This window comes from Camelina sativa, chromosome 4 (genome assembly GCF_030686135.1).
Source record: "Camelina sativa cultivar CO46 ecotype springtype chromosome 4, ASM3068613v1".
Classification (NCBI taxonomy): domain Eukaryota; kingdom Viridiplantae; phylum Streptophyta; class Magnoliopsida; order Brassicales; family Brassicaceae; genus Camelina; species Camelina sativa.
The window spans coordinates 15,189,347-15,302,909 of record NC_141883.1 but is presented as its reverse complement, the minus strand read 5'-3'; the positions used below and the strand labels follow the sequence as shown (position 1 = coordinate 15,302,909).

Here is a 113,563-nt window from a genome sequence, read left to right as displayed (position 1 = left end):
TAGTAATTTTGTGAACAATCTAAACCTGTTTTCAAAGCTGATTTTTAACCTAGAATTTTACAAAGAGATTTGGATTTTCTGGTTTTAAATTTAGATAATATTTGCAGTGAGAACTGAATTATTTTACAAAAGAGTTTAGAGTTCTAGTTCTGATTTTTAATTGCTTGAATCCTAATTTATTGATTGATTTAATATTTCATAATTTCTCGAGAAATTCCCTAGACCTACCTTTTTAATCCCTTCAATTTACAACAGTTTTATTTTAATATTTTGCATTTTTTTTCTTATTTAAATAAATTTGTTTAGCGTAATCATAAAACTCTATAATTTATTGTGTAGTCTTGAGTCCTTGTGGAATTCGACCCCTAAGTACCGCAGTGATCTCTTAATTTGAGAGAGTAGCTCTAGGGTTTTATGCAATGCTTAAACTCATTTGGCTTGGTAATAAGGTTTAGAGACAATGGTGGTCTCTCTTTAGAGTGGGACTTATCAAACACAAAGGTTCTCTCAAAAAAATGGATTGAGCTTTAGAAGAAGGCTAAAGGTAAGGTCACTTTGACACATACAAGAACAGAACCTTGTCTACCCAAAGGTATCCAAAGTGTTTGTTCCTAATCATTCTAATCCCATAATGTCCTAGTCCTACCCTTTAACTTCATCTTTTCTCTTTTGCCCTTTTTCTCTTTTGTTTTTCAGTCCTAGGAAGGGTTTCTTACTTGATTTTTCTAGTGGAATGGGGGTTTCTTTCTTAAATGCTAAGGTTCTCTTTCTTACTTGTTTCCCAAGTCATAAAGCTTTTTACTAGACTCTTCTTTTCTTTCTTTCTTTTCTTTGACCAGAACCTTATTTGAAACTTTTACTACTCCCATCCTTTCTCTTAGAGTTTAAATTTACTTTAAAACATTTCCCTCCTAAGGACTTTACCCTTTTCTTTTCTTTTTGAACACACCAAGTCCCAAACCCAGAATTTAAACTACCTAGTCCTATCTAGTTTGAAAAATGCAAACTAGAACTACACAAGGTTTTATTCTTGTCAGTTCAAACCTAACACTTTCTACCAAGCTCAATCCCAAAATAGGCCTCCCACACACAAGATATAACATTGCTTGAAAGAATGGTTGGTTATGGGTAGGGGAAACTGATTTTTTAATGAAATCAGCTACTTGGATCAACAAGAGTGGTAAAAATGGGAAAGATGATCCAAATATGTATAAAGTATCCATGAGTTTAAAGCAATGCACAAACTGATAATTAAAAAATCAATATTAGGTTCTTATAAATAGGAAATGGCATCAAATCACAATATGCTTCAGTTTAGGCAGAATACAATATAGGAATTCTGGACTTGGTTCAATATATGTTTCTAACCACTCAACTAGCATCAAAGTACTATTAACTTGGGCATTGATCCTAGATTAGTGAATTTAAACAAGTTAACAAGGTTGAACTCATCATTAATCCCTAACTTATCATTAATCCCTAATGCAACATGAAAAATTCCTACATGAAGCATTCTAACAAGATCCTAATATGCAATGCAAACTACATGAACATTCTGTTTTTTAAAGATTTTTGAGAAAAATTTTCAAAATTTTTTTGGTTTTTCTATGTCTTAGATGCAGTGCAAACATAAACATGATTATGCTAAAATTTTTGAAATAAGAAAACAAAACACAGCATCAAATACTATCTCAAACTTTCCCCCAAACTTAAATTACACAGTCCTCTGTGTAAGAGAAATTTGAAAGAAGATTCAAGACATAAAATAAAACAAAACAAGAAATGCAATGGTATTTACAATGAAATGGTGATTGTGGTACCTTATGGGTTGTGGAAGAAGTTATCTACAGCATCACTCATGTTGTCATATGTGTAGCTGGCGTCTTGATTCTGACTTGGAGGTGGAGAAGCAGAGTACTCGACTATGGCCATCGATTGTGACTCGATCGAGTGCTCGGTCGAGTGTGCAGTCGAGCTGGTTGGTCGAGTTGGTGGCTTTGGGTAGAATGTTTGACCTTGCTGTCCATAGTATTGTTACAGGAGGGTTGGGTCCATGAAGAACTGAGGTGGAAAGGGTGGGTAAGCTTGACCATAGGGATAGGGTGGATAACCTGTAGGAGCTGGAAAGCCATAAGGAGGTCTGGGAAAGTACTCGGCCGAGTGCATTGGAGGTGCCCGGTCGAGTGGGTGCTCGAGTGAACCGGTCGAGTGCCTCGGAAAATGCTGTTCTGTGCGAACTGGACCTCTCTCCCTCTGAATTGGCTCATGCAGTGAGGCTCTTGCTGGTATCATCGGGTTTTCAGCTCTAGACAATGCTCTAGTTGAGCTACTCCTCTTTAATGGTCTAGATGGTGTTGGTGATGAGTTTCCACTCTTCAACTCAGCAATTTCCTTCTTTAAACCCTTTATGGACTTGGTCATCTTCCCCATCTTTTTCTTCAATTTGGCAAAGTTCTTCCCATGCCACTTGTTCCATTTTTACAGAAGTGTCAACCTCTTGCTAGTCTCTCTCACTCCTCTACTATCTCTTGGACTTGGCTCATAATCTTCAAAATAAAACTGCTCTTCCCCATCAGCCATCTCCACATCTCCAGCTTGGTCTTCTCTTACTTGGGCTGTACCATCAAACAAGAATTCAGCAGCTGGCCAAAAGTTAAAGTTCAGCCCTTCTCTTATGGTGGTGAGTGCTTGATTAGGTAGAACAAGTTGAGTCTTCTCCACTGTTGGATGCTCAAAGATAAAGAGGTGCTTCCCATAGTGCATCTCCTTTTCTAGAATGAGGGTGGAAGTGAGATATTCGGTGTCTATCCATCTTGGTTTGGCCTTCTTTCCTTGAAGTGGTATATTGGCAGCTACTAGGATTGGAGTGATGATGCCTCCAATGGTTAGAACTCCAGTTGAGTTCCTCTTGTATAGCTTGCTCACCCAGATTCTGTAATAGATGAATTGGTCAATGAGGACCATAGCCAAATCTGTTGCAACACTACTCCCAAGGATAATGGTCCCATCTCTTGCTTGTGTGATGACCCCATAGAGTGCTACATAAATCATCTTAAGCTCTCCCTCATTCAAGTTTCCAGTTTCCTTCCTAGCAAAGAATGTGTTTGCTAAGGCCTTATGGAAGTACCTTAGGACTGGACTCCTTATCTTTGAACTCTTGGTCTTGGAGGAAGAATAGAGCTTGTTATCTCCAATTGTTTCCCAAACAGCATAAAGTTCTTCCTTTGGTATGACTGTGTCTCCTTCACTTCCAACTTGAAACCCATAGAGTGTGGCTAGCTGCTTGAGTGACAGCTCATACTTCCTGCCCTTGATGGTGAAGTCAATGTAACCAGCTCCCATGTCTTGGTCCATACTTGTGAAGAGATGCAACTGGATGGTGGCTAGAAATTCACAGCTCTTCCCTATACCCTTCCAAGCACAAACCCATGAATTTGCTTAGATTGATTTTTTCAAAGAGAAACTCAACATCTTCATCAATATCCAGCTTCTCCATGGTTTCCCTATGTGGGTATCTTGTTCCTTGGAAGCTCGTCTTCATGAAGGCTTCATAGAGTTGACTAAGATTTAAACAATCAATCTTGATCAGCCTAAACAACTATAACCCTTATCCAGCCTTATCCATCCCTAAGATATAAACACACTACTCAGAATCACTAAACATGATGAACAAAATCATAAACCCAGAAATTAATGAAATTTGTATGATTAGAAAGATAAGACAAAGATCTACAATATTGAACAAAGAAGTAAACTCAGATTCTCAATACCCAGAAAGTTACAGAACCAACAAAGTATGAAAATCTTAGAGAAAAAGCTTAAAAGTGGCTAATGATGCAAAAACAAAAAGCTAATATTCCCAAAAGGGTAAAAACTAGGTTTATAAGATTTTTCTCTCTTAAGTGCTCTCTTTTGCGGCCATAGGGTACAAGGGACTTATATAGGAGAGAGGGAAAGTCCTAAAACGGCTAAAAGACAAAATAGGAAGGCGGCTCGGTCAGCTCGACCAGGTGCTCGGTCGAGTGCATGGTCGAGTGGCCTCTTCTTTTGGTTCCTCCAAACGGTCGAGCCTCTCTCTGCACACGGTCGAGTGTCTGGTCGAGTGTGGTGGTCGAGTGGACTTCCGGACCTTGATTCTTCTGCTCTAGCTCCTTTGTCTTCCTCATTTGATAGCTCAAATCCTCCTCAGCATCCTTCCATGCTCCTTAGGATCCAGAATCACCTGCTTATGCTGAAAACTATGCAAATGCAATGCAATTCTACTCTAATGCATAAACAGTCCTAAAGCTACTCAATAATGGCCAAACATGCTAGAAAATCATGCAAAATGTGTAGATAAACTAAGGTAAAACAAGGTGAAATATATGAACATCATGAATCTAACTTTTTCTTTCACTTGCCAGAGATGTATCATACACAACTCAACCGCTGGAGCTGTTGAATGCTTTGAGTTTTGACAATCCGAAAAAGAACTTAGTTCTGACAGGAGAAAAAGAGGTTGATGCCTCTGAGTCTCCAAGAGGTGATCCTAATCCGGATGATATTAAAGATAATGGGAAAGTTTCTGCTCAGGCATCTTCAAGGATTGGTACTCATGGTGCTTCCCTAGAATCTGGGATACAGTCTAAGTCTGATGGTCCTGAAGGTTGCCTCTTAACTCTGTAGAACTTTGGATTCCGTTATGGTGTTGGAAAATCATCTCTAGTTACGTAGGACATGTCTGGCCTGATAAACTATCTATAAGAAAATTGAATTTATACAATGCCATGTTTTTTTAACCTTTATGTTTCCCATTAAAGGTCGACCATCCTCATCTGGAAGGGCTCAAAAGGATGGGGATGATGTGAATCTGCAGCGGAGTCAGACTTTTGGTCAAAGATTCATGGACAATCTCTTTCTTAGGAATCTCACATCCCAACCAAAAAGCTCTACTGCAGAAGTGTCTGCTGTACCCTCTTCTCCATACAAGGTATTTTGCATATGCCCACTCCCTGGCTTTTTATCCATTTGATATATCTTTGCTAATTTACACTCTTCACTGGTCATTCCTTTTTTTTGTCACAGTTCTTTTGTTTCTCCAAGTAAATATGATAGACATTGAAATTTCTTTACTAATTACTTTCTTCTGTAGCATGAGGATCCTATAGAGCCTGACAGCAGAGAAGAAGAGAGCCCAGCTCTGGGAACTATTAGAGGCAAATGCATCACACAAATACTATTACTCGGAGCGATCAACAGTATCCAGGTATTTTGATGTCTTCTCTGCTTTGCTACGATGTATGATCTTAAGCAGACACTCTTATTCCTCAACCCCTGATCCCCAATAAGCTTAAGAGGAAATGTGCCGGGTGTTGTGAACTGACAGTTGCATCTTTCCTGTTTGATGTTAAATCTGCAGCAAAAATACTGGAGTAATTTGAAAACACCACAGAAGATTGCGATTATGGACATCTTATTCTCTTTCATAGATTTTGCTGCTTCCTACAATTCATATTCTAATCTTAGAACACGTATGAATCACATTCCCGCGGAGAGGTTGGTGACTGAGCCTTTGGACTGAGTAATAGATATTTTTCCTCCTTACATAGAATTTGAACTATTCATTATTTACAGGCCACCTTTAAACCTTCTCCGGCAAGAGCTGGAAGGAACCACCATATATTTGGACGTCTTGCAAAAGACAACTTCTGGGCTTGCAGATGATGCATCTAACACGGAAGATAGACTAGAAGGTGCAGCGGAAGAAAAATTGGTATCGTTTTGTGAACAGGTGCTGAAAGAAACATCTGAGCTGCAGTCCACTTTGGGGGAGACTACAAACATGGATGTTCATCGGGTACTGGAGCTGCGTTCTCCCGTCATTGTGAAGGTAATACATCTTAATTGCTTACACATTTGTCACTGAGACTACAAATTTTTTGATAGGAAGGATAATTTTCTTATGTCATCTTGTTTCAGGTTTTGGAAGGCATGTGCTTTATGAACAACACGATATTCAGGAAGCACATGAGAGAGTTCTACCCTCTGCTGACGAGACTTGTCTGCTGCGAACAGGCAAGTTACTGAATTCCTTTACTTAGTATACCCCAGCTTTGGCTTCGCTTTCTTGTATAATTTTTACACACACCTGAACTTGGTTTTTGAGTACGTTTCGAGCTTTTGAGCCATACATAATATTCTTTTGTCTATAATGATAATCGGTGGATCTAACCCCATGAGTTTTCTCTTGCAGATGGACATACGAGGTGCACTAGCCAACCTTTTCAAAGCACAATTGAAGCCACTTTTGCAACAGTAAAGGATATATACCCCAGGATATTGTGGCAAGCTTAAACACTCTCAATGTCATTTACTGCCCACAGTTTGGGTTGTTTTTTTTCCTACATTGGAATGATTTTTCTCCTGATTAGAGAGCACATCCCAATTAAATTGCCAGTGGTACTCATACCATATCAGTTGCTTTTTCTTGCTCGTATCTTATATTCGCGTCAAACTGAAAACCTCAAATTTTAAGGCATTTTTGGTTGATTCTATAAGATGTTGTTCGTACCGCCTTTAGTTTTAAGTATCCTAAAAAAGTATCCTTTGGTCACAGTACTGGTTGTTTCATTGACATTGTAGACTTGAATCGTGTAATTTAGTTTATTAGTTTCGATCAAACACTGCTTTCCCTTGTCGATTTCGAATTTGCATTTTTTAGCAGTTTATGTGAGTGAGTACACGATAACTAAAATCATGTGTAAGAGTGTAACGATTTACTAAGATGATCTGAACCAGCTCGTACGCATCACAGCGTTTGCATTTGGTTGTTCATATGCGATCCCCAGTTTAGGCGTCTACAAATGAGTGGCAAAGTTGTCTTTCATTTGTTGTTGTATTTTCTAAACTTTGAAAATGTTTTTATGAATATAATTTTTTCTTAGAACTCATCACTCGTTTTTATTTGGTTAGTTGTTGTATTGTCTGAACTTTGGTAACAGTGTTTTTATAAAATATAAATTTTTCTTAGAACTCATCACTAATTTTTGTTATATCACAAATAGTCATATTGTATTTTCAAAAATAACATAATATAGTTCTATAACTATAAATATTTGCTAAACTGTGATGTAAATTTTTAATTTTTGAATATTATCGTTTGTACAAGTGAATTCATCTATAATTTGTTTGTTAGTTATTGTTATACAAGGTCCAAAACTACAAAGTTTGTAACACCCACAACATTAATTTTATTTAGATCAAAATCTCTTAGCTCACAATCTTCTAGTACTTTAACAATTAAAAAAAATCTCTGTAACTTAATAAATATTAGTTTGTAGATAAATATATACCGTTAGAAATTAATTAAATATTATGGTCGACTTTATTAATTTAGAGAAGTTTTATTTATTTAGCATGCTTAATACATATATTTATAGAGAAAAATGTCATTAAAATCACGAACTTTCAAATTGCGGCCATTTTAATCACTAACTTTGTGGGAGGCCATTTTAAACATGAACTTATGTTGACTTACTGTTTAAATCATCATATCTTTGTTGACGGAAAAGAACATGTCATTAAATCTCTAAATAGAGCAATTAGCCAATGTTAAGAGGTCGTTAATACTTTCCCGTTAGTGTCAAAACGACATTGTTTGAACCTGAGCAAAAACAACAAAAATCCCCAAATCGAAAACAAAATCCCTAATTCCCCAATTCGAAATCCCCAATTCTCAATTTCCTCAAACCCTAATTCTCGATTTTCCCCAATCGATTTCTTAGTCCCAAATGCCAAAAGTGAGAAATATAGGTGTGATATCGTTTGTTGCAACGCCACCAGAAGATGAATCAATGAGTTTAATTGTGTTTGATCGAAATCCATTAGATGAAGGTCCTCAAGTTGAAGATGGAGTTCGAGCTCAACCGCAAGACGTAGCAGTTTCTAATGTCGGAGATGGAGGTGGTGAACCGGTTGCTGAATCTGTTGTTGGAGATAAAGGAAAGAGAGGTAGAGGTGGAGCTTCTCGTCGGTGTCAAAAACGTAAAAAAAGAAGTGATGAAGATGACGAAGTGGAGCCTGCAGTGGTCCTTGACAGTGAAGATGACTGTGTGGTGTATGGAGATGAGGATTGCAATGATGTTGATGATGCACTAGGTGGTGGAAATGAAGAAGCTAATGTCGAAGAAGCGGCTCTTGAAGAAGATGCTAACTTAAACATTGAAGATGATTTCCCGGAGATGGTTAGAACAGAGGAAGCTGGTTCCGATTCTGACAGTGGTGATGATATATGGGATGATGACAAGCTACCAAATCCTTTGTCGTCGGACGATGAAGATGAGATCAAAGAAGAAGACAAAGACGAGGCAGCTCCTAAAGATTGGTCTGATCCAGAGTCTTTGCTAGCGGTGGAGAAAACATACAACTCTCCCGAAAACTTCAAGCTTGCCGTGTTGATGTACTCTTTGAAGACAAGGTACAATATTAAACTCTATTGGTCTAATGCTTTCTTGGTTGGTGCAAAGTGTTGCTATGTTGATGAGGATGGTGTTAAGTGTCCTTGGAGAGTGTATTGCTCATATGAGAAGAGGAAGCATAAGATGCAAATTAGAGTTTATGTGAATGAGCATATATGTGTTAGGTCAGGGTATTCAAAAATGTTGAAGAGGTCTTCTATAGCATTTTTGTTTGAGGAAAGGCTAAGGATAAAGCTAAAGCTTACAAAATACGAGATGGCTGCTGAGATTAAGAGGGAGTATAACTTAGAAGTAACTCCAGATCAGTATGCAAAGGCGAAGACCAAAGTGATGAGTGCAAGAAAGGCTAGTCATGAATCACATTTTGCAAGAATATGGGATTATCAAGCAGAGGTATTGAATCAGAACAAAGTCTCAGAATTTGAGATTGAGACAGTTTCAGGGCCAATAATCAGAAGCAAATAGAGGTTTTATCGGTTGTATATATGTTTTAAAGCTCAAAAGGATACATGGAAAAAAACTTGTAAACCTATCGTAGGAATAAATGGAGATTTTTTAAAATGGGATATAAAAGGGCATGTTCTAGCTGCAGTTGGAAGGGATGGGGACAATAGGATTGTACCTCTTGATTGGGCAGTTTTAGAAATAGAAAATGATGATAATTGGGACTGGTTTTTGAGACATCTCTCAGCAAGTTTGGGTCTGGTTACAATGACACCTCTAGCTCTCATTTTGGATAAAAAATCGGTAAGTATGAGACTTTCATTTCTTTTTTTTTGTTGTTGTCTCGGGTTTCATTTTGAAACTTGATTGACTAATATGAGACTTTGAAACTGACTTTCTTTGTGGTGTGGTGAATGAATGATGTATGGAATGAATAGAAGTCAGGGTGTTTCAATTCCCCTTATGCAGTTGCAGTATAAGAGGTGTCAATCCTATCTGAGTGATTGTGAACAATTAAGATGTGCATATGAGTCTAAGTCAAGCCAATTGTAAAGATTGTTTGTCACTAACAATGCTAAAATGAGATATGAAATGCAGAAAGTAAAAACAACTAGAACAAGATACTAAATGCAAACAGAACAGACAAATTAAAGCTATAATGAAACTGGAACAGAGATAGACACTATGCTAATGAACTAATGCAAGACAAGTAATGAACAGAAAACTAAGTGAATGCAATGGAAATGAAACAGGAATGAAACAAGACAACCACAAATCATAAACACAAATTCTGGGGATGAACTCGAGCAGCACTCGACCGAGTGTAGGTCGAGTACGTGGTCGAGCTAGACTAAACGAGAAAACAGAGCAACACAAGAAAAACAGAGCAATACAAAAACTAATCAAACAACAAGCAAGCAATGATATTTAGACTAAGATATTAATAAACAAAGAATGCCTTGAGGAGGGATTCATGGGCTGAGCTAATCATTGTGGTTATCTAACTTGGTCAACAAATCTCAAGCAAACTTTGAGCTGATCTCTAGACATACTATTCTAAGACATGTTTAATCCACTCTCATGGCAAGAAACAATCAAACCTATGCATTTCTAGACTTGTTCTCACAAAGTAAAGAATCTACACAAGCAGGCATTAAGCAATACATCTCAAACCAAACAAGACTTCTAATCTCTTAGCAAGCCTAATGGTAAGCTCTAGATCTAGCCTTATCTATGCTCCTTAAACATTGGTGTGATGCTAAGATGCTTGAAATCAAACCCTACCTTCTCAGATATAGGATCAGCATTAAGATTATCTAGCCTAGAAGAGATCTACAACAATCAAGCTTGACCAAATCAAATAAACCACAAGATCAACCCAGCCTAACCCATCCTCAAGGTCCTAAGCAAACTACTCACAAGAACACATGGTGAAATAAGTCAAAAACCCAGAAAATATTGAAACTTGCATAATTAGAAAGATGAAACAGAGATCTACAATGTTGATGAAGAAATAAAACTCGAAATCTTAATATTTTGAAAGTTATGAAACAAACAAAATACAAGAATCTAGTCTTTCTTTCTTAAACAAGTACAAAATCTAAAATAAAAAAAAGTGCAAAAGGAATAAAATCTAAAAAAGGTAAAAACTAGGTTTTAGACTCTCTAAAAAGCTGGACTCTTTGGTGGCTGCAGGTACAAAGGCCTTATATAGGAGGTGAGGTGGAAGCCCTAAAAATACAAAAAGTCAAAGCAGTCAACGGCTCGGGCAACTCGACCAGTGCTCGGTCGAGTGGCTGGTCGAGCTGGCTTCTCTCGTGCATTCTCCACTCGGTCGAGTCCTTCTCAGCACACGGTCGAGTGGTGGTCGAGTGGGACTCCGGACCTTGATTCTACAGCCTTAACTCTCTTGTTTTCTTCTCAGGATTGCTTCACTTCTCCTCAGCATTGCTTCCATGCTCCTTAAGCTCCAAAATCACCTGTTTATGCATGAAAAGATGCAAATGCAATGCAACTATACTCTAATGCATGATTAGTCCTAAAGCTACACAATAATGGCCTAAATGGATAGCAAAAGATGTAAAAGTTGTGAATAAACTAAGGGAAAACAAGGTAAAATATATGAACATCAGACTTACACTTTCATTACTTTTTTTTTTGCAGGGTTTAGTTAAAGCAATCAGTAACATCCTTCCACAGGCTGAGCATCCACAATGTGCAAAACACATAATGGATAATTGGAAGCGAGACAACCACGACCAAGAACTACAACACATTTTTTGGAGGATAGCACGCAGCTACACCACAGGGCAGTTCAATGAAAATATTGCAAAACTCAAGCAGTACAACCCTCAAGCATACACCACTCTGCAACTTACAAATCCAATAACCTGGTCAAGAGCTTTTTTTAAGATTGGTACTTGCTGCAATGACAATCTTAACAATCTTAGTGAGTCATTCAATAGGACTATTAGACAAGCTAGGAGAAAGCCTTTGCTGGATTTGCTTGAGGACATAAGAAGACAGTGCATGGTCAAAAATGCAAAGAGGTTTATCATAGTTGATAGGTTGAAAACACGGTTCACAAAAAGAGCTCATGCTGAGATTGAAAAAGCAAATGCTGGAGCCCAATATTGCGAGAGATATATGGCCAGAAATAACACACATGAGGTATGGCAGAATGGTGTAGGTTATAGTGGCATATGGTTGGAATCCCATGTTCTCATGCGGCAAGTGTGATAAGAGGGAAAAAAGAGAAGGTTGAGGATTATGTTAACGACTACTACACAAAGAAAAGGTGGCAAGAGACATAACTTGATGGTATTAGGCCTGTGTAAGGGATGTCATTGTGGCCTAGATTGAATAGGTTGCCTGTATTGCCACCACCATGGAGAAGAGGAAATCCTGGAAGACCTTCTAACTATGATCGGAAGAAAAGAAGAAATAAATCTTCGTCTTCTTCAAATACTAAGAAGATGTCAAGGGAAAAAAGGATTTATATATATTTTTTTTGCTAAATCAAAAAAAAAAAAGAAGGATTTATATACGAAAATACCAAATAAGTATAATTGAAGGGTACAATCAATCATATGCTAAATTTCTTCCAAATTTTGCTTATTGATATTTTTCTAATAAGCATTTTTCTGAGAGAAGAAAAATAATATGGTATTTTTGATGTCATAATTTTTTTGTTAAAATTTTGATGTCATAGTTCTTTTGTTTCTCCAATAAACTGAGGAAGTAACATATTTTAGAAAATACAAGCTACGTCTATTTTCTTATTCAGAAAGCTCCAAATAGAGATGCAACACCTGTTTGCTACAGAGTGGGTTAAGCTCAAGAGACAAAGGAGATAAGATGATCGTGCATGCCAAAGCAAAAGCACCGAGTAATTACAACTTTGCATTTGCATGGAAAATTGGAAAGTGATTGCGCACATGATGGCAAAAAAAAAGATTTCAAAGTTATGGAACGCGTTTTTGCTGTATTTGAATTTTTATTATTATTATTATTTTTGCTCAAAACTAAAGACAATTTAGCATCATTTTCACTCAACTTGAAGTCGGTTCGGACGTAACCATCACCGGTATTTTACGAATCTGGAGTAAAGTGGAACCGAGGTTAATCCAAAATTTGTTTAAATTCTGTTCAGTTTTTGTTTCATTGTAAAATTTGAAGAACAGACTTAATTTGTTAATTACTTAGACGTTGAAAATACAAGCAAATTAATATTAAAAGTTCTCTTATCATATTACGTAATTTGCATGAAAGTGATTGCGCACATGATGGCGAAAAAAGATTCAAAGTTATTAAACGCGTTTTGCATCTTTTTTTCTTTTTTTCTTTTCTTTTTATGTTTACTTCAAAATATAATTAATCGTATTCACTCATCGAGTTAAATAGTGATTGCCGATTGGTTCCAAACTTGAAGCTTTTGGACATAATAACAAGAATGCATCTCAGTTTTATTTCTCAAAGCGGGAATTAAGAAAAACAAAATTGAGGTTAAATCCAAAGGACGGTCTTTATTGAATATGGGTTTTTGAAAACGCTACGTATACTAGATGTGGTATAGAATTTGACAACAGAAATGCATTCAGTAGCCAGTATAGGCTCCGATAAATTGACCAAAAGATTAGATTTAAGACCCACCAATGAGACTTATAACAGTGTAACACAAAAACAAGTGCGATATGAAATGTGAGGCACCGACACATGACTCCACACCACTCTTAATTTTTTTCAATTTAAAAACCGACATGTTATGCTTTCTCATATTTTTATCTGTGCTTTTTAAATGAATTATCATATATTAAATTATGGAGGTGGAAAGAAAACTATAATGTAGACTTCAACCTACCAGAAAGATAATTAGGTTCCATACAGTTTAGGCTTCCAAAAAAATAATATATATATATATATACATATGAGGAAAAATAAACAAAGTAATATTAACTAGAGAATCAAGCTATACAATGTTATAAATATTGCGGATTAGTTAAAAAAATGTACATACATGTACGATAATATTCTATATACTCAAGCGGATTTGTAGCCAATTGTGACAGAAAAATGCACAAACAACATTTAACAGCACAAAATGCACCATTTTATACAAAATCCAGAGTATAATGCTAGTCTACTGCCATATGTTTTATTCGCATGTAGACTAGTAATAGAGAACATCCACAGCTAAAAAAAATACAGCGGTATTGTTAATATGTTATCACAATAAGTCGTCCGTGTAGTATTAAGCTAAGTTCTGTCAATATATAGTGATTGCAACCATGAAATTATAGGTATTATGTCAGCTATGAACTTGTGCCCTGTCTAGACGGAAGAGTACACACTGCAGTAAATTTGTTCCAAAAATATTTTTAGTTCCAAATTTCCAACATCACAAGAAGCTACAATTTTCTTTGACGTAACCGAATATTAGTGGTTTAAAATGTATATTTTCTTTAAAAAAGTATTCTTATAGAGAAAAAAAAATGAATTTAATATTTTTTTTAGTTTTTGTGTATTGCATGGTATGCCAAGAAAAAATATACCGTCATCAATGCGAGTACCGACGAGGATAATTGTTTGAAAGGACACGTGTAGATGAAGATTGTCCCAGATCACATCTCGCATCGTTGTTGAATTCATTTTGATAACAATTGTTTCATTCAATTCATCGCCTTTGGGTTAAGGGGTGGTCCCAGTTGTCCACACTTTTTTTATGCATGCCACCCCATTTGATGCATGTGTTTAGCTCTTGAGTAATAAAGTAAGAATTAGAATCTATATCTCCGTAGTTCTAGCTTCATTTCGTGTTCAGTCAGAGCCAAAAACTAGATTCGTTGTTTAGATGGGTATGAGTTTGGAATACGTATCATCCGTGGACAGTTGGACTACCCATTTTTGTTGTAAGATGAACTAACCAAGAACTACATATATTTCTGGTAAAACAAAAATAAAAACATATGTTACGCGCGTTTGAATTGGGATGATTACATAATGATAATGATAACACAAATCATTAGGTTATATGTTTTAGTCAGACTTTAAATCCAAATGATAACACAATAACAATATATCACTAGGTTTTATTTCATTGTAAGACTTTGTTCTACTTACGAGAAATATCTGCGTAGTAAAAATAATTGCATCCACAAGTCTAATCAGAAACCTTTATCAAACCATGTAGATTTGTGGTCCGACAAATTTTCAACGAATATCAAAAGTCTATTTAACATTTTGTTGCTGTCCAAATCGATTAATTGTAGTATAAAAAGCGAGGCTATGTCGTCTTTTTTATTGCCTAGCTAGCCATTACCCTCTCTCTCTCTCTGACCCGTTCTCACAAATAAATAATATCACACATCACTCACCTCAACTCGTCAATTAAATCTCTTCATAGCGTGTGAGAGAGACACTCTTTAACTTCCTCTGTGTTTTCCGATAGATGACTACGTTCCGCCAAGTCGGTTCGCCGATCTTTTTCCTCTTTCTTACCATCTCTTTATGTTCCGCTCATAAAGAGGCGGTTTCTTCTAATGGGTTGGTTCAAATGGAGTGTTTGAGAGTCCCGTCGTCAGAGTTCGCCGAAGCGGCCAAAACTGTCATTGACGCTATACAAAAAGCGGGAGCTATAGTGTCCAAGTTCGACAAGAAAGTGGGGAAGTCACGAGTGTCCAATGCGATTCTTGATTGCGTTGATCTTCTAGATTCCGCCGCCGTAGAGCTTTCTTGGATCATCTCTGCTTCTCAAAACCCCAACGGTAACTTTTTTACACTTACTAGTCTTTTTTTTTTTTTTTTGCATGCAAAATCGTGTTACAAAGATGTGATCACTCGAAAAGATGCTATGTATATTACAAACTTAAATACAAAGTTACAAATATCAATTATCCAAAAATAAATTAAAAAATTAACAAAGTTAATTAATAAAAATCACGATAACGTAACTCGCATTTATTATGTTTACTAGCTTTACAATTATAAGTCCATTTTTTATGTTATTTGTTTTGTTTGAGTCAGTAGTAGTAGTACTGTGCAACTAGGAGCCGACGGAAAAGAACATTACACAAGTCCATTTATTAAGCATCAATTGACATGAACCGACCTATTTTTTGTTTGTTTTTACTTTTCCATATCTTTTAAATAAATATTTGATAACTTTCAAGACTTTCTTCTGCTGAATCGGATTCACAGAACTTTTTTTGCTTTAAAGAAGAAAGTGATTTGGTATCTTATCGTCGGTGATTAATCTTCGACGTGGCCCGTGGGTATAGAATATTTTGCTCCAAAGTTAACCTTGAAATCTTGCCCTTTTATAGGAAGAAAGAAAGATGAATGTAAGCAAACGTACTAATAAGTTTTGCATAAAAAAAAGAAAAAGAAAAAAAGAAACCTTGCATTTATGTGGATCTTGATATTATAATATGAAAATAAAAACTACGTCCATAGTTAATTGCATTGTCGATCTTTAAATATACTTTATGTGGCCAATTCACATGATGTGTTTCGAATTAATTAGAATTTGGAAAGAAATAAAAGAATTTCCGTTACAAGAAATCAAAAATAAATTAAAAGGAGTACACAATATATATTAGGAATCTATCGAAACACATTTCAACATTAACTTAAGTAACCAAAAAACATACAAAAAAAATAAACTCTACAATAATATGCTCAGATTAAATGCTACTAATACATTATCAGACATTTGTACGATTGGGTAACAAGATGTAAAATGTAAATGAATGAAGTACATAATACTGTCACTGTCAGGTAAAGATAACAGTACAGGGGACGTGGGTTCGGATCTAAGGACATGGATAAGCGCCGCACTTTCTAACCAAGACACGTGTCTCGACGGCTTCGAAGGCACTAATGGAATTATCAGAAAAGTCATGGCCGGTGGTCTTAGCCGGGTCAGTTCTACCGTCCGAAATTTACTAACGATGGTTCACCCTCCTCCCTCTAAGCCCAAATCCAAGCCCATGAAAGCCCACACGACGGCCACCGCTCATAGTGGCTTCAGTAAGTTTCCCTCATGGGTTAAACCCGGTGATCGGAAGTTGCTGCAAACTGATAGCTCACAAACGGCTGCTGACGCGGTTGTAGCCGCAGATGGGACTGGGAATTTCAAGACGATAAGTGACGCGGTGTTGGCCGCACCGGACTATAGCACGAAAAGATATGTGATACATGTGAAAAGAGGTGTATATGTGGAGAATGTGGAGATTAAAAAGAAGAAGTGGAACATTATGATGGTTGGTGATGGCATTGATGCCACCGTGATCACCGGTAACCGGAGTTTTATCGATGGCTGGACTACTTTCCGGTCTGCTACTTTTGGTTAGTGAAATAAATTAAGCGTTTTTCACCTAGTTTATCTAGAAATTAATTTTATCAGATATACTAATATATTAATCATATCAAAAATTTAATTAAAAAAATTACGAATTTTCAAGGTTTATATTTTTCTAAAAGTATATTGCAATAATTACTTAGAATAATAATTTTATTATTACTTTAAAATTGTTAATTTTTTATATTAAAATGAGTTTTTAACTGAGATGTATAATATGGTTGAATCAAAAAAAATAGTATTTTATCTTTGTAAGTTTTCTTTTACAATTGAAGGAGATTTTTGAACTGGTTATAAAATATTTTGCAGCTGTGAGCGGTAGAGGATACATTGCACGCGATATCACGTTCCAAAACACAGCAGGACCTGAAAAACACCAAGCAGTCGCACTACGGTCGGATACGGATCTCGGGGTCTTTTATCGGTGCGCGATGAGAGGTTACCAAGACACTCTCTATGCCCACTCAATGCGTCAATTCTTTAGAGAGTGCATTATAACAGGCACCGTAGACTTTATATTCGGAGATGCCACTGCCATATTCCAAAACTGCCAAATAAAAGTCAAACAAGGCCTACCAAACCAGAAGAACAGCATCACGGCTCAAGGACGTAAAGATCCAAACGAACCAACTGGATTCACAATCCAGTTTAGCAACATAACGGCTGATACCGACCTACTTCCAAACTTAAATACAACCGCTACTTACTTGGGTCGACCGTGGAAGTTGTATTCTAGAACAGTGTTCATGCAAAACTACATGAGTGATGCTCTCAAGCCCGAAGGATGGCTCGAATGGAACGGAAATTTTGCATTGGATACATTATATTATGGTGAGTATATGAACAGCGGACCGGGGGCTAGTCTTGACCGTCGTGTTAAGTGGCCAGGATACCATTTGTTGAATACTTCGGCCGAGGCTAATAACTTTACGGTAGCTCAATTCATACAAGGGAACCTGTGGTTACCATCAACCGGTATCACTTACATTGCTGGTTTAGGTTCGTAAACTAATCATTTTTGATTGTATGCTTTATATAGTATCTCTTCATATATCCTTTCTAGTATTCTATACATTTATTATTTGTCTGGATGTTATATATTTTGTTCTATACAGTTATTATTTGTCTGGATGTTATATACTTTGTATATGGTCTTGGTGATAATTAATCTACAAGTTTGATATTGTATGGAATGAGGAATCCCCTTTATAATAAAACGGAAATACAAAACATTGTTTTGTAGACTATATAATATTAATAAGTTGGTTACAAATAGGTTATAGATTAATTGGTTACAAGTTAAATAGTGGTTGTAACTTTAATTTATTTCGGAAAATCTTAAAGAGAATATTCTAAAGAATCATTCGATATCATCTAACATACCATATTTATTTCCTTTATTAAATTATTCATCCATATTTGATATCTAACTTAACATATTAATTTGTTATTTATCATTATACTTCACCTCTTATTTTTATATATGAGTATATTTTGTTAAACAAATAAATTATCATATTATTTATTATAATTAAAAATAGTTTTATTTCTGGATATACCATAAGTTGAATTTTTAAAACAGCTCAATCTATAAAATATTGAAGGTTTAGTAATATTATTCTTTAAAAATAATATCTATTGAATTAAAAAAAATTACTGAGTAAGAGTCAAAATTTGAATATTTAAATTCAGTTTCATATTTTTTTGTTGAATTTTATAATTTTATGTAAAATAATAAACTTTAAATAATTTATTTTGAAATATTTTTAAAATATTGAAACTTGATATAAAAGTTAGAAACTATAAACACTCTAAATTGATTTGTTATAGCAATGTCAATAATATGTCACTATAATATGAAAGAATTTCAAGAAACCAAGTATATTAAAACAAAAATTATAACAATATATTAAAGAGATAATAGGAAAAAACATACATTTTTAAAACTTAATTTGAAAACTAATACGTTTACTATTCATAATTGGCAAAGTAGTACATTGACCACTATTTGCAACTGTTGGATTCTCTTTTTTGCCATCCCCTAACATACATAATTACCTTCATGCCATTATTCCTATTTTTTCCCATTTTCTTGATTTTTCAAATAATTGTTAATATACATTTTTTTAAAACTTCTTAGCAACAGAAAAAAACTATATTTTTTTTTTACAATTTGATATAAATTTTATATTATTCATACACTATTTTTAAGTGTACAGATATTTGTACACCTTATTAAATGTACAGATGTTTGTATACTTAAAATAGTGTACGAATTAAATATATTATATATGTACACTTGATAATGTGTACGGACATCTGTACTCTTTAATAATGTGTACGGATAATATAATATATAAAATATATACCTCTGTACACTTGATAATGTGTACAGATATTTGTACTCTTAATAATGTGTACGGATAATATAATATATGAAATTATATTTAAAATTCATCAAACAAAATGCATATCAATTAATAGAGAAAAAAACATAGCTTTTTTTTATATCTCGAATTTGGTTTAAAAAAAAATTCATTGACTAATATTTTAGTTTTTAGATAGAAGGAGAATACAAAAAAAAAAAAAAAAATCTGAGCGTAAAAAAATAAAATAAAAAATAATCTCCTTTTCTCTCTTCTTCCTTCCCTCTCTCTTCTTTCTTGTTCAAAAAAATCGACAAGGATGTTTAAGTAATATTCACCATTACCCTATGTCCCACATTAATTTCTATCTCTTACACCCTCTCTCTCACACATCTCTTATTTCCAATTATGAATAGTGTATGTACTAAAAATCTAACAAACCCTATATTAAATTACTCATAATATAATAACTCGTTTTTTAAAAACCAAATTTACAAAATTATGTCTTATAATGACATTCAAGTCATGATGTAGAATATACATTGCTGAAATAACTTCACATACATAAACTAATACAACATATTAAAATTAAAATATAAAATATACAAAATTTTGTATAAAATAAAATTTAATCAGTGTTATAGCACGGGTTCTGATGTAGAATGATTAACAATATAAAACTTACAAAATATATGTCTTTTTTCAAGCCATCATATTTAGCATATGATTTTATTGCATAATATTTTATGTAAAAAAACTTTTAAATACAATCACATAAATTATATTTTATATAAAAATTACAATATAAAGAAAATAAATTTCAACTTGTGCTCTAGCACAGGTCTTAATCTAGTTATTTACTAATAGGTCAACCACATTTGTTTAGCATATCGTCGATGTTCAAACTCTGGATTTTATAAATCATGTATATCATTTTCTGAAATAGTATGCGAGACATGTATAAGATTTTTTTTTTCAATGACATATATAAGATTTATAATTACAAAAATTGTATTCTTTTTTAAAAATGTATACAAAAAAATTATTTCATTCCAAATTATGCACTATGTATTAACAACATAATTAAGAATCAAAAATCATATGATTAACAATAGAAGAAATATCGAATCAAGAAAATTTCAAGAGATCTCGCCCAGGGTGAGAGACAGAGCTAGGAGGAGAGTCCTCATTTGTGTTTACTATATGTAAATTCAAAGGAGATAAATGGAGACATATGTAAATCAGAGATACAAAGGCAAGATAATGGAATCAGAGGACATGTTATAAAGCAAATTTCAGCTTGTTGTGTCCATCTTTTCTTGATTTATTGGTATCTACACAAAAAATCCTCCAGATGGATAATAAACAGTCCAATGATCTTAAGAAAAAAGGAGGAGAAGAACCTTGGAAAGAAAGACCTTGTGATGAATTTGTACCAGGGAGAAACAAATTATTGATTGGAAGTTGTTTTCTCATGCAAAAGTAAAAGACAGTCTTAGAAAACAGTTCAAAGAGCGGTTAGCGCATGGTCAAGGTCCTATTTCAGAGTCTGATATAGACCACTTTCGTCGACTAGCTGCTGAAAAATGTGTTGTTGTACGAGTTTGGTTATTTGACAATCAATCTTATAATGGGAAGAAACCAGAGACACGGGGCGAGAAAATCCACAAATCTCATGATGTTGTTGCTTTTGTAGAAAATTTAGTTGGTTTGTTCTCCCAACAGATCTAGTGGAGAACATTCTCAGTCAGCTTCCAGTGAAACCACTTGTGAGGTTTCAAGTCACTTGTAAAGATTGGAGAACTCTCTTAAGTCAAAACAGATTCGCCCATCTGAAAAACAGCCACAAGTACTTGTCTTCCCTTCACTCAAAAGACTCTTCTCAGATATGGATATCAGAGAACTTTGATCAATCTCCTTTATACTTCAAACTGTGTGATTTTGGTGAACATATCTGAGGTATGTCAGCCTGTGATGGATTAATTTTGTTCTACACCGATTCTCGCAAAATTGCAATCTGGAAATTGCAACTTACAAGTATGTGGATGGATAGACAGTAGAGAGCATATGTCCATCTATGAATACTACTGCCTTGGACGCACAAGAGACATGATATACAAGGTTTTAAGATTCAATCTCTTTGGTCGCTATTATGATGATGATTGTGTGAGTTATACACTTGAAGCAGCAATATGTAATGTCCATGGCTGAAACTTGGACTATGTATAGGGATAGGTTTGTTGTGCTATCACTGCGAGAAAATTCTTTTTGGTTGGCTTGCTGGTCTGAAAGCAATGAAGTCTTTGTGCAGTCGTTTAACTTTTCAACGTACGGAATCGTTTATATTAGTTAGACTTCCTTTTGTAGTCAGGCCATTGGATGCGACTACAACAGTTTTATCGTGTTTCTAGGGAGATAGAATCTCTCTCCTTTATCAAAGACACAGAGAACTTACTGAGCTGTGGGTTACTGAGTTCCAGTTTCAGCTTGGAAGAAACTTTTTATCATCACAAGTGATCATCCTTTCATTCATCATGCTCCAAACTATTTCGTCAACCTGTTATGAGCCAAAGCCTTAGCCATAGTAGTCACCCCCGTAGTTTATGCTTAGAATAAAGAGAACAAAAGAGATTTCAAAAGCTTAACTTCCTTTCACCCAAGTCTTTTGTTTAGAGAATTAGGTTAATTGTTTGGAAGATGAATATTATTGATGTTTTAGGGACCTATTTATAGATCCCTTTACAACCTTAACACCTTAACTAAAAGTAAAAATTCAAAAACCAAGTTCTAAATAGAAAAGGAAACATGATACTTAAAAGAACTAGAAACTTCTCAATTCTTCCTCTTTCTCCTATGATACGTAATGCCAAAGCGTGTATCACAACCTAAACAATATCACAATCTTTTGTGAAGAGGTAACATCAGGTGATGTTTCTTAGATCAAATTGATGAAACTTTCGCAAACTGCGGTGGAGCAAACATATGTTCAGAGGTATAACCATTCAAAGATTTGTGCCCCTTCAAACAGTTGTGTTTACTTTCACAGTTTGATTCTTGTACCAGGTGAGTTAGATAGATTTCAACAAAAAGATCCAAGTTATTGATTGATTGTGATGTTCCATTCTCATGCTAATGTTGTGTTATTTCAGGATTCTAAAAGATGGGAAAGACAACCTGAAGAATGACACCATGAGATGTGCAAGACAAAGGTAGAGAAACACCAAACTTAGTACGTTTAGAAATTAGAAGTTTTAAAGGACACACACCAAACTTAGTACGTTTACAAGTTTTAAAGGACACTAATGCCTTGATGTTATAATATGTCTAGAGGAATGAAAGGTCTGATAGAAAGCATCATATAAAAAGCTCTCCATAATTAGATCTTAAAGCTCAAAACTGAATCCGCTCAAGGATTTAGAAGTGTATGTAATTTCAGTGTCAAACAAAAAAAAATTCGAAACAAAGATTCCTACATTGATCTTCAGTGAATGATAATATGATCAAAATCTAATTAACATAACCGATTCCAACTAATAAAAAAAATTATAATATAGGATTTACTTCTCCTAATCGCTGTCGGTGCCATAGGTGTGACACAGAGATTCGAGTCCCTCCTTTACAGTCTTCTTCGACATGTCATTATGCAAACAGAAGAGATTTGACTGGGATAATTACCGCAATCACGTCTCTTATTATAAGCCTTCTTCTTCTTCTCATCAAACGCCTCATAGATTTTTGTTTATCTCTTCATCAATCCTTCTAGTCCGCTTACCAAATTTTATTGACTTGATGAGCAATTCTTCCTCCACGTTCTCTTCTTCTTGCTTTTTTCTTCAACTCAAAGCCTCAAGCATGGAGTCTACGCTCACGGAGGCTCGTCTAGACTTCATAGACTTAACCTCATCAAGTGCAGCCATAACTTCGATCTCTCTTTTAGATACCACAGTTCTCCTCTCTAAGGACTCCAATGCGTTTTCAGTTACCTCACGCTTCTTCTCCTTCTCCTCGACTCCATTATACAGGCAAGTTGCACCTGATTCGACAGTATAACTACTGTTCTTTGGATCGGTCTTAATTATCACCTCCGCCAAGCATTTTGTGCACTTGATGTAGAAACTAAGGATTTTAATGCCTAGGTACGTCTCGTTGATGACGTCTTCTTGACGGCAATTGAATTTGGTGCCTTCCGACATGTAATTACCACATGTGTTGCATCGAACACGTAGTGGAAGCATAAATCGAATCTTCTTCTGCTGATTTTTCGGTTTCTGGAGGCGAGGTATCTTCTTCGGATTGAAATCTGGCGAATAATACTTGTTTAGGCTTTTGCGTTCTCCCATAACTTCAGAGCACACGATCGATTAAACAAAAAAAAGGCAAATCAGGCAACAACAAAAGAAGGAGATCGCAAAACTATGAGAAACACACACGAAGAAGAAGAACAGTCCAACAAAGAAGGAGATCTCTCTTTGCTCTTTCTCTATTTCTCTCTTATAATTCCTTGTTTAGATGATCTTTAAACGTTAGGGCTTAGGGGACGAAAACCTCCTTATATAGCCAAAGATGAGCTTCTCTGTTTCCTTTTGCACTTGAAATTGTTCTTTTCTCTTGTTTCCTTTTGTTTGCAAGCCGACTAATAGAAAAGGCAAAAGAAATACGTAAAACGATTTATTTTGTAATTATCATCATCTTATACATATTTTTTTCCTAACAATCATGATTAGATGAAGATATTAGGAAATCCAGCTGTTCTCTTTTGATATATCTCGACTTTTGGATAATTTTTTAAGGTTAAGGGGAACGTCCTTCTTATATATATTACCTGTCTAAGATAAGCTAAAGAGGAGCTTTTAAACGTATTCCTTTTACATGTCTAGATTACTACTTGTGTCTTTTATCTCTCGTAGAAATTGATACATGTCAATATTAAAAATAGCAAGATCAGACTGTGAAATGAATAAATGTTTCAAACAAGTATAGACATGTAATGCAGTTTGTATAGTTTATCAGATACAGAAAATAATTGAATAGATTGATTGCTACTATTTAGTTGGAAAGAAGAAAAAAGACGACTGATTTGCTACAGTATTATTTAACTTTTCCAATATATATATTTTGTGTGCTTGTGTTTTTCATATATGGATTGAAAACAGCAAAAGTAAAACAGTAAATAGCTTTGATTTTTTAACCCTGATAATGTCTATATTCACCTGGTACTATAGCTTTTGATCAAAGAGATCTTTAAAAATCTCTTAAGAGAAGGACAAAGTAACATAACATCATCACATGACGATCGTTCTCTCGGTTTCGCTCTTTTTGTGTGACGAAGTGTTGAAAGACGAATCGTTTTAGTTAAAAAGATATAACAAAAAAACATAACAAAACCATCTCTCTTTGTCTGAGGAATTAATCTGAGTTGTTTGTTTGTTGTTAACTCTTAATTTTAATTACAAAAATTCACCTATGTATGTTTGATTTTTTTTTTCTGCTTTGATTTTTTTTTTTTTTTTTTTTTTTTTTTGTGTTTGTGTTTGTGTTCTGTTCTGAATGGGGTAACATTGTAACAAACACGAACACAAACACAAACACTGTAGACTATTATTATTATTATAGTTCTTAAAAGGAAATACAAAAAATCAACAATTTCTCTATTGTTCTTGAGATTTTTTTCTAATTTTAATCTTTTGTGTGTGTGTGATCTTTAATCTCATCATCAAAGTTGCTTCCTTTTTCACGGTCTTCTAATCAACAGCAAGTTTTGGGAATGGGCCTCTTCTCCTTCTTAGTTTCCCCTTTTCCAATAAAATCCGTCTTCTTCTTTTCTGGGTTTCGTCGATTTCACCTCTAAGAGTTCGAAATTAGGGTTTTTTTTTTCTTTCTTTTCTTTCAGTTAGGGCTGATTCGAGGTCGCGAGAGTAATCTGTTTTTGCTTTTAACTCAGATTTACTCGTGCCTTTGGCACGACACACTAGTGGGTTCTTGACGAACTTATTCTTTAGGGTTTTTTTTTCTTTTCTTTTGTCGAATTGTTCTCTTCTTTGTAGCTGTTGTCTCTTTTGGGTCATTTTGGCTGCCAGTTTCGTAGAGAGTTAGAGAAAGTTTGGTTATGCTTTGAATGATGTTTCATGGTCAAGGTTTTTCGAGAAACCGTTGTAATGTTGTGGCAGTTGTTTCTAGAGAGAATGATAACCAGATAGATGGAGCTCCTCCTCCTCCTCCTCTTCAACCCAAATACCCTTTTCCAGATCTCTCTTCTTCAGGGCGACTCAAGGTATTATGACTTTTTTCATAAATGATTTGCTAGATTGTTGGTTGAAATTGGGAATTTTTAGTAAGATTGGACAATGTTGAACTAAGTTGGTTCTAGTTATGTATGTAGGGAATTTGTTAGCTGGTGAGACTCTTCAGTCGCTTCAGATATTACTGGACTTTAGTGAAATTTTTATGGAGATGTTTAAGCATTTGGTGTATGCTTTTTTTTTTGTCATGTTGTAGATTCAGGTACTGAATAATCCTACGACAGAGGAGTTCCAGGTTGCTGTTAACTCTTCTGCTACGGATTTTGTCTACTTGCAAGGGGAGCAGAGTGGAGATAGTGATGAAGTTGGTCCCTTTGTGTTGGGATTTACTGATTTTTCTACTCCTGATGCCTTGGTTGCTCTGTTTGGTTCCACATTACCGACAACGGTGGGTGCATTCGTTGTTTTATGTTACTCTTTTTAGTTAAGGATTTCCTTTTACCATCTGAAGTTGGTTTGGTGTCACTAAGATATTTTCTTTATAGATTGTTGTTAGTCTCTTGATGATTCGCTTAAAAGGCTCTATAGAGTTTCCTCTACGTTTATGTTAAAACATTTTTCATAACAAGAACCCTAATGGTCCCTAGTGAGATATTAATATGCTTTGGTTTCATATTGTTTTCTCAGGTTTACCTTGAGCTTCCAAATGGTGAAGAATTAGCTCAAGCACTCTACTCTAAGGTACACCATTCTTGATAACCACCTTGCACTTTTCTGTTCCTTTACTGTTTAGTACGTTTTCTTCTTGTTATCTCTTTGTTGCTCTATTTCACCTATGGTTTAGGTTAAGAGTAGTTGAAAAAAACAGTTATTATATAAAAGCCCTTCGAATAAATTGCTTAAATTGATAGTAACATTAATCTTAGTCCTTCTAAATCAGTTTTGTTCTTTTCTTTCTATTGGTGCTTTGGTTTGGCAGGGTGTTCAATATGTTATATATTGGAAAAATGCTTTCACGAAATATGCAGCCTGCCATTTTCGCCATGCTCTGTTTTCAGTCATACAGAGGTAATATTTGTTAACCCGAGCATCTGAAATTGCGAAAAGCCTTAATTTTAGTCTGATTAACATCTACATTATATACACTTTTTCACCTAGTCTACAAATTTAGTTGACTATGCTATGTTGTTTGGCAATGCAGTTCGTGCAGTGATACATGGGATGTGTTCCATGTTGCAGAGGCATCTTTCCGACTCTATTGTACGAGTGACAATACCGTCCTTCCTTCGAACAGCAACCGTAAAATGAATTATGAGATGGGACCCTGCTTGCTTGGAGACCCTCCAAAGATTGACGTGGTTTCGCCAGAAGCTGATGAACTAGAAGACGAAAATTCATTAGAGAGCCTCCCGTCAATAAAGATATATGACGAAGATGTTACCGTGAGATTCCTTTTGTGTGGACCTCCATGCACACTGGTGGGTGTTACTGACCTTCTTGCACATTTTATGATGCTTGGCTTGTTTGCGCAAATGTTCGTATTTCTCTATGCTATTTTCACTTCTAAAGCTGGTTCTCTATTTCAGGATACATCTGTACTGGGATCTTTGGTGGAAGGACTTAATGCTCTCTTGAGAGTAGAAGTGAGTAGCTTGTTAGTTTTCAGTTTAGCTTTTTCTTTATTAGTGGGCATACGAAAATGTGTGCATTTTAGTCCTATCAAAATAACTTTATCATTTCGTTGTTCCAGATGCGAGGAAGTAGGCTCCATAACCGTTCTAGGTATGTAGTTTATATGGCCTAATGATATGTTGTGCATCCCTCGAATAATCTTTGATTTTGTGCCTATGGAGTTAGTTTTAAGACTTACTGTTACTTTCATAATGCAGTGCTCCAGCACCTCCTCTTCAAGCAGGAACATTTACTCGTGGTGTAGTGACCATGCGGTGTGATATCTCGACCTGTTCTTCAGCACACATATCAATGCTGGTGTCTGGAAATGCGCAGACCTGTTTCAGTGACCAGGCAAGGGATTTTAACCTTCCTAAATATGAGCTTTACTCTGCATACATGTGCAATGGGGTTTATCATTAGTCTCCTTTGTAAATAACAGCTTTTGGAAAATCACATAAAACATGAGGTGATTGAGAAGATCCAACTAGTCCATTCAGTGGTCAACTCAGAAGAAACAGAGCGGGTTTTCTCTGAGCCTCGGAGATCTGCTTCAATAGCTTGTGGGGCAAGTGTGTGTGAAGTTTCTATGCAAGTACCGACATGGGCTCTGCAGGTTAATTATCTCTTTCTCTGCTCGATTTAGATTTGTTGTAGTCTTCTAGACTAGTCCTGAGAATGTTATGATGATAAAGTTTGTTATGAAAATGCAACGAACATTAGTGAAGGCTTTTCAAGTTCCTGAACGTTTGACTCAACGTTTAAGATGCCCATGACCATTTTCCGTGCTTTATTGCTCCCACTCTGTAGATATGATGCTTTGACATGTGAGGTGGTAACATCCAGATAGCCATGTGTGATCCACATTCTTTGCGACTTTCTGGATATTTTTTCGCGTTTCATGATCTTTCTTTCTCTTGCGTAATATGTAGCTAAGAAAAAGTTTTATTCTGCTTTTATGTAGGTCTTAAGGCAGCTGGCACCTGATGTGTCATACCGCAGTTTGGTTATCCTTGGAGTAGCAAGCATTCAGGGGTTGTCTGTTGCTTCATTTGAAAAAGATGATGCGGAGCGTTTACTTTTCTTCTGTGGACAAGAGATCAATGATACTTCAAATCATGATGCTCTTCTGTCCAAAATTCCTCACTGGTTAACGCCACCCTTACCAACCAGAAAAAGATCCGAACCATGCAGAGAAAGTAAGGTACTGTTTCGAATGCCACAGGTTAAAACTTCCTTTATATAGAATATTAATTTGGAAGTACTCTTTGTTTACAAGCTAGACTCTTTGATTTCAACTCTAAATTGGTGGCCATACTTGTGCCAAAATATCATCGTCTTCATGTATTTACATTGATATGACGCTGTGGAAATATCTACATTCAGGAAATTGAAAACGGAGGACCTACATCGAGGAAAATCAATGTGGCTGCTCTGAGACCGATACCTCACACCCGTCGACATAAGATGATACCTTTCTCTGGTTACTCTGAAATTGGAAGATTTGATGGTGACAACACCAAAGGAAGCTTACCTATGCCTCCAAAGCATGGTGCATCAGGTGGTACTCCGGTAACTCAACGTAAAGCTTTTTCTGGTTCATACCAGAGAAAGCAAATTATCACACTAAACCCTCTACCTCTCAAGAAACACGACTGTGGAAGAGCGCATATTCAGATTTGCTCAGAGGTTTGCCTTACTTTCCTTGTGATAAATAGTTTGAACTTAAAAAACCCACTTTTAAGATGGTTTTTTTTTCTTCGGGGATTATTATACTGATGCTGTCTCTCTATGTAGGAGGAGTTTCTGAGGGATGTGATGCAGTTTTTGCTAATTCGAGGACATAGCCGGCTTGTTCCTCCAGGGGGGCTAGCAGAGTTTCCAGACGCTGTTCTCAACTCAAAACGGCTTGATCTGTTCAACTTGTATAGAGAGGTAGTTAAGCACTGATTTGAATTTGATCAACCCAGGGCAGCCAGCATTACATTTGGTGGCCTAAAAATAAGAGTTATTGCAGGTTGTATCAAGGGGAGGGTTCCATGTAGGGAATGGGATCAACTGGAAGGGACAAGTTTTCTCAAAGATGCGGAACCACACACTCACGAACAGAATGACTGTAAATGATTGACTGATTTCTAATCTAGCTCATTACTTGATTTATTCTTGAAATTCAGTGCTGTCTTAAAAGCTAACTAACTCTGGGGTTATTATGGCAGGGAGTAGGCAATACACTTAAGAGACACTATGAGACGTATCTACTGGAGTATGAATATGCTCATGATGATGTAGATGGAGAGTGTTGCCTAATATGTCGCAGGTACATTATAAGAACCTTCTTTCTCTCTCGCTTCAGAAGGATACTTGTTAATAATAACGCATTGATTTTTCTTGGTTGAAACAGTAGCACGGCTGGTGACTGGGTGAACTGTGGATCGTGTGGAGAGTGGGCTCATTTCGGATGTGACAGAAGACCTGGCCTCGGGGCCTTCAAGGTAAAAGCAAACACAAACTCGTAATATCATCAACTGCCTCTGTGTAGTGACTGATTTAAACATATGATATGACAGGATTATGCGAAAACGGATGGGTTGGAATATGTCTGCCCAAATTGTAGCGTCTCTAATTATAGGAAGAAGACTCAGAAGACCTCTAATGGTGGCTTGCTTGTCCCTTAATTAGCTTTCTTACGTTTCTTCTTCGGTTTTTACTTTTGCTTTGAAAACCAATGATTGATTGATTCCTCCTCTGATCTTTCACGAGTTTTTCGCAATGCAAGTATTTTTTTTTTCTTTCCATAATCGTAACGATAATTGATGAAACTCTAAAAGTTTAAAATGATAGATTACCACCACAAAAGGAATATGGAGAAATGAAAAGAAACAATCGTGGACAGAACTTAAAAGTTGAAATGAATCTGTTTTCAACTGTAAGAAACAAATTTAACAAGTTCGAACAATTAAAGCTAGTTTACACATGGAAGTCTCGCTAAACCTCTTTTAAGCTTATGACAGCGTTTCTACCATAGACAAATAGAACCGCAAAGAGAAAGATTTTATAAAGGTAAAAAAGCTTTGATAAAATAAATATAATCCTAAAACGTTCATAGTCTGGTGCAGCAAATGTTTGGTTCTTGAGGGAAACAATTTATGTACATGTACACTTGAATAGTTTCTAACTTATGAAACCAATCTGAGAAACGTTTATATACAAAGAGTAGTTTGTAATGTGAATGGAGGCTACGGGCGTAAACCTGCGTAGAGATCCCTGAGGGCAGTGTACAATGGTTCGGCTGCCTTGGGTTGATCCACCATCCCAAGTAGAATGTCTGATGTGGATAGGTATGGATCGCCATAGAACTTTACATTCATGTCCCTTCTTGTTACCACCACATTTCCTTCTAGAGATACTCCCACAAACGCCCCTGTTCATACCACACAACTTTCCTCAGGTTCTATATTTTCAGGACCTACCTAGACTATATTCAATTTCCTCTGTAATATTGAGCCCCTAAGGAGCTACGAGTCTCCTAGCCAAATTATAGATATGAGAAAAGTGAAAACTGAGGCATGAAGTTGAGATGGTGAAAACCTTTGCTGCGGCTGTAAGTATAGCAGACGCCAGAGCCTCTGTCACCAGCTCGAAGGTCAGCCTCCAACACTCTCCCTATAGGTCCTGCTGCTGCACTGCATCCCGCACCTAGAGAGAAGTGCATTCTGCTGCAGAACGTCTTCACCGCTTTCACATCATGCAGCACTATTATGAAGTCCATCAACTCACCGCCAATCTGAAAGAAAAAGAGTACAAAAAATCCTTATCATCAGTGGTTTCTTTAACAAGTGTAACTCACAGGCACGTGCTGAATGGAAAAGATGAAGTTTACCTGAGCACCCCATCCTAGACCTACTGACAGTATCGCGGATGGAGCAGACCATGACCCGTCTGATCTCCGAGATATTACCAGACCAGTCCCGAGTTTGTACGACAGTAAAGCCCCAACCTTAGCAACTGTTATAATCGCCAAACCTTTAGCTCGACTAAGAACAGCATGTGGTATGGATTTCTCAGGGTCTAGTGTTGCTACCTGTGTATTTCGTTAACTGGTTAAACAGACCTTTACGATCACCAATGGTACTTTGTACTCATTTCTCTACTCGAATATCTTAGTCAGTATACATAAAAATTGGATAAAAAAAAAAAAAAAAATCAAACCTGACAGTAACCTCTGAGGGTAATAGATGCCTTGTATATCTCATCTTCCATGGAAAGACCAAGGGGAAGATTCAACCAGCCTCTAGAGCAAGTCCAATCCACAACATCATGCTTTGCAACTTGCACAGCATTACTAATAGAGTTAATGAGGACACCTTGCAAAGGATCAAGCCTCTCGTAGCAGGAATCACAGACCCTCTGAGGATTCCTTTCCCGAAAGCGACTAGGCATTAAACACCTACCTTTGGAACAGTTCCTACAAAATATCCCTCCGCAGAACCGACAGTGATGTCTACCGCATGTGATTGCAGTAAAAGGAGAAGAACAGTGCATACAAGTAGTAGTCGAACTATCAGGGAGCCACTCAGGAGGTTCGGCTTCAAGCAACTCCTTGTAAACACTATAATTGATCCCACTAGGTTCAAGAAGAGGGGGAGCACTCGGTATGTAAACAGAGGAATGAAGGTAAGTATCTCCGTTCTTGCCAGAGCCAAGGAAGGAAACATTCGAAGAAGGGATATTCTCATCTGAGGAGTCCTTGTTCCGCCCGGTAACAATAGCAATCAAACCAGTCAACACGTTTTTCAAGTTCACTTCAGGTGGTGTCACATTTCTCTGAATCGGAGTGGTAGAGAGCTCGTCAGCTGAATCATATCCATCATCAACATAATCTCCAGAGTCGACGATCGGGTAGCCAGACACTTTTTTGGTAGGGATTGGTTCAACAACAGGCCATTTAGGTCCATCTTCATAACCCTCATTATCATCATCATCATACTCATCGTACTTGAATTTGATGCTCTCTTGTTCATTGAGGGTAGCCATGCCCTTAAAATTGAAAAAAATATATATCTTTCAAAAACCCAGATCAAAAGTTTCCTACAAACTCCATAACTATTGAAACCCTAATTAAAGCAAACCCTAATCAAGCTTTTGATTTTAATTCTAAGGTTATTCAAAATCACGAGAATCATCGATCGGAATTGTAAAATCAAAAGAATCGTATGGAAACAAACCTGTGTTTTTTATCACGGAGAAACAAGTTTGGTGAAGAGAATTAGCAATTTCGATTTATGGGATTTGAAGAAGAAGAAGAAGATAAAAAAGTAGCAAGCAAGAACACGGCGCCTCGGTTTTGAGGAGAATATTTTATTATTTTCATTTAACAATAAAATATACGAAACCATATATTTCGGATTTGGTAAGCAAGTCATCATTATCGAATACTTCTTGTTTAATTGGGCTTGATGGGCCATAGGCCTGTTTGTTATTTTAGGTAAACAGATGTTATTTTTTGAAAAAAAAAAAAAAATGTTGTCTGAAAATACAAAATACAAAAATGTTGTATTTTATTGGTTTTATTTCGTAACTTTCTTGAATAAATTTTATTTGGTAAACTACTAATCCCACGAATGTCCCAAATAATAATTTGTAAACTTTGTAGATATTTCTTAAAAGTTTTATGAAATGTACTTGACTAAACGATTTTTAAAAACTGAGTAACACCACCTCTAGCAAGGATCGGAGTCTCGATGGAGTATAATGAATCCTCACTTCCCACACCCGATAGGCCGATACCGTGGCAACAATGATGAGAATTCGAATTTGTGGAGCTGAGGCAATCTATGCAAGTGTTTCTTTTTCAGGTATTTGCTAGTTATTTCCCTAATGTTTTCTTTGTTGTGTATTTTCTTTTGTATTCGTAGATTTTTTTAGTCATTATAAATTGTGGACTTTCTATTTTGGACGTTGTCGCAAATTTGAAACTGGTATCTATATTATTATTGATACCAAAACAAAAGAAGAATCATATTAACCGTCTATATTTTTGACCCGATAGTTCACAAATTGATAGATTTGATGAGAGGAAAGACACATAATCTGTTAAAGGAAAAATTGTATTAGATTCTCATTAGAATTGTACGAGATACATCTTTTTATATAGGGATGAGTTTCCTAAACTAACATAATGTAAATGTAAATAATATATTTAGATAAATGCAAATATTCCTAAACTATATCTTCTAGTTTCTTCTCGATCTTCATAGTTTAAATATTCTTGGAGAATCATCTCGACCGTCGATCTCTCGGTTTGATCTCCAGTTCTCAATATCCCAATACCCCCGGCAAACTCATATGTGGTAACACGGGTGAGATTGGACAAGTCTTCAAAATAACAGCTTTATACCCAGCCGTCGGGTCATCATCGACGTTTATACCCGGTCGTAGGGTCAAAGCGGCTACAATACCCAGCCGTTAGGTCATCGACGTTTATACCCGGTCGTAAGGTCATCAACGGCATTTATACTCAGCCGTAGAGTCATCTTCGTGGCATTTATACTCAGCCATATACTCAGCCATATAGTCAATCTCTATCAATTTAAAAAACATAAGTTTGGATCGTTCTTCGAACTTCTTGTTCATGAAGAAACTTGTGTAGTCACGGTCGAATTCGAATTCATCATCGCCGGATCAACATCGTATCCGCCGAAGTCATGGTCGTGGCTCTGTCAAAGTAAAACAAAGAAACCACATGACGATAGGTAAAGTAGCACAAACACATGCTATTATGCCCAAATCTCTTATACAAGAGACAAACACCGTTCATTCTTTTTCTTTTTTTTCAGTTGGCCAACGAACACCACCGTACATCTTGGTTGATATTCATAGTCACCACCACCAGCCAAATCATGGCCACATAAGACAACACACTCACATGTGTGTGAAGCCCAAATTTCAGATTTTTTTTTTTTTTTTTAAATAGTCGATGGAATTTGGATAAATTTCATTACCAACTCATAATTAGAACAAAAAGAAAGAAAGACTCCAACGTTAAAAGAAGAAACGATGGAGGAAGGTCAAAAGAAAAGAAGAGACGAAACAGAATTTGTTTTATTTTTTTTTATCTTTTTATCTTTTTTTTTTTTTGTGGAAGCTAACGTAATGAAACCATAAATCACATCAAGATTTTTTTTGCTCTGATACCATGATAGATTCGAGAGAGTAAAGACACATAATGTGTTAGAGGATGAATAATGGTATTAGACTCTCATAATTAGAATTGTACAAAATACATCTTCTTATATTGAGATGAGTGTCCTAAACTAACATAATATAAATGTAAATAATATATTTAGATAAATGTAAATATTCTTAAACTATATTTTCTAGATTCTTTTCAATCTTCATACTACATATTTTTGGGCAATCATCTTGACCGTCCATCTCTCCGTTTGATCTCGGGTTCTCAATATCCCAATACAAATAGACACCCACAAAACACGTTCCTAGAATATATGTATTTCCGGACTTTTTGTATCAGCTTCCCTATGTAAAGAAAGATTGACCACATATAAAACTTATTTAAGTTTTGGATCGAAACGATTATTATACATCTTAAAAATGGATCACCAAATTTTTTTTTATCAAAGAATAAATTAAGTCCTTTAATATTTGGTTCAACAATATGCATAGCATGATTCGATAAATTTATATCAAATAGATATATAGATGGGAATTTTAAAATACCAAATCTAAACTTATCTATAGTTGACGGGAACATTGTTTAATAGTGTTATGCTTCTTAGATGATGTTTGAGATAATGAAAAACAAAAGAGTCAAGCAAGCAATGGATAGCTTGCAAAATACGAAATCATGTTTCAAGCTTCTTCACGCTTGAAGTTTAAATTAGTTCTGTTCGGGTTAAACAATTAATTTTATGTGTAAGATCTAAGACGGAATCAGGCTACATCAATCGTGAATGAATTTTCAGGTCGGCAATAAATAACGTCAACGGAGAAAATCTTTGGGACAATCAAATTTTAAATTAGGAAATTAGGTAACCATGACATCTTAACATGTTTTTTTTATTATTATAAGAAATGGAAGAGGATGAAAAAAAAGGGAAAGAAATTTGTATTAAGTTTTTTTCTTCTAAAAATTTCGTACTTACCTAAACTCATACATCATCTGTTGAAACCATCCTCTAATAAATTATTTTTTCAGTTAAAATCAATTTTTGTGCCATTCTAAATGCTTAAATTTTCTACTTGATTGGTTGTAAATTTGTAATGGAGTTAAGATTGGGCAAATATTTTGTTTTTAACCAAAAGCAAAATACTTTCCTTCAATTTTTAAAAAGATTTCACATATATGAAGCAGTTTCAATATTTTTATATTAAATAATATTCTTAAACATAATTCTAATAAAAATAAATAATTCTAGCTACATCCTGCTATAATCACCACATTATAAGAAATAGAACTTTTTGTAATTATTTATATTGTTAAATTAAATTAAAGTAAAGTACGTATGACACAAATATTAATTTTTCTGTATGACCAAAAGACATTAGCCTACTAACAAAAAAATTTGGTGCAACATTTTAATTGTTGTTACATATCCTTGGTTTCTTGTTAAGGTTTATAGACAATGATTAGCAAATAAAAATGTATTTGTAAGCTAGTGGATAAGTAAATCTGCTAGAAAGAGTTTGACACAAGTGGATCACTCGATATGTTGACAAATGTATGAAAAGTTATAATGAACAACGAACGTGCTGGAAGATTCCATTCCCTCCCTCTGTCGTAATAAATTTGATGAGATTTTGAGATTCCGATTTTACAGAGAAAAAGTGCGATAGAACCTATCCACAGAGTCAAAGCGTGTTTGGACGCAAGTCTCCCAAGTTATTGAAACCTTCTCTTCTATTGCTCTATTCCTTAAAACTCACCCCTAAATGTATTGGTAAAAAGAGACATGAATGGCATATCATAAAATGTATGATTTGGTTGTATCATTCCGATAACAGAAAAATATTAGCGGTAACACTATATATCAAGTTTATTTGTTACTTTTGCAATGCAAAACATTTTACTGTTTTTATTTCACTAATTAATATAAGTTAAGCAAAATTTTACTGTTAGTACATAACGTAACTAATGCTATTGGTTTAATGTTATACTAGATTAAGACCCGTGCTAGAGCACAAGTAGAAATTCATTTTATTTATATTGTAATTTTTATATAAAATATAATTTATGTGATTGTTTAAAAAGTTTTTTTGGATAAAATATTATGCAATAAAATCATATGCTAAATATGATGATTTGAAAAGACATTTATTTTGTAAGTTTTATATTGTTAATGATTCTAGATAAGTATCCGTGCTATAACACTGGTTAAATTTTATTTTATAAAATTTTAAATATTTTCTATTTTAAAATAAAATTTTAATATGTTGTATTAGTTTATGTACGTGAAGTTATTTCAACAATGTATATTCTACCTCATGACTTGAATGTCATTATAAGACATAATTTTGTGAATTTGCTTTTTAAAAGGCGAGTTATTATATTATGAGTAATCTAATATATTGTTATACTTTTTGTTTTAATATACTTGGTTTTTTGAAATTCTTTCATATTATAGTTACATATTATTAACATTGCTATAATGAACCAATTTAGAGTGTTTATAGTTTCTAACTTTAATATCTAGTTTCAATATTTTTAAAATATTTTAAAATAAATTATTTAAAGTTTATTATATTATATAAAATTCAACAAAAAAGTATGAAATTGAATTTAAATATTCAAATTTTGACCCGTTACTCAGTAAATTTTTTAATTCAATAAATATTATTTTTAAAGAATAATATTAATTAAACTTGAATAATTTATAGATTGAATCATTTATATTTGTTTTTAAAAATTCAACTTATGGTATATCCGGGAAAAAATTATTTTCTAATTGTAATAAATAATATGATAATTTATTTGTTTCACAAAATAGACTCATACATAAAAATAAGAGGTAAAGTATAATAATAATTAACAAATTAATATGTTAAGTTAGATATGAACGGATTTTATTTGATGAATAATTTAATAAAAGAAATTAATATGGTAAGTTAGATGATATCAAATGATTCTTTCGAATATTCTCTTTAAGATTTTTGGAAACAATAAATCCAGACTATACAAATAATGTAAAACTTAATCTATACCAATTTGTAACCAACTTATTAAAATTATATAGTCTACAAAACAATGTTGTGTACTTCCGTTTTATTATATAGGGGATTGGGTGAATTAATCGAACTAACTCAAAACAAACCAAAATTATAGATTATCTGAATGACTCATAAATTCGTGAACTGAAAGAACTAGCTAGAGTCAAAATCAAAAATTTTCGAGTATTCAAAATAACCAAAATACAATTATATACCTAAAAATAATAGTTACTTTTAGATCTAATAATCAAAATACACAAATATAATAAATTACCCAAAACTCTTTTTTAGATAATATGATCAACTTTTAAGTCTTACGGTTTAAGCATTATAAACATGTTTTCATCAAACTCTTGATAACACTGATGCGCTTGATGTAAAAACGATTTTCTTTGAATTTAATTTAACATTATTTTCAAAAAAAATAAATTACCCAAAACAAATACTTAAAAAAAAAATATTTGAACCAAATTTCGTTTTTGTACTTTTATGCTTTTTTAATTCTGGAACCAAAAAAATCAGAAACAAACGAACCGAATCTCTAAACGTCCAAAATTGTACAAGAAAAATGTCATTTTTAAAATGTTTTTGGTTTAGTTTTTGTTTACTTCAAAAAAATACTTTTTAGATCCAAATATCTAAAAACTGAATTTTTGGAAGATCTAGTAAATCAAAGAACCAAAATTCACACGATATTAATTATTATTATTATTTTTTTATCGTCTGGATTTATTATTGATTTCAAATTATGAGAACAATTACATATGATTCTACTATGGGCAATTTCTTTCGACCCTATTAGATTCACTACAAACACTCTTACTCTCCTGCTCCATGCTCTTGATGGTCACCTTCCTTCTCTATGCTCACCTTCATGTGTATGTAGAATCACGACGAATAGCGATAATTGCGCATCACTGGAGATCGTCTGTAAATTTGCTTTCATTAATCTGCACAATTAATAAATCGTATTATCCGGAGCTCGAACGCTAGATCTCCTAGTGTAGAAGCATTAAGCACAATTATTTTTTCTTTAGATGAGCAAAATAAAAACTAAATCATCCAGATTTGAAAAAAAGTATAAAACAACTGTGTTGTCAAAACTCAAAGGTGCAGCTCTTCCATTGGTGTCCATACAGCTGTAGCTTGAGCTCGCTTAGGTCACGAGAAATTTCATAAACCGAAAAATACATAAGTAACAGGGTACATATTAATAAATTAATACTTGATCATCAAAACCAAAAAAAAAAAAAAAAAAAAAATTAGAAATTGTGGTTTCCATTAGCACCCTTCTCGGTTTACCAATTTGTTCTCGAGAAAACCAAAATCAAACAACCACCTCTTTCCATTTTCTCTCTTCGTCTTCGTCAGATAAAAAAAAGCTTCTCTCTCTCGTAACGAATTGATCATTCTTTGTGGCACCTACGTAACAGCTTAATCCGACCTTCGTTTTTATCATTTGTTTCCACTTCCTGAGTGATCATGATGATGATTCTGTGATCTGTTTTCGCCATCGCGCTCTCTCTCTCTCTCTCTATATATATATATATATTTTGTTTTTTTTTTCTTTAATTTGGACAATTATTCGGGGATTTCTTCGATTTTGCTTTTACGCAATTCCGAGAGGGAAGCATCTTATGTGTTGCTTGTTTGTAGCTGAGAGATACGAAACTTTTGAATATTGTTGTTTTCGTTTCGTTGAGGTTTGATTTGGTTACGTTTGATTCCGGAACTTTGATCTGGTGAATGCTCCGGCGATAAATATTTCCCTGAGCCAGCGGCTCGGGGGGAGATCTGTTAAAAGTCAAAAAGAATTATCGACGACGAGCATTGTGGATTTTTTTCTTTCTTTCTTTTCCAGCTATGTCTTCAACGGAAGATGCTGGTTTAGGCTCATCTGGACCACATTCTCTTTACGCTTCTATGCAGGAGCAATTCAAACTCTTCGAGACTCAATCGGTAAATTTACAACTTCCACCTTTTCAATTTTGGGATCAGAAGCTACGGTAGTTTCAGTTTGTGTTGACTTGTTAAGTCTTATGGTGTGTGTCTCTTCGTTTAAAATGTGCTCTTTTGATGATACTATTTGCAGAACTTTTACATGATTGGTTGGGATGGAAATGGAGTTTACAGAGTACTAAAGATCTGTCGCCTTGATCCGTCTGAGCTTAACATTAGTCAAGATTCGACTCCTTATACCAAGAAAGAGTGCTATGAGTTGTTAAAACGGATACACGAAGGGAACAAGGCTACGGGTGGGCTAAAACTTGTGACTCTTTGTTATGGTATCATTGGTATGTGTTTTTTCTCAACTTCTTTTTTACAGGTCCATCAATTGTTGTGTTTATTTTGAGCTTCTTCTCACACTACTATATTCTCTCAGGCTTCATTAGATTCTTGGGACCCTACTACATGCTGCTTATAACTGAAAGAAGAAAAATAGGCGAAATATTTGGTCACAGCGTCTACGCTGTATCAAGGAGCGAGATAGTTGCGTTGCAAAATTCTACTGTGCAGTGCAACGTTGCTAATTCAAGAGATGAAAACAGGTTGTTGAGATTTCTTGTGTTATATTTTGTTTGTTTATTTTTGGAATGTTGCTAAACATATTTTTCTTCACTATTCTTCTCTCTGTTCCCTCAACAAAGAAAGCACACTTCGGTAGACGTTCCATCCTTTCAACGTTTTAATGAGTTGAAGTCATCTAACCCTTACCTTTTCTTATGTTTTGTTTCCAATTTGTTGATGAACAGATACAAGAGACTCTTGTCTATGGTGGACCTTACTAAAGACTTCTTTTTCAGCTATTCTTACAATATTATGAGAAGTTACCAGAAGAATGTATGCAATTGTGAGACCGGACATATTCTGTATGAGAAAATGTTTGTCTGGAATGAGTTCTTGACTCGGGGAATCCGACATCATCTTCAAAATACCCTGTGGACTGTAGCATTGGTTTATGGTTTCTTTAAGCAGGTGAGAATTGTATGTTTAATGACAGCTCACTGCTAGAAGAAAATTTCAAAATGCATGTCTTCTTTTTTGTCTTACACCCATTACCCAGAGTCCTGTAAATCTTGTTTTATCATTTTTTATTGCACCAAAGGCTTAGTCAGAAGCTTTCTGTTTCACATACAGATTTCTATCATTTTATATCAGTTATGGGACTATTGCCGTGTTACTTCAGTTATATGTAATTATGGTATACTGGCATCTTGATCTTCAACACCTGGATACTCAAGAACCATGCCTCATTTTGCATGTAGGCCTCTCTTTCTGAATCTGGGCGGGATTTTAAGATCACTCTTATTGCTAGGCGTTCCCGTCATAATGCTGGAACCAGGTAAACAATTTCTTTTTTTTTTTTTTGAATGTAATGTTAAATTATATTCAAAGAAAAATTAACGTTGTTACAACTTGTGCTGCGCGTGTTTGAAAAAACTTAGAAGGTTAAAATTACAGAGAAAGTGATAAAACCAGTGTCATATTCTTGTTTGGTACCAGTGTCATATTCTTGTCGTAAACAATTTCTTTCACTCCCTAGTTAGGCAGTTTAGGCTCTGTGGTAAGCATGTATTGACACTGCAAGGCGTGCCTCCAGAGACTAAATGTAAAATTTTCCAAATAAAGACTGCATAGGTAGTCATATCTGGATATATCTCACTAGAGCATTGCACAATACCCAACAATAAGAGTTGTAAACTATACATCTTATTTGAAATATGACCATTTTTTCTTTTTCATAGATATCCTTCTTACTCTCTCGTAATTATCTCTTCACATTAGGTACTTGAAGCGAGGAGTAAACAGAAATGGCAATGTTGCCAATGATGTCGAGACCGAGCAGATAGTGTCCGAAGATGTTCCTGAAGACCACCCTATGCAAGTGAGTTCTGTTGTGCAGAATCGTGGCTCAATCCCTCTTTTCTGGTCACAAGAGACCTCACGACTGAATCTAAAGCCGGACATAGTCTGTAAGTTTTGTGACACTAAAATTTCTGCACTGCTCCCCCTGTCTCTCCCTCCTCTCTTCTCTGTTTGACTGCTTTCTATCAAATGCAGTGTCAAAAAAGGAACCAAACTATGAGGCGACTAGACTTCACTTTGATAACCTTGTAGAACGATATGGAAACCCTATCATTATTCTGAACTTGATCAAGGTGAGTTGTCTAATCCACCTAGTATCTCACTTGCTGTCATCATTTTTTCTTATGCATCCACACCTCATCGTTCCTTTGTTTTCACAATCAATAGACAAAAGAGAAGAGACCTAGAGAGTCAATCCTCCGAGAAGAGTTTGTTAATGCAATTGACTTTATAAACAAAGATTTACCTGAGGAAAATCGTTTGCGATTTCTCCACTGGGACCTGCACAAACATTTTCGGAGGTATCTGTCGTATACACCCTTCCAGCTGCTGGAATCGTGTGAAAGTCTTTCAATATATTTGTTGTAGATAAAAAGCAGTTTTCTGTTTTATCTCCTTCTTCCAGCAAAACAACAAATGTCTTGGCACTCCTCGGCAAAGTAGCTGCCTGTGCATTGATGTTAACAGGTTTATTTTACTATCAAGTCACACCAGCCATGAAGATTGAGGGTTACATGAGCTTGTCTTCTTCTTCTGAGTAAGTCCTCTAGCTTGAATTTTTCCATCACTTGTTTATATCATATTTTCGTCCAACTTATATTTTGTGGTGTCTGCTCAATTTTCCTCTTCTTCATTTAATTTATGATGAACCTTTTTATGTAAATTATTGTATTTTCCTCGTAGTGATGATATCTCGGCTATGGTCATTGATTATCAGTAGTTTGTAAAATTTATTTTAAATGAGTAATACTGTAATAGCATGAACGACAGGCTGGCAGAGATGGTGCAATTAAAATAGATTTTACAAAATAATTTTGTAAGCAGATAATGATACAGTTCTGCTGTTTAAAAATTGCAGTGCTGACACTGGAGATATATCTCCACACACTAGTTCTGATGATGATAATGAGGATCATGATAGCCTTGAGAAGAAATCTAGTAGGAGTAAGAATATTGCTAATGAAAAATGTGATGTCAAGCCACCCAGGCTTCAAAGTGGCGTTCTTAGGACCAATTGCATTGATTGCCTTGACCGAACAAATGTAGCACAATATGCATACGGTTGGGCTGCTCTTGGGCAGCAGATTCATGTATTAGGAATTAGAGATGTACCAGCCATAGAACTTGATGATCCTTTGGCTATTTCGTTAATGGGGTTGTATGAGAGAATGGGCGACACACTAGCTCATCAGTATGGCGGATCCGCAGCCCACAACAAGGTAATGCTAATTTATTTCACTCCGAAATTCACGCAAACATCGATTTGGTTTGTCTTGTTCATAAAGTTTTGTAAAATATCTCTTGCTTGAAACAATGGGTGATATGGTTCTTAATTTTGTAATTTGATTATTTTCCATAATCAGAAAATAATATTTAGAATCATCTGTGATTCCTGGTTAAGTAATGTCAAGGACCAAAATAAACGTCTTAAGTTAACATATTGAACATTATTATGTGGATGCATAATGTTGATTTCTAGAATTTCTTGTGGGCAATAGGTTTTCAGCGAGAGAAGAGGCCAGTGGAGAGCAGCAACTCAGTCACAGGAGTTCTTGAGAACTCTGCAACGATATTATAATAACGCCTATATGGATGCAGATAAACAAGACGCCATTAATATGTAAGTTACTCTCTCTCTCTCTCTCTCTTTCTCTTTCTCTGTGGAAACATATTCGTGTTGAAAGTGTTTTCAGGTTTGTAACTTTTCTACATGCAGATTTCTTGGCACGTTTCAGCCTGAACAGGGAATGCCGACAATCTGGGAGTTACGGTCAAATTCCCTCTCCAATAGACGAAATGGAGAGATGAGCATAGGGGAAGATGAAAGGTAGCTTCTGTCAGTGCAAACATAAATCTGGTGCTAGCTTTTTTATAAATCTCATCCTTAATTAAGGTTTGAAGTGTTCAATTTGCTCCTTTAGACACACTTCAGTGATTAAGGAGTCCTATGGTTTCTAATATATTGTAGACCTAATCGAGGTGTCTGCTACAGGATATTTTAGATGGATAGGTTCAACATCTTTTGATAGAATCTCATTCTCTAATGTAGCTTCCATTTTTCTTGCTGACACCCAATTTTTCCTAATTTTATAGGACGACCAAACCATTTTCTGAATTGAGAAAATGGATTCATGAGAAACGAGGATTGGTTTGGTCACTGCATTAAGCTAAATGCTATTTTAGAACTTTTAGCTAATGATAGAATCTTAAATGATAGCTATCTGTTTCGTTTGATGTTTATGTCTTTTTTTTTTCTCTTAAAATGAGATACCTCGATTGTCATGTTCCTTCAGTAATTTGATCTCTTCGTATAATGCTTTCAGGTTTCTTGTGAAAAGGTGCTTATCAGATGGGAATTTTCTCCATGAAAGCTGCACTCCGCTGTCAGCCATGAGTATCAATCATGAAAGCATGCCACAAAAAGATTTCTCTGCGCCATTACAGCATGTGAGCCATATTCATTCAGAGTCATCATCTGATATACCAGTTTCTAATGATGTAGCATTATCAAGGTTTGTTTTTATAACTCTTACATCTTATTCTGAGTGGAGTTAAGATTATACATTTTTCCAGTGCTAGGAATTGTCTTGGTTATGATAGTTGAACCTATTTGGATAGGCATGCTGTAATTTCTTTTCAAGTGTCCATGCATGTTGTGGGCGTTTTAATTTTGTTGGGAAAAGATCTATTGTTTATATTTCATTTTTATTAATAGGAGGGAGCTCATGTGGTCTGAGGTTGTTGTCTTGGCTCTTCATGGACTCAAAGAATTAACCTTAACGCATTTATTTTATTCAGTGAGCCGTAGTAGGTTAAACTGACTTTTCCAGCCATTATTTCTATGTAGGTGTACTCCTTCTATGCCTAGGAAACAGCTTTTAGGAGATGTGCAAAAGGTTCATCGTTTTGGTAGCGACCAAGTTTACTTTGGCGGGGAAGAAGACATGTCTAGTGTCTCCAATTTTGTTGATATTGAGTGGCTTTCATCATCAGAAAATCCATGCGAGAATGATCTATTTGACAGGTAACCAAATATCATGCTTTAAAGAGCATAGATACAGAAGTGGTAAATACTACTAAAGCTTGTAACGCAAGAGCATGAAATTGTTAGCCAGTAGAAAAAAGTCAGTCAACTGCTCTTAAACCCAAATTGAAAGAGCATGACCAAATTGATTACTACACTCATAGTTAATTTGATGATGAGGTAGAAGCCGATAGTAACTTGTGGTTTTTCTAAATATTTAATACCAAGATCCACTTTACTCTTAGCTGTCAAATATGGTTGTCGTGATAAATCATGTTACTTTTGGCAGGTCGTCAGCACTTACAAGGAATTTGACAACGTCTTCAACAGAGAATATTATCAATGTAGGACAATCGGCACCAACTACAAGTGAAAGTGGGTCAAGCAGCAGTAAGGTCAGTGGCCTCCAAATTCAACTTAGCGTTTCTTTGTCTATTATTGGTTTCGCTCACAATGAACTTGGTTGGTTTTGTTTCATCCACGAATGTGTTGATGATGTCTTAGACTAATTTGTTCTCCCATATGAATTCTTACTTACAAAGTTCACGAAGAGCCATGGCCAACACCCCTCGTTTTTTGTTGGTTAATCATTTAACCAGGAGCTAAGTTAAACGGATACTCGGGTATAACCAGGAGCTAATTGACAAATAAGTTAACAAGAAGAGGATTTGTTTTTACTCCCTTTTTTTTGCTTGACATGATGAAACCAATATGAAATGCCTCTGAGTCTAGTTGATCTGTAGAAGCTAAAAGAATTGTCATGTGTGAGTGATCTCTCAGGTGTTAGTTTCACAACCGCACTTTGATTGGTTTAGAAATTGTTTTTGCTTATGTGAGAAACTGTATTTATCGGCAGGGGAAGGAACCGATGGGAACAAAGATTCGGGAGGACTTTGCAGATAGCTTCAAAGATTGGGTAGCATACGGTGAAGCACTCTGTCACTGAGTCCAAAATCTTAGGAACACGGAATGGTACAAAAGAGTAGTGTAATACTGAAAATAGCTGAAACGTTCTTTTGAGACTTTACCCCCCTAATTTGTTTTGAAGCCGTTTGTAAATAGTGTAATGTTATATATATAAAATCTTTGTACGATTCGTGTGAAAATTATTTGTAGGTAATCCCTTTCTTTACCGCTTTCTTAGTCTATCTGTAATCGTCTGAAACACGAACACCTGCGTAACTATATTGCGTTTGTGTTTTCAGAAGTAGTCAACGTGAGTGACTTGCTTGATTAAATTACACAATTTTGAAATGGTTACACAAGTGTGGTAATTACTAACGCCATTTATATCCGGAAATGCAAAATTTTGTGTTGCTACGCCGATACCTGAAGTGGCCTGTTATATCGAGTGATACAGAAAACATTTCACAATTTGAAGATTAGCAGACATTAGATGGATCCCTAGTGATAGGATTTTATAAAGAGAGTTTCACAGATCGTGTGAATAACCCTCTCTATTTAGCATCAAGAGACTTTGAAGTTAAACGATTTACAAAAAGAGAAATGTAGCCGTGTTGGATTATATATCAGCTACAACAACTAGAGATGTAACAAGTTGGATATGAAGTTCCATCCCATCATCCATGTCTTCTTATCTGAAGGAGACGCAAAGTTGAGTTCAAACATTTCCTTTCGTATGTTCTCACCCGAGTCACAGAATCCGACAAGCTTAGCCACGATCTCCGCACTCTCTCTCACGTGGTGCATGTTGTGAGGATCTGTCCAGAGTTTGTTAATGAACTGATGCCTCCTTTGTTTTCCCACCGGCGGCACATCCCATTTCAGGTACAGCATCTCTCTTTCCTCTGCTCCTAGCTTTGTGTTTACCCGTTTCGCCAAATACTCTCTCTCCTGCTTCAATGCTCTAATACTGTACACCAAAGACAGACATATGCTTGTGAAAACCCTCATAGAGTCAAAGAAAAGGAAGAAATAGGAAAGCACTTGTACTACCTCGATGCTACGTAGCTTGCTGGTTCATCCCCAAGCAATGCAGGACTCGCATTCCCAAGCTCGGCCAAGTGCTGTTCGAGCCATGTCAGCCTGCGGAGCTCAACTTCCATGTATATTTGATCAGCTGGATCTCCTTTGAATAACATGTAGAACTGTGTCCTGTGAATGATTGAGATGTGGCACAGATGCCATAACATTATGATTTGCTTTCTCTGCTCTTCAAAACACAAGGGCCAATCCATCTGAGATTCATCGGTTGCATCGGACTCTGAAGCAGGACCTGTCTCGTTTGCCTCCAGTTCTAACACCTAACATTGACAGATTTTAAGTTACTGCTTCCTGCATCTAAAAGCACTGGACAAATTTTCCATCCAAAGGCGAATATGACAAATTAAAACATGAATGAGCACAAGTCACAAGTTTAAACTGACCTGGCAAACAAGAAGCTGCTTCTGGTATTGAAGCTTTGCCACACGTTCTTTCAATCCAGTAACATAAGCTTTGATGTTCTGTATATTCTCTTCGGCAGCATTCTTAAACATGCGCTTCATTCTCTTAACATCGACTGAATTTGCTTGTCGTGATACAGGCGTTCCTTCCCTTGACGGTGTTCGACTATGGTTATCATCCCTCTTTGGTGGAGTAACTCCAAAAGACAATGGGGCTGAATTAGCAGACACAACATTGCTCTCAGGAGCCTTATTTTCTGTCCCAGAAAGAGGTGAACATGGTGCCCGGATCATATGATGTATGTTAGGACTATTACTTAAGCCGAAGGGAAGAGTTCTCTTCTTTTTCGTCTGGGTCCTGAAATCTGGAGTCTGTTCATCTGTCTGAAAAGACGAGACAAGCATGTCAATAGTGTTCTGAACAGTCTCAAGCTTCTTCTCCAAAGCTCCAATTTCTTGAGAATTCAGCCTGGTTATTTCTTCCTTCAGGTTAGCTTTATCACCAACTACAATTTCCTCGGTTATAAGGTTGCTCTTCTGCATGTCCCGGATTTCTGACAGCATTTTTGCAACTTTTTCTGCAGCTTGTTGATCACCCAGTTTATGGGATGTCACTTCTTTATGAATTAGCTCCAGTGCTTGGTTTGCTTCCTCACCCAACTTCTTTTGATGCTTTTCAAGCAAACGAATTTCTTGGACTAGCGCTGTTGGATCTGCTGAAGTTAAAGACTGCCTCACATTATCCTTTCTCCTACCACGAGTTGTTCTGCGGCTTTTCGGAGCAGAATTACTTGGAATGGACTCCTCCTCAGTATGGTAGGAGAGACACCTTGCCACTTGAGAAATAGTTTCACACTCATTTGACCCCTGTAACCAATTATATAAGCATGTGTGCACAAGGTTGAAGTTATCCCAGAAAATTTTGGAATCTCATATTAGCACATGAATGAGCACAAGCACTGGAGCTAATTCATAAAGCACATACCTTCAGTTCCTTTGCTTTTCTTTCTAGATCAAGTTCAGATTGCGCAATGTCTCTCTGACGCTTTAGCTCTTTCATTTCGGATTCCATCTGCCATTAGTTTAAAAATTAAGTTCACGTCCCATATGGTTTACCTGTTTTAGTCTGTGAGGTCCACATTTTCGAATATGCAGAAGAGATAATTCAAGATGTAGATGTGGTTCTGAAAGTCTAGGTCCATACCTGTTGGATTTTCATCTCTTTCTCAATTAACAGAGACTTTAAGCAGGTAGATGAACTGGACTCCGGGCTTCTTAACTCTGACTCGAGTTTGGCTACTTTTTGCTGCAGATGTTTCAGCAACTTTTTGTCTGAGACAACCTACAACAGAAAATCACATCCCTAGAATGAGTACCAGCAGAAGGTCAACACCATTTTGTTTTTCATCAAACACAAAGAAGTTTGAAGCAAAAGAAGTAATGTTAGTGGTAGAGCGACAAAAGAAGGCTTTGAAAATATATGTATCTTAATTCATGGAAAGAGAAGAATAACTGTACAGTCAGATTAACCTTCAAAGATTGCTCAGTTTCTAGAATTCTTTCAATATAATCGTAGATAATTGCATATGTTCTCTATAAGATGATGATTGCTACACACGAACGAAACTATGTTTGCAATGAAAGGCCAAAGAAAAGCTATAGGGTGACAAACGCAAAGTTTTATATGATCATCCTGTTTCTACATAACGAAAGACCTCTATAAATATCTAACTAAGTGGCATACCATGTTGACTTTAGCGCAGTTGGTGACTTCCTTCGCACTCATGGCAAAAGAGAGTGTCTTTTTTGTCTGTTCAACGTGGCTCAGTGCTGGGCTAATCGTACATATAATTGCTGTTCTAGCATTCCCGCCAAGTGAATTTTGCAAAATCCTTGTCAATTTTGAGTCTCTGTAAGGCACATGATCACTTCTTCGACCAGAACTACAACCAAAATAACAAAATTAAATAATACAGAACCTTAACTTTTGCATTTCCAATCTATGCTGCCACTGGAAAGCAAGGTTTTAAGCAATATAAAGTATTAATGTTTTGCTAATATCTTAAAATGCCGTACCGGTATAAATGTTCATCAAGCTAAAAGGTAATTTAGACATGCCCAAAGACAACCATAGTGTTCAAAGTATTGTGCTTTCTGACCTCAGTTTTCTGATCACTGTAGTAAGTGTCAATAAACTACGGTTAATATGGCTTCCTTCCTTCAATCTTAGACCATCTGCGTTTGTTTGAAAAGCACGTTCGCTTCCAGCAAGATCAACAAGATTCTGCACCAATGAAATTGTCTTAAATACCAAGTGAAGCTTCAACCCAAAGATAATAAATTGACTTACCAGAGTTGCCATGAAAGACTGCACACAGCCTGCTATTTCCCTGAGACTGCTCTGGATGGTCTGAATATCAAAAGCACAGAACATGAGAAATTGTGGAACGTGGTTACTTTCACTGTATAATAGGTACCACTTGTCTGTGTTTAAGAAATTAAAGAACTAGAGTATTAATTCAATCATGCAGCATATCACATTAGCATAGATCATACCAGCCGGATAATCTGATGCGATCTTGAACTTTGGTCGTTCAAAGCAGTTTCACCTACTTGCCGATGATCTGTAACAGCAAATGGAAAATCACATAATATGAAAGAAAAAGATGATATCATTAATCAGACATATTTTAGATATGTCTACATAATTCTGAGGCTTTGCTCATCATCAAATGCATAAAAAGATACAGAGCATCTGAACAGGTGACAGGAAGAATTACCTTCACAAGTGTGAATTAAATGCTGTAAATGTTGCCTGCTTTCTACCACTTTCTCCACCAGATTTTCCACAATGGTTCCTTTCTGCAATATAGACAACATTCTTATACTAGCCGAGACAGTATATGCCTCTTTGAGCATTTGACTTAGCGTTTCTGACCCTTTACATACCTCTGGATCATCTAACAGCCGAAGGTACCCAGAATCACGATTTAAAAGGTCAACCACGTTCTCGTTATAGATCTCCAAGGCAGATACTTTCAAGACGAACCTCCTTTCTTGAGTCTGCATAGATTTCAATAGATACATATATAAAATATCATCTCGTAACTTAACAATAACTAGGAACCATCAATTTTGGTCACTCACGTTTCTTATATGCTCGTATATATCGTTAACAACACTTTCAGTAACCCCCCTCATTGTAAACGTCTTGCCACTGCTGGTCTGACCATAAGCAAAAATAGTTGCTGCAACGAATAAAGACAAGAGTTGACTTATCCAGATGATAGCTAAAGCTTAATAAAAACGAAAGATATCTTTAGATGATGGGATTTTGAGAGATATCAGTTCAATTTACCGTTGGTTCCTGCTAATGCAGATAGTGCAACGTCCCTAGAACCACCTTCATAGACTTCTTGTGTTGCACAGGCTGGCTCAAAAACTTTATCTACAAGTACAAAGAAGGCAAATGAGCTAATATAACAAAAAAAAAAAAATGGAAAGAAGAAAAAGACAGATAAGCAAATGAGAATGAATACCAAACGAGTATTTCGTTGCAGGCCTCTCAGGGTTGGGATTCTTAAAGACGATGGTCTGATCATCGGGACATTCCAATGCAATGAGATCATATTTGGCTTGTTCCCTCGAATTTAGTGGTCTCATCCGAATAGTGACAAGAATCTTCTCCTCTGTAACTTTGGAACCACCAGGAGTATAAGGAATATTATTAACCCTGTCAATCTTACTTAACGGTGTTCTCGGAGGTCCCATCATCTTCTTTTAAAACTGAAACCAAAATTAGAAACTGAATTAGCTAGGCCTTTAAATGTTACAAAACCTAACTATATACAGTGATCACATGATTAAACCTAACTATAGATCGTAATACTCCATATGAACGAACAACACACATTCGTCTCAATCCAGTCAACCTAATCACCGACCCCAAGATCTTCTTTCGAAAAATCAGTAATCGTAACTGTTAGATTATTCAGAATCCATCTACGGAAACTGGAACAACGCGCATAGTTGAGAAATCCAACATAACAGTCACCTGAAATCAAATCCAGAATAGGAAAGAAGAAAGAAATTAGAAAAGTTCAAAGAAGAATCACTTACAGTTACAGAGACGAGAAGGGATTTAACAGTGGGAAACGCCGTCGGAGGATGAAAACGCGGTGGTCGGCGACGGACGGCGAATCTTAGAGCCGGAAAGAATCAAAATTCAAATCGACGGGGAGATTGGGAAGAAGATGATTAGGGGGATTTGGGTTTCGCAGAAGCGAAATCGAGAAACCAAGATAATGTGTAACGGAAACTAATCTTCTTGCTGATGATGCTTTCAAAGGCTTTCTTCCTCTTTTACTTTCTTTTTTTTTTTTTTTTTCTTCGCACACCTGAAAGAAATATTTTGAACATTTAAACGGCCGAAGATCGAGGGTTCTAAATGTGTCACGTGTACGACTGTAATTTTCACATCGGGAATAGTACTTCTCACCTTAAAACGACGTGGTTTACATTGGAAGGAGAAATTTTTTTAGTCGTCGTCACCTTTTTCATATGTACAAATTTTCATTGCTATAAAATAGATGAAAAAGGTTACAAAAAAATAAGACTATGATATTGTAAACTACGTCATGAAAATTTAGCCCTATTTTAATATATATAGATGAAATTAAAGATGAAAAAGGTTCCAGTATTGTTGTATTATATGTATTATTTCCAGTTTAACCCTATTCTATATTAATAACTAGCTATTTTTACCATATAAGACGACCACTCACAGAACCAGAAAAATTATTTATGGGTGTCATAATATTTTTTTTTCAAAAGAAAAAGTTATATTAAAACAATGTTACTAGAAAAATTCATTACAAATATAAATTCTAAGCTCAGTCATACTTTAAAAACATTCTAAAGATGAAGATGGAAGAGGAAGAAGAGTCCACGTTTTTGAAAAATTATGCTTTTGCCGTTTAATGATTTTATCAACTTATGTTTAACCATACAAATATAGAATCGATTGAAATTTTGTTAATGCTAAGCCCAATAGTTTGTCTAAAAAACCCAATGATCATATGTTAATATCTTAAAATTATAGAAAAACTTAATAGAAAATGAAATATGAAAGAATCATGGAATAGCTAGAGTTGTATTTTTATTTGAAGGGTGTCAACAAAATTTTAGAGGGGTGTCAACAAATTGCTTAGACATGTGCAATTAAAGTTTTTAATAAAAGCTAAACCAAAATTTATAATTTCATGGGTGTCATATGACACCCCTAATACTTCTCTGCCTCCGGCCACTGAAGACGACTATGACATTGTTGTATTATATGTACTATTTCTAGTTTTACCTAAAATTCTATATTAATAATATACTCATAATTAATATGTAAATAGAATCATACCATAACATTATATTATCACCACCACTACTTTATTTTTTAAAAAGAATTAATTAAGTATACTTATTCTTTGATTTCATCGATTAATACAATTATTGTGGGCATGCATGCACACATTAATTCATTATTGTGGACAACAACTTATACATTTATTTATTTGTTTATTTTCAACAACTTTAACTGCATCAGCTCAAATATCTAACTAAAAGAGAGATTGTCTACAAATGTGATACTAACAACACGAAATTTTAGTGCCAGGAAATCCGCTTTAACATTTACACGCCTAGAAACAAAAGTAATAGAAAAAGAATCAAACTCCTCCTTATCACTCGCAATATCGTTCATGTAGTTATTGAAAGCCGACCACTCGGAAGGGCAATATACCATCTTCACCAAGTCAAAGCAATATGTGAGAAAGGCGACATCAACAATATCAACTCCAATCATATATTGCATAACCCATACTAAAACTTCCACCTCTGCGTGAAGGGGAGACAAACTTTGCCGACGATTAGTAGCGCCCATTGAAGTCTTTTTGTCACTCGGGAACAATACCAGCCTAACATGGAGAATCTATCCCCATCTTTCCATGAGCCATCCACAAAATAGCTAGTGATTGCCCCGTCGAGTTCATCAAGCTCACTGCTCTAACCTAGCTGAAAATCACTAGTCACAGCACAACTATGGTCCTAAACGGCGAAAATCAACCCTAACTATTTATGAAACGCTTATTTATATCTGAATTTTAATACCCAACATAAATCAACCTAAATCATCCAAAAATTCAAATTCTATACCTGAACTATGTAAAATTAGGCCAATTTCAACATCTATTTAAACGGTGTTAATTAGCCAGTTAATGGTGCTGAGTTAGACTACACCATGGCGTACACGTGGCAAGACAGATCAATACGACATCATATTGGTTGCAAAATAATAAAAAAATCACTACTAGTAGGTTTTGAACTCGGGTGGACCGCTATTTAGTCTTTTCACTCTAACCACTCAGACACATGGACTTATTTTGTTTTATCAACCTAAGTCATCCAAAACTTCAAATTTTATACATGAACTATGTAAAATTGGGCCAATTTCAACATCTATTTAAACGGTGTTAATTAGCCAGTTAACGACGCTGAGTGAGTCGTACAAAATAATGAAAACATCACTATTAGTAGGGTTTGAACTCGGATGGACCACTATTTAATTTTTTCACTCTAACCACTCGGATACATCAACTTATATTGTTTTATTAGATAACATATTAATTATATCTAGCTATAAAGCGATAATTTGGACTTATCATGTCCGTCTCTCCTCTCTGCAGATCTCCCAATCTCTAACCAACACTGTTCTATCTTTTACTACGTCAATTAACCTCGGGTTCTGTTGACTCTGACGAGAAGCGTTGGTTTCTCTCCGTCGAAGCAATGGACCTCATGCCTTCTTCAAATTCAGAGAAGACTTTTTTAATTTGGATTATGATTTGCCAATTGATGATTCAAATTGATACATATACCTTTAATGGCAGAACAAGAATCAAATCGATATGTTCAACTTTGTTTTCTTTTCCGATTTGATTTTTGGATTCTACAGTTTTTTTTCCCAAGTCGTCTCCGTTCCCATGGGAAACAAAATAGGGAAAGATAAAAAGAACAGATAAAATAAAATAGAATATATAAAACTATTTTGCATTACAGGATAATAAATCAATATGGCCGAGTGGTTTGGGATTCATTTTGGTAGTCTTTGCTATGCAGGTTCGAGTCTTGCTTACAACAGTTTTTCATTATTTTGCAAGACGCCATATTGAAATGTCTTGCCACATGTATGCCATGGTGTCGTCTGACTCAGCGCCGTTAACTGGCTAATTAACATTGTTAACTATATACTGAATTTGACCAAATTTTACATAGTTCAGGTGTAAAATTTGATTTTTTGGATGATTTAGGTTGATTTATGCCGGGTACTAAAATTCAGGTAGAAATAAACGTTTCACAAATAGTTGGGGTTGATTTTGGCCGTTTTCCCCTTTATCCACCTCTAGTTGGGCCTGCTGCCAGGCATTGGCCGCAGCCTCCACCACCCTTAAAACCTCGTTAGAACTCACATCCTGAAATAGTCTATCATTTCTAGTCTTTCAAATATATATATGTAAAGTTAACTTTTCTCTTTTCTCCTTTCTCCACATTATCATTGATACTAAGATTTTTGTGTCTCCTAGTATGTCTCAATTAACCTAATGCAGTTGTAGTACAGAAGGTGTCAATCCAATTAGGAAACTTTACTAACAATCAAGCTGCACTCAAGTAGTCACAAGTTAAGCCAGATTCAAAATGAGTTTTTGTCTATCAACCTAAAGTGAACGAGATGTAAGAACAAAACGAGTTTGTAGAACAAGAGCTAAAATACAATAACGGGAGAGAGCAAAAACAAGCTAAACGAGCAGAGACAAAAGAGCAAGCTATTGCAACAGAAACAAAGAACAAGTTTAAAGATGTAAAAACAATCAGATAAGTAGAGGCCTTAAGGATGGGGTTATTGATTTCGGTGGAGTCTCTTAATCTACCTAGAATGCCTAACAGAACACAATCAAGCTATCCCTAGACAACGAACATCACAACTTAGCTAATCCAATCTCTTGAAAGAAGCTACTCAGACTCAATCACTTTCAAACCTAACTCTCGCTAGAGAAACATGATTAAGCAGGCATGACCAACAAGTTCATTCACGTCAATAAACACCCTAGACATCCAATCTCTTAGGCCATGAATGTAAATCTCTGGTATTAGTTTGTTCAAGCATCCCATAGAACACCTTTTGGGTGTTGAGATGCTTAAGATCTAATCCCAAATGATCAGTAAGAAATTAGCAGTAAGAACACTAATCCAGAAGGGAAATCGAACAATCTAAGCTTAGGCATCCTATTAGACAAAGATTCTCCACCTAATATATCTCATCCTCAAGAACCCTATTTTACTACTCAAGAACAATCATCATCAAAAACACAGAAAACCCAGAGTACACTAAATCAAGCATGACTAGATAGATAAAGATGAGATAAACAACTTTGCAGAAAAAAATCAAATACAAAAACTAAAAGGATTAAGAGATATCTTGATTACAAACTCAGAAACATTTTGGTGGCTACCTAAAAACCCTTGGATAAAAGTTATCTTTTGAGTCAAGACTTAAAAGAGTATTTTATAGCAAAACATGGAAAACCCTAAAAAATAAAACGACAAAATAGAAAGGCGGTTCAGGAACTCTTCTCGAACGCGTCTTCAGAACAAATCCAGAATGTCGGTTTAGGAGCGTCGATCGAGTTGCGTCGTGAGAGTGATGATCGAGTGGAAGTCTAGGAAGTTTGATCGAATGGCGGTTTGAGATCCTTGATCGAGTGGCAGCTTGAAATGATCGATCGAGTGGCAGCTTGAAAACATCGATCGAGAGGCAGCTTGAAATGTGTCGTCTGGGAATTGCTGATCGAGTCGCATGGTGAGGGTCCTCAGGAGACCTCTTGGGACGTCTTGTTCGAGTCGCTGCTAACATGTCCGATCGAGTGGGAGCTCTCCTTTACGTGCAGGCCGAGTCGGAATTCAGAACGTACGTGCATCCACTAAAACAGTGATATCTTCTGAACCACGCCTCCGATTGGCTTGCAGTCAACGGCATTGGAAAGATGACTCAATTCTCTACAACATTGGTAAAGACGTCGAAAGCTGAATCCCAAAGTAAAATCTTCACTCGACTCGATCAAGGACGTGGAAGGTTGGGTCGCGCTGGGTAGTGTAGATCGAGTCGCTGGACTGCTCTCCTGCTCCGTGTTTGCTTTTGATTGTTTAGACATATCATAAAACACCTGAAACAACTCCAATATGCAAGATGCATGCGAGACCAATGCGAAGACTACTTAAATATGTATATTATGCAAAAGAGACGAAAAACAATGCAAAACAAAAATAAATGGGAAATGCATAATGAAAGAGTATAAAATATACACATATCAATCATCCACCTAAGTAATATTATCTATTTTTCGCATAAAAAAATACTATTTTAAATATTCATTCTTTGCATATTTACTACTTATAATTAATAATAATAAAAAAATAAGTAAAATTAATTATTATTTTTAAAAGTAAAAACAATAATAGAAATTTGTTTTAGTAAATAAGAAAAAATAACTATATAAAAATGAATTAAGTAAAATAAATAATAAATTTAAATAGTAAAAATAATACTATGAATTTGTTTTAGTAATAATGTTATTATTCAAAGTTTAACCAAAAAAATGATCATATTCCAAAATTTAGAATGGGTTAATGAAAGTTAGAATGAAAGTAAGATTTTAATCTATGGTGGAGTAAAAAACCAATTTATGTAATTGTATTTATAAAAATCTAAACATAAAAATAAAATTGAAGTGAAATATTAGTTTCTAAGAAACATATACTACAAAGATTTATTATTAAATTCACTTAGAAAATTAAAGATTAATTACTCAACTAAGGGTAAAAGTTTTGATCTAAAATCAATGGTCACAAAATATAAAAAAAAAATGATATGTAAGCCATTACAAAAAGTGACATGTGATTTGTGTATCATATTTCAGAAGACATATTATCAATTGGAGCTACAATTCTATAACATGATAAAAAAATAAAAGATAAAACAACCTTGAAATTTCATCAATTTTATCAAATATTTTTACGCAAAACATTGGCTGAAAGAACATATTTAAAGTATACTATGTTTTTATAAGAAGACAAAGTTGAGGTTGCATTACAAAATTAACATCTGAAAATAACATATGAGGTTTTAGAAAATATTTAAATTGGGTTAGTGAATGATATTTATTGGCGGGTTTAACGGTTTCACCATATAAGCATTCTTGACTTGGTCGAAAAATTTATTATGGCAGGTCATACACTTGGACAATCCCGTTGTGGCGACATAGCACTAAAACTGTTCATGAAACTTTGTATATTTGCATTTAATGTGAGATATCGATATGTTTAAATGATATTTATAATTAGGTCAATATATGTTGTATATCACTTAGTAAAGTAAGTTTAGTGTTTATATAGATTTATACTCAAAAGTTTGAATAATTATATTTGAGCTCAAGAATTTATATTGATAGAAAATATTTTAAATTAAAATCTCATGCGTGTGGGGGTACAAATTCTAGTATACCATAAAATCTAAAAAAAATAACAACTTATACATTTTTTTTTATTTCTTTTTAATTTAACGTTGAATTTTTTAAAATTCTGTTTAAGTATTTAACATAAAACTTTAGTGAATTAATGTCCGTAAAGAATAGTTAAAGAATTGATCCATTGTACATTTTTTTCCTTCTTCTTTAACATTTTTTTCCTTCTTCTTTACATTGTTTAGTATTCTCATTTTCTTCATTGATGAGGGGAAGAATTTTTTTTATTTATTGAATATTGTTAGCTAACCCAGGGTTATGTATTCACTTGGTCAATTGTTTGGTCTGATATTTTACAATTTGTACTTACTTTCCGTTCGATGAAATATACAAAAAAACTTGTAAATTAATATTAAGATGACAGACCACCAATTATAAATATACAATAATGTGGTGCATTACATCATATCACTACAAGAAAAATTGCTTATAGACACAAATTTTTTTGTAGCTATGCCCATAATTTTGTGGCTATTATGCCAATATCCACAAAAAGCCACAAATTTGTTTTGTGTCTTTGAGCTCGTAGCTATCTGATAATTATGTCTATTTGAGGAAGCGTTGTTACCAACTAGCCACAAAGAATTGATTACAAAATAGGTTATATAGATTAGCTTCCTTAGTTATACCTAAATACACTTAAAGAGAATATCCCAAAGAATAATACAACTTAAAGAAATAAAATCTTTAACAATCATATATTGTTAGGCCATATATACTGTTAGGCAATTAAAGAAAAAAAATATAATAAAATTTTGGATTTTTTTTTTTTTTTGGCTCAACTTCCACTTTCATTTACCTAAATCAAGTTATACAAGATTTGTCCTTCCTTACAACACTTTTAATCCAATTAGGCTTTACAGAGTATAATTTGGGGTCATAATTCTCAAAAGAGAGAGATTCCCTTGCTACTCTATCAGCCACTCGATTGCATTCCCTTAAGGAAAATACTATTTTGAACTCCTTTAAATTGAGAAGCAGATCGTAGATGTCTTGGAGCATTGGAGCAAATATTGGCCAGATTTCTGCATTATTAATCAAGTTGACTGCTTCTAAAGAGTCTGACTCAAGTATGATACGATCATAGTTGAGTCGAATCATAGTCGTTAGTGCCCTTCTTATTGTCTCCAATTCTACTTCCAGAACTGATCTAGTCTTGCGGATGGCCTGTGCTCCCAACCATAAAACATCACCGCCTGAGTCTCAAAGACCCATCCCGTACCACCTTGGGTGTTTTCACCTATCCATGCACCATCAGTATTACATTTTACCTAGGTACTTGGAGGCGGACTCCATTTAGCATTTCTCAATGCTCTCATACCAGACTGTCTTCCCTCTGTTTCCATCGTGCTGTTCCTCTGGTTCCACTTATCAGCATCCTCCAGAACTTTCTTAACCGTATCATAAGGTTAAAATCTTGGAAATTAATCACGCTTAAACGTGATTTCCGATTAAGCAAACAAAATAAGATCTTAGCTAATAGCTTTCCAAACTTTTAGTATAAATCATTGACATTTCCATTCACTGAAATACACCATATTCATACCCAAAAAAAAAGTTTTTCAATCTATAAAATATTCAAGCTTTAGTAATATTATTCTTTAAAAAAATATCTATTCAACTAAAATTTTGACGGAGTAACGGGTCAAAATTTGAATATTTAAATTCAATTTCATATATTTCTTTTGTTAAATTGTATAATTTTATATACTATTCTAACTTTTTAAAATAATTTAATTTGAAATATTTTAAAATAGTTTAATTTGATATTTTAAAGAATATCATAAATATATGATAGATCAAAAAGTTAAAAATTATGAACACTCTAATTTGATTTGTTATAGCACGGATAAATAATATGTCAATATAATATGAAAGAATTCCAAGAAATATGACTTTTTGCTAAAGCACGGGTTGAAATTTCAAAAAATATATTTTCTCGGATTAAATTAAAGTTTGGAATAATGTTGTTTGGTAGGTTTTCTCGGTCAAGATGATTTTGACAAACATACGTTACATATTTAGTCCTAAAATTAATATGTGGTATACTATGGGTTAAGTCATAGAATTAACAATCAAAATATAATATATAATTTTAAACACTAAACAAATCAAATAAAATTAATAAATAAAAATTATTTTTTTATCACACAACTTAATTTGCGGTATACCATGGGTAAAAATCTAGATCTACTAGAATATATTTTACAAAATAAAATAGATGTTATTTTTATAATTCATATTCAGCATATATTTCATGGCATAGTGTTTCATCCAAAAAAACTTTAAAAATAAATAAAATAATCACAATATGTTTTAAATAAAAATTACAAAATATATAAAAGAAATTTCAACCGTGTTCTAGTATGGGTCATACTATAGTTGAGAGTTGAGACACTGTAATGGTGGTGAATTCAACAAATATTATTTTACCGATCATATTTTCCCATATTTTTAATATGTTGGTGCTTCTTTATCTGATTTTTTTTAACAAATTCATATATCATTCTTAAAAGAAACTTCCTTGTGTTTTTCTTTTCATGAGCTTTTTCCTTCTTTTATGATATTATTATCCAAGTAGTCATGTAAGATGCAGTATATCTAGTTCATTGGGTCAATATGTAGGAAAGTTGGAAAAATGAGAATGTATTGTTGACTGGCTGCTAAAACCTTAAAGACTTCTAGTATTACCGTATTATTATACCAGACAAAGATATATCTTGTAGTCTTTCTAATTGTCGCTTCGTTGATCTTATTGAAACTTTCGTGACTCAGACGTCGTCTTCATTCCATAGTAAATGTAAATATCAAAAATTACACTTAGCATACATGCATAATATTAGAGCATGAGAAATGCATGTCACTCCAAACCTTCTACAAATTATATTTAGCTTGGTACGTAGATCCTGAATCGTTACAGAACATTATATTTACATCATGTAATAGAAATCAAGAAAACAAAAGAAAAAAAGTAGTAGAAAGCAATAGTAGTATTTTGAGGTATACATAGTCTAAAAAGTAACTGCATGAGTTTCGTCGAGCATACACGTACGCTCCACTATCCCATCCACAGATCCACTATATTGCATTTTGATGATGTTTATTGCTGACTCCTGAGTTTTTGACACGTTTAAAATGCTGGATTTAGCTCCTAACGTAGGTTTTAAGGAAGCTTTAGTATTTTTGACATAGAATTTGAGACAAATTGTATATTGGATTAGCGCGTGGAGAGTTGCAGCCACCAACCGTTGCACTGCTTAAACAACATATTTTATATGACAAGTGTATTCAAGTGATGCAGAATAACGAAAACACTAATATAAAATCATTTTCATTAATTCAACTATATAAATTAAACATACTGTTAAAATAATAGTAATAAAAAGAACAAAATACACTACAAGAAAACAAGCCAATAGCGACTACACTATTAGTCATTATTTAGTCGCTAAAAGGAGTGTTACGACCAAATTGCGACTAAAACCTGTAGTCGCTAACTGAGAGTCGCTAAAATTTATAGTCGTAATTTTAGTCGCCAAATGGCGACTACATTACGACAATCTTTTGTAGTCGTAAATCAGTCGTAAATCAGTCGTAATGTAGTCACTAAGTTAGTGACTAGTTTACGACTACATTAAGACTATTTGTATAGTCGTAAATTAGTCACTAAATGTAGTGACTACTTTACGACTACTTTACGATTATGTATTTAAATAATATTACATATAAATATTTATATTTATATTATAAATATTTATTTTGATTTATCTTTAATTTTATATTTGAATTTTGTTTTACAAATTCTCTTTAATTGGATTTACATCTAATTCTTATATTTGAACAATTATAAAAATAACTACAATTAATATTACATAAACAAAACACATCTTAACAAAACACATCTTAAGTATCATCATATTCATTACAACCCAAGTTCAAAAGATTAACAAAAAGAAAGAAACATCATATTCATTACAACCCCAAGTTCAAAAGATAACAAAAAGAAAAAACATTGATCAAGAAAACAACAAGAAAAGCTTCTTCCAATCGTTTCCCAAGTTAGCTTCGTCTGCTTGTATCCTTCTCAAATCTGGAATTGATCCCTGTTATAACACAATACCTTAAGGTTCTGTCAAGTTGAAAAAATGAAGGTACAAAGAAAAAGAAATGATCCCAGATGATTGTATAAGATGAGCTAGAAGTGAAGAGTACCTTAAGCAGATGTTGATGGAGTTGGAGTTGTCTCTTTAGCTGAATGGCTTGCAACAAACTTCTGAAACCGCGGATCACATTCCCTCAGAAAATCTTCCACGATGGAGAATTGGTCAATCTTGCCGTTCTGGGCAGCAATAACTTTGGATTGCGCAGCAAGTTCTGCATCACGCCGCTGCAGTTGAGCAGCCTGTTCTTCATCATGCGCAGCAAGCCGCTCCAGTTGAGCAGCCTGTTCTTCTATCATGCGTTGAGCTTTCTTCAACTGTTCTTCGAGAGCCACAAAGGTAGTTGAGCCACATGCTTGCTTATGCGTTCCATCGACAAGGCAGTCCTTGAGGCTTCCAACTCCATAAGGTGTTCCTCTTGAATCCTTCTCAGTGGACTTGAAAATAAGAGAAAAGTGGAGGTTAGAAGATGACAAATTAAACTCCAAGACTATAAATGTGTATTGGTTTTTTAAAAAAGTTACCTCCAGGAAAATTTCTGTATATTCTTCTGTTGTGAGGTCCCGTGGCCGTGATTCTCCATCTGACACAGCAAAAGACTCTGCCTCGAGCTGAGACAACCTCTCTTGAACAGTCTTCTCATATGTCCCTGCAATCTTTTCTGCCTTCCGATCAACATATGTACCATCAGGCTTTGTATGTGCCTTGATGAAAACCTCACCAAGTCGGACTTCTCTTCCCAATTCCTCAACCTGCAATGTTATAAGAGATTAACTTTAAAAAATAACAGTTAAGTAAGAATAACAGTTAAATAACAGAGTAAATAACACTTAACCATTTCGTCTTGAAGCTGTTGATAAGACTTTGGCCCTGAGAGGTGGACATGAGGACCTAGGCCGTTACGGTCAGACATACGGGCCTGAGAGTAGGTTTTACTCTTTTGTTGTGCTTCTTCAGTGTCCCAGTAATCCTCCATCGTGCTCCAGAGAGTGTCTCCAATCCAGGTTGGTTGAACTCGACTAGTCCTCACATTGCTAACCATGTCTTTGATCCGCTTTTGACAGATTTTCTCAAAATAAGCTTGAACAGTTCCGGTTATCAAAGGATCCCAGGTGTGGGTTTTCTAGAAAAAAGGAGCTATTGTTAGTGAAAAGAAGACATGTAAAGCTATGTGACATAAGGCTTATTGTAAGTGAAAAGAAGACATGTGACATATATCCTTACCGCGAACTCAATGAAGTATCTCTCTTGTTTGTCCCGCGGCACACATGTCCAGCTGTAGAAGGGACCTTCGAATTTGTTTAGAAGAATTTTAGTAATCTTCCGAACAAGTTTTGACCCTTTGTCACGAGTAAACCTCGAAAAGAAACAATACAAGAGGCATCAGTTAATGAGTCAAAAGAAACAATACTTCAACCAGTAAACATAAACAATACTTCAACCAGTAAACATAAACATGAATCTCAATACACAAGCAATATATCATAATACACAAGCAATGAATACACAAACATGAATCTAAAGACACAATCCTAAAGACACAATAAACCAAACGAAATCATAATAAACTTACTCTCGTTATCATAATCACAATCCTAAAGACACAATAAACCAAACGAAATAAACATAAACCAAACGAAATAAACATGAATCTAAAGACACAATCCTAAAGACACAATAAACCAAACGAAATCATAATAAACGAAATAAACATTGACCTACAGATTTCTCTTCTAACATTCACAAAACACCATTACAAAAATAACAAAAAAAAAGAAAAATCATACCATTGGGTGTTCGGTAAGGGTGTGGGAGAGAGGACCGTGGTGAACTTATCCCGACCTGGCACCACAAGCAGGGCATTTAGAGCCCGAACCACGTCCTCCTGGAGCTCCGGCAACACCGTAGAAGTTTCTTCTTCGAAGTTGTTGCCCTGGGACGATGGATGCGATGGATGACTACGAGTCTGATGACTACGAGCCTGAGAGCGTTGAGCTGGAGAAGGCGGAGAGTCATCTTGAAGAGTTGCATGAGTCGCTGGATTGTAGTTAACTTCTACTGAAGGAGACCGGCGTACTTGAGGTGGAGGTTGGCGAGTAACGGAGCCCTGAAATAGTTGTTGAGGCGGAGGATAGTCCCGGATCTGGGATTTCGTTGAATGTCGTGGCAAAATGGGGACTTCATCAGGTGTCTGCTGCGTACGAGGAGCTTGGACTGCCGGCGTGAAGTCGTACTGACTGGGTAGATTAGTATGTCGTAGTCTTGACCCTCCGGGAATCTGAGAATGATTACGATCGAGTTTTCTCTTTCTTCCTCGAGCAGGCATCGTGTGATGATTGAGACAAGAGACTGAGAAGAGAGATTGAGAAGAGAGAGTGTCGATTGAGAAGAGAGATTGAGAAGAGAAAGACGATTGAGAAGAGAGAGTGTGAAGAGAGACTGTCGATTGCGGCTTTAGGGTTTGTCTCGAGGAACCCTTGTCTCGAATGAGAAGAGATAAGAAGATTAGGGTTTTTTTTTTAACGGAATGTTAATGGATTTGGGCCTAAATTGGGTAATTAACCTAGATTTGGGCCTAAATTAATGCAATGACCTTAAACAAAAAAAATTTCTAAGTTCAATAATTCTATATATAACTAAATTTAATAATTTCTAAGTTCAATAATTTCTAAATTCAATAATTTCTAAGATTAAGAATTAATTTATAAGTTTAAGATTAGAGTTTATAATATATTATTCTATATATAATTTCTATCTTAATTATAATAATAAATCTTCACATAAATTATTTTAGTATTTATTAATCCTTAATGAATATTGAAACAAAAAAATAAATAAGGAAAAGATTCTATATATAACCAATATAGATGCTTTAAATAGAGCATATTCATAAGTACAAATCCTATGCAAATATTGTTTGTGAATAAAAGTAAAAAAATGATAGGCTTCTTAAAAAATGCATCGAACGGATGCATCATAACTCTTCTACCCGAGAGACATCTATTGTTCTTGCAAACACTACATGGACAGAAAAACTTACCGCCATTATTCTGAACTGTATCTTGGCTACTTCCAAACGAGAATTGGTCCAACCCCACTAATTCGAATTCTAATGAAAAATTTCCTGCCATTATATATATATATATATATATATATATATATATATTGTGTTTTTTTAAGAACTATATATATATTTTTTTGGAGAAAATAAAAGTTTTTATAAAGTCAAATTTTTTTTTTGATCTACATTTTTTTTGGGGAAGGAAAGACAATTGTGTTGGCATGAGATGACAAATGGATGCAATTTGTTTTTAAAGACTACATCTATGCCACTAATAGGCGACTACTCAATATCAGTTGGCCCCCACAGAAAAAACACGTTTTTTAACTGTCTTTTATGACTATTTGGCGACTACGCGGTGACTGTTTAACGACTCGCCGAATGAGTCGTAGAATAGTCGCTAAATTGACGACTATATTACGACCATCTAATGTGGTCGTAAAGCAGTGACTGTTTGGCGAGTAAATTACTGTAGTCACAACATAGTCGCAAAGTGGTCACTATCTGGTCGTTATTTTTGGCGACTACAAATGTAGTCGCTACTTGTAGTCGCTAATTGACTGTTTTCTTGTAGTGATATGAGATAAATTCTTATATAATAACTCATGCATGAGCTCTTGGTAAACAAATTTCATCTTACACATGTGACATGTCACTTATTTATTCTCTTTATTTAATTAAAAAGAAGAAGAGAAGTTTGATTATCAAATGGTTGACGTGGTCATAACTAAGGTGGAGGAAGAAAAGAGGCTTACGAAAGTCCATATTATTGTCTACAAAGCAAGAAATCAAGAACCAATAAGATTGGAGTTCAACACATGTCACAAAGAGATGAAGCTACAAGTTAATTTGACGAATGCATATTCTAAGAACTTAAACTTTGAAATAGCAGCCACTATGTCTATAAATACATAAGAGTTTACTAAAACCTCATAATATCTGACAATCAAAGTCGTATCCCGTCAAGTAACGATACATTGCTTTCTTTTTCTATAAGATATAAATGGAGAGTCCGAAGTCACCTATTCAACCCCCGACGTATGGAAACTTAGTCACAATCCTCAGCATCGACGGTGGTGGAATTCGTGGGATCATCCCTGCCGTTATCCTTGGTTTTCTCGAGTCCGAACTTCAGGTATATATACATGTGCTAACTGCTACCTAACTATGTATCATATCTAGATATATAATATTATATTTTTGTGTCTAAATTTTTAACATATTTGGATGCACAGAAATTGGATGGACAAGAAGCCAGGCTTGCAGACTACTTTGATGTAATGGCAGGAACAAGCACAGGTGGTCTAGTGACAGCCATGCTCACCGCTCCTAACAAGGAAGGTCGACCCTTGTTTGCAGCCTCTGAAATTAAAGAATTCTATCTTGAGAACTGTCCAAAGATCTTCCCTCAAGATCATTTCCCATTATCGGCCGCCAAAAACCTCGTCAAGTCTTTGAGTGGGCCTAAATATGACGGTGAATACCTTCATCAGCTTATCCATGCGAAGTTGGGTGATACAAGGTTGCATCAAACACTTACCAACGTCGTCATTCCAACGTTCGATATCAAACATCTTCAACCTACTATATTCAGTAGTTACGAGGTTTGTTTAGGCTCTTTTGTTTATGTGAAGTTATGGTATACCAAATTTACAAAACTTTGTTATAATATAGGGTGACTATATATCTCATAGGTGAAAAACAATCCACTAAAGAACGCAACCCTTGCTGACATTGTCATCTCAACTTCAGCAGCCCCTACATACTTGCCAGCCCATTTCTTCACAACTCAGGATTCAACTGGAAACATTAAAGAATACAATCTTATTGATGGCGGAGTTGCAGCTAATAACCCGGTAATATACCAGAGATTATATATTATTGTTGCACAGTCGTAGTAGGGTTTTTTTTTTTTTTTATCAATTAGTATTTGATATATATCAACATACAATATAGAGGGGGCCTCGAATAATATATCACATAATTGTTATTTGTCACGTACGTACGTATATAGGCTTTGGTGGCCATTGGGGAGGTAACAAAGGAGATTACAAGAGGGAGCAGTGATTTTTTCCCAATAAGGCCAAATGATTACGGAAGGTTTCTTGTGCTTTCGCTTGGAACCGGAAACCATAAAGCCGAAGAAAAATTCAATGCAAAAGAAGCAGCTGGTTGGGGAATGCTGAGTTGGTTAACACACGACAACTCTACACCTCTCATTGATGTTTTCACGCACGCTAGCTCTGATATGGTTGATTTTCATCTCTCTTGTGTTTTTCGAGCTCTTCATTCCGGAGCCAACTATATTCGCATCCAGGTATCAAAATCAACTCACTAAACTTTTTTTTTTTGTCGTCATATAACTTCTAAGATATAGTTATGCGTTTCAATTATATATAGGACGACACATTAACTGGGGATGCTGCTTCTGTTGATATCGCAACCAACGAGAATTTGGACAATCTCGCCAAGATAGGAGATGAACTACTAAAGAAACCTGTTTCAAGAGTCAATCTAGACTCGGGTTGTAACGAAAATGCTTATCAAATGACCAATGAAAAGGCTCTTATAAAGTACGTTCATCATTATTGCATTTGTTAGCTTGATCCACTCGTATGTATATACATATTTGCTAATATATATTATATTTTTTTTCTTTTTTTTTTGCTTATGAAGGTTAGCAGGAATACTTTCAAAAGAAAAGAAGATCCGAGACATGCGATCACCTCAGGGGAAAATACTAAATATGAAATAAAGAAATTATATCTAATGTATATCTATTGTTGATGATTTGTATTCTTTCACTAATACACGTTTGATTTATATTAATTAATAAAAGTTTGCGTCTCATTCACTACAAAAAAACAGGGATTTTATGACTACAAATGACGACTATATTTGTAGTCACCATTTTTGGTGACTACGTAACGACTAAGAGCCAACAATTTTACGACTACAAATATTTGGTCGTATATTAGTCGTTTTTTTGCGACTATATATAGTAGTCAGTATTTTAGTCGTAATTTAGCGACTATTTAATGACTATATCGCATATCGGAACAAATAGTCGCTAAATAGTCACCAATTTAGCAACTAATATACGATTCATGGTAAAAGTCGCCAGTTTAGCGACTAATATGCGACTCATAGTAACAGTCGCTAAAAAGTTGCATATTAGTCACTATTTAAGAAAATTAAATTTTCAAAATTTAACTTCAAACTCTTAACTAAACTCTAAAACTTATATCTTAAACTCTAATCTTAAACTTTCAATTCTTAATTTTAGAAATTAACTCATAAACCGTAAAACCAAAACTTAACCATAATAATATATGTACATAAAACCAAGCTCTTAATACTTATAAGAAAGTCTAATTAATATAATACATCCAAAAAATGAGATCTAACATTGATAAAAAAAATTATAGTTTTCCAAAACTTTTTTTTTTTATCAAAACTTTATCCTAAATCTTCAACCTATACCCCAAACCCTATACATTAAATCCTAAACCTTCTTTAAACTTTTATAATTCTTATATAGAAATTAAAGCATAAACCATTCAACCAAGATATAACCATTATATATGTATAAAAGCAATGTGCAAAACTATTTATTATTTACATATAATTCAATCCATCCAGAACTATTTACTTATAATTTATTTAATATAGTCATTTTAAAACCTAAAACAAATCATATTTTAAATTTAAATCAAATATAATATTCTTCTAAATCTAAAACCCAATTCCCAAATTCTGACGTATGAATTTAAAACTGCAAAATATATGAAATTATAAAGTTTTGATGCAATTAATTATTCTTTAAATAATGAAGCGTTTTCATTGGATGATATGTAAACACAAGGATTAACCCTATCAACCGTTGATTGATTTAATCCAACGGACCAAATATCTTCCTTCTTTTTCTCCCCTTCTCTCTGTCATTTCCTTCTCCTTGGCCGATGAGACTTTCTCTTCTTCTCGTCTCCTTTTTTTCTTTTTTTCTGTGTGGCGATTCTCTTTTGTCTCCTCCGCCAGTTGCTTCAATCAATTCCATCTTCATTTGTGTTGTTGTTTTCATCCTCTCAAGTTGTTAGATCGGGTACCAGAGCACTCTCTCGCGGATCTCAGATCTTAGATCTCAACCCCATCGTGTCATCGATACAAGGTAGATTTGCTTCCTTCTTCTTATTATTCTTCTCAATTTTGGATCTATAAATTGAAGTCATAGTCATAATTCTTCTCTACGGCGGTGGTGGTTCACTCTCCTCTAAAGCTCGTTGTCTCCCCATAATTATGGCGCTGCTTACCCTTCGCGGTAAGTTCAATCGTTCTTTCTTAGAGATTTTGGATTCAATTGAACCCAGTTTCTATGTGTATCTACAATCGAATTGGATTAGGGTTAGCCATTGATGATTATGTTGTCTCCTTGTATTTTTTTTTTCAGTGATGTTATCAAGGGAACAAAACTATCTAGGACGAGCTGAGTGTGTTCTAGGATTATATGAAAGAGGTTCAATGTTAGGGTGAAGAGTTCGATCTTAATCGACCTACTGATAGATTTGTGTGTATTTCTCAAGCTCTTGAGGATATTCGACAGGGCAAGGTTTGTGATATATAGTAGTGATGGTGTTAGCTTTTGATGTCTTTGAAGGAGAGTATCTTATTTTTTTTAGGCTTTGCAGATCGTAATTGTTATAGATGATGAGGACAGAAAAACGATTGAGATTTGATAATGGTGGCATCGTTGGTAACACCTGAAGCTATGGGCTTTTGTGGTTAAGCATAAGACTGGAATCGTGTGTGTGAGCATGAAAAGTGAAGCTGAGATTTCAAAAGTACAAATCAAGCTGAGATTCAAGATGCCGAGAAGGATGTGGTATGTTAAGGTCATTTCAATCGGCACAAAAGGCTTCAAAGATGGAATACAAGGCAATCGAGACTTGAGTGTGTGCTTCAAGCCATTAATTATGTATAGTTGTTCATCTACTCTTTTTATTTAAGAGTATGATGAATTCTTATTTTGAATTATGTTTATAATTTTATTTTGTAATACAGTTTTTTTCTTAAATCACGATTTTATAATAATAAATATATTATTTTATTTTTTAGTATCAATTTACTCCAAACAAATATTATTCATAATTTAAATATATTTAAAAGTCATTTCTAAAATATAAATATTGTTATTAAAATAATATATATAATTTGTATAAATGATGTATAAATACGATGATAGTTGTTAAATAGTCGTCAATTAGTCACTAAATTTGACGACTACATTACGACTACTTGTAAACTAATTATGTTCATATTTTATTAATCGTAACATTGTCATTAAATAGTCGTAAATATTTACGACTATATTACGACTACGTTTACGACTACGTGTTTTAGTCGTAATTTAATTGCTATTTACCGACTATTTTACGACTAAAATTTCTTACCGACTAACGATTTACGACAACACTGTTTAGTCGTAAAATAGTCGTTTTATCTGATTTAGCGACTATTTAACGACTATAAGTGCAGTCGTAAATTGCATGTTTTCTTGTAGTGATTATGACAAATGGGAATGGCAAAAATTGTTTGGTCTTCTTCCAACATCAGTTTGAATAATATTTCAGATAAGCATCAGTTATCCATTTTTTTTTTCTTTTTTAGCTACCTAAAGGACACCATTAACAGGAATTCCTCAAAATACCACTATTTTAGTTTTCTTTTTATCACTCTTTATTTTTATTTCTCCCAAAAATACCACAAATTTTTTTTTTCCACAAACATAAAAATTGATTTAAGGATGACAAATTTGTTATTTTGAGGTTTGGGTTGACAAATTTAGCTTTAGGGTATAGTTTTTAGGGGTAGAGTTTAGTGGTTAGGATTTAGAAATTATATTTTAATCTTAAATTTTAGTCCAATTTGAAGTATTTTTGAAAAAAATAATATATATTTTAGTAGTATTCTTGGAAAATTATTAAAGTGTGGTTTTTTTGGAAAAAAAAATTAGATAGTAGTATTTATGAGAAATGACCTACAATTAATCTATCTTCGTTTCCATGGACTAACAAAACAAAAGTTTGCATATCGTTAAGAAATAATAAAAATGATGTGAAAAATTTATCATACCGTATATCCCACTGTCGTGATCTTAGAAATCTTAATTATAATTATAAAAACTTTTGCTTATTCTTGTTAAATACATGTATACATGATCTTGAAAAATATTTAAAAATGTAAAAACATGATAGTAAACAAAAATTGCTTGTATTATAGATCGATCATGCACGAGCACGTACGATCAAAAAGTTTAGTAAAATTCAATTATTAATTAATATCAATGTGGCTATTCATGAAATTAATTAGGAGATTCTCCTTACGCAGGCTACGTCCAATTGCTGTAGTGTTTGTTAGATGCAATATGGCCATGAATTTCTTAGACCAGTCATCAAACAGTTGTAAAACCAAAAGACTTCATTCTTGACGATATTTATGACATCCATATCAAAAACAACTTCATATATTGCTTTGATACCCGCCTAACTTGTATTCTTAAATGGCTCTGATATAATTTACGAGAATATGAGTGAAGTTGAGGTCAGGTCGGATCCATCGATAGGTGGCTCTCCATTGGGTTGGATTTCTTGATGTATCAAGATTACGAAACAAGTCGGTTCTAGAATTGATCTCGTTTGGAAAGCCGTATATATCTCTCTTCTTATGGTTGGGCCATATGAGTGGTTCTACATCATTTCTTATTTCTGTCCGAAATAAGACTATTTTCTCTTGATCACTTTCCTTAATGTGATGGATTGTTTTGGTCAGTTTCGAAACCCAAGTTAAATTTACGAAGAATTCTCTCCTAGGAGTAATTTTGGTGGTTTGATTTCGAGTATGGCTAAACTCTATTGACCATCTTCAAATCATAGTTTGGCTCAACCATTCTCCTTATACTTTTATGTGAAATGGTCGGAGTAAATTCTTACCCGGACAACTTATATCAATGTTTGATGCTGATGACCTCATCATTTTTTTTTTTGAATGTAATGTTAAATTATATTCAAAAGTAAAATAGCGTTTTTACAACTAGTGCATTATAAGGTAGAAATTTTTTTTGAGGAAGTTTAAACTTAAACTGAGAACAAAAACATGGTAATAGGCTCTGTTAGAAGTTTACAGTCATGTCGTAGAGTTGAACCAGAATTTTAACCCTTTGTCATACCGACAATCGCCCAACCGTCACTGAGGCAATCACCTTGATCCCACGATCACACTTTGCCTTTACCTGCACCACAAACACAAATTGAGATGCATGAGTATTGTCATAAACACTCAGTGAGGCAATCCTCCCATCTACTGGGCTATACACACAAGCAACTGAGATTCCAATGTTAAACCACACAAACAACACAAACAAACACAAACAAACACATCAAACCAGGAAAACAAGTGTCGGATAAAGCTGGTGTCGACCGACACTGATTGATGGTGTCGATCGACGCTACTCCTTGGTGTAGACCGATGCCATATTGGTGTCGATCGACACTAACTCCGCAGACGCGATCTACTCGAAACCGAACGTCGAATCTCCGTTTCTAACAACTTCCAATCCGTCCCAACCTCACCCAAAAGCTTCAGGAACCTATGGAAACCATAAAAAAAACCAACCCAAGCAAGAAAAACACCACAAACAACATAGAACAAGCAAAACAAAAGAGATCTCAGGCTCAAAAACGATGAATCCAACACCTTTAAAAGTTCTGATCATGCACTCACCTCTTTTGCAGGAAAATCTGGCTCAAAAACGATGAATCCAACACCTTAAGAAGCTTCTCCTTCGTTCCCACAAACAACACTCCCTTCCACAGCAACAGATTTTACCAAAATAGTCAAGAAAAACCCCCAAAAACCTCCAAAATCACAAGCTATCTCTTTTCTCTCTTTTCCTCTCTCAAACAGCGACAAAACAAGTTTTCTAAACCTTCAAGTCGACCCTCTCCTTTTAATACGTCGGTTAGGGACTTAATTGAACCAACCCAAACCAAATCAACGATTTAAAACAATCTGGTCGAACCCGAAATTGCTGGTGTCGATCGACACCAAAATCACATTATTTGGTTCGCGGATGTTACATTTTTGGTTAAAAGTCATTAGGACTTTGGAATTATTTTATTTGTATTTATTAACCATAAAGTTAATTTTAAATGATCAGCTTATCCTTTTCTAAATTATGAACAATTTAAAAACCCTTTACTTGTTTAAATACTATTATATTATTGATGTTTGTTTTATTGAAATTTAAATTGTATTACAGTTTATACTATTTGTATTCTACACATATTATTTTGGAATCTATGTTTTACTTTCATTCTAAAACTAATTAATACATTCAAAAATTTGAAGTATGATAATTTTTTCTGTTGAAAGTTGAATCATATTATTACTAAAACTCATAGTATTGTGTTTATATAGTCTTTTAAATTTTTATTGATTTACTTAATTTTTGTTGATTTAGTTATTAATTATTTTAAATAGAATATTTTAATACAAAAGAAAACAAGATTACATAGATTTGGACAGGTGCCACCATCTTCATTGCTTATGTGGCAGCCTCTAAAAGAAAGTTTTGCGGTTCCTCTCTATTTTATTATACAACTAGGTTAAACCCGCGCTACGCCGCGAGATTGTTTTTATATTTTTTATTTTATATAATATTTTTATTTCGTACTTTTATATATTTTTTTAAAATCATAATTTAATATAAGTTGTTCAAAATCAAATAGTATAATTAATAAAGTTTTTGAAAAAATATCAATGCACATTATTATCTACTTGACTACTTTTTTGTTATTATTATATTTTCTTATTATTTTAATTAAACAATAGACAAAGAATTTATTTTTACTAAACAAATGAAAAAATAGCAAAGAAAACACCAACCGAAAATATAATCCGGAAGAAAAATATATTATAAAATCGGATGGACTTTTTAAAGAAGTTTTTCTCTCTTCCTAAATCTCTCAGATCTTAAAGTGAGAGAGAGATTTTTTCTTTTTTTTTTCGATGAACTTGTTATGATTGAGTTACAACTTTACAACTTATAAGCTGGGAAAACGAGCTATTTCCTCCCCCAAAAACTATCGTATCAAGGCAGATAGAATCCGAAGTTTAACTCCGATTTATATGTACAAAAAAAAGAAAAGTTCTACACGTTTTTCTCTCTGATACAAAAGTTCTATATTTAAATCTCCCCAACTCTGAGTTACATTGGTTTACACTTTAAACCCGAATTAAACTAAAATGTTAAACCATTAAAAGTTGATTCTACACTGAACTGAAATCTGATCAACCAATAACTGAACCGATATCTTCATCTTTGCCAGATTCTTCGAGCAACAAATGACGATACAGATGAGCGGAAGTGATGGCCAAGAGTCACGTTGCAAGAGCTGATGGAGATGGTGGAGGAAGGAACAGAGCCATGGATTATTTCGACGACGCTGTTTGGTGGACTACCGAGATAGCCTTCACCTTCCCGACTACCACCACCTTCTCAACATGTCTCTCTCCCGTGAAGACTTGCTTTTCCTCAACTCCTCTTTCTCTCCTCAACCGTCTCCACTCTCCACTTCGCTGAGTCCACTCGGTTGGAACAGCTCTTCACTTACCAGATCTCAAATCCATCGAGCGACGACGATGAAGCTGTGTCCATCTCCTCCTCCTCCTCTTCACTCGTCTTCTTCTTCAATAAAAGATTCAAAAGCATTAAAAGCTCTTACCACATCCACTTTGAGAGGACCATCATGTCTAAAAGTCTCAAACCCTTCTTCATACTCAGCTCGAATCGCCTAAAAAATCAACAAATCATCAATAGATTCATCAAATTTTTTCTTCTCATTCATCCACCAAAAACCCAGAAAACAGAAACTTCTCAAGGTATAAAACTATTTGAAAGACTTACCTCTTGCACAAAGAATTTGGTGTCAACAAAAGTAAGAAGTTCAATTACGGGTAGTGTCATGGTGATGGGATATGCTCCTCTTCATTTTTCTTTATTCGATTGAATTTGTTTTAACTGTAAGAACAAAGAATTTGTATTTTTTTTTATATTGGAAAACAATTATTAATGGAAAAAATGCTGATGTGTATTATTTGTTATAATTCTATTGGGTATTGATTTTAACTGATGTGTCAACACCAGCTTGAATGCTAAAGCTGATGTGTCATGCTCTGGTGAAAAACATACAAGTTTTATTGTATTGGAAAACAATTATTAATGGAAAAAATGCTGATGTGTATTATTTGTTATTTAAACCAGTGACATTATTTACAATATCTATACTAGTATTTTTGCAGCAGTTACATTTTGGAAAGTTTTAGCATTTAATGCTTTGACTTTAATATTAGTTACCAAAATTTTCAAAATTAATTATAGATAAGATTTTAAAAAATAAGGAAATCTGTCTACCTCATTTAAACATAAATATATGGTTCTCTTTTATTTTTATTTGAATTTATATTTAAATTATCTTGAATTATTTTATAATACATTTAGTTACTAAAAATTGTGTTTTTTTCTTGCATATGATGTAATAATTTTTTTTAAAACGGACATATATTACTCAATATATGAATAAAAAAATACGGGTACAATATCATACATCGCCTAAAAAATTGGGCAATAGTTCAGAGTCATACTATGAAAGAGACCAAAATGATTCAGAATACAAATGAGTAGAAACTTAATTTATCAGGTATTCAAACTTAAAAACCTTTTATTTGGTTTATTCAGGTTCTTTATTTTAAATATTTTTAAAATGTTAAATATTATAAATATTAAAAACTTTTAAAAAGTTAAATATTATAAATATTTATATTTTATAAAACGTAGAAATATTATAATTATTTATATTTTTAGAAAGTTAAACTTTATAATATATTAATAATATTTAAAAGTTTATGAAATTTCAAATATTATAAATATTTAAACTTTATAAGAAGTTTAAATATTAAAAATATATCAACTTTTAAAAAAGTTAGAAGACCTTTAAAATATTAATAATATATTTAAACTTTTATGAAACTTCAAATATGAGAAATACTCAACCGTTTTAAGAATTCTAAGTATTATAAATATTTAAACTTTATAAGAAGAGCCAATCTTATAAAATGTAGATGGTTACAATATTAATAAATAACATATCAACTCAATCTAATTTATAATACAAAACAATAAATATTAAAAATTAAGATGATATATTGCGAGTTAAAATATCTCAGGACGGGGTTATATAGCGGGACGGGTTTTGTTGATATTTATATAAATTGAAAATATCATTAATTCGGTGTTACATGGGTAAAACATCATTTCATTATTTTGTTAACACTATTGATATCAGAGAAAAGATATATCTAATTAAATTGATTAAATAAATATTATGTAAAAAATAAATTATATTACGGTATTATATGGTTTAAACTATAAAAGTTAAGAATTATTATATAATTATTTAACCTATAAATACAACTTATAATTTAAATGTTTTAATTATAAATATTTGCTCGCGGTGTACCGCGGATCCTAATCAAGTGTAGGATCTCACTCTTACATTTTATTTACCCTGTTATTTGGCAACGTCGGCCTTTAACATATTTTTTTTGATGTATGGGGCCTCAAATTATAGAGGCCTTTTTCTTTTTTGGCAAATTTTTTGGTATTATTTGACAACAAAAACTTTGTAATATTATTTTTTATATAAAGACCCCGAATTTGAGGAAAAAAAAGAAGCTCCAAACTTTTGTTTTGTATTTGACCACGAATATAACGGGGCATGTTTTTATCATTCTGATTTTGATCCTAATACATGTAGTTAGCGTCATGCACTAACATTGATTACAAATGAATTGATTTTGTTTCCAGCGATTTTCTTTATTATAACCTAGACTTGGATGAATATCATGTTATAGTTTGCGAAAAATGACTAGTATATCATCGAGAATGTCGAGTTCACATTAGAGTTCTTATAAGGCATTTCTATCGCCATATTAGCTTAGAGAATTATTAGTGTCGGTTGGATCTATCTCTCATAATCAACGGGTTGACAATAGAGTTCTTATAAGGTTGGCCTTTCACATGCATAGTTTACTCCATAATAGATGATTGGTGACATAACCATATGTAATCACATTGAGTATTTGACTATCATTTCCTCCACACTTAAACAATCATCTCTACTCTTCCTTTTGTAAAAAGCAACGGAGAAGTAGACGAAAAAAAATCAGAAAAATACAAAGAGAAACTGATTTACAATTACCAGTGGGAATTATCAGCCCTAATATGAGTTTCAAAGGGGATCGTAATAAAAGAGAATCAAGAAGAATCTTATATAAGTGATGTGTTATTATTTACTCTTCTGTTTCTATTGGATCTCCAGCTGCAAGGAACAAAAAATCTATAAGACTTCTTCATCACTGATTTGTGTGTTCAATAGTGTCTCAAAAAATCATTAGACAACATGCTTTTCAAAATGTATAGTACTATGCAAAATATAGATATTTTTGAGCAAGAGGATAAAGAACAAGAGTTTATTACCCGAGGTGTCATCTTTAGGATGGTTCTCGATGCACTTAAGTAAGAATTTGAAAGTCTCCACCTCACATGGTATGGTTAACGCGCCGCTGTGATCAAATCCATACTCTTCCTCAGCCTTCTCGAGCAAGACCTTGAAAAGAGAGTGGCTAAGAAAGTTTGTGGGTATGATAAATCTCCGGAGCTCGGGTCCAACATATACAGCCAAATATCCTTTAGGGACATCTGGTGGTGACTCAGGGCTATGGCAAGTAGTTTCCTCGTCCGAGTCACAAGTCTTCAAATCCAATAACCTCTTGTCGATAACCGGGGAAATGATTGCTGTGTGCTTCCTAGCCCCCAACTCGCTATCATCTGACTTTGAACCTATTGTGACAGTTTGCCATTTTTGAAGAATCTCCTTTAGTCTCACAATCTGCTTGATCCCGGTTAACTTTGCCCCATTGTTTTCATCCATTTTCTCCTTCCAAGGATATATATAAAATCTTCCCAGGCAAGCTGCATTTTAAATCCCAAAACATGATTAAATCAAAGCGAAAAAAAAAACAAAAAATTAAATGGGTTAGATCTCAACAAAGATGTTGTCTGGAATCAAAAAACCAAAATCTAATAATGGAGTAGCTAGAAGTTTCTAACATCAACCCCATATTAGTCGACAAAAACATCAATCCCCACCCCCCTCTCCCCCAACGTTTTCTTCTATATTTTTTTCTCTCACACCAATATATGCAGAGAATCTAATGAACATTCGGAAAAAATTTAGTCCCCATGAATCCAAATCCGTTGAGCAAAATTATTAACAAAAGGAATAAAAATGTCGATTACTTATAATCCTCAATACCCTTTCGTGACTATCGCATACCAGAAGAGGAACAGAAATGGAACGCTCTTAGACACGAAGAGGAAACGCCATGCAAAAGCAAGAAAAGAGTGTCAGCAGCTCCGGAAGATTTTTATTTTTTCTTTTTTTTTTCAAGGAGTTTTGGGTTGGATGATGACAAGAGAGATTTCAAGTAGCAGGAACATAATTTTCTTATTTTGGATTTTGTAATTCGTTGATTGCCTTTACATAACAAAATAGTTTTCTTGGCCTTCCCGTCACTTTCGCATGTAACTGTTTCTAATTCTAGATTTAGTATTAGATTTTTCAAATGAACCAATTAGACAATTAATTAGTCCTTACTCCTTAATGTATTGTTTGTTCCCAACACTTTCGCACGTATATGTTTCTTGTACCGAAGAAGTGACTATCCACAACATTTTTTTTGTAGACTATATAGTTTTGTAGACTATCCACAACTGCTTCTTGTACCGAAGAACCGGATTCTATAATTTTAATGGATTTGGAAATCTAAACAAAAACCATGTGTTATTTAATCATTGATTTTAAAATACTTATCAAAATTATGTGTTATTGGTTCCATGATTTACAAATACTTGTTAAAATCCCATGTTATTCATTTAATGATTTGTTTTTGGATTTCAAAATCCACAGTATGTTTTAAATGGATTTGTATGGATTTGAAAGTGTAAAATAGAAGGATTCAAATCCAAGGATAAAACATGTTATTTCAAAATCCATGTGTTTTGATTTTAGAATTTACAATTCCATATGGATTTAGAAATCACATCTCCAATAACAGCCCCATATATCTCACCTAAGCATTGTTCATATTAAAAAACTTTCACCAAACATATTCAAAAATTAAGATAAAAACAAATAACAAACATAATCATTTCTCATAAATAAAATTACAAAATTAACAATATAAAACTTACAAAAGATGTATTTTTAAAAATCATTATATTTAGCATATGATTTTAGTGCATAATGTTTTATCCAAAATACTTTTAAAAATAATCATATAAATTATATTTTATTCTAAAATTAGAATATAAATAAAAAGAAATTTCAACTCGTGCTCTAGCACGGGTCCTAATCTAGTGGATATATATATATATATATATATATATATATATATATATATATATAAGCATCTTACCTGAGGACTGATAAAAAAAGAAAAAAAAAACATCCTACCTGAGGTATCATATGCAGTAAAACCTCTATAATTTATTAATTTACATTAATTTATAAAGGTTTAAATTTATATATAAATCAATAATTATTAAGTTATAGAGAGACTTTCCTAATTTAATAATCTTTTTAAAAAATTAATATTTAAAAATAAATTTTAATTGCTATAGCTAATATTTTAATACAATCACCTCTAAAAATAAATACCAATTATCATGTTTTGAAGCGAACACTCAAGTTTTTGATGTATTAAAAATATTATAATTAAATTCTAACAAAAATTAATGTATATATATTTATAGATTTTGATAATTTTATATAATCATTAATTTATATTATTGATGAAATCATATATATATAAAGATTTTTTTAAATGTTATTCTCTTATTATATTGTTGAAAGAGAAATATGTCAAAAAAAAAAAAACTTGAAGTCTTCAATTTTTTTTTGTGCAAACCAAATACTTTAATTAGAATTGGGACTAAACCTGGTCCGGTACAAAGGATTGCAGGGATTGTTTAGCGAGAGCATCGGCTTCTCGATTACAAGATCTAGCGACAAAAGAAAATTTGATGTACGAAAACGAAGAGGATAGTTGGAGGATATCAAAGATTATCCTGTGGAGTTCCTTAGGCGGATTCTCCGAGTGAATGGCTTCAATTAATTGTTTGCAATCTGAAGCGACAGAGAGGTTTTGGAACCCTAGATTGTGAGCATCTTGTATGGCGTGGAGCAAGGCTACTGCTTCGGCGATTAGTGGTGATCTGATCCATAGGGAGGTGGCAGATCCTATACAGTGTTGGCGGATTGCTTCATTGCGGAAGATCCAACCACATCCTGCGGTTTTTGTCTCTTTTTGCCAAGCCGCATCTACGTTACAGATGATCAGTTCAGATCCTGCATAAGTAGGGGAAGTTTGAGTTAACCTTGGTTGAGGAGGTGTCTCAGACTCTTGGGCTTCACACCATTCCCGTCCTAGTGCTATAGCTCGAGTGAGGGTTTCTTCTGGTTATGTTGGTTTGCTATTGAATATTTTGTTGTTGCGGGTTTTCCAGATCGCCCAGAAGATCCAAGGGAATAGGGGTCCATGTCCTACTCCACTCGGTGGTAAACACACGAGTATCTTAGCCTTTTCAATAAGGTCGCGGATTGAGTGGATACTTCCTTGGGGTAATTGGTTTTTGAAAAGGGCTGCCTTCCACACCTGTACAGCGAACGGGCATGTAAAGAACAGGTGGATTGAGGTTTCCTCTGATCCACAGAAAGGGCATTGACCTTCAATATTGATTGATCTTGCTCGCAGATTTTCGCCTGAAGGTAGGGAACCTCTTACTGCTTTCCATAGGAGTAGCTTGTTTTTGGGTGAAGTTTTCAGGTGCCAAATGTATTATGACCAATTGAATTCTCTTGTTGCAGGTGGAGGAGGTGGGGCATCGGAGTTGCTGGTTTTTATGCTTTCATAGTATCCCGACTTGGCTGAAAATATCCCAGTCTTTGTGGGGAGCCACACAAAGGTATCAGTTGCGCCTTTTTTACTCAGTTTGATGTCTAAGATTTCTTGTTCAAGGTCCGGTAGGATGGCTTTAATCTTCTCTTTGTCCCAGTCTGCAGTTGAAGGTGAGATCAAACAATCCACCGTGAGGCTTTGTGTTTCTTCTGTCGGTGGGCCCATTGGGGTCAAGGGTTTCTCTAAGGATAGCCATGGATCGTTCCAAATCGAGGTAGTCTTACCATTTACAATCACCTTACCAAGCCCTTTATTCAGTAGGTCTTTCCCAATACATATACCGCGCCACCCATGGGAGGTATTTGAAGATGGTTCAAAGTTGAGAAAAGGTGTGGAGTGGCAGTACCTTCCTAGTAAGATTTTGGCCAGTAGGCAATCTGGAGAGTTTAGAATACGCCAACTGATTTTGGCCAGTAGAGCGTCATTAAAGCTTTGGATGTCGCGGAAGCCTAATCCACCTTCACCTTTTGCTTTTGTTAGGCCCTTCCAGGAGATCCAACACATACTGTGTTTACCAGGTGAGGAGTCCCAACCAGAACCTTGTGAAGACTGATTGTATGCGGTTGCACAGGGACACTGGTAATTTGAAGCACGACATTGTGTAGGTCGGTATTGCTGCGAGGACAGACTTTAGCATAATCATTTTTCCTGCTGAAGAAAGGAATCTGGAGGAACAGCTTTTGGCTCTCTGTCTGATTCTGTCGACAATGCTGGTAAAAAGATCCTTCTTTTTCCTTCCAAAGATCTCTGGTAGTCCTAAATATTTACCAAGTCCTCCTTCTTTGGTGATTCTCAGTTGACTCTTTGTTTGATCTCGAATATGTGCAGGTGTTTTAGCAGAGAAGGTAATAGCTGACTTTTGGGTGTTGATCATCTGACCAGATGCTTCTTCATACTTTTTGAGGATTTTGAGCAGGTTGGTGCATTCTCTTTGATCAGTTCTGCAAAAGAATATTGTGTCATCTGCAAAGAGTAAGTGATTTATCCTGGGGCTCTTTTTCCCTAGTTTTATACCCGTGACATCCTCATTGATCAAAGCTTTTTTGCAGAGTCCAGCTAACACTTCACTGCAGAGAATGAAACCAAACGGGGATAGAGGGTCTCCTTGCCTGATTCCGCGTTGGGGAATTACTCTTCCTTGGGCCACACCATTTAAAAGGTAAGAGTAAGCCACTGTTGTGATACATTGCATGATCCACTTTATCCAGATTTTGTGGAAACCCATCTTTTCCATTACCAGTTTGATAAATCTCCACTCTACTCTATCATAAGCCTTACTCATATCGGTTTTGACCGCCATGTAGCACTTTTTCTTTGCTTTTGATGTGTGTAGGTAATGTAAGGCTTCGTGAGTAATCAGGACATTGTCTGGGATGACTCGCTGAGGGACAAAAGCCGACTGGTTCTCGGAGATAACGGTTTGCAGGAATGGTTTCATCTTCTTGGTAAGTAGCTTTGAAATGATCTTGTAGTATAGTGAACAGAGTGCAATAGGTCTATAATCTTTCATTGATTTAGGACTGGTGATTTTGGGGATTAATCTAACATGCGTGATGTTGATATTGCTAGGAAGCACTCCCGTCGAGAAGAAGCTCTGGATCTCAGTGATGATTTATTTGCCTACTGTTTTCCAGTTAGATTGGAAGAAACATGCAGAGAAACCGTCTGGGCCTGGCGCTTTATCTGGGTGAATGGAGAAACATGCGTTTTTGATCTCCATTGCTGAAGGTATTTCAATAAGTTTTGCATTTATTTCCTCTGAGATACACGGGGTTATGGCTTCCTCAACTGTTGTGGCTAATTCTCCTGGTTTTGAGGTGAACAGGTGCTGGTAATATTCAGTTATGACCTTGAGTATATCATGTTCTTCGTAGAAAGCTTCTCCCAGATCATTCTCGATGACAGAGAATTTGTTGATGATTGTACGATTCTTTGTAACTACGTGGAAGAAGCCCATGTTCTTATCCCCCAATGAAAGCCATAACTGCCTACTTCTTTGTTTCCAGAATTCTTCTTCCTGTTTATACGCTTGTTGGAGTTTCTCAGAGATAAGTGCTATTGTTCCTGGTAAAGTATTTGAGCAGGTCATAGCTGTTTCCAAATCCGATTTGCACTCATTGATTCTCTTTTGGCTGTTTTGGTGTTTTTCCCGACTCCACTTGATGATGACATCACGACATCTACTCAACTTTAGTTATACCTTCTCGTTTATCGAAGGATTCCAGCTTTTAAAGATAAGTTGTGTTACCTCAGGGTTTTTCCTTAGGCGTCTATCATACCTGAACAAACTTTTCCTTTTCTTTCTTTTCAGGTCGAAATAGGTGATTAGCGGCCTGTGGTCTGATGCTTCAAAGGAGAGATATTCGCATCTACCTGAGGGGTAAGCTAGGGCCCATTCTGTATTTGTCATCGCTCTATCTAGTCTACAGAACACAACATGATCATGACGTTTTCCTCTCCAAGACAGGAAGTTGCCCGAGTGCCTTAGGTCAAAGAGGTCACATTCTGACATAAAGGTGCGGAGATCGATGAAGGAGCCTTCTGGTCTTTCAGGGCCACCCAACTTTTCAGATGAGTCTATTATTTTGTTAAAATCTCCTGTTAAGCTCCACAGTTCACTTTTGTTCTGCCCAATGTTTGTAAGTTGTAACCAGATTTCTTTTCTTTTGGTCTTATCAGGTTCACCATATACAAAAGTGGCAAAAAATGATCGACCTTCTGCTTCAATCAATGTGTCAATGAAGTTTGGACTTTCAGATAAGACTTGTAGGTTGATGTCAGATGTCCAAAGCAGGGCTAAGCCTCCACTGCCCGGTGAGAGCGGGGACACTAACTTCAGGTTTGAGAAACCAACATCTTGTAGTGTAGATTTGACCATTTCATCTGGATTTTTGGTTTCCATTAGGAACATTATGGATGGAGATACTGATTTATGAATCTCCTTCAGGCGCCGGATTGTCATGGGGTTCCCAAGACCACAACAAATCCAGCTAGCAATTTTTAAGGAAGAGACTGGGGTGGATTTTGAAAATCCACCTTCTTTTTTACCATTGGAGGAATGATCTTCACTTGAGGTGCTTGTGATTCTGAAGATTGTCTCGCAGATTCTAGAGGTAATTTCTTTCCTTGTTTGTCTTTGTTCCCTGACTGGCTCGATTTATTCTCTCCCGACGGGGAGGTTCTCCCATGATTTGGTCTGTTCTTTGGGGACAATTGGATTATTGCTTTGTTTCTTGTACTTGACTTTGCTTCTATGATATTCAAGGGTGGTCTGTTGACTTGTTTTCCAGGGTTTTTTCCAAGGGGTGGCCGTCCTCTTCTTTTCTTGAGGGTCATAAAGGGCTGCGCTTGAGTAGTAGCATTTTCGGTTTGGTTCTCTTGACATCCTTCGTGACTTAAGCTAGTGTCCTCCTTGGAAAGTAACGGGTTTTGACTATTGGGTAAATTCGAAGTAGTCGCAGCAAGAATCTGGGCTGCCGTCTCCGCCATTAGACCTCTACTCTCTCCTTGGATTACTCTCTGTTTCCTTGCCAAGCTTTCAGTGGGATCCGAGCAAGTGACATATTGAACCGTAACCTCCCGGAGTTCACCCATTATTTCTTCAGTGGTGGGAGGAGGGTCAATCGTTTTGGGTAAAGCATCAAGGTTATCAGTGATAGATTGCCTCTCCAAAGGAGGGCATCTTGGTCTAGACGTTTCAGAGCTTTCCTCCCAGGTATTTGTTCTTGGTGCTTTTTCTCTCCATTGGTAGTTGCTACCTTGACCCCTATGGTCTTGATGTCTTCCAGTTCTGTCAGAGGAAAGACGAGGTGGGGATCTTCTGAAAATAAGAGAGTGGTGATCACGGGAACTGGCTCCTGATCTGGGTTTATACCTTTGGTACATCTCTCTTGGCTGTTCCCTGAACGATGCTTGTTTCTCAAGCCCATTCCTATCTCCTGAAGTCCTGGGGGTTCTATAGTTTGAGTTATGTCCTCCTGATAGTCGACTGTGAGGAGATCTGTGAGATCGGGTAGAGACCAAGGGTAAAGGAGTGCCAGACTGAGTGGGAGGTCTGAAGTTGTCTCTTGGTAGGTAGTAATTAGCTTGGATCGGTTGGGAGATTGAATTGGATGTGTTGTTCTCCAGGATACTCTTTGCAGGGGTTTCTTTGCGCAAGCCGGGGCAATCCCTCACTTCATGAGTGAGGCGAAGACAGTAGGAACAGTGTTTTTTGAGTCCCTTATAATCCAGTGAGACTAGAGCTTCTCCTCCTCCAGCGAACTCCACCACTGTTTCCTTGGTAAGTGGTTGTAGGCCGTTAAGTAAAACCTTGATTCTTGCTAGCGAGTTTGTCAGTTCTAGATCCAGGAACTCTCCTAACTCTTCTGCTATTGTTTTTAGCATTGCAGGTTGCCAGTAGTGCTTGGGGAGTCCTTGAACTTCGATCCAGAAGGGGATCATAGAGGGGAAGGATTCGGAGATTATCGGCTCCCACTTTTGGAGGATGACCATCCACTGGTCAAAGTGGTATGGTCTGTTGTCCAGAACTTTCTGCAAATCTTCCTCAAAGTCAAAAGTGAACTGAAAGCATCCTCGACCTAGATCAGCTCATGTGGCTTTTCCGCGTAGGTTCCATCTGTTTGCCAAGAAAGGGAATAGCGACCAGAGTCGTTGGGCCAGTGGGTTCGTGAGATGTCCAATGAGGGTTGGGTTGTTCGCTTGTATGAGTTCAGTGGTATCTAACTCCGGAGCTCGGATTCGCTTACGGAGGGGGGTGGAGAAAAACCTCTCTCTAGTCCTTTGCCTTTTTTGTAAGATGGGATGCGGTTTGCCATTTTTGGTTGAGAAGTTGTTCACAAAGTTGTAGGGGGTAAGGGGGTTTGAAGTCGGTTTCCAACGTTCGAAGAGGTTTTGCTACGGATAAAAGGGTTACCACAACAGATTGTAAAGGTTAACAAGGTTTTCAAAGACATTATGAGACCACTTACAAAGATTTCACCCCATAAGATGGAACAAACTTGTCGCAGGGGTTGGTTTTGGGGGAACCTAAGGGGGAGCACCGTGCCAAACGACCCACAGAGTTCATCGGAAAGCTAGATATTCAGCTTGGACCGATGGGTATTGCCTTTTTTGTGGTCAAACGTTAGGTGAGATCCGGTTAATAGAGTGCAACATTCCTCTTGTGTTCTCCTCGGGGAATGTGCCTGGGAGAGAAAGTCAGCTTCTCACTTTTTAGAATAGAAATATGTAACTTACAACCGTTGAAGTCTCAAATTTAGGACGCTAAAAACACAAACTGTAACACCCACTTTCTAAAATTAGGATTGTGGAATGTGGAACAAACCAAATGATTGAATTTTAGTTGATTTTCTGTTTAATTAAATTTTGGTTTACTCTAAATAAACTAAAACCTCCTAATCTCCTCCATTAATCGACGCTTCCACTCTATTTGTGTTAATGTTGACTTTGTGCTGATGAGAGAGAAGGAGAGAAAGAGAGAAAGCTCTTAGTTATTTGGTGTAAAAGAGAAAGAGAAGGGGATCAAGCTTTTTTTTTTTTTTTTTTGAATGAATTGAAAATTATATTCAAACCCAAAAAAAGTCCTTTGTACATCAAGTGCGTCTTTCTATCAAAAGGTTCGAAAAAAGTGTAAAACTAAGAGAACTGAGAATTTTAGCTGCAGGAAGCCAACCAAAGCTGCAAGCCATCTTGGAATTGCTTCACTTGAGGTTGCATCGAGAGAAGCTTATTTCGGATAAGACGGTCAAGGTATTTAATCAACTGGCCCGAGGTAGCAGGCACCTCTCCATGCCTGCGGCGATTCCGCTTTAGCCAAATTGTGTGGACTGTAGCCTGGAGTGCAATGCGCAGAAGATAGCTTTGTGTACCTATGACTACTGGACCGGAGAGAAGAGCAAGGAGCTGGCTAAGACAAACAGAGGAGGGTCGAGGCAGAAGAGTGCAAGCTAGGACCTGCCAAACCCACGAAGTGAATACATAGCTGAAGAAAAGATGAGACATGGTCTCAACTGGTTCCCTGTAATACACACAAGACTCGCTCATGCCTCTGTTCCAGGGTAACATACGTTCCCCCGGTGAGAGTCTGTTTCGAACAGCAAGCCAAAGCATAAATGAATGCTTTGGAATGGAGTGCGGGAACCAGACTGCGGTATACCAACCTACCCGTGACCCCTGGCGTCTTAGCTGGGACCAAGTTTCTGAAGTAGAGAACTGAGCCATGTAGGTGTTGTTCAAACGTTTCCACAGTGCAATATCACTACTAGCACTAGGCCCTCGGTTTTGAAGCTTGGGGACTTCCACCTAAATCTGATTAAGCAGACCCAAACGGTGATGTCGAGGTGCGTGAGTATGTAGGACCATAGCTATTGTTGCTGAAAAGACCTGACCCGTTTTTTTGTTTTAAATAATAAAATAATAAATAATAAATAAGAATAATAATAAATTATAACTAGTGGTCCCATACCCACTAGCCACCTAACCACAAACACAACCAACTGCGAAGATAACAGATACCAATATCCAAATAATATTCCAATAAATAATAACCAATAATCGAATATAACCATACTCCATTATCAAACAACAGGAAACAATGAACCAGCAACCTAGCAAGTTCTAAAGACCCAACTCTAGCAACCTAACAATGCCATACAACATCTAATCAAGTCACTAGAACATCTTCCTCTTCATTGCCTTGATTCCACGATCACACTTTGCCTTTACCTGCATCACAAACACAAATTGCAATGCATAAGTATTTTATAAACACTCAGTAAGGCAATCCTCCCATCTACTGGGCTATACACACAAGTAATAGAGATACTCTAACCATCACACAACAATCAACAAACAAACCAGGCTCTGCATCGACCGACACAAAGCTTGCATCGACCGACACCAACAGGGAAACATCAACCAACACATGGTATGCATCGGTCGACACAAGGTTCACTTGCATCGACTGATGCTTCCACTTGCATCGACCGACACATGCTGGACATCATGCGAAAACCCTAATTGCATCGACCGACGCCTCCACTTGGCATCGACCGACGCCTCCACTTGGCATCGACCGATGCTCTTAGGTCAATCCACGTCGTCCTCGCACTTGCATCGACTGACGCACATAGTGCATCGACCGATGCACATGCCAAGCATCGTTTTTCCCCGAAGCTTCTCGTCGGATCTTCGTTCCTGCAACCACAAGAATCGATCCCAAGCCACAAGAAAGCTTCCTAACGCTCCAAATAACATTCTAACAAGCCTAATAGCACATAAACAAACAGATCAGAGAAATCTCCAGCTTAGATAAGCCATGGTCATGCACTTACCTTTGCCAATGAGTTCTCTGAACCTTAAACAATCAAGAACACGCTCCTAGGAAGCTCCTACAACGATCCCAGCTACAGATCTCTACAGGAGACGCCTCCAAACACCAGAAATCTCCAAGAACACTCAAGAACACTTTTTCTCCCTTCTTTTCTCTCAAAAATGGCTGAACTCGTCGAATGAGACAAAAACACGACTTAAAGGTTTTCTCTAACCCAAAACGCAGCGTTTAACTTAAACTCGTTCGCAGAAAACAACCTTGCATCGACCGATGCACATAGTGCATCAACCGATGCAATCCCTAAACCGGGATTTCGGTTCGCAGATGTTACAATTCTCCCCCACCAATTTAGATTCTTCCTCGAATCTCGAACAACACTCAGCCAAGGACTCCCGTGCTACCGGTGACCCTCAGAAACTTGCCTCCAGCGACTCTGACAACTCTTGCACGCTCTCCGGGATCTCCCACGATACCCGCACTCTCTGCACACTCTAGGGTAATGAAGATATGAGTAGCTCCAAAATCAAAAATAACATGGGACTTAAACTCTCCCACCAACAAGGTCCCTACACAAACCTCATGTGTTGAGAACCTAACACTTTATCACAGGACAACATAAAATCTGAACTTACTAAGAATTTACAAAGACAAAGTACCAAAAATTATACATGTGATCTCCCCGGCACTAGTTCCACCAGTCTCTACAGTCATGTAAACCCGTGGTGACTGCTCAATCCGTGCCACCTGCTGACCTTCCGGCTGCACCTGCTGCAACGCTGCCACCGCTACCGGCGGCAACTTGGGACACAAGGGCCTGATGCGCCTTGGCTCCCTTCAATGATAGCATACACGAGCTGCTGCCGTCGGAGCACTCCGCTTGGGACAGCTAGCAATATTGTGATCCTTACCCCCACACCCGAAGCAACTCGGACCACCTAGCCTTTGCGTAGCTTCCCATATCCTCTTGGTTCCCTGCACAGGCTTTCCGCCCCTGCTAGAACCTCCCTGATGCTGAGCCTTACTAGGCTGAACTGCTGGGTTAGCCGCCACTGAATGTACCCGGATATCCTCCTCAATCCCTGCTGCAGTCTCAACCAGCTCTGCACGCGTAGCATAACTCCTCCCTCTACAGTGAACCCTCAAATCATCACGTAGGACCCTAAAAACCTCCTGATCTGAGCCTCCTCAGACTCCATATCCCGACCCCCAAACCTCAGAAGTCGGCTGAACTGCACCTCCAGCCTCTCTATTGCCTTTCTAGGGAAAAATTTGCGGTTAAACTCCAAGACGAAGTCAGCCCAAGTCATCTCCCTCCGCACTCTCCTGGCTTCCACAGAACTCCATCACAATTGAGCATCACCAGTCAAATGGTGGACCCCAATGTCCACCCAAAACTCTTCAGAACATCTCAGAGTATGGAAGTTACGTTCCACACTCGTCCTCCACGCATCCGCAGCGGTAGGATCAATACCTCCCGAAAACCGCTCGGTACCAATACGGCCCATCTCTGTCAGCATGCTGAAATAACGAGAATGAACCCCCACATCCGCAGCCACTGGCTGCTGCTCCACCGCCACCACTGGCTGTTGTTTCCATGAGTGTGTCAGCAAACCCGCAAGGTCGACACCCAGGACTCCCACACCTGGGGCCCTAACTTCACCGGCTACTGGAGCATCAACACTGCCCCCTCTGGCCATACTCATGGAATCCCTCTGGACTCCCTGCGACTCACCAACACCCTCTGTTGTCACACTCTGGTCCGCAGTCTCACTAACTGCTGGGACTCCGCCCCAACCACGACCACGTCCGCGTCCAAGACCAGCAACATCACCCTCTCTAGCCATCTGCTACCGTGCCACACACACTGTAGGCTCAAAGAGGATGTTCTAGAACTCCATGCCACACATAATTGACTAACTGATGTTCATATATTTTACCCTGTTTTCCCTTAATATATTCACATCTTTTGCATCTTTTGCATCTTTTGCTATCCATTTTGACCATTATTGCATAGCTTTAGGACTGTTCTTGCATTAGAGTTTAGTTGCATTGCATTTGCATCTTTTCATGCATAAACAGGTGATTTTGGAGCTTAAGGAGCATGGAAGCAATGCTGAGGAGAAGTGAAGCAATCATGAGGAGAAAGCAAGAGAGCTAAGGCTGAAGAACCAAGGTCCGGAGTCCAACCCGACTGCCCACTCGACCAGACACTCGACCGTGTGCTGAGAGGTACTCGACCGAGTGGGAGGAGCACAAGAGGAGCCAACTCGACCGGTCACTCGACCGAGCACCAGGTCGAGTTGGTCGAGCCGCCTGGCTATTTTGTCTTTTAGCGTTTTTAGGGCTTCCACTACTTTTTCTATATAAAGGCTTGTACCTGCAGTCACAAAAAGAGTCCAGCTTTTTAGAGAGTCAAAAACCTAGTTTTTACCTTTTTTAGAATTATTTCTTTTGCACTTTTATTTTCTTAGATCTTGTACTTCTTTTAAAAGGAGAAAAAGACTAAATTCTTCAATATTGTTGGTTTCATAACTTTCTTAATATTGAGAATTTGATTTTGGTTCTTTCTTCAATATTGTAGATCTTTGATTTATCTTTCTAATGATGCAAGTTTCAGTATTTTCTGGGTTTATGACTTTATTGTTCATCATGTATGCTTGTGAGTAGTTGCTTAGGATCTTGAGGATGGGTTAGGCTGGGTTGTGTTTGAGGTTTATTTAATTCCTTCTCCAATATTGTATATCTTTGTTTTATCTTTCTAATCATGCAAGTTTCGTGTTTTTCTGGGTTTATGACTTTGCTGTTCATCATTTGTGATTGTGAGTAGTTTCCTTAGCTCTTAGGGATGGTTTAGCCTGGATGGATGTTGTGGTTATTTGATTTGGTCAAGCTTGATTGTTGTAGATCTCTTCTAGGCTAGATGTTCTTAATGCTGATCCTACATCTGAGAGGGTAGGATCTGATTTCAAGCCTCTTAGCATCACACCAATGTCTAAGGAGCATAGATAAGGCTAGATCTGGAGACTATCATTAGGCTTGCTAAGAGATTAGAAGTCTTGTTTGATTTTTGACATATTGCGTAATGCCTGCTTGTGTAGATTCTTTACTTTGTGAGAACAAGTCTAGAGATGCATGAGTTTAATTTTTTCTAGCCATGAGAGAGGATTAAACATGTCTTAGAAATATATGTCTAGAGATTAGCTCGAGTTGTTTGAGATTTGTTGACCAAGTTAGATGACCTCAATCATAGTCCAGCCCATGAATCCCTCCTCAAGACCTTTCTTGTTTATTGATTTCTTAGCTTAAACCATGTTGTTTGATCGTTGTTTGATTCGTTTTGGTATTGCTCTGTTTTTCTTGTGTTGCTCTGTTTTGCGTATTTGTCCAGCTCGACCCTGCACTCGATCGAGTGATTGCTCGAGTTCCAACCCAGAACTTGTGTTTATGATTTGTGTTTGTCCTGTTTCACCCTAGTTGCATTTCTGTTGCATTCATTTAGTATCCTGTTTATTACTTACCTTGCATTAGTTCAATACTTGCATTTCCATAGTTTCTATTTCTGTTTGTCATAATCACTCTGTTCCATTTGCATTTAGCTCCTAGTTCTTGTAGTTTTACTTTCTGCACTTTCCATTTCATCATAGGATTGTTAGTGACAAACAACCTTTACATCTAGCTTGACTTAGACTCATATGCACATCTTGATTGTTCACAAACACTCAGATTGGATTGACACCTCTTATACTACAACTGCATAAGGGGAATTGAAACACCCTGCCATCCATTCATTCATAAGTCATCATTCCATACATCATCACCACAACCAACACAAAAATAATCTGTTTCAATTTGGCGCCATTGCCCATTTGAGTTTGTTTTGTGACATTTAGGATCATTATTAGTCTAAGATTAAGTTCGTTTATACACTTGTGACGTTACTGAACTCGAATCTTCTTTTGCTTGGCTGTCTTGAGTTTCAGGTACCCACTCGACCACCCACTCAACCACCACTCGACCGAGCCGTGATCGAGCACTTGATCGAGTCAGAGGCCGGATCCAAATAGCCATCACTTCCCATTCGACTCGACCACCCACTCAAGCCTGCGCTCGACCGTGTACATGTTCGAGTCTGTAGTCGAGTTTGTTGATGCACACAAGGTCAAAAGGCAAAGACAGTCTTCAAAGGCCTATTGATAACATCCACAGACTACAAAAGGATTTGAGACATAAGCAAAGAAGAGTAGTTCAAGAACAAGAAGAACAAGTAGTCATGGAGCAGCAAGATCACCATGATCATAGACCTAGACACATTGGTGTTGGGGATGCACCTAACACACACAACCAAAGAGCTGGTATTGTGCCTCCTGCTGTGGCAAATAATAATTATGAAATAAAGAGTGGATTGATCTCCATGATACAAGCCAACAAATTTCATGGGTTGCCAATGGAGGATCCTCTAGATCACCTTGATGAGTTTGACAGAATATGTGGACTCACAAAAATCAATGGAGTAAGTGAAGATGGCTTCAAGTTAAGGCTATTCCCATTTTCCCTTGGAGACAAAGCTCATCTATGGGAGAAGACTCTTCCTACTGGAGCTATAACCACATGGGATGCTTGCAAGAAAGCTTTTCTGGCCAAGTTCTTCTCCAATGCAAGGACTGCTAGGTTGAGGAATGAAATTTCTGGGTTTGCTCAAAGGAATAATGAGAGCTTTTGTGAAGCTTGGGAGAGGTTTAACGGATTCCAAACTCAGTGTCCTCACCATGGCTTCAACAATGAGTCCCTTCTAAGCACTTTGTATAGAGGAGTGCTTCCCAAGATAAGAATGCTTCTTGATACAGCTTCAAATGGCAACTTCCTCAACAAGAATGTGGAAGAAGGATGGGAATTGGTTGAGAACCTTGCTCAGTCAGATGGTAATTATAATGAAGATTATGATAGAACCATTAGGATCCCCTCCACTGATCAAGAGGACAAATACAAGCAGGATTTAAAGATGGTCAATGAGAAGCTTGACAAGATTCTCCTAAGCCAGTCAAAAACCATTCACTTCATTGGTGAAGAAGAAGCTCCAGTCCAAGAAGGAGATAGGGAGTTTGCTGAGTTGTGTTATATGCAGAACCAAGGAGGAGGATACAAAGGCTACAACCAAGGTGGAGGATTCAAGCAGAACAACCTCTCTTATAGGAGCACCAATGTAGCCAACCCTCAAGACCAAGTCTATCCACCTCCTCAGCCTCAACAACAGCACAACTATGCACCCAAGCAGCAACAACAAGTGTTCCAGCCCCAATTGTGTCCCCCACCAGGGTTTCAGACTAACCAAGGCCAGGAACAAGACCTAAGAGCAATGATACAACAGCTGTTGATTGGACAAACCAATGGGAAAATTGAGGAAGCCAAACAGTTTGCTGAGCTGAATCAAAGGTTAACATCACAATATAATGATCTCAATATGAAGTTTGAAGGTCTTAACTCAAGAGTGAAGTATATGGAGAGCAATATAGCATATACTTCAGCTCCAAAACCCACCCAACTCCCTGGAAAAGCAGTTCAAAACCCAAGGGAGTTTACTGCCAAAGCCATTCATATCTTTGAAGAGGAAGTCACTGAGGACAGTGAAGTTCAAGTTGGGGAGGATTGGTCATTTCTTGAAGCTCAGAGTGAAGTTTGTGCAAAGCAGACTGACTCCGGTATTGCACTCGACCAGGTGCTCGAGCATGCACTCGACCGAGTGAGTGTTCGAGTGGCCGATCGAGCCGAAGAGTCAGAAGCTGTCAATCCTGCTAAGTACATCCCTCCTGCTTACAAACCGCCTCTACCATTCCCAGGACGTTTCAAGGCACAGAAGCTTAAGGAATTAAGGGAAATCATTGAGAAAAAACAAATGTTGACTTTGCAACAAACGGAAGAGAAGGCTTTGAAGGAAGAGGTTGTGATTGAGAAACAAGAAGAAGTGATGGCCATACAAGAGATCATCATTGCTTACCAAGAAGAAGAGAGAGGACTTGCCTTGGAACAGTATGATCCATATCCTCTCTATAAGGATTTTTTGCTTGATTTATCAAAGAAGAAGGCTCAAGCTCAAGATGAGAAGGATCTTGAAGACCTTGGAGGAGTAATCATCCCAATTAAGCTTAAGGATCCAGGTCCATTCTATCTGCCTTGCACACTTAGCTATCTTCACTACAACCAGTGCTTATGTGACTTGGGAGCATCTATCAGTGTGATGCCCTATTCTATAGCACAAAAGCTTGGGCACACTGACTTCAAGTCCACCAACCTTCATATATGCCTAGCTGATGGTTCAAACAGAGATGTGGTTGGCAAATTGGAGAATATTCCAGTCAAGATAGGAAGAGCAAGGGTTCATACAGATTTTGTGGTATTGGAGATGGACAAGGAACCTGAAGATCCTATCATCCTTGGGAGGCCATTCTTAGCCATAGTTGGAGCTGTTATTGATGTTAAGGAAGGTCTTGTGACCTTGAACATTTCTGAGGATATAGCTATGAAGTTTAACATCTATAACCCAACCAACCTTCCTACCATTGATGATCAACCTTTTACTATCAAGGACAAAGGTGGTCATGAAGGTTTAAGTGAAGTGGCAACTCCAAAGGACAATCTCCCTCTTCAAGAAGATTCTGTGGAAAAGCTTAAGAGGTCAGTTCAAGAGTTGACTAGTATGGTTAAGGATCTCCAAGTCAAGCTAAACAAGAGGTTTTTGAGGAAAGCAAGACCAAGGCTCAAAATCAAGAAGAAATATGGTTTGTGTGTTAAGGGTGAGGTGATCAAGGATCAGACTCACAGTGATCAAGAAGTGTCAGGGAGGATTTCATCACATCCTTGGTATCTAAACAAAGCCTAAGAAGGCAGCCAAAGTCAAGCTTAGTGACTCTAAACAAGCTCACTAGGGAGGAAGTCCCTCAGGTATCCTTTGTAAATATGCTTTATTTTCTTAGTAGTTTTGATGTGTTTTGTTTTATGTTTTTGTTGGGCAGGCCTTTCAATGAAAGTGTAGATGGGTATGGAGAGATTTGGACTTGGGGAAGGAGATTCGCAAGCCCACTCGACCAGCCCACGAGAGGTACTCGACCGAGTTGGCAAAGAACTAAGGCCCACTCGATTCTCATTTCTCTAGAATGATCGAGTGGAGGGAAGAACAAGAAGAAAAATTTTGAAATTCCAAACTTTGGTCAAGGAGCTCGACCACGTGCTGGTCGAGTGTCGGGTCGAGTGGCAGCAAAAAGCAGGTCAAAGATTCTCATTTCAAATTTGAATGGTATGGACGCTCCACCCTTGTCTCCTTGCCCCCTTAGCTTCTTTGAATAAAGCCTTACACGATCCTATGTCTCTCACACTCTCTCATTTGCTCAAAACAACTAAAATCAAGTTTTAAAATCTCTCTCAAAGTTCATCTTTTGCTCAAGCTTAGCTCTTTTAAGTTTTTGGGTCACTAACCTATTAAACTTAAGCTTTGAGTCTATTCCCTTCAGTTCTATTCGAAAATGTCTTCAAGGATTACAAGAAAGTCTCAACAAGCGGCTGCAAGCTCCATGGAATGTTTTGATGATCGCCTACAATCAAGAGGAGAAGATGGAAGAACCACTCGACGCCCCACTCGAGCATGCACTCGATCGAGTGGTGGTCCGAATGGTCGATCGAGTCAGATGCCGTGTTCAAGAAATCAGTCAGTTGAGGAAGATCCTGAGAGAACTGAAAGTGAAGAAGAAAGGGAGCCAACTCTTAGTGATTTCATGAGGAGAAACAAGGCCAAAGGGAAGAGGCCAGCAGTTGAGATTGAACAAGAGGAGGTTGAGAGTGAGAGTGAAGAAGAAGGTGAAGAAGAAGAGGGAGAGGATGATGGAGAAGCAGAATCTTGTGGATTGACAAAGAGGCAACTTTATGAAGCCTTCATGAGAATGGAGTTCCTGGGAACTAGGTATCCACACAAGGAAACCATGAAGAAGCTAGCCATTGATAAAGATGTGGAGTACCTTTTTGAGAAGAGCAACCTAACCAAGTTCATGGGGCTTTGCATGGAGGGGTATAAAGAAGAAAGTTGTGAGTTTCTAGCCACAGTCAAGCTGCACACATATGCAAGGAAAGATGATGAGTTTGGAGCTGGTCATATTGCTTTCACAATCAAAGGGAAGAACTATGAGCTTTCTTTGAAGAAGATAACAAATGTGTTTGGTTTTGAAGTTGGTAGTAATAGGAGCTTGATGATACCAAGAGAGGAGCTCTATGCCATTTGGGAAACCATTGGAGACAACATCACCTATTCATCCTCCAAGACCAAGAGTTCAAAGATAAGAAGCCCAGTCCTAAGGTACTTCCACAAGGCCTTAGCAAATACATTCTTTGCTAGGAAGGATACTGGAAATCTCAATGAGGGTGAGCTCAAGGTAATTGACATGGCTCTCAATGGAATCATCCTTGAGGCAAGAAATGGAACCATCATTCTTGGGACCACTGTGGAGACTGACCTTGCAATGGTGCTCATTGACCACATGATATATTTGAGAAGTTGGGTAGGCAAGCTACAAAACAAAGGGTCAAGAGGAGCCTTAGCCATTGGAGGTATCATCACTCCAATACTACAAGCTGCCAAGGTCCCACTTAGAGGAGAGAAGGTTTTGCCAAGATGGATTGACTCAAGCTACCTCACCTCCACTCTCATAGTGGCCAAGGAAATGCATCAAGGAAATCACATCTTCAACTTTGAGCTTCCAACAGTTGGGAAAAAACAGTTGATCTTACCTAATCAAGAGCTCACCACCATTCAAGAAGGAGCAAACATTGACCTTTGGCCAGCTGATGAGTTCTTATTTGATGGGATAGTTCAACCTAGAGTTGATGAAGATGTAAATGTGCAAATGGCTGATGGGGAGGAGCAATTTTACTTTGAAGATTATGAGCCCAACCCAAGGGATATTAGAGGAGTGAGAGAGACTAGTAAGAGGTTGACTCTCCTACAAAAGTGGAGCAAGTGGCATGGGAAGAGGTTTGATAAGCTTAAGAAGAAGGTGACCAATATGGCTAAGTCCATCAAGGGCCTAAAGAAGGAGATTGCTGAGCTGAAGAGTGCAAACTTATCTCCAAGCCATTCAAGCCCTTTGAGGAGGAATACCTCAACTAGAGCACTCTCAAGAGTTGCAAACCCTGTGGAACCAGCTAGAGCTTCAATGTAAGAGCCAAATCAGAGGAATAGTAGTTCAAGTAGCCGTGAACAACAATTTTCAAGGCACTCGACCGGGTCACTCGAGCACCGACTCGACCGAGCACCCCAGATGCACACGGCCGAGTTCCAGCCCAGATCACCTTATGGCTTCCCACCTCCAGCTGCTTATCCAGGATATCCAGGTAACCATCCCATCCCACCCCAGTACTTCATGGATCCAGCACTCTACCAGCAGTTCTACCAGCAGCAAGGTCAGAATTTTGACACTCGCGGTCCAGCTCGACCCCCCCACTCGAGCACGTACTCGACCGAGTCCCGGTCGATTCCCATCGTCGAGCTGCCCCAATCTCCACCTCCAAGTCAACAACAAGACCCCAATTACACCTTTGACAGCATGCAAGAGGATGTGGACAGTTTCTTCTCCAATCCTTGAGGTACCACTATCACCTTCCCTTGTAAATACCATAGCATTTGATGTTGTGTTTTGTTTTTGATTTTGAATCCTCTTACAAATTTCTTTCACACAGATGACTGTGTGATTTAAGTTTGGGGGAGGGTTTGAGATAGCATTTGATGTTGTGTTTTGTTTTCTTATTTCAAATTTTTAGCATCATCATGTTAATACTTGCATAGCAACTAAGGCATAGAAAAACCCTAAAAATTTGAAATTTTTTGCAAAATTCTTTATAAAAAAAAAAGTGTTCATGTAGTTTGCATTGCATAATAGCATCTTTTTTAGCATGTTTCATGTAGGATTGTATAATATTTGCATTAGGGATCTATGATGAGTTTTTCCTTGTTAGCTTGTTTAATTCACTAGACTAGGATCAATGCCCAAGTTAATAGTACTTTGATGCTAGTTGAGTGGTTAGAAGCATAAGATTAAACCAAGCCTTGAATTCCTGCATTGCATTTGGTCTAAATTGAAGCATGTTGTGATTTGACACCATTTCCTACTTATAAGAACTTAATATTGACTGTTAAATATCAATGTGTGCATTGCTTTAAACTCATGGATATCATATACATATTTGGATCATCTTTCTCCTCTTTACCACTCTTGTTGATCCAAGTAGCTGATTGAATCATTAAAATCAGTTTCCAATACCCCTAACCAACCCTTCTTTCAAGCCATGTTTATTCTTGAGTGTGTGAGGCCTTTTTGGGATTGAGCTTGGTAGAAAGTGTTAGGTTTGAACTGACAAGAATAATGCCTTGTGTAGTTCTAGTTTGCATTTTCCAAACTAGATAGGACTAGGTGATTTCATTGTTGGGTTTGGGATTTGGTTGTTTGAAAAAGAAAGAAAAGAAAAGAGGAAAAGAGAAAGAAAAGGCTAGAGTCTTTAGGAGGGGAATGTTTTTAAGTAAAATCAAAGTCTGGTGAAAGAATGGGAAGTATGATCAAGATGGTTTCAGTCAAAGAAAATAAAGAAAGAAAAAGAAGAGTTTAGCAAAATGCTTTTATGTCTTAAGAATAAGAAGAAAAGAAAACCATAGCAAATAAGTAAGAATCTCCCATTCCACTAGAAAGATCAAATAAGAAACCTCTCCTAAGACTTTAAAATCAAAAGAGAAAAGGGAGAAAGAGAAGAGAAGAAGTTAAAGGATAGCACTAGGATCAGTTGGGTTTAGATTGATAGGATAAACACTTTGGGTGCCTTTGGGTAGACAAGGTTTTGTTCTTGTATGTGTCTAAGTGTTCTTACCTTTAGCATTCTTCTAAAGCTCAATCCATTTTTATGAGAGAACCTTGATATTGATAAGCCCCACTCTAAAGAGAGACCATCATTGTCTCTAAACCTTTCACTACCAAGCCAAATGAGTTTAAGCATTGCATATAATTGATTCATGTTCTTGATTAATGAATGTTAAAGGAAATGGTTGATTTGAATGCATGTGGACATCTAAGGCTCAAATCAGTAAAAGATGTGATATGCTTGTCTAAAATCTTTAAGTACAGCTCATTCAACTTGCATCATAGTACTAGTAACTTGGACATTGATTCTAGATGGTCTATTTGCAAGTTTTAGGAGCTGAGATCCCACTTTCAACCCTCACCTACCTACTTATGTCTTGATTATTTGCTTGAGGGCAAGCAAAGACTAAGTTTGGGGGTGTTGATGTTCATATATTTTACCCTGTTTTCCCTTAATATATTCACATCTTTTGCATCTTTTGCTATCCATTTTGACCATTATTGCATAGCTTTAGGACTGTTCTTGCATTAGAGTTTAGTTGCATTGCATTTGCATCTTTTCATGCATAAACAAGTGATTTTGGAGCTTAAGGAGCGTGGAAGCAATGCTGAGGAGAAGTGAAGCAATCATGAGGAGAAAGCAAGAGATCTAAGGCTGAAGAACCAAGGTCCGGAGTCCAAATCGACTGCCCACTCGACCAGACACTCGACCGTGTGCTGAGAGGGACTCGACCGTGTGCTGAGAGGGACTCGACCGAGTGGGAGGAGCACAAGAGGAGCCAACTCGACCGGTCACTCGACCGAGCACCAGGTCGAGTTGGTCGAGCCGCCTGGCTATTTTGTCTTTTAGCGTTTTTAGGGCTTCCACTACTTTTTCTATATAAGAGCTTGTACCTGCAGCCACAAAATGAGTCCAGCTTTTTAGAGAGTCAAAAACCTAGTTTTTACCTTTTTTAGAATTATTCCTTTTGCACTTTTATTTTCTTGGATCTTGTACTTCTTTTAAAAGGAGAAAAAGACTAAATTCTTCAATATTGTTGGTTTCATAACTTTCTTAATATTGAGAATTTGAGTTTGGTTCTTTCTTCAATATTTTAGATCTTTGATTTATCTTTCTAATGATGCAAGTTTCAGTATTTTCTGGGTTTATGACTTTATTGTTCATCATGTATGCTTGTGAGTAGTTGCTTAGGATCTTGAGGATGGGTTAGGCTGGGTTGTGTTTGAGGTTCGTTTGATTTGGTCAAACTTGATTGTTGTAGATCTCTTCTAGGCTAGATGTTCTTAATGCTGATCCTATATCTGAGAGGGTAGGATCTGATTTCAAGCCTCTTAGCGTCACACCAATGTCTAAGGAGCATAGATAAGGCTAGATCTGGAGACTATCATTAGGCTTGCTAAGAGATTAGAAGTCTTGTTTGATTTTTGACATATTGCTTAATGCCTGCTTGTGTAGATTCTTTACTTTGTGAGAACAAGTCTAGAGATGCATGAGTTTGATTGTTTCTTGCCATGAGAGTGGATTAAACATGTCTTAGAAATATATGTCTAGAGATTAGCTCAAGTTGTTTGAGATTTGTTGACCAAGTTAGATGACCTCAATCATAGTCCAGCCCATGAATCCCTCCTCAAGACCTTTCTTGTTTATTGATTTCTTAGCTTAAACCTTGTTGTTTGATCGTTGTTTGATTCGTTTTGGTATTGCTCTGTTTTTCTTGTGTTGTTCTGTTTTGCGTATTTTTCCAGCTCGACCCTGCACTCGATCAGCACTCGATCGAGTGCTTGCTCGAGTTCCAACCCAGAACTTGTGTTTATGATTTGTGTTTGTCCTGTTTCACCCTAGTTGCATTTTTGTTGCATTCATTTAGTATCATGTTCATTACTTACCTTGCATTAGTTCAATACTTGCAATTCCATAGTTTCTATTTCTGTTTGTCATAATCACTCTGTTCCATTTGCATTTAGCTCCTATTTCTTGTAGTTTTACTTTCTGCACTTTCCATTTCATCATAGGATTGTTAGTGACAAACAACCTTTACATCTGGCTTGACTTAGACTCATATGCACATCTTGATTGTTCACAAACACTCAGATTGGATTGACACCTATTATACTACAACTGCATAAGGGGAATTGAAACACCTTGCCATCCATTCATTCATAAGTCATCATTCCATACATCATCACCACAACCAACACAAAAATAATCTGTTTCACTAACTCACATAATCAATCAAGACATGCAATCCCAAACACCACAACAGAAACCTAGTGAACCCAAACCTAGAACCGTAAGGGCTCTGATACCAAACTGAAACAACCAGACCCGTTTTTTTTTTTAAATAATAAAATAATAAATAATATTAATAATAATAATAATAAACTACAACTAGTGGTCTCATACCCACTAGCCACCTAACCACAAACACAACCAACAGCAGAAATAACATATATCAATATCCAAATAATATTCCAATAAAAAATAACCAATAATCGAATATAACCATACACCATTATCAAACAACAAGAAACAAGGAACTAGCAACCTAGCAAGTTCTAAAGACCCAACTCTAGCAACCTAACAATGCCAAACAACATCCAATCGAGTCCCTAGAACATCCTCCTCTTCAATACCTTGATTCCACGATCACACTTTGCCTTTACCTGCATCACAAACACAAATTGCAATGCATGAGTAATAGAGATACTCTAACCATCACACAACAATCAACAACCAAACCAGGCTATGCATCGACCGACACAAAGCTTGCATCGACTGACACCAACAGGGAACAACATCGACCGACACATGGTATGCATCGTTTGACACAAGGTTCACTTGCATCGACTGATGCTTCCACTTGCATCGACAGACTCATGTTGGACATCACGCGAAAACCCTAATTGCATCGATCGACGCCTCCACTTGGCATCGACCGATGCTCTTAGGTCAATCCGCGTCGTCCTCGCACTTGCATCGACCGACGCACATAGTGCATCGACTAATGCACATGCCAAGCATCGTTTTTCCCCGAAGCTTCTCGCCGGATCTTCGTTCCTGCAACCACAAGAATCGATCACAAGCCACAAGAAAGCTTCCTAACGCCCCAAATAACATTCTAACAAGCCTAACAACACATAAACAAACAGATCAGAGAAATCTCCAGCTTAGATAAGCCATGGTCATGCACTTACCTTTGCCAATGAGTTTTCTGAACCTTAAACAATCAAGAACACGATCCTAGGAAGCTTCTACAACGATCCCAGCTACAGATCTCTACAGGAACGCCTCCAAACACCAGAAATCTCCAAGAACACTCAAAAACACTTTTTCTCCCTTCTTTTCTCTCAAAAACGGCTGAACTCGTCGAATGAGACAAAAAACACGACTTAAGGGTTTTCCCTAACCCAAAACGCAGCGTTTAACTTAAACTCGTCCGCAGAAAACAACCTTACATCGACCGATGCAATCCCTAAACCGGGATTTTTGTTTGCGGATGTTACAGTTGCAGTGGAGGGTATACCACGAGTAAAAAAACCCCGATCTCCAAGGACCGCATGAAAGCATCCCAGGGGACTCAAATTGTCATAGCAAAAGGACGTGTTTGCCTCGTCCTAACTTCCATCCGATGGAAACATTTTGCCTGAGATCTGTACTTTAGTAGTTTCTTCCACATCCAAGAACCCTTAGTGGTCGAATCCTTTACCGACCAGAAAGAAGAGGACCGTAACAGCTCCCGCTTAACCCAAATAACCCAGAGAGAGTATTTGGCCGAAACTATACCCCAAATGAATTTGAAGCAGCTAACATTATTGACCTCCACCAGTGACTTTAGGCCCAAGCCACCTTCCTCCTTAGGTAAACACACATCAACCCAGGAAACTTTATTTTTCCTCCCATTTAGTTCTGGCCCTGACCAGAGAAATGCTGCACAAAGCCTTTCAATCATGGACACATGCACTAGGAAGTCTGAAGGCAGAAATCAAAAAATTGGTGAGACTCACAATAACAGAACTGAGTAACTGTAAACGGCCAACAAAAGATAGAAACCGTTGCTTCCAAGAACTAAACCGAGACATGATCTTTTCAATTAGCGGGAAAAAATCATGGATTGTCATATGCTTAGTGAGTAGGGGCAGGCCCAGGTAGCGAACTGGCCATGTACCCAGAGCAAAGGGTAAGGTTGTGACAAGCATTTGACATTCTTGGTTAGATACCCAGGCGAGGAAAAGCGTCGATTTCTCCGGACTGATATATAAACCAAAATAAGCAGCAAAACGCTGGAAAACCTCTAAAATCCCTTCAATCGAAGAAGCTTTACCATCAGGAAAGACCATTATATCATCAGCAAAACAGAGATGGGTCAGGTTCAAACCATAGTTCCCACAGTCACTTCCCGGATGGTCACCTATCGTGAGACTACTCCAGCTCAAGCACGCTAAAATCTGGAGTTCTCTCATGACCCTTCACCGAAAATATAAGTGCATTTTGGTGACATAGGTGGCCAAATCAATTTTTTAAACCTCTCTGCAAGTCTCTGAAACCGGGGTGTCACAATTCATCCCCAATAACAGATCGCAATGTCCTCATTGTGCACCAAGACCGTCACCCCCGACGGTGTGAGCCCACTCGACTCCAAACGCGTATGGGTTCGGCTCTAATACCACTTGTAACTTCCCGACCGCCACCTATTAGTGGGCCCCATGTCCTCTCACTAGGTCCGTGAGCCCATCCATATCCGACGACCGGTTTGCTATGTCCGGGAGACTTTAAATAATTGTTACCATCACTACAAATCACTACATGATCTTTCTCTGTGTTTTTTTCTCACTAGCACAGTTCTGACAGTCACTTCCCGGAAGGTCAGCCATCTTGAGACTACTCCAGCTCAAGCATGCTTAACTCTGGAGTTCTCTCAGAGCCCTTGACCGAAAAGATAAGTGCACTTTGTGACATATGTGGCCAAATAAATTCTTTTAAACCTCTCCGCAAGTCTCTGAAACCAAAGCGTCACACATATCTAGTTGAGGTGAAGTCAGATTCGAGGTTAGGTTTTAAGATTTCTACTAGTTTGGGTATAGTTATCAAGCGTAAGTCTTCTTCTTGCCTTATTTTGATCCTCTAAGAAGCTAAGTTGTATCTTTCGTGAGTATTGATCCTGAATACAAGCCAAAGTTTGATGCATTGGTGAGAAAATATATGAGAAACTCAGAATGCTTAAGTTTGTTTTCTTATAAGTTTCTCTTCTATAAGTTTTTTTCTATTGATTTAACTTTGTGCCATGTTTATGTCAAGTTACATGTTGTATAACTGGTTTTTGTTTGCAGATTACAATGTTAGCAAAGAAGTAACTAGGTGTCAAATACTGGATTGGTTTTCAGAGGAAGAGGTTGTGGTGGGAGAAGAGACTAGGTGTTAGATACAGTGGCTTGGTCTAATGATAAAATTCTTTTTATCTTATCACTACAAGAAATATGTATATTGTTAGCGCGAAAAAATTGCTATCATACATATAACATAGCGTTATCATAAATGCTATGATATTGGCAGCTATGGTAGATACCCCACATACGATAGCGTTTTTGGCATGCTTTAATAGATACTCACATACGATAGCATTTTCATATTATAGCGCCAATCAAATGCTATAATACATTTTATGGTAACACAAAATTAGTGTTATTTTTTTCGCATAGATATATTTTATAATTTGTATATTTGAATCCTAATTCGTAGAATTTATTTATTTGTATTTTTATATTTCATAAAATTATCAACATCCATAAAATCCTTTATCCTATAAAGCACAAGTCACTTGCCCAATAAAAACATGCCACATAAACTTTTTCATAATTTATATTTCATAAAAACAAATTGAAGTCAAGCAGAAAAAAAAATCTAAAAAAAACTGTCCAAAACCTTTTATTTCTTACACCTATTATTTGAGAAAAATGAAAATAAAAAAGTTACGGTCCTACTTTTCCTCCAACTGTTCACCCATGATCTCCATCTCTGTTCTGCAACTATGAATTACAGTTTTATCGTTGACAAAAAAAAAAGTTACTGTTCTATCTCTTGCATATTTATTTTCGTTTGTTTTCATTATTCCAAATCTCTTTATGAAGCCAAAAAAAAAAAGACTTCCCTTCTTTCATTTTCTCTGTTTCTTTTTCCATCTATCAAGAGTTTTTCTTTTGTAGTTTTATCATTATCTTTTACCACCAAAAATTTCTAGATCGTTGATTTAAATTGTCTTTTAAGTTGTTTTCAGGTACGATTGCAATCGGCTAGAAAATGTTCATTGCTTTCACACCGATTCCACGATTAAAGCTTGATGAATAACATTGGACTCATGTCTCCAGCCATTCTCATTCCCTATTCAGCATGGGCAACCACTTTTTGTGTTTGTATAATACCCCTACAGTTTAGCAAACATCGTACATGCATGTACGTTCCCTCAATTTGTTTTTACAATTACATCAGTTCAGTTACAAAATTGATTTCTACAAGCTCATCTTTGATCTTAACATTGTCTTCCATGCTTTTTGTGTGAATGTAGAGAATCATGGTGTAAAGTAAAAAAAGAAGTTCACCAAGAAGACGTTTTTACATCCAAAACTAAAGAAGCTTCTAGGACGATACACGAAAGAGAAGATGATCCCGCCAGGTTACAAATTCTCTTGATTATAAAAACAACTATTATTTGTTTAGTTTTATTTTTTGGGGGCTAAGTTGTTAACATCTTTTTCCATATTAGCAATGGATTTGCTTTTCTAACAAAATTAATACATTTATGTACATTACTTTTGGATATTCATAAATTAGTAATTCATATGATTTTTTTTTTTTTTGTATTTTTACTAACAGAGCAATTAAAAACTATCTCATCATATAAGTGAATGCGATGTGTTGACTAAAAAAATGTGAATAGAATACTCAATACTATACAATGATTAGAAAATTACAATAACTTAGTTATAGTGTCCCAAACTGAGAAATTGTTGTAATGTTCTAAAATTTTAACAAGCACAATACATTTAATTCTGGGGGGCATAATACAATCTTTAGATGATAAATTTGTTGACATTTCGCCTAATATTCTTTTTATTCAGTCGAATGAATTTAAATGAGAAAGTATATATGAAAACAAATATTATTACGTTTCACATATCCATCGTTACATTTAATTATGATACAATGCAGTATAACTGATAATACATAATACATTGATGATAATTTCCGGTGCAAAGCACCGGGTTTACCACTAGTTAATATTACATTAACCAAATAAGTCTTACATAAAATCAAATGCCACCAATCTTAATTAAAATAAAATTAAAATCACAAAAAAACAATAGAGACAAGCTTCTAAGAACATGTACATGTAACTCATCCAAAGTGAGGAGATATAGAAGGTACATGGAGCTGTAGATCATCATGTTCTTGGACAAGGCTAGGATCTCTACTCTTTACCTTACAAGTTTTAAGGATAATACGACATGTTAACTTTAAAAGCGTTGGGCATCCTCATTCTTCTATCGATACAAGGAAATCCAATGGCCATCGAAAACCTTTTATAATAAGTGGGATGATCGTACAACTGCAAAATTAAGGACTAGATCATAGAGGCAAAGTGAGAAAGACTCACAGATAAAACTAGCAATGGACATAGAAAAGACACTAACCTGAAAGTATTTTAGAAGCTGCACATTTAAGTAATGTCAAACCAAGTGCAGCAATACAAATTGATAGGAAGCAGACTCTCTAGCCAAGAGTTTCAGGGTCTTGTTTAGTAACACAGTATAACAACAACAAAATCTAACCTTGTGTCCTAGCATTTCTTGCTCTCTTATCCCATTTCTTCAACCAACAAAAAAAAAGAAAAAAAAAATTAGAACAACAAGACAACGGAAAAAGTTTAAGCAACTCATACAAATCGATTATAATATAAATAAGCTCATGAGCTTCAGTAGCAACTCTTCATCACTTAAATTCAATTGCTACATGAGAATAATATTATTAATATAACATCAATCACACTGTGAACGAATAAATAAAAGAAGCGAGGACCTTGAGATTGGAAAAGCTTTCGAAAAGCTTCCGACTTCAAGGTTAAAATTTGCTCAAACAACAACTACAATTTACATTAGCAAACAAATCCAACATTCTGATTTAATTTCACAAGTATACACAAACTCATTATAGAGGTTAAAACAGAGGTAGATGTGGGATTCTAACATCATTCATACTCAGTTACTCACCGTGAAAGTAATGACTTTTCAACACCTTTTTATTTCAGCTCATGCTTCAGCTGCATCTAATACAAAAAGCCGAGCACAACTTAACTAGAAACCACCAATTTGAATTATAGCTTCCGTGAGAGTGAAATTAGACCCGACGATTTTCTTACCCGTCTAACGTCAACACTGGAATGAAGGGTAGAAATTATCTCCGATCTTCTTCAGGTCACCACATCTGCAACTGCATTTGTTCTGAGAAAATCGAAACTCCTCTTAGATCCACAATATCTTACCAAACCAGATCTGAACAAGAGGAAGACAAAAAAAAAAAAAAGAAGAAGCTACTAATCCAATTCAAAATCAAACGAAAATGAGAAGCAAAAGAGAAAAGTAACAACCAAATCACAAAAACCCACATCTTTACAATCTCTGAAACTTTTTCACCCAATCTTCTTCTCCGTTCTTAATCGTCTCATCTTCACCATGACTAGACCAATCCGAATCTGGGTTCCTTGCTTTCGTTGGTGTAGACCCACTCGAATATGGATTTTTGATATTTTAGATGGCTCCAGATTTGAATCTGACAACATCTTCTAAGTAATCTCTCTCTCTCGCTCTCTCTTCTCTGGGCTGGAACAAGATGAATGTCGGGTGTGGAGAGATGAAGATAGAAATTAGGTTAGAGTTTTGTGTTTTTTTTCGTAAGTGTGGGAGATAAAAAGTGTAATATTTGGCTAAGTGATATGTTAGGTCTGATAGATTTTATGTCTTTAGGGTTTTCGAGAAAGAGGGAAAAGTCTGAAAGGCAAAAAGTCTAAATTTTTAACTAGGCGGAACCAGTGATTTTAGCTTCCCGGTTAGTGAAATTCTATCTTAGCACTAACAAAATGCTATAATATAGTAACCATAATTTCAACACATCTTCAATAGCAGTTCAGCAAACCGTGCTATTACATTATGCTATCAATGTCGACTTTTTTTGTAGTGTATCTAAACTTTTGGTGTTCTTCTCTCTTGTCTGTGTTAGTGTAGATTTGATTTAGCCTCTCGTATATTCAGCTATTTAATTTCTGATATGTTCAAAAGGTTTTTGGGGCATTAGGTGGTTTAAAGAACTCAAGGCCGGTTGAAGCTGATTGTAAGCAAAGAAGAACTAGGTGTCAAATACAAGAATTGTTTAAACTTATCTTTTATGTATTTTTACTTTGTAATGATATTGTATACCATTGTTTTATATAAATATAATAAAATTATGGTATTTTCTGTTTAACTTTTTAAATTATCCAAAAAACAAAACAATATCTTCCTAAATTGTAATTTCTATAATATTTGGTGTAACAATTAAGAGCAAAGTGCAATTGCTATCGTTGAATATACTATTGCATAGAAAAATTGCTATCGTTGAATATACTATTGCATAGAAAAATGCTATATTTGATGAAGACATGATAGCAATGCCAAAAACCGTTATCAAAAGTGACAGACCTATTATAACTGCCGATGATAGAGCGCTTATTAAAACGCTATAGTATCGTTAGTAGCGTTATTCAGATGTTACGAAATGTCAATATTTTTGTAGTAGATTACTGTGACCGCATACAAGTATGTTATTGTTAATATGTAAATTATATTGTCTGCTAATTGCTAATGCACTAAATTATATAGAAGAAGAAAATCTAGATTTTCAATTATATATCTTTTGTGCAAATCAAACTTTTCAATTACAAAAATATCCTAACTTATTTCAACAACCATTGGGACTAAAATATAGATAATTTATCTATCTTCTTTATAAAATGGCGTTGAACTTCATTATATATCTTAAAAAAAAATAATTCCTACCTAAAAATATCAATGATATGTTACCTTTTTGTGTTACTATTAGACATTATCTTATTTGTTTCATTCTAATGACCTATCAAATGGATTACGTGGGAACTAAATAATTAATTTCAATATCAGTTGTATCTTTTCTCAACTCATTTTTCTTCGGTAGTTGAGAAAACCGAAAGAGACCCTGACCAAAAAAAATGAAAGAAAACCCTACAACAAAAATTATATAGCAAATTAAAATTTAAAATTTTCATTTTGGTAACAAAAAATTATTTCGTCGTCATTAGGTGAATTAAGAAAAAACTATGAATTACTATAATACCATTCCATTCCTTAAAAAGAAAAAATAATAGTCCTTTCTAGCTTGGTGATGAAAAAGCTAATTTATTTTAAGATAAGTAGAAAATAAATAAAAACATTGCATGCAGTGCGATCCATAGAAGACTGAAGACCAATAAACTCACACCACGTGTCTAGCTTCACACACACATGCCGAAACCAGCCGGCAAAACTTGAGGGGAATATACGACAGTGTCAGGAGTTCAGTTTCTGACCAAACACGTGTCGGAAAACTAAAGAAAACAACTGCGAATAAGATTTTGGGCCTTCGGGCATCTTTCTTCACAACAAGCATCTTCGGTCTTGATCCTCAGCATCTATGAAAGATCCACCGTTCAACTTGTCAAGATCCAATGGCTCAGCATCTATCTCTCTTCAGATCCACTAATCAACTAGCCTTGATCCATCCAACGGGTCAGATTCAATCTCTCTCCATAGTAATCCGCTCTCTTGTTCACCCGTTTATATAAACCACTGACTCAATCTTCTTCGTTAGGATATACTAAAAACATTTTAGAAATGGCGACTTTGGATTCTCCGTTAGAGGTTTTAGCTTTCGACTACGTTAACTTCGTCTTTAACAATCTCTGGACATGGATTGCCGTCGTGACGGCCGCTGTTAGTTTCTGGCGTATCCGTTCCACTACCACAATCAGCGGCCGCGGCAGAAGAGACGAAGGTTTCATAGATGAATCTCCTCGTGAGCCACAGAAACCACAAGCGACGAAGGCTCCTCTCGTTGTGGAAACGAGACCTCCTAAGGTTAAGGTAACGGAGACAGAAGATTGGAGTTTGTTGTTGTGCAATGACGGAGTGACGAAGGGGAAGCTAACGGTGTACTACGAGGAAGAGATCGACGGAGAGAGAGATGAAGATGGCGAAGAGACAACGGCCGTTAAGTATGGAGGAGGTGAGAGTGGAGAGTGGTGGGAGAGATGGGAGAGTGTGGTGAAGATGAGAAACGGAGACGAAGGTTGGTACCGTTACGTGGATTTAACGGTGATTAACGGAAGTGTTGTGAGGTTGTGGGATGCAAACGGAGTCCGTAATGGTGGTTGACTGGTTGGGTTAGTGTGGAGCGTAAGGAGTGCTTTGGTTGAGACAAATTCGGAAGATTATAATTTTCTAATTTGAGCATGATTATTATTCATTGAACCTTTTTGGTTTAAAGACTATTTTTTTTGCTGAAGTAAAAGCTGTAATTTGTATATATATTTTAGTGGTACACAACTATGATTGTTGAATAAGAAGAACAAATTCACTTCCATGGATTTTATTTTTGTTAAAATATTTACATATGTCAAAATAACATTGTTTTTTTTTGGTTTTCATAGTTCGAACATTATATATAAGGGGATAAAAGGAGAGAATGAAACCATTAAACAAGAAAACTTGTTAAGAGCCCACATAACTCAATCAATCGAATTCAAAGGACGCTGAGTGCGCAAGTTTGCTATGGGCAATGCAATTGAAGCCTCTAGTAACCAAAAGTCGTATTCGAGGTGGATATATCATTAATTCAAACCATTCATTGAAGACTCCAAATCTTAGACTAGGAAAGTACGTGGATGTGAGATATCGTTGTCATGCCAAGAGAAACATGTTAATCATGAAGCCAATCTTTATCTTGCCAAAAGAGAAACAAATATGTGTATCAATGGACATGCCAAGAAGAGCTTTACAACAAATGAATTTAGTAGTATTATAACTATGTTTGTGTTGGTGCTGGATATCGTCACGTGTAATAATTATGATCATGGGATGACCGAAAAATAAGGGAAGGTTGTCAATAATTCAACCAACTCAATCAGGGAAGGATGACATTCAAAGGTAACCAGGGAAACCGGAAGTTTCCCGAGAAAAAAAAAGAAAGTAGTAAGACATTGATCGAGTCATGTCATCAGAACTTGTTATCTCTCACCTCCATCTCAAAAAGAAAGCCTCAATGATAATAGTAGTTTACGAGTCATGTCATCAGAACTGTTATTGGATTTGAGTTAATGTAATAAAGGAAGAAAAACAAAATTTAAGAGATAGAGGTGAGAGATGGCAATTTTTTTTTTTGTCATTTTTAGTAATTTCTTTTCTTCTTTACTTTTTCTACCTCACACTTTGTAATACTAGTAAGACATTGATCGAGTTCACTAATTGCTCTGTCAATGATAATAGTAGCTTACCAGTCATGACATCAGAACTATTATTGGATTTGAGTGAATGTAATAAAGTAAGAAAAACTTTTTTAAGAGATGGAGGTGAGAGACTGAGAGATAACAAGTTTTTTTGTCATTTTTAGTAATTTATTTTCTTCTTTACTTTTTCTATCTCACCTATCTTCACTAAGTGGATCATATCGACTATTTTGTAATTTTGAATAGTATTTGTACTGCTTTACATATCATTAAAGCATCTAAAATGTACTAAAACACAAACACACTCTTAAAATAATAGACAATATTGGTGGATAATCATGATATTGAAAGTAATAAAAAAAACTAACGGTATAGCAGAAAAGTTAGGTAACTAGCTTTTTCTAAGGATTTGAAAATTCAAAATTGTCCTCAGTTAAAAGATAAAATATACAATAAATTATAATTTTAGAAAAAAAAACATCTAATAAATAATAAATAACATGTAATAAAAAAAATAATGTGTTAAAAAGATACATCTTTATGTTATCATAATTTGATGAAATAACATGTTACAAAAGAAACACACCCTTAAATTGTAATATTGTATTAAACACAAGCATACCCTTAAAATAATGGGCAATATTGATAAATGACCATGATATTGAAAGTTATAAAGAAACTAATGTTGGAGCAGAAAAGTTGGGTAACTAGCTTTTTAAAAAAATATGAAAATTCAAACTTATCCTCAAGTAAAAGACAAAACATATTTTAATTTTTTATTAAAACATCTAATAAGTAATAAATAACATGTAATATAAAAAAATAATGTGTTAAAAAGATAGATCTTATGTTATCATGTGTAATTCGAAAAAGTAACATGTTACAAAAGAAAATGACGGATGGTTAAAAACAACATGACGACAAATATTCTAAAATAGATTAAGTGTTCTGTGTGAATTTGAAAATAAACATGTTACCATAAAAACTGACAGACGTAAAAAATAACATAATGACATAATTTTCAAAAAATGTTTTGTGTGATATTGTAAAATAGCATGTAATCTATACTAGTATTTTTGCAGCAGTTTTTGCTCAAAAATATTTTTCGGAAAGTTTTTACATTGAATGTTATTTAATGTTTATATTCATATCCAAACAAGTTTAATTAACTTTCTCTATTATCCTTATAACCAAACACAGTTAAAATATTTTAAATACCCATATATATATATATATAATTTTCTATAATTAATAAAGATATTTAGAAGATTTATTCCAGATTAAAAAAATTATTCTCCTATTATCTCTTTTTGATTTTAGAATTTAAATGTAGTGAATCATCATATAATACATAAAGTTAATAAAAAATATGTATTTTTCCTTCAGATATTGTGATTTGAATTTTTTTAAACAAACATATATTACTCAATTAATATAAAAAGTGTGTTTTCAACATACATACATAGTAAATTTACTGTATATAGTAAATTATAAAATTTTAAGAAGTTTATAATTGATAACTGATATATCTAAACTTAATAAAAAAATTTAAAATTATAAATATTTAAACATATTAAATTTTAAAATTACACAAACGAGTTATATTACATGACGGTTTATATGACCTTACATGATTGAATTATACTAAAAAATAAACTATCAGTAATATAATATTTCAATACGGGTTAAATCCTCATTTTAATGTTTTAACAACACCAATATAAAATATGTCGAATCAAACTGATTTAATTAAGATTGTAGTAAACAAAAATTATTGTGCGGTATACCACGGTTTATATATTAAATCATTAAAATTAAAAAAAAAAGTATATTAGCAAAATTAGTATTAAAATAGTACATTAACAAAAAAAAAATTAAAAAGCTTACCCTGCGGTACACCGCGGGTCCTAATCTAGTTGGGTATAAAAAGTAATTGTAATTGGAAAGAGAAGTCTGGTCCAATGAAAATCTTCTTAATACTTTTAAATCTATTGTTATTTACTATAAATACTCTAAATAATTAGCTAGAAAACCAAATTTTTTACAGT

At 35.9% G+C, this 113,563-nt stretch overlaps 13 protein-coding genes, 2 long non-coding RNA genes, 1 other non-coding gene and 2 pseudogenes across 33 annotated transcripts; 8 read left to right on the top strand and 10 right to left on the bottom strand.

Annotated features, from left to right (window-relative positions):
- The first annotated feature begins 4,768 nt into the window (after positions 1-4,768).
- LOC147945757 (brefeldin A-inhibited guanine nucleotide-exchange protein 5-like) lies at positions 4,769-6,475 on the top strand. The gene is made up of 6 exons (XM_087510180.1): positions 4,769-4,969; positions 5,132-5,245; positions 5,399-5,535; positions 5,614-5,869; positions 5,959-6,054; positions 6,233-6,475. The coding sequence occupies exons 1-6, from the start codon at positions 4,784-4,786 to the stop codon at positions 6,296-6,298; spliced, it is 855 nt and encodes a 284-aa protein (XP_087366306.1). The 5' UTR covers positions 4,769-4,783; the 3' UTR covers positions 6,299-6,475.
- A 2,236-nt stretch (positions 6,476-8,711) lies between these two features.
- LOC147945756 (uncharacterized) lies at positions 8,712-11,639 on the top strand (annotated as a pseudogene).
- A 3,021-nt stretch (positions 11,640-14,660) lies between these two features.
- On the top strand, positions 14,661-17,951 carry LOC104780230 (putative pectinesterase/pectinesterase inhibitor 32). Of its 2 annotated transcripts, XM_010504734.3 has the most exons (3): positions 14,661-15,163; positions 16,176-16,745; positions 17,068-17,951. In XM_010504734.3, exons 1-3 carry the CDS (start codon positions 14,848-14,850, stop codon positions 17,763-17,765), a joined length of 1,584 nt encoding a protein of 527 aa, XP_010503036.2. In that variant the 5' UTR covers positions 14,661-14,847; the 3' UTR covers positions 17,766-17,951. The 2 variants fall into 2 exon arrangements, with proteins under 2 accessions (XP_010503036.2, XP_087366303.1); XM_087510177.1 differs by lacking the exon at positions 16,176-16,745 and having other exon boundaries at positions 14,665-15,163.
- A 4,739-nt stretch (positions 17,952-22,690) lies between these two features.
- Positions 22,691-23,601, bottom strand: LOC104783733 (uncharacterized; annotated as a pseudogene).
- An 869-nt stretch (positions 23,602-24,470) lies between these two features.
- LOC104780229 (AT-rich interactive domain-containing protein 4) lies at positions 24,471-29,827 on the top strand. The gene is made up of 16 exons (XM_087510178.1): positions 24,471-25,395; positions 25,620-25,811; positions 26,051-26,104; positions 26,343-26,431; positions 26,565-26,841; positions 26,950-27,006; positions 27,114-27,145; positions 27,253-27,388; positions 27,477-27,650; positions 27,999-28,238; positions 28,421-28,723; positions 28,832-28,969; positions 29,052-29,150; positions 29,251-29,351; positions 29,436-29,526; positions 29,602-29,827. Exons 1-16 carry the CDS (start codon positions 25,240-25,242, stop codon positions 29,707-29,709), a joined length of 2,247 nt encoding a protein of 748 aa, XP_087366304.1. The 5' UTR covers positions 24,471-25,239; the 3' UTR covers positions 29,710-29,827.
- Positions 29,828-30,084: 257 nt separating this feature from the next.
- Positions 30,085-32,437, bottom strand: LOC104783732 (uncharacterized). Its single transcript, XM_087510179.1, has 5 exons — positions 32,260-32,437; positions 31,244-32,071; positions 30,915-31,115; positions 30,623-30,818; positions 30,085-30,455 (listed from the first exon to the last, which is right to left on the bottom strand). Exons 2-5 carry the CDS (start codon positions 32,066-32,068, stop codon positions 30,271-30,273), a joined length of 1,407 nt encoding a protein of 468 aa, XP_087366305.1. The 5' UTR covers positions 32,069-32,071; positions 32,260-32,437; the 3' UTR covers positions 30,085-30,270.
- Positions 32,438-38,481: 6,044 nt separating this feature from the next.
- LOC104780227 (phosphoinositide phosphatase SAC3) lies at positions 38,482-45,475 on the top strand. Of its 4 annotated transcripts, none has more exons than XR_015596724.1 (17): positions 38,486-39,217; positions 39,351-39,552; positions 39,642-39,807; positions 40,012-40,234; positions 40,525-40,601; positions 41,045-41,232; positions 41,321-41,418; positions 41,513-41,646; positions 41,751-41,882; positions 42,204-42,564; positions 42,844-42,965; positions 43,062-43,172; positions 43,669-43,857; positions 44,193-44,369; positions 44,659-44,764; positions 44,969-45,133; positions 45,226-45,475. XR_015596724.1 is itself a non-coding variant. In XM_087510175.1 (16 exons), exons 1-16 carry the CDS (start codon positions 39,122-39,124, stop codon positions 45,313-45,315), a joined length of 2,472 nt encoding a protein of 823 aa, XP_087366301.1. In that variant the 5' UTR covers positions 38,482-39,121; the 3' UTR covers positions 45,316-45,475. The 4 variants fall into 4 exon arrangements, 1 of the variants encoding a protein (XP_087366301.1); XR_015596723.1 differs by having other exon boundaries at positions 44,912-45,133; XM_087510175.1 differs by lacking the exon at positions 44,969-45,133 and having other exon boundaries at positions 38,482-39,217.
- A 310-nt stretch (positions 45,476-45,785) lies between these two features.
- On the bottom strand, positions 45,786-51,242 carry LOC104780225 (kinesin-like protein KIN-7B). Of its 5 annotated transcripts, none has more exons than XM_087510171.1 (16): positions 50,894-51,169; positions 50,649-50,785; positions 50,314-50,560; positions 50,133-50,222; positions 49,922-50,022; positions 49,724-49,837; positions 49,555-49,636; positions 49,331-49,398; positions 49,125-49,184; positions 48,934-49,058; positions 48,519-48,717; positions 47,979-48,116; positions 47,760-47,846; positions 46,757-47,641; positions 46,326-46,633; positions 45,786-46,242 (listed from the first exon to the last, which is right to left on the bottom strand). In XM_087510171.1, the coding sequence occupies exons 3-16, from the start codon at positions 50,546-50,548 to the stop codon at positions 45,912-45,914; spliced, it is 2,823 nt and encodes a 940-aa protein (XP_087366297.1). In that variant the 5' UTR covers positions 50,549-50,560; positions 50,649-50,785; positions 50,894-51,169; the 3' UTR covers positions 45,786-45,911. The 5 variants fall into 5 exon arrangements, with proteins under 5 accessions (XP_087366297.1, XP_087366298.1, XP_087366296.1 ...); XM_087510172.1 differs by having other exon boundaries at positions 50,644-50,785; positions 50,894-51,167; XM_087510170.1 differs by lacking the exon at positions 50,649-50,785 and having other exon boundaries at positions 50,894-51,242.
- Positions 51,243-61,290: 10,048 nt separating this feature from the next.
- LOC147945755 (uncharacterized) lies at positions 61,291-64,077 on the bottom strand. Its single transcript, XM_087510169.1, has 6 exons — positions 63,347-64,077; positions 62,784-62,916; positions 62,395-62,682; positions 62,084-62,311; positions 61,612-61,996; positions 61,291-61,502 (listed from the first exon to the last, which is right to left on the bottom strand). Exons 1-5 carry the CDS (start codon positions 63,883-63,885, stop codon positions 61,613-61,615), a joined length of 1,572 nt encoding a protein of 523 aa, XP_087366295.1. The 5' UTR covers positions 63,886-64,077; the 3' UTR covers positions 61,291-61,502; position 61,612.
- Positions 64,078-65,536: 1,459 nt separating this feature from the next.
- Positions 65,537-67,485, top strand: LOC104780224 (patatin-like protein 2). The gene is made up of 6 exons (XM_010504725.2): positions 65,537-65,755; positions 65,856-66,224; positions 66,315-66,476; positions 66,635-66,937; positions 67,021-67,193; positions 67,297-67,485. Exons 1-6 carry the CDS (start codon positions 65,624-65,626, stop codon positions 67,373-67,375), a joined length of 1,218 nt encoding a protein of 405 aa, XP_010503027.2. The 5' UTR covers positions 65,537-65,623; the 3' UTR covers positions 67,376-67,485.
- A 1,058-nt stretch (positions 67,486-68,543) lies between these two features.
- Positions 68,544-69,726, top strand: LOC147945754 (uncharacterized). Of its 2 annotated transcripts, none has more exons than XR_015596143.1 (4): positions 68,544-68,788; positions 68,897-68,938; positions 69,068-69,226; positions 69,297-69,726. It is a non-coding gene; the product is annotated as an uncharacterized LOC147945754 (long non-coding RNA). The 2 variants fall into 2 exon arrangements; XR_015596142.1 differs by having other exon boundaries at positions 68,566-68,788; positions 69,306-69,726.
- Positions 69,727-76,780: 7,054 nt separating this feature from the next.
- Positions 76,781-78,250, bottom strand: LOC104780223 (protein SMALL AUXIN UP-REGULATED RNA 12-like). Of its 2 annotated transcripts, none has more exons than XM_010504723.2 (3): positions 78,072-78,250; positions 77,213-77,707; positions 76,781-77,054 (listed from the first exon to the last, which is right to left on the bottom strand). In XM_010504723.2, exons 2-3 carry the CDS (start codon positions 77,664-77,666, stop codon positions 77,026-77,028), a joined length of 483 nt encoding a protein of 160 aa, XP_010503025.1. In that variant the 5' UTR covers positions 77,667-77,707; positions 78,072-78,250; the 3' UTR covers positions 76,781-77,025. The 2 variants fall into 2 exon arrangements, with proteins under 2 accessions (XP_010503025.1, XP_010503026.1); XM_010504724.2 differs by having other exon boundaries at positions 78,051-78,249.
- A 1,478-nt stretch (positions 78,251-79,728) lies between these two features.
- On the bottom strand, positions 79,729-82,264 carry LOC147945753 (uncharacterized). Its single transcript, XM_087509352.1, has 3 exons — positions 80,662-82,264; positions 80,271-80,451; positions 79,729-80,144 (listed from the first exon to the last, which is right to left on the bottom strand). Exons 1-3 carry the CDS (start codon positions 81,256-81,258, stop codon positions 79,729-79,731), a joined length of 1,194 nt encoding a protein of 397 aa, XP_087365478.1. The 5' UTR covers positions 81,259-82,264.
- Positions 82,265-82,366: 102 nt separating this feature from the next.
- On the bottom strand, positions 82,367-83,716 carry LOC147945752 (uncharacterized). The gene is made up of 2 exons (XM_087509351.1): positions 82,955-83,716; positions 82,367-82,771 (listed from the first exon to the last, which is right to left on the bottom strand). Exons 1-2 carry the CDS (start codon positions 83,714-83,716, stop codon positions 82,367-82,369), a joined length of 1,167 nt encoding a protein of 388 aa, XP_087365477.1.
- Positions 83,717-86,409: 2,693 nt separating this feature from the next.
- Positions 86,410-89,931, bottom strand: LOC147945751 (uncharacterized). The gene is made up of 3 exons (XM_087509350.1): positions 89,748-89,931; positions 88,089-88,111; positions 86,410-87,057 (listed from the first exon to the last, which is right to left on the bottom strand). Exons 1-3 carry the CDS (start codon positions 89,929-89,931, stop codon positions 86,410-86,412), a joined length of 855 nt encoding a protein of 284 aa, XP_087365476.1.
- Positions 89,932-92,753: 2,822 nt separating this feature from the next.
- On the bottom strand, positions 92,754-92,860 carry LOC147945750 (small nucleolar RNA R71). The gene has a single exon (XR_015597833.1). It is a non-coding gene; the product is annotated as a small nucleolar RNA R71 (small nucleolar RNA).
- Positions 92,861-106,179: 13,319 nt separating this feature from the next.
- Positions 106,180-107,954, bottom strand: LOC104780222 (uncharacterized). 8 transcript variants are annotated; one of them, XR_015596720.1, is made up of 6 exons: positions 107,631-107,954; positions 107,385-107,517; positions 107,236-107,291; positions 106,798-106,834; positions 106,660-106,677; positions 106,480-106,589 (listed from the first exon to the last, which is right to left on the bottom strand). It is a non-coding gene; the product is annotated as an uncharacterized LOC104780222 (long non-coding RNA). The 8 variants fall into 8 exon arrangements; XR_015596719.1 differs by having other exon boundaries at positions 106,480-106,574; XR_015596718.1 differs by lacking the exon at positions 106,660-106,677 and having other exon boundaries at positions 106,180-106,589.
- A 1,672-nt stretch (positions 107,955-109,626) lies between these two features.
- Positions 109,627-110,653, top strand: LOC104780221 (uncharacterized). Its single transcript, XM_010504722.3, has 2 exons — positions 109,627-109,800; positions 109,883-110,653. The coding sequence occupies exons 1-2, from the start codon at positions 109,740-109,742 to the stop codon at positions 110,443-110,445; spliced, it is 624 nt and encodes a 207-aa protein (XP_010503024.1). The 5' UTR covers positions 109,627-109,739; the 3' UTR covers positions 110,446-110,653.
- Positions 110,654-113,563: the final 2,910 nt, after the last annotated feature.

Bases quoted from the DNA above. Each gene is read 5' to 3' on its own strand.
- LOC147945757 (XM_087510180.1), top strand. From the start codon at position 4,784: ATGTTTCCCATTAAAGGTCGACCATCCTCATCTGGAAGGGCTCAAAAG. The intron at 5,246-5,398 runs GTATTTTGATGT...TTAAATCTGCAG, and splicing joins GAGCGATCAACAGTATCCAG to CAAAAATACTGGAGTAATTT. The intron at 5,536-5,613 runs GTTGGTGACTGA...CATTATTTACAG, and splicing joins AATCACATTCCCGCGGAGAG to GCCACCTTTAAACCTTCTCC.
- LOC104780230 (XM_010504734.3), top strand. From the start codon at position 14,848: ATGACTACGTTCCGCCAAGTCGGTTCGCCGATCTTTTTCCTCTTTCTT. The intron at 15,164-16,175 runs GTAACTTTTTTA...TGTCACTGTCAG, and splicing joins TGCTTCTCAAAACCCCAACG to GTAAAGATAACAGTACAGGG. The intron at 16,746-17,067 runs GTTAGTGAAATA...AATATTTTGCAG, and splicing joins TTTCCGGTCTGCTACTTTTG to CTGTGAGCGGTAGAGGATAC.
- LOC104780229 (XM_087510178.1), top strand. From the start codon at position 25,240: ATGATGTTTCATGGTCAAGGTTTTTCGAGAAACCGTTGTAATGTTGTG. The intron at 29,352-29,435 runs GTACATTATAAG...TGGTTGAAACAG, and splicing joins TGTTGCCTAATATGTCGCAG to TAGCACGGCTGGTGACTGGG. The intron at 29,527-29,601 runs GTAAAAGCAAAC...ATGATATGACAG, and splicing joins CTGGCCTCGGGGCCTTCAAG to GATTATGCGAAAACGGATGG.
- LOC104783732 (XM_087510179.1), bottom strand. From the start codon at position 32,068: ATGGCTACCCTCAATGAACAAGAGAGCATCAAATTCAAGTACGATGAG. The intron at 31,116-31,243 runs GTTTGATTTTTT...CGAAATACACAG, and splicing joins CCCTCAGAGGTTACTGTCAG to GTAGCAACACTAGACCCTGA. The intron at 30,819-30,914 runs GTAAACTTCATC...TTTTTCTTTCAG, and splicing joins GTCTAGGATGGGGTGCTCAG to ATTGGCGGTGAGTTGATGGA.
- LOC104780227 (XM_087510175.1), top strand. From the start codon at position 39,122: ATGTCTTCAACGGAAGATGCTGGTTTAGGCTCATCTGGACCACATTCT. The intron at 41,419-41,512 runs GTGAGTTGTCTA...CACAATCAATAG, and splicing joins TTATTCTGAACTTGATCAAG to ACAAAAGAGAAGAGACCTAG. The intron at 42,565-42,843 runs GTAATGCTAATT...TGTGGGCAATAG, and splicing joins GATCCGCAGCCCACAACAAG to GTTTTCAGCGAGAGAAGAGG.
- LOC104780225 (XM_087510170.1), bottom strand. From the start codon at position 50,548: ATGATGGGACCTCCGAGAACACCGTTAAGTAAGATTGACAGGGTTAAT. The intron at 48,718-48,933 runs GTCAGAAAGCAC...TTTTGGTTGTAG, and splicing joins ACAGTGATCAGAAAACTGAG to TTCTGGTCGAAGAAGTGATC. The intron at 46,634-46,756 runs GTCAGTTTAAAC...TGTCAATGTTAG, and splicing joins AGCAGCTTCTTGTTTGCCAG to GTGTTAGAACTGGAGGCAAA.
- LOC147945755 (XM_087510169.1), bottom strand. From the start codon at position 63,885: ATGCCTGCTCGAGGAAGAAAGAGAAAACTCGATCGTAATCATTCTCAG. The intron at 62,917-63,346 runs GTATGATTTTTC...TTTCTTTTCGAG, and splicing joins CCCTTACCGAACACCCAATG to GTTTACTCGTGACAAAGGGT. The intron at 61,997-62,083 runs GTAACTTTTTTA...CTTATTTTCAAG, and splicing joins ATACAGAAATTTTCCTGGAG to TCCACTGAGAAGGATTCAAG.
- LOC104780224 (XM_010504725.2), top strand. From the start codon at position 65,624: ATGGAGAGTCCGAAGTCACCTATTCAACCCCCGACGTATGGAAACTTA. The intron at 65,756-65,855 runs GTATATATACAT...TTGGATGCACAG, and splicing joins TTCTCGAGTCCGAACTTCAG to AAATTGGATGGACAAGAAGC. The intron at 66,938-67,020 runs GTATCAAAATCA...AATTATATATAG, and splicing joins CCAACTATATTCGCATCCAG to GACGACACATTAACTGGGGA.
- LOC104780223 (XM_010504723.2), bottom strand. From the start codon at position 77,666: ATGGATGAAAACAATGGGGCAAAGTTAACCGGGATCAAGCAGATTGTG. The intron at 77,055-77,212 runs GTAATAAACTCT...TGTTCCTTGCAG, and splicing joins TCCTAAAGATGACACCTCGG to CTGGAGATCCAATAGAAACA.
- LOC147945753 (XM_087509352.1), bottom strand. From the start codon at position 81,258: ATGTGTTGGATCTCCTGGAAGGGCCTAACAAAAGCAAAAGGTGAAGGT. The intron at 80,452-80,661 runs GCAACAAGAGAA...TTCGCTGTACAG, and splicing joins ATGCCCCACCTCCTCCACCT to GTGTGGAAGGCAGCCCTTTT. The intron at 80,145-80,270 runs GCAAACCAACAT...CTACTTATGCAG, and splicing joins CAACAACAAAATATTCAATA to GATCTGAACTGATCATCTGT.
- LOC147945752 (XM_087509351.1), bottom strand. From the start codon at position 83,716: ATGACAATCCGGCGCCTGAAGGAGATTCATAAATCAGTATCTCCATCC. The intron at 82,772-82,954 runs GTATAACTAAAG...GCGTATAAACAG, and splicing joins ATCCTTCGATAAACGAGAAG to GAAGAAGAATTCTGGAAACA.
- LOC147945751 (XM_087509350.1), bottom strand. From the start codon at position 89,931: ATGGCTAGAGAGGGTGATGTTGCTGGTCTTGGACGCGGACGTGGTCGT. The intron at 88,112-89,747 runs GTGAAGTTAGGG...TGATTGTTTAAG, and splicing joins TGTTGATGCTCCAGTAGCCG to GTTCAGAGAACTCATTGGCA. The intron at 87,058-88,088 runs GTAAGTGCATGA...AATCAGATTTAG, and splicing joins CAGAGAACTCATTGGCAAAG to GTGGAAGTCCCCAAGCTTCA.
- LOC104780221 (XM_010504722.3), top strand. From the start codon at position 109,740: ATGGCTCAGCATCTATCTCTCTTCAGATCCACTAATCAACTAGCCTTG. The intron at 109,801-109,882 runs GTCAGATTCAAT...CTTCTTCGTTAG, and splicing joins AGCCTTGATCCATCCAACGG to GATATACTAAAAACATTTTA.